Genomic DNA, 144,179 nt, shown 5'->3' with positions numbered 1-144,179 from the left:
GTTGATAATACCCAAAGCAATCTACATACTCAATGGAATCCCTATCAAAATAACACCAGTGGAGTGCCTGGATGGCTCAGTCAGTTGAGCACCCAACTTCAGCTCAGGTCATGATCTCACAGCTTGTGGGTTTGAGACCCACATCAGACTCTGGGCTGACAGCTTAGAGGCTGCAGCCTGCTTGGGATTCTGTGTGTCCCTCTCTCTCTGCCCCACCCCCACTTGCACTCTGTCTCTCAAAAATGAATGTTAAAAAAGTGTTTTTAAAAAATAACACCAGAATTCTTCACAGAGCTAGAACAAACAATCCTGAAATTTGTATGGAACCAGAAAAGATCCCAAATAGCCAAAGAAATCCTGAAAAAGTAAACCAAAGCTGGAGGCATCACAATCCCAGACTTCAAGATGTATTACAAAGCTGTAATCATCAAGACAGTATGATACTGGCGCAAAAAGAGACACTCAGATCAATGAAATAGCATAGAGAACCCAGAAATGGACCCACAAATGTATGGCCAACTAATCTTTGACAAAGCAGGAAAGACTATCCAATGGAATAAAGACCGTCTCTTCAGCAAATGGTGCTGGGAAAACTGGACAGCAACATGCAGAAGAACGAACCTGGACCACTTTCTTACACCATACACAAAAATAAACTCAAAATGGATGAAAGACCTAAACATAAGACAGGAAGCCATCAAAATCCTTGAGAAGAAAGCAGGCAAAACCTCTTTGATCTTGCCCACAGCAACTTCTTACTCAACATGTCTCTGGAGGCAAGGGAAACAAAAGCAAAAATGAGCTATGGGGACCTCATCAAAATAAAAATCTTCTGCACAGCAAAGGAAATAATCAGCAAAACTAAAAGGCAACCGATGGAATGGGAGAAGATATTTGCAAATGGACATATCAGATAAAGGATTAGTATCCAAAATCTATCAAGAACTTATCAAACTCAACACCCAAAAAAACAAATAATCCAGTGAAGAAATGGGCAAAAGACATGAATAGACACTTCTCCAAAGAAGACATCCAGATGGCCAACCGACACATGAAAAAATGCTCCACATCACTCATCATCAGGGAAATACAAATCAAAACCACAATGAGATACCACCTTACTCCAGTCAGAATGGCTAACATTAACGACTCAGGCAATGACAGATGTAGGTGAGGATGCAGAGAAAGAGGGTCTCTTTTGTACTGCTGGTGGGAGTGCAAACTGGTGCAGCCACTCTGGAAAACAGTATGGAGGTTCCTCAAAAAATTAAAAATAGAACTACCCTACGACCTAGCAATTGCACTACTAGGTATTTATCCAAGGGATATAGGTATGTTATTTCAAAGGGGCACATGCACCCCCATGTTTATAGCAGCACCATCAACAATAGCCAAAGTATGGAAAGAGCCCAAATGTCCATCGATGGATGAATAGATAAAGAAGATGTGGTATATATATATATACAATGGAGTATTACTTGGCGATCAAAAAGAATGAAATCTTACCATTTGCAACTATGTGGATGGAACTAGAGGGTATTATGCTAAGCAAAATTAGTCAGAGAAAGACAAGTATCATATGACTTCACTCGTATGAGGAATTTAAGATACAAAACAGATGAACATAAGAGAAGGGGGGCAAAAAGAATATAAAAACAAGGGGGGGACAAAACATTAGATTCTTAAATACAGAGAACAAACTGAGGGTTGCTGGAGGGCTTGTGGGTAGATGAATGGGCAAAATGGGTAAGGGGCATTAGGGAGTACATTTGTTGGCATGAGCACTGAGGGTTATACATAGGGGATGAATCACTGGATTCACTAATTTGGATATAAATTAAAAATAAAAATAAAATAAAAATAAAATAAAATATTGCTTAGCAATAAAAAGAGAACAAACCACTGACAGACACAAAAACATGGATGCCTCCTGAAAGCATTTTGCGTGGAAAAACAGACATGAGATTATATCCTGTTTATTTCCATTTATATAAAATTCTTGAAGGCAAACTAATCTTTAGTGACAAAAGGTAGATCAGCTTTTGCCTGGAGTTGGAGTAGAGAAGAAATAAACTGGAAAGGGACACAGAGAACTTTCTGGTGTGACTGAAATGTTCTTTAACTTAATCGTTGGGGTAATTATACAGGTAGATACTTTTCTCAAAACTCAAACTGTATGCTTAAAATGGGTACAATAAATTTTATTTCAAAAGTCAAAATTTTTAAAAAAAATCACTAGCTACAAGCATATGCAGAAAGAGAACTCATTCTAAATAAACTCAGTGTAAATGATACATAGCAATGGGCTATCTCCTGGAACAAAGAGATTCTGTAAATTTTAGATGGATATTTTGAACTCCATATCAGGAGTCCAGCAAATGATGTGACACACTCAAAGTAGACAATATTCGGGCATTTTAATAAGAGAATTTATTATTAAATAAAATAACTTATTTGCAAGACATGAGCAGAATATAGAGAAAAAAAAAACTGCAAGGGAAAGTACAGTAACCCAGAGGGTTATCACCTTAAGACCAAAGCGACCAAGAATGGAGTGGTTTTCAGGACATCAAAGAGACTTTTTTTTTTAATGTTTATTTATTTTTGAAAGAGAGAGAGAGAGAGAGAGAGAGAGCCCAGAAGGGGCAGAGAGGGAGGCACAGCATCAGAAGCAGGCTCCAGGCTCTGAGCTGTCAGCACAGAGCCCAACGCGGGGCTCGAACTCACAAACTGCGAGATCACGACCTGAGCCGAAGTCGGTCGCTTAACCAACTGAGCCACCCAGGAGCCCCAAAAAACACTGAATATTTATGATGCATGTTTCCTGGGTATCTGAAGAAACCAACACTACAGGCAAAAGGCATTTCAAGGACTATTAGAAAATTCAAGTATGGAAGCTGGGTATTGGAAACATAAAATTAGGCTCCTTCTTCTCTGAGAGAAGGAGCATACCCTCTGGGAGTTAAGGAGCTTGCGATTCAGGTCCTTACCCTTGACACTTCCTGGAGAGCAGCCCTGAAGATCACAAGAAACATGAGAAATCAGCAAAGTCAAGCTATTCAACTGTTGAAGAGATAAGATGATACAGTCATCAGATAGTCATGGGCAGGGATGTCATCCCAGAAAGGCAGCAGCTGTTGGGTGTATGGAATCAGTTTTGCTCAGTCATCCTTTACTTATTTTTGCCGGGGGAAGCGGGGTGTCTAGGAATAACTAAGAGGAGTCAACTCACTTCCCTGAGTATTTCAACTGCTCCCTTCTTCAATCTGAGACTTTCCATAGAATGAGAGAGGCCAAGAAGGAGGAGAGAAGGAAGGGCACTTGCTCTCAGGTGCTAGGCAGAAAAGTTCCAGACTTTTCCCTAATGGCAAGTCACACGGTCTGCACTTAAGGACTCTCCAGATTAATTTCACTGACAGAATAGAGTAAGGTGAGAAAAAGTCAGCAAAATCCAACATCAGCACAGACGCAGTCACATTTTCACAGATGTATTTTTTTGGTAGTACCGAAAACTCTGTTTAAAGTATTCAACAGGAAAAAAACAGAACTGAAATTATAACATAAATTCTGTAAAGAATGCACTTTGAATTTATTTTTATCTTGAATTCACGTAATAACAGTATGATGCATACCTCATATGAGGAGACAGTTACTAATGCATCTACAATGCCTCCTTTTTCATTTAAATACCACAGTAAGTAGATGCATAACGTTCTTGTATAGGAATAGTCCATAAATATGTTCATCACCAAAATGACACAAACTGTAAGCACGATTTTAGGTAAAATGACATTTTTTAAATGTTTCTAATTTTCCCCACAATAAGACATCAATTCTTTTAGAAGAGGGGTATTATTAATTCCATGCTGTAATTTCTCTAGATCTGGGTTTGACACACTTCTACTAGGAAAGGATCTGTTTCCATGGACAAAGGCTGGGAAATAAGGAGGGGTAGCTATAGAAATTTCTAAGATCAAGGAGCTTGACTATGGAAGCACAATTAAGTGACGTAGAGGGGCACATGAGTCAGCTTCTACGGCAGTGCAGAGGAAGCGATTTTTGTCATGTGTCCATAAGGGTCAGGTCTAGAAGTCATCTCTAGAGCTCAGAAAGGGAGTGAAATTTACCATTTCCCTGTGGATGCTCTGCTCTGTTTCAGGCGAGACCTACCCTAACATTTGCAGGATGGGGAAGAAGGTAACACATGGAGACATCTATTTGTCTACATCTTTACATATTAAAAAATCAGGTTAATAACGAGGAAATAAAATAGGTTCTCCCACCTTAAGAAATACACGTGCATAGTAATAAAATGGAAAATGCATATAAAGCGCTGGCTTTGATGACACTGAAAATCAGTAAAATAGCAAATGACTAAATTTATTTCTGTATATGTCAGGATATTTTGTTGATGCACCAGTTGGTAATAAGACGAAAACAAATTACATATAAATTATAAATAATTGCATAAAATTTTTCTTATATTCCTTTCTACAAAATCAATAATTATGTGGGTTGCCTGGGTGGCTCAGTCGGTTGAGCATCCAACTTCGGCTCAGGTCATGATCTCACGATCTGTGAGTTCAAGCCCTGTGTGGGGCTCTGTGCTGACAGCTCAGAGCCTGGAGCCTGCTTCAGATGCTGTGTCTCCCTCTCTCCCTGCCCTTCCCCTGTTCGTGCTGTCTCTCTCTGTCTCTCTCTCTCTATCAAAAATAAATAAACATTAAAAAAATCAATAATTATGTGGCTATAATGAAGATATTGATCTAATTTTTGTTTGTCTAATCACCTTAAGAATTGTTTACTGTAGTGATTTTCAGTGACACAATTTGAATACATTTTCATCTGAAATGCAAATTAATGTAAATGTAAAATATCCAAAAGCATTGTTTGTATATTTTAAAATATATTTTTCTCTAACAGATTAGTTAAAATAGAGGGAAAATATAAAATACATTTAATGCACAGCAACATTTTTAATTAGATCAATTTAACTGAAATGTTTAAGCAAAATTCAATATTTATTTATTTTTTGAAAAATGTAAATCTCATTAAATATATTTATAAAAAACAAAACTACTTATAATCTAGGGCTCACTGTTCATCTAATTGCCATTGTAAAGAACTGCTATCATGCTTTGCACACATAGACTTACATAGATACAAATTTAAGAGTGGCAGGAACTATTTAACATCACAAAATATTCCTCTGCCAACACCTGTAACTACTGAGAATATTATAAAACTTTGTGAGTATATCCAAAACTGTGGATTAGGAAGGAAAGCTGAAAACTGCACTGAAGGTTCTACAGGGAAATTACATTTATGTGAGAATCTATTAAATTCATGCCATCGTAGAAGAAAAATTTGGTAACAATTAATTTGTCTTTCCCTTAATGTAACCTTTCTATTCAAAACCCAGCCCAGCTGCCAGCCCTTTCTGCAACCCAGCATTCCAAAGTCAGCAAACCCACAAAACCCTGAGGGCACTCAAGTGCGATCACCTTTTGTTTTAAGGTCCAAGAATATGAAAAATGGATAAACTTTCTCTGGAACCTGAAGGGTGGTAGTCACCGCAGCAGATGTTCAGGATTATGGAGGTAGCTGTACTGGGTGCTGAGCACCAGCATTTATTTGTGGTAGGTATTTGGGATTACACGGGGTCCCCTAAAGTTCAGGGCTAGAATTTAACTACAGCCTCACTACAACCCTACCCATGTACACACCAAAAAAGTTTAAACTAATTGGGTTCACTAAATACACAACCTGTTTTTGTATTAAGGAGAAAGGATTGGAGAAATATGGGAAGAAGGAGAAGGGTAACACAGTAGCAATGGTGGAGCCTGTAACCAACCAGGAAGATCATTCCTATCTAAAGGCATTCAACTGCAAACATTTTAGTGTAAATTCTATGTGTTCTCAGCACACACACACACACACACACACAAATGGTAACTATGTGAGGGGATGGATATGTAATTAACTTGACTGTGGTAAGCGTTTCACAATGTACACATTTATGAAATCATCAAATCATATACATTTAAAAAGACACTTGAGGAGCCCCTGGGTGGCTTAGTTGGTTGAGCACCTGACTCTTGATTTCGGCTCAGGACATGATCTCATGGCTGCTCTGATGGCACGCTTAGAGCCTACCTGGGAGTCTCAGTCTCCCTCTCTCTTTACCCCTCACTTGCTTGCATACACACACACTCTGTCTCTTTCTCTCTCTCAAAAATAAATAATAAATAAACAAATAAACATTTTAAAAAACTACTTGGTACGACCTAAATATATACAATTTTTGTCAATCATACCTCGATAAAGCTGAAAAAACAAATTACCTGGCCAAATTGGGCTGTTGGCTGAAACAACTGTGACCCATCCTGTGAGATTGTTATTGGATCATACAAAATAATTTTCTTTACAATAACAATGGTGTATGTTGCATGTTTAATGTATGATGTAATGCTTATAGGTGGAACTCAGGAAATAACTCCCCAGGTTCCCGTCTCAACTGAAACAACACAATTCAACCAATATATACATTTCCAGAAAAAAACAGTGAATGTTTTTAATCACTCCATATATTTGAGTTTTCAAGGATATTACCCAGAAGCCATTACTTTTCATTGTCATTACCCCTGAAATTCAGTAATGTTACTCTCAGGTGGGTGATAATGCCCAGCTTGTGACACCATGTTCCAAACAGCTCAACAAAGCTAATATAAGATCTTTTTGAATACCAACTCTCCTACAATGAAGCTTATGTGGAAGGCACTATCTGATATGATTTATTATTCAGCTAAGATTTAAATAAATTTAAAAATATCCTTTAGGATTATTATCAATTTCTGCTTATATTGACCCTGCTTATATTTCCAGACTTAGGAAACCATTCCTTCATTTACTCCAAAACTTCTTTATTCAAGGCTAATCGGTATTTAGCTTAGGTTAAGCTTAACTTAGGGTCAAAGAAAACTGCTAATTCCTGGGTAGTCAGGACTGAATTTTATCTATTACTGTCTTCCCCTGAAGGTGGGAAGATCTTGAGTCATATCTTTTGACTCCTAATAAGCATTGTAAACAATCAAGAGACTTTTATCTAGATTTTAAACATAAACAAAAGCAGAGCATGAATAATAACCCTCCCTCAAAGAAAATATTTAGTAATGCTGTGTGTCAAGCTCTATTCATTTATTCTCAGAACCATCTTATAAAGTGTTATTATCACCTTCATTTCACAGGCAAGAAGGACAGAGTAGCTGCTTTTCTTGCCCAAAGTCACATAGCTAGTAAGTGACTTAAATGAGATGCCTGACTATGCGAGATTTCAGAGCTCATTCTGATCTGTCACTTTTGGCTTGCAGGACATACCTGTGTCTTTGATGTCGCACTCGAAGAGCTTCCCTCCATTAACTCCATTTCTATTTCAATTGTTTACCCATTCAAATTATTATTTTTGTAATTTTTAACGTGAGTACAGTGTGCCAACCTATTTATCAAAACCAATCTAGCTTCATCTGATATAGAGTGCCTTTAAAAAAGAGAGAGAGAGAAACTTTTTTTCTGTATCCTCACATTTGAAGCATATTTCAATAGAAATTAACAAGGAATTTAAAGAGATATAAACATATTTCTCCACAGAGAAGAACTCATAACAATAGTTAATATCTCCTAAGATCAAGGAATGACTTGGAAATTAATGGAATTAACTTTAAAAAGTGATGAAATTTTCATTAAGTGGAGATTCTCATAAGGTATAAAACAAACTGAAGTATGATTCGATGAATTATTAGAAGCAAAACTTCGGGGTTATTTGAAACTACCCTTAGTCCAAAGAATCCTTCGGCAAAGAAGTAGGAAGGTACATTCAAAGAAAATATTTACTGAGGGGTGCAACAGTCAAGGACCGCTTTAAAGCCATTTTTACTACACGGCTCATCCATTTTTTGACCTGTACACTACTTTCTGTAACTAGACTCCACCAGTGATGTAACCCAGACCAAATGGTTGACCTTTACATGAAAAGTAAATAATAATTTACAGAAGTTCCCGGTTCAGAAGTGACTCACTGTTGACTGCTGTCCATGAGCACTGTCCCGTATGGATGGACATCTGCTTCATGATTAACCTCTGCTATGGGTTCAGTGGACTTGGAGACTGAGCAAATGATTAACGAGTCAAGAATTTTTTCTTCCTCTGCGACTTATACTGTCAGCACCAAGGGAGAATGCTATAGCAACCAGAATACAGAGATGTGGCAGGATGTGGCTGAGTGATTACAAAAGCATTTTGCAGGAAGTACTGAGGCTATGGGAAAATGAGTACCACATAGAATTTAAGTCTTAGGAAGGCAACAATAAAGGTAAAATCCAAGGAGAGAAAAGAACTCAAGAAAGCTGGGCCTTCAGGAGAAAGAATAAAACTTTACGGACATTAAACAAAATGAGAGAAATTTCTGGATAACACAGAATAAGTCATAGGAATGACATCCACAATTTAAAGAGTTTTAAGTCCATCAACTAAAATTAGGTATTTTTTCAATCATATTTGAACAGGTGTGATTTGCTAACCGAATGTCATAAACCATCACCATCATCTTCCGGAAGCATCTAGTAAATGTCAGTTTAGCATGGCTGGCGAGGTATTGGGTTTTTTCCAAGAAAATTTCATATTCTTAGTTTTTACCTAGCATGTCACTTTGGTACACATTAAATGCACAATAGTTTGCTAGCTGTTTTGTTAGACTGACAAAGATTATCACGTGTAGGAATATAGAATAAGAAAAAAAAAATAACCAGAAATGGCCCAAAATATATCACTGAATAGTTACTCAAATGACGCATCTTGGAAACATAAATGAAGGCATAAGTAATCAGGACAGCATCAGGCAAGGTAGCCACTAAGTTTAACACGCTCGCTGTGAGGGGAAATGGTGAACTCTATGTTTATCTCTGGGAGGCCTGATGAGAGGAAGAAATGCAAGGGCATTTTAGTGATTGGGTGAAAGAGAAACAACATCGTTTCCCGGGGGAGTGGAGAGCTCAAGACAGGGCTTCAGCCAACTGAAGTAGGTGTGTTAATGACAGACCTGACCCTCCATGCAGCTGCCTGAGGTAAGTGGCGGCCGTTGCTGGGGCATGAGAATATAGAGGTAACACTACCTCAACTGCAATATCCACATGGGAGGACGGGCTTTGGCACTGCGGCTTAGAATCTTCCCGAATGTGATGCTCTTCTTCTCTGCTGACAATCTTATTTTCTTGTGGCATGGAAATCCCCGCATTTGAAAAAAAGCATTTGAATTTAGGGGTCAGCATAATTGGGACTATTTTAGGCTAGCCTGGCCCACAATGAAGTTGGAATATCTAAACAGAAAAGAATAGCAACCAAGGCACATGCAACCTATGACCCTCAAGGACATCTGGCTTAAGCCCAAAGACTTTAATAGTAATCTTCAAGTCCTTCTCCAATTGGCTGTATGACCAGTCAGGGCAAGTCACTGACTTTTTCCTCAGGGCCTCGAACTAAACACAGCCTGGAACAGCATACATGGAACGGCAGAGAAGCTAACCAAGCATCAAGTCTGTGTATCCACCGAAGCTCTCATTAGCAGCCTAAGGATCCATCCGGAAATCACCAAAGACTGAGTAGGAGCTCCCAGAGGGCCATGGTAGTCAAATCCACAATGGACTTTCTGGCAGAACAGGGCTGACTAAGTACTATCTGCAAAGATGGGGGTGAGGTTCCTCAAGTCCAGAATGGTCCTCAGGAATGGCTAGTTCTCTCTGGCAGAATCTCAGCCAGAACTGAGGAGGGAGGGAATGTGGTCTCCAGCTGGGCTGATGTCTGGTAATTGGTCTCTAAGAAGCAACAATTACTTTTCAGGTGTCCTGTCAATGAAGACCGGCATACATTCTGTACTCGAAAAATTTCCCAACTATTTGTTATCTGCAAATCCATTAGTTGAAAATAGCCTATAGCTTTTGGCCCTAAAACATGGAGATTCACCTCCTTCCTGCTAAATATCTAAAAAGGGAGGAAAAGGACAATGGAGCAGAATATGACTAACCCATCAGTCAGGTCACTTCTGAGACTATTTCTGCAGACCCTTTGTCCCCTCTCAGTCAGTATTAACTACACAGTCCAATTAAACCTAGTGCTGGTTGTCCACAGGGATTCCTTTCATACAAAAATGCAATTCTCTCCAAGATTCTCGGCATTACCTAATGGGCTGCATAGAGTCAGTTTGATGGCCTCCGGCTGGTTCCCGGGCGACAAATTGATCACCATGGCAATAATCAGAGGCTCTCACCCTATCCGGGGGCAAGGTAAAATCCACATGGCCGTAGAGGAAGCTTATCTGATTATCTCAGAAGGGCTGTCTCTTTAGAGGGGCTGCTGTTGCCCATTAGGATGCTCTACACACACATGCGGGGCCCATGCCAGAGTGTGGAACGAGGCATATGGTTGGAGACCCAGTAGGGAAAACATGCCAGCTTCTGAGCATGCCTCTGCTCAGGTGGTCTGGGTGAGGATTCTGTGAGTAAGACCTACTCAGTCCCAGGAAAGGGGACCGATGGGTACCTGCAGAAACACCACGGGACTGAAATCAGTAAACCACTTCGCTAGCAATACAAGAGGGGGACAATCCAGGAAACATGAGCCCATGAAACTGGTAGAGAAACTAATGCGAGCCTACCTGTAATGGTAAACTGTTAGATTTTATAATCCTTTTGTCGAGACTCTAAGTACTAACGGAGGAACTCTAAGTACTTTTTCTTCTACGTTGCCCCAAAATAGGTTTGGGACTTTTCTCTAGGACATCCTCTGAAAAGAATTAGAATTATAGAAATAATAGATGAGGAAAGGAAACACACAAGAAAATATATTTCTGGGGGTGCCTGGGTGGCTCAGTTGGTTAAGTGTCCGACTTCGGCTCTGGTCGTGATCTCCCGGTTTGTGAGCTCGAGCCCCGCATCGGGCTCTGTGCTGACAGCTCAAAGCTGAGAACCTGCTTCAGATTTTGTGTCTCCCTCTCTCTCTCTGCCCCTCCCCTGCTCTCACTGTCTCCATGTCTCTCTCAAAAATAAATTAAACATCAAAAATCTTTTAATAAAAAAAAGAACATATATTTCTGCATTGTATAATCTCTGTCGCATGATAAATGCCCAACGTGCCCAACAAGACCAAAAATCTAGTTTTCCACTCATGTGTGAAGTTGGTGCGCTCACGCTGTACAAAGCTGGGATAAAATTGTTCTCGGCAGAAGTTAATGTATGCGTTGTAAGGCACATACATACTTCTCTTTATTACTCTGCACATTCAAAGGCCTCCAAAGCAAGTACTCACAAGCGTGACTTTTAGTGTTGAGAATAATCTAGGGACAGTTCTCTATAGACAATCATGGGGGAAATATATTTTCTAAGCCCTCGTGGACAGGTCCCACCCTTCTAAGGTCAGAGGCTTGACGTGTAGCCCCATATGACAGAAAGACGTGGACAAGCAGTCAGACTGTTTCTTGGGGGGCCGGGGGGAGCTGTGTGCAATCAGTTCTGGGCAGAGAGATGGTCCCTCACAGGACTTTAATGAGCTTACTGTAAATCACACTGAACCCGAACACCAAATGATTTCACAATTAGAATGGTCTGTTCTCTTACTTTTCTGTCACATTTTTTGTACCGGGTGTTAATAGGTCCTTCAAACTCTTTTTAGCCAACCCCTTAAATAGACTGCAATTAAAGAATTTCAACCATGCTGTACCATATAGGATAAATCATATCCCTTTTCTGTGAAAATAAAATTCATCATTTTTTTTCCTTTTCAGAAAACCACTATCTTATGTTAAATTAATTTGCATTAAAACAAGTGTGGGTTTGATATGGCGTTTTGTAGAAATTATCTTTATTTTAAACTGCTGCCATTTAAAATAAAGAGCAGCCTCTTCTTTCCTGGGATAGTAGTATGGATTTTAACCTATTAATCTCTGATTCTGTTTTCCCAATCATCGAAGAAACTGAGATTTGTGTGTTTATCCCATGGGTTCACAGTAAGGGTTCCATGCTCAGCACGTAATGGTTTCTCAAAAAATATGAGTTACCGCTCTTTCCTAGTCACTAACAATCTTTTTGTCCCAACTTGATATTAAGTGTCCTTAAATAATACAATTCCATTTTAGTTCTTTCTGTTATTTCATGAATACAACGTACAAAAGAAATCGTTTTTAAATCCTTGGACCCATAATGTGGTGAATCTTTGGGAATTCACCAAATTCACTTTGGGACGGAAGCAGAACATACCCGTCTCTAAACCTCATCACAGACAAAGCTTTCTTCCAGAACGACCACATGTCCTTTCTCCCTCCAAATTTCTTTCATCCTTCTTTATCTTCAATTGAGGGTGTACAGGGACATCCTAAAACAAGTTGCTACCAAAACTAACAGCAACTGAGACCCATGGGCACCTTTCGCATGAAGAGGCCTGTTGTTACGTGGGGGCCACGACCTCCGGAGTGAGGCAGATCTGGGTTCAAATCCCCGTTCTCCTGTATTTGGCTGTGTGGTCTCTGGCGAGGTGTTCAAACTAGCGGAGTCTCAGTGTCCATAACGGTGCCATCGATTATACACATCTGTCCTTTAGCATTGTCAGAGACCCAGGTGGCTGTGCAGTGGAGCTGAGGAAGCTTCATCTTCAGAGCTGCTCCCTGGCATGCATGTCTCCCAGGCCCTGTACCTCTTACTGTATTTGCACGTGTTATTCCTTCCCTTAAACAGAGCTTCTCAACCTCAGGCCCCACAAATCTTGGATCTATCCTTGTACAATGATTAAACAGGAGAATAAAAAAAATAAATAAATAGCCCATAGCAACGGTCCAATAAATGGTATCATTTTCATCAGACTCACGGGCCATATGCTTGGATCTAGCATTAAGTAAATGCAGAGAAGGCTCCTACGTAATGGTGTTGCTGGCAGGTTATACAGAGGTCAACCCTTCTTACAATATGCCATGCTGAAGCCTGGTGAGATGCGTGCACCAACCTCTAGCAACACATTTGGCTACAACCTTAATATTAAATGTGTAACCAGATTTGGTATATTAGAAAGTTAGGCCCTAAGCAAATGCATCGCAGGATGGGTCAACTTCAATGTCAAAGAACAAGTGTGAAAGTCAAGAGCAAAGGATGCCATCTGCAAGCATCCCAAGGGGAGGGCTCTTGGAGGGTTTGGGGGAGATAAAGAACAAGATTCAAGAATGCCACTCTCCAGGGACTCAGTAGGACACTGTCCAAATTTGGCTTGCCATCCATCTACAGTAGAACCACCTCAGGAGCCTCAGTGAAAGCACAATTTCCTCCACCTTATGCCAGCCCACTAAATCAGGGCATCTGGAGGTAGCACCCAGGATTCTGCTTTATAAATAAGCTACCCCATCCAGGTGATTAGTTTAGGAACCCCTGCTTACAACTGAACAGGGAGGAAGTGATGGGGTATTTCTCAGGATTCCACCTATGTTCCTGCCTGGCTCAGAAGTGGACCGATTCTCTATAATCCTTCCCTTCCACAGTTAGAGGTGAGTATCTGATTTGTGCATTTTTGTACTTGATAGGTCTACTATAATTATAGATAAAGAGCATGCTATTCAGACACAGATATCACTTTTATTGCGATTTCATCAAGATAAGGTATCTCTTTACACACCTGGGGATAAGGTAGTTTAACACTAGCTAAAATGTGGATCTACTGTACAGAGGGATACAATCCTCCCAGAGAAGGTGGCTTAGCTCCTGAAAGCTTAAAACAAAGCTTCCAGTGACAAAAATGTTTGCTCTCTGGCTCTGTCCTGGTCAACCTTGTCATTGTTAACTTGGATGGAAACCTAGGAAGCATGCTTACAAATATGCAGATTATACACAACATGGAAGGAATAAATGCCCAGAAAAGGATAACAGTCAAGCAACAAAGTAATGCCAACAGGTTGGAATGAGAATCAAGGACAAAAAGGATCATGGAGTCTATGGAAGCATGCGTGAAAAGAAAAACATCAGAACTGTTTCCACAAGATATCATTGGTACAAGTTTTGTTTGAACCAACAATAAAATTCTGTTTAATACTGTTACTGCCACTCATGTGTACATTTTTTTTCAATTCTTGGAGGACAATAGTTCTACTCTATTCTGTGCTGGTCAAACCATATATATTCTGAGCATGACATTTTAAGAGAAGAAATCTTCAAACTACCATGCAGCCAAAAAAGGGATATATAGCTATTATGGTGAGGTGTCTACAAACTAACATATACTTCCTATGATAGTTTGGAGGGTGGTGGGGAAAGGACCTTTCTTTAGATAACGGGTTGTCTGTAGACTTACATTGTTGGAACTGGGCAAAACGCTGAGTATGTGAAAGTTGTAAGAAGGCATAATGAGTTAACTATAAGACAAGGAACAGTTAAATAGCTCCAAAAATGCAATGGAGAATTGAGAATGAAAGTGAGCTCCCCATTGTAAAGGTAATCAAACACTAAGTAACGACTCAGTCCCAATTGCTACAAAATAGGTTCTTTCTACTGAAATTGTTTGGAGAGCAGAGTGATAAATCTGAAATGCTTTCAACTCCAAAGAAAAGTTTCTGTGATTTGTTCTATCTCAGCTAGCTCAGGGTTCTAGCAGCAAACTGAAGCAGAAGAATGTGCAGAGAGCAACTAGGAGCAGAAGGGAAAAACAAAAAGGATTTACAGACACTCATTGAAAGCATATGAAGCACATACTCAGTGCCAAACTCTTCTAGGTGCTGGAGATGTGGCAGGGGAAGAAAACCAACCCCAACCTCTGCCCTCACAGAGCTTATATTAATAGAAGTGTACGATTAGAAGACATGAGAGGAGTTTTGGCAATTTCCTCTTGCTATGAGAACAGAGGAAAAAGTGAAAGAAACCATGAGGAGTGAAAAGGAAGCCTAATTGTGCCAAGAAGGACTTATTTGAGTGAACACTTTTCAGTCAAAACAAACCCGAAGATTGCTTATCAATGGAGTCTATTTCATATTAAGATTTCACCAACTTCTCCAAAGCATTGCAATCTGTCCATTTAGACGGCACGTTTTCTGGCCCCATCCTCCTTTTAAACATCCCCAAGTGACCATCTATGTCTATCAATATTGACTTCTTCACAGAGGTCACTACCTACCAGATGTTACATCCATCACCGCAAACAAGTTCCCCTTGACATATTGATTATTTCATTTTTCTTGTCTTTTGGTCAGAATCTCCTTTCCAATTAATTTATGGTTGGTGCTATCAGCACGTACGTCTTTGATGTTCCTGAGACCATACTGTCCACCTGAACCACACATTCAGCTGCTTAAGTCATACAGGTGCTATTTCCTATCTCTGACAAAACGATCTTCTTGAACACTGGCTCTGTTTACCTCGCTTTAGAAAAACTTCAAAGAACTTGCCAAATCTCAATTCCAGTTTACATTTGTATCTTCTAAGGTAGACTATCTCTTCATTGCCCACAGGCATCTGGCTTTAGCTCTGAGAGTCATACATCATCAGATCAACTCCCTACTTTCTCTCTGCTTTTATTTCTGGTTTCTGTTCGTTTCTGTTCACCTACAGGAACAGAGTTGGGCTCCGGAGGTCAACTGGGAGGGTGTTTGAGTTAATAACCTCGGCAAGCCACTATGCATTGATCTCTAGTCTCCTCGTGCACTCATATTTCTCTCCCTGCAATTAGATGCTCAGCTATCTGCCAGGGGACCTCTTCCCAGACAGTCTCTGATTTGAACTATCTAAGGGCTCCCCATCAAGCTGTTATGGGAGACTAACAACCCACATAGCTCATGCTGTGTACTCCACTTTTGGTGAAGGGTGCTGCATTCTTGCCAAGTAATCAAACCAGTGCCTCAGTCATACGAGATTAATGTCCCTTTGCTTATATCCTTGAAGCAGAGAAATGGCTAATGTGATTCTCTCCTTCATAAAGGCTTCTATGCAGTAAGTGGCCAGGATTAAATTATACAATCATGTCATCTATCTGTTCGAAAGGCTGTCACTCTAATGCTGCATTTGCCAACTTGTCCCTTTAGCGGAGGGGCTCAGCACTGTAAGAAGTGGAAAAGGGAGCATTATGATGCCGGGTAATATAATTCTAAATACCATCAAGGCCATAAAATGGGAAGTAAGTGATAAATAATTTATATTTATCAGAATGACTGAATCTTATTAAAAGTGCAGCAATATGAGATCTTCTCATACAGCACAGACATGCATGGGGAAAGAGATCAGAATTTCAATGGTTTGCTAGAGTTGGTTTGAATTCCTGTTTAAAGTCCTATAAACCTGGTGCGAACCTCATGATATTGTTTTCACCTATCCCTGGAAAAGACCATGCTAGTCTCCTAAGAAGGGAGTAAGCAAAAGGAAAAAAGAAATCCAATCCAACAAGACAATTTGGAAAAGATAATATGGCAATAAGCAGTAGGGCTAAAATGCTACCATCATTGATGTTCTTTTCTCCATTTCAACTCTACTAGTATATACCATTCACTCACTCCTTTTTTAAAAAAAGATTTTATTTTTAAGTAATCTCTACACCCAACGTGGGGCTCCAACTCACCACCCCAGGATCAAGAGTTGCATGCTCCACCGACTGAGTCAGCCAGTCTCCCCCTCCTTCATCTATTCTTAATTTATTTCTTCATTCATTCATTTACTGTCAAATATCTTCAGTGTATAAGATACTGTACTAGGAACTGTGAAAGATAAACCATGAAGAATAGGATTCTCACCTTCAAGTAGTATACACTCAAATACAGTATCCCGGAACTTTGTTAAACTCTGGGGACCATAACTCCATCTTTATAAAAGGAAAAGTGAGCATATGTCCAAACTAAACACTGATAAATTATATTTTGCTTCGTCTGTTTTCATGGTATATGCCTAAATCAGAGCTGTGCCCACTAGAAAATGTTTTCCTGGGACCAGGTCCCTGGTTGGAAATGCAAAAATTCAAATCCACTTTCATTTCTTAAATAGCATCATCAGCAAAAAGTCATTTCCCAAATGATCAATTAGACTTTAACTCACTTTTTATCATGGATGCAGAAATACCCAATGAGCAGAGAGGCATACATTTCTGAAAACAAAATTATCTCCACACACATGACCAAAACTTTAGATTGCCTTTTTATGGCAGGATGTATCTCACATGAGCACAGTGTCAGGTATACAGTTATTTTTTAGTAAATACCTGATAATGTCCTCAATTAATAACATTAACCCCTTTTTCACCTTTTCTGCTTAAGTGTCCGAGATCTGCTGTAAGCAAAGTAATAGTTCAGCGTGTGAACACTCTCCTGACACCTGGCTATCTTTTGTTTTCAAGTAGGGCTCCAAGAGTGTAGTTTGGTCCGAAAGAGTTTACTCGGTAACTTGGGCCTAGAATACACTTTCTGTAACATTTCTCTCCATCCCTGCTGCTACAAGCTGCCCTTGAGAGAGGACCAAGTTGGGAAGATGAAGGGTCACAGTATAGCCTCCAGCTACTGAATTTCAGCAACAATGAGCAGAGGTGCTGGGTTGGTCCCCTTTTGCAGCTGTGACATTGAGGGCTTCCGGGCATGTGAGGCATTCTTGCTTTATCACCACAATAGTCTGTAAATGTATCCCCTGCTCCGCCACACACATCCTACCTCATTCTTTCTCCATAGCGCTGCTTGCATAGAACCTTGATGGTGAATTAGCCAGTCAGTTGGCAAATCTCCCCCAACAGCCCAGACATGCCAAGCTCTTTGTTCCTCAGGTCTGTGTTTGCACTGCTCACTTGACCTGGAATGGCCTTTCCTTCCCCAACCCTCTCCTGCCTCCAGAACACTAAAGTGATCTTTCAAAAGCCAGGGCAGGAACCACCTCCCCAGGATCCTTTCTGTGTCCGACCCCACGTCAGAGGAATGAACCCTTGCCCCAGTTAACTTCCCATTGCAGCTGTAACAAATTACCATACATTTAGTGACTTATGACAACCTGAAAGGGCGGACCTAGGCTGGCTGACTCCATCTTGTTCTGTGTCCTCCACCTTGAGTAACTTCCCAATCAAAACACGCCCGGCGACATGTATAACAGGACTCCGACCCTTCCCCAGCCAATCGGCTGAGGCCACAGCCATTACCTCACCAACTGCCCCTAGGCCCCAATAAAACCTTTGTCCTTTGGAATCTCTCTCTCTCTCCCCGGTATCTCACTGCTGCGTTGGTGCAGGTAGGGGATTGAGCTTGAGCTAGCTCGAATAAAGGCTCTTTTGCTTTTGCATCGGACTCGGCTCCCTGGTGGTCTTTGGGGATCACAAATTCTGGGCATAACAAACCCAAACACCATCTTACCATTCTGAGGTCAGAAGTCCTAAAATCAAGGTACCAGTAGGACTGTGTTCCTTCTGGAGGCCACAGGGGACACTTGGTTTCCTTGCTTTTTCCATTTATCTGGAGGCTGCCTGCATTTCCTGGCTCATGACCTCTCCCTCAAATCACTGTGACCTCTGCTTCCCTCTTCTTCACAGACCCACCCCCCCCGCCTCCCTCTTTCCGTCTTCAGGGCCTTTCTGATGACATTGGCTCCACCTGGTAATCCCAAGTAAGCTCCCTATCCCAAGAGCCTTAAATTAATCGTATCTGCAAAGTCCCTTTTGCATGTAAGGTAACATATTCCCAGTTCTGGGGATCAGGACTTAGACTGCTTTGGTCAGGGATGTGTTATTCTGTCAACCACACCTCCTTTTGAAGTCCCACCCTCCTTTGTCAAATGTCCACGCTAGCTGCATCACACTCAGGTGTATTTTGTATATGACAGTCACCTTAACAGGCTATTGTCTCCCAGAAGAAGATACTTTTGGGTCTTTAAGTTATTTCTCCAGTGCCAAGAATTTTGCTTATTACTTTGCAGCTGTTCAAGAAATAGGATTGAATGTTTGTGGGAAAGAAACTCAGGAAAAAAAAAAACCAGCAAAGATGATTTAACTTTAAGGTTATTATTTGACAATAAAATATAGTAAATGAAGTTTTGCATCTACATGGATGCCAAAACAAATGGTTGGGAAAACAATCAAAATCAGCATTTTGACATAACGTTTCATAGATAATCGCAGAACAATGACATCCAAATGGTCTAGATCAGGGGTTAGCAAACTACAGCCTGTGGCCCCCAGTTTTTGTAAATAAAACTTCATCAGCACACAGTCGTATCCCTGTGTTTACATATTGGTTGTATCTGTCTTTGTGTTTCAGTGGCACAGTTGAATAGTCGGAACAGAGACTATATGCCCCGCAAGCCTAAAATATTTCCTATTTGGCTCTTTACATAAAACGTTTGCTGACTCCTGGTCTAGAAAATGAAAATGATTAAATCAGAATTTTGCTCCAGACAGGTTGGACCAACCATTCTGAAAGAGGAATTCACACATTCACCCATCATGGCAGTTGAACGCCCAACTGTCTAGCTGGGCTCCCTCTTACTTATTAGATGAGTAGGCTGATATTCGAATCCAGTTATGAAACAATAAAGCTGGTCAGCTGACTTATTTTGAATGTCTGAGAACTGAGATATGACAGTGGTGTACCCAATCTTTTATGCAATTATCAAATTTCAAATTTCCCGGGGCGACTGGGTGGCTCAGGCAGGGAAGTGTCCGACCCTTGATTTTGGCTCAGGTCGTGACCCCAGGGTCGTGAGATAAGAGCCCTGAGTCGGGCTCTGTGCTGACAATGTGAAGCCTGCTTAAGGTTCTCTCCTTTCCTCTCCCTCTGCCCCTCTCCCGCTTGCACGTGCTGTCTCTCTCTCAAAAAAAAAAAAAAAAAAACAAATTGAAAAAAATTAAATTTAAAATTTCCTGACTCCTTCCTTATGAACGTGGACTGAGTCGTCTTGTCACTGCTTAACATAGGTAGCATCCCTAGAAAATTATGTCGGCAGCTAAGATGCCTCATTTTTACTTTTGGCTTGCCTCTCTGAATGCGTTCACAGACACTAGAGAGAAATAGCCTTTCGATTCTCCTAGTAGAAACTGACCTATTTGTAAGAGAAAATAAAATGAGGAAGAGAAGAAGAGTCAGGAAGTAAAAAAAAAAAAAAAACCCTGAAATATTGCCTTTTACCAAAGATAGCTTTAAGTTAAAAAAAATCAAAAATCAAAAATCAAAAACAGGAAAAAAAGCCACTATTTTGGTATTTGCATGAACTCAGAACGTTTAGTATGTTTGGTCCAGGAGAAAATAATTCTTGGTCAAATCAGTTTAGCCACGTCATTTTAAACAATGTCCCTTTAATTTAAAAAAAAATGGAAACCACTATTATGAAACCACTTACATTTAACTTGTCTTCTAATTCCCAGGAATGGCAATTAAGAGCCTCAGGTCTCAATTCCAGTTTTGCCACTGAACTTGCTAGGTGAGCTACAAGTCACATACATTTCTGTGGCCTTGATTTCCCCATATGTGAAATTATTATTACAATATCTTCCTTGCCTAATTCATAGTGCTGCTGTTATGATAAAATGTGGCAATGTTTGTGAATTTGTGCAGGCGCTATACCAGTGAAAGATATTATGATTTTCTGATTGTCGCCTTAACATCTTCCCAAATTGTCTCCGGTATTAAAAATGTTACGGTCATAAACATCCATAATAATGCTCCACAGTTGACTATGAAATTCTCCTTTGTGAATTCCATGGTTTGGATTTTATTTTGATGTAATAAACGAGCATAATTAACTTTTATTGCGTGCATTATTTGTGGGAATGTTTGAACACGTTAAGTAGGACCATCTATCTCAGCATTACACAAGGCTTACCAAACAGAGAAGTGCTATCTTTAAAAATGGGATGATTTCATTTGGAGATCGGAGTTCGGTTTTATTGCTGAAATTAATAAAATGTTTCTGTTTAAAATGAAACTGTTTTCTTTCCAGCACTTCATATTTTTGCTTGGTTAAAGAAACAGCAATAACATGATTAGATGTCAGTAATTAAATATCTTTTTGGAACGGTATCTTAATAGCATATATTTAGAACACAGCCATACCCAAAACATTCAATTACATAGATTCAGCTTTAATATTTAACAGCTTGTTTCTTAACTACCATCCTTCTGGTGAACCGATGTTGACTATGTATAAAGGCAAGCAAGCAGCTTAGTGTCAAATTAAGAGAAGTAGAATATATTATAATGGTACTTTTTATGTTTTGCTATTCTCACATTCAGCCAAGTATAATGTTTTTATTTAATACGTTTAACTATCAATTCATCTCTCTTATTTTTAGCAACAGGAGCCTTTAATTTTCTCTAAGCAAAATGAAGGTTTAACCAGGGACCAAAGACGGGGGGAAAAAAAAGTCACTCCACTTAAGCATCATAGGAAAACAAGCATATGTAAGACGCAAGAGACAGAAACCCGGGGCTACTCCCACCCTCCACCGCAAAATCCCAGAAAGTAAAATGTGGAAGCCACCGCAAGGCATGTCGGGAAGTGGAGAAGAAAGCTACCTCATTCTCTCAAGAGACTGGCAAGGAAGCCAGGCTCCAGTCAGGAGCCCCTGTGTTCTGCTTTTACTTAATGTTAAGTATGAGTCCGTAAATGAATGGAATCATCCCTAATTTCTTCCTGGTGCACTTTGTTTTTGAAAAGAGCTCACCATTTTCCTAAAATTTTAATTTAATTCCAGTTCCGTGACTCCTTACTGTGAGTCAGGGCTCAGCTCTTTTTACTAAGAAAATGATTACCTGTTCAGTATTGTTTAAGTAGCATGACCTTCAACACTCAGGGAGGGTAGGGATGTGGCTCATACCATTTCCAGGTCCCCGTAGTGATAAGGACCAGGATGGTGCTGAGAGCAAGATGTCCACCAAGTACCGGTTCATTGCTCTGGTGGTGGTGGAAGAAGAAAGCCAGTCTGTCTGCGGTTGTGTAGACACAACCGAGTCTGAAGTTAACCCACAGGGCTTCCGAGTTTGGTGCGTCCACTTCCTCCCTGTGTGATCCTGGGCACATGGTTGACCATCCAAATCAAAGTCTCTTACCCATGAAATGAAAGCTAATAAAAGTATTTCCTTTGTCAACATGTCATAATGCTGAAGCCTCGTATGCAACTGGCGCTTACTAAATAGACGAAGAAAGGTAAGACATTGCTAGAGAAAACTGAAGCCAAGGGACAATGTTCTACGGAGAGAGCTCGCCTGTTTGGACTGGAGCCAATCTTTGGGGATGAGGTGGGTAGGAGGGAGTTGGTACGCAGAAGAACAATGGAGAAAACCTCGCTAACAGGTCTGGCTCCCTCCTATCAGCTTTGGTTCACGGGGTCACCTGGAAATGAAAAGTTTTCTCACTTCAGCGCGATGTACCTCCTCTTGATCTCGGAGCCTTACAATATTTCTCACCCCGTCTGGCCTTTTGAGCTTAATTACAACGGCAGCGATGGCGGGTGTAGACCTGGAGCAAACCACATCCTTCGCACGTGAACAGTTGGGCACCTTCGTTACTCTGCTTATTAGTGAGGGCTTGATCAACGTTTACTGAAGAGCTAGCTCATCTTCCTGACAATCCTGTAGCTAATCCGCGCCCTCATCTGTGGCGTGTCAAGCACCTGCCAGAGCGATGGAGGAGGCCAGAGGGGCCTCATCTGGTGGATGAGGACCCGGAGGCCCCCAGTGAGATGCCACCGGGTGACTTTGCTCCGTGAAGGCACCAGCGTGTCAGAGGGAAGACGAGCAGGGCAGCCCAGAACGGCCCTCTCCACCCTGCTGCATTCTCTACCCCAGATCAGAACCGATATCCTTTAGCATTGAATGGCTATCAGTGGCTGAAAAGGAAAACAAAACGCAACTTTATTTCTGTTTCATCTTTCAAGAACTCCAGAGGAGGGGATTTTGATAAGGAAGAGGGGCAAACATGCTCCGCGCCGTGGAGCTGAGTGAGGACAAACACTGCTTTCCTTCAATCTGTTAGGATGGGGAGCTAATGCTCTCCCGAAGAAGCAATATTTCTGCGAAATCCTCCCTGATCATTTCCACCAGGGTCTGCCCGGCTTAAAAGCCACACTATTTAAAAAGAAATAAGAGCGGGTGTTGCTATGAATAATGTGAACGTGTGAAGGGAAAAGCACGGGAGAATAAGTCAGAGAGATAGCATTAAAATGCCTTTTCATATTCGACACAGAAGAAGCCTTATCTTCAAAAAAAAAAAAAGCCTGATGAATATATGAGCCGCTAATACTCTTCTATATCTGAGATTCCATCTTGGAGGGAAAAGGAATGATTTCATTGTGGTGTTTTGAAAGGAAACCCACAGAGGATGAAAAGGATAAGTCTGGCGAGCGTGATACCAGGTTCTGAGAAGTTGTCTCCTGTCACCAGCCAAAACAGCATCCCAGGTTCTATAGGATTCGACACAAACAGAAGAGGGGATGCCAAGAAGCACTGTTTTACTTCTGCTTTAAAAACAACGGAGAGGGTGGAGGTGTTCCGTCCATCACAGACAAAGCTGAGTGCTCTTTGTAAGTGAGGCGTTACTTCAAAGTCATCGGGGTCAAAGGACATCGAGCGAAGATAGATTACCCAAGACTTTCCGTCTGTAGCGGAACAGCGAATCGGCTGTCATCCCGTCAGAAGTGAACAAGCTGAAAATCACTTCATTCATTTTGAGATCATTGAAATGCAACCCCCCTGAACGTAATGAAGTGAAAACACGTGGCCCTGCAAAGAAAGATCAGTGTGGTGCAATGCACCATATTGAGGCAATATTCTCCCCCTCTGATACCTTCAGCTCACCCCGGCCTGGGCTTTCTAGCTATTGACATTTGGAGCCGGATCATTTTTTGTCGGTGGCAGAGGGTGCTGTCTTGTGCATTGTAGCAGGTTTGGCTGCACCCTGGCCTCTAACCCCTAGATGCTGGTATCACCACCTCCGCGTCGTGACAACCAAAAACGTCTCTAAGACATTGTCAAATGGTCCCAGGTGGGGGAGGGCTGAATGAAAATCACCCCCAGTAGAGAAGCGCTGCCCTAAACCCTGCTCGGCTTTTCATTGATCCAGAGTCTGCTGTCCACTCAGATACCGGATAAGGCTCATCTGACACCGGGGCAACTGGGTGGCTCAGTCAGTTAAGCGTCTGACTTTGGCTCAGGTCGTGATCTCACAGTTGGACGAGTTAGAGCCTCTCGTCGGACTCTGTGCTGACACCTTGGGTGGAGCCTGGAGCCTGCTTCGGATTCTGTCTCTCTCTCTCTCTCTCTCTGCCCCTGCCCCACGCGCACTCTCTCGAAAACAAATAAACATGAAAAATTAAAAGAAAAAAAAAAGACTCTTGTGACATCATCACCAACTTCTCACGTATCTCAGGCCTCACCTCTAAATGTGTTAATTCATTCCATCCTTAGCGACTGACCCTTTATTTCCCGTAGATGGTCCCTACGCAGACCACTTCGCTTTCTTAGGGACTGGGCGGATAACTCCACCAAACCGATTTGAGGTCTTTCCCTAGAGACTGTGGCCTCAAAAGGGAGAAAGAGGACTCCTTGCAGTTTGCTGGCCCTGGGTTCAAATCCTGCCTCTGCCACTTGGCAGCTGTGAGGTCCACTCTACAGCAAAGGTGCTGATTAACTATTGTATGGAGAGCCCCTGTCAGCGTCTGGAGGTTCTTGTTTCAGAGTAGCTTGGAAAGTTAGAAACACATTGCTTAGGCACCGAAGAAACGATCTGAGGGTAACGACAGGAGGTCAGTGGGAACTGAAATGGTAGTTGATCAACTAGGATAAGAATCAAAGGCAGCAGTACTGGGAAGGACGGGGCGGTCAGGAGAAATAGGGAGGAATCAGATTACCCTGGGCATTTGCAACAGGTTAGTGGTCAGGGCCAGGAAAACACCAAATTTCGGCAAACAAAGACGGGAATAAAAATAGCTGGTGTTGAGAGAGAACACTGACCTGTGCCTACATTTGACACAAATACCCCAAAGGGCAGATCGGTGATCAATCCATTTTGTTTGTGCGTTTGTTTCATTGTATTTCACTCCCCAGCTACTTCTCTCACATTGGTTGTCTTGCTAATTTTGAAATGGTCCCCTGTTTCTAAAAGAACTCCCGATTTCCTTGAGATTAATTTATACCCGCTCAGTGTTTCTCCAAGTGGTTCCTCACCTCAAAAGCAAAACATGCTACTGATGAAATATGACATTTGTATAGCACCTACTTTTGCAATTCATGCAAAAAAAAAAAGTGCCTGAAAATGTCACAGTCCCACGTAAAGTCACTCCAGTGTAGATTTTAAAAGGGAAAGCAAGTATTAAATACCCAACAAGAATGAGATTTCAGAAACATAATACAAAGTGCATTGCATTATTAAATCCATTTCTAAAATGGATTGATTTCTTTATGTTTAGAATAGTACACTAATGATAATTAGGTCAGTTTGGAAGATAAATGCTTTTCCAATCTTCCCTTTAAGTCCGGTATTAGTATAAAATTTCACCGTTGCTTAATTAGGAGCTGAGAGAGCAGGCCCATATATCCTTTTCTGGAGCACCAGCCCTGAGAGAAATTATTGCATACCATCAAAATAATAAAGCAGGTCGCTGACAACTGTGTTTTCCTAGCAGAGGCATCCCTAATAGTGCTATACAATCACTATTAGACCAAGCCTCAGAGAGGAGTGTCAGGAAAATTAAAACGGACAGGCACCTCTTTAAGCCACTTGGTGCAATTTAGTTGGGCTTAATAGGGTCTTTCTTTGGGAGTCTGAATAGAAGCATAAGCAATTCCACCCAGATTTTCAGATCTTAACTTGTGTTAGAAATGTCAGCTGCTTTTGATCATGTTAATGATGGGGTCCTCTAATTGGACTTGTATATAAGGCTGGGCTCCTACAAGATATTGTCTTCCTTCTTTACGCACTTAACTGTTTCCCTGCTTTCATTTCAGTGTCAACAAATGTGCATCTGGTAACAAGCCACCGAACGATGAGATTCCTCAAGTCGCTATTCCGTGCACATCTTTTCAGCCATGCGTCTTCAGTTGCTCTGAATGTCTCCACATCCATTTTTAGGCATCATGTATGTTAGCCCTGTTGTATCCAGTTTTGTCACTCTATTTTCGAACAACTACAAAAGAGACCTTGCCTTTATAAAAATTATGAATGGAAAAACTTATTTTCCATCTTAATAGAAGAGCAAACTTTTGAATTTTATCATCAGATGCCGCCTCTGTTTTAAATGCTTCGGCCAACAATGAGTTTCACTTTTATTGCATTGTCTATTCCATTTTTGAAGACAGTTTAGGGTGCATATCCAGACTGTGAAGCTTTCCATAGCAACAAGATACAAGAAAGGATGTGGCTTTCTTTTGCATTTTCTAGGATAAACGCCTATGAGCTACTTTGATTTTTGCCTTTTAAATGCATTTCCATCGCATTCGCAGAGAGAACAAATCCCAAAATTTATTGCACGTCTCTCAAAACGAACTGAGTAAATTCTATTTTGTAACTACAACTTTAATTGTGACCTCTGCTAGATGCCGAATTTCAGGGAAGCAAAATTCTTGCACTGTGCACTTACATGACATACGAAATGATTTACTTCATGTATAATCCAGGGAATGGAGAAGTTAGACATGCTTAAGGAAGCCGATCTCTCTCCCTTGCCCTTGCCCTCTCCTTCTGTCTACCCCCCAACACACACAGCTGTGTGATCTCCAGGATCTGAATCATGGCTGGGATTTAGTGAAGGAGGGAGCGAGGTAGAGTGTGTTTGTCTGTTGGGGAACAGGGTGGTCATTGTTGGTGGTGTTTAGCTTTGGGAGAAAGTTCACAAGTTCTAAAATCTTGGACCTCACTGTTTTGTTTTCCCTACCTCACTAGGCATTTTATCTCCTATGAGCTGGGAAGCCTGGCCAACTGCAGTAAAGGTGCCTGATGACTAATTTAACATTTTCCAAAGCTGCAAAATCACTGATCTACCAGTGGGAGACTCCTGGGCTCAACAGTGTGGCCAAGAAATCCAGCCTCAACATCCACGTAACCTGGTGTTCTTTTGGAGAATAGTTCCTGCAGAGCAGTGCCTGGATAATGATATTTAAAAAATGAATCATTGCATTTGTGACCAAGGGGATGGGGAAGAATAAGGCATAATTTTTAATATTTGTGAATAAAAGAACTTTTGCTATTCAAATGGAAGGAGCTAATAATAGTGGTACAGGATGATGACTTGGAAACCTGGCACCAAATTTCTCTGTTTGCAGAAATGCATGCCTTACACAATCCCTGTTTATACAGTTCTAGTTTACTTTAGCAAAGGTACCTGTTACATATTTGTTGATGTTCTCTTACCTTGTGTTGTTGATGCTGTTTTGTTTTTACATTAAGAACTCCTGAGGTACAGGGTTCTGTTTCATGTTTCTCATGAAATGCCTATTTACTTAAATATGAAAGTCTGTGAAGAAAGAAAGAAACGGCATGGAAACACACACAATAGAGGAGCAAAATTTGCCATGTATCAAAATATTATATGTTCCTGACTGGTTTTTAATTGTTTTCATGAAAAACTGATTGGATACAAGGGAATAATTGTGACGTGTGTATAAGGCATGATGAATTACACTAAAATTGAGGACCATGAAACCACCACCCAGGATAAGGAATAGAGTGCCCCCCCCATGCCCACCCTTTTGAGGGGGCCTATGTGCCGCTCCATAATGTTGTGGGGCTTCTCCCTGGAGAAAACCACTACTCTGAATTTTGGTTTATCATCCCCTTGTTTTGCTTTGTAGTCTGGCATATATGTTGATATCTTCAAACAATGCATAGTTTAGTCTTGAATGTGTTGAGTTGATATAAATGGAATTGCTGAATTCTTCTGAAACTTGATTTTTCTTTTCACTCAGTATTATTTCCCGAGATGTATCCAACGTGATGTGTATTTTATTCTTTTTCACTGCTGTATGGTAATTTTACATCATTTATTTTTAAAGAAAATGTAAGGAGGAAAGTTGGCTATAAGCATACATCTTCAGTATTTGTTGTTTAAGAGAACTTCTATCTTCATTTCCATTTTAGTGTTTGGTTCAGCTTTATACTTCCTCTAGAGAAGAAGAATGATATACTGGGTTTTAAATTTTTTTCTAATGTTTTTCATTTATTTTGAGGGGCAGGGAGGGGCAGAGAGAAGGAGAGAGAATACCAAGTAGGCTCCATGCTCTCAGCACAGAGCCCAAGGCAGGGCTTGATCTCACCAACTGTGAGACCACAACCTGAGTGGAAATCGAGTCAGACACTTAACCAACTGAGCCACCCAGGTGCCCCAGAATGATACATTGTTTCTTAGCGCTCAAAGGAAACTAGAGATTCTTTTGCTCAACCTTACATAAGGTACCTGAAACTGCCCCCCAACCCCACTCCCGGTAAACAAAGGGATCCATCTAAGGTTACAGAACAGTCAGGTCTTTGGGCATCTAGCTCTCACCTCCTCAAAAGAAAGAAGGGTTCACCCTCTTGCCCTTCTCTTGTACCTTCTCTTTTCTTCAGGAATAATTCATCAAGATACTAAAAAAGAGACTGTGTCCAGACTCACTTCAAAGTGACCACAGGTCTTGATTTTTAGAAAAAAAATACAAGGACTTGATTTTATAATGTATGTGGATACTCTTAAGTACTTGTTCTGTTTTCTGTCATCTAGAAAACAAGCTCTTGGTGGACTGCAAAATTTTCTTTTCCCATTTTAGCAAAAGAAACTATTGAGAAAAGTAAGTTAAAAAAAAAAAAACTTTGTAGCTCTCAAACTTTAGTATGTGCAAGAATCTTCTAGAAATTTAAATTCTGAGGCCACACTCAGAAACACTGATACAGAAGGACTACAGAAGGGTCCAGGAATCTTTGCTTTAACAAGCACCCAGATGATCAACCCAGTCATCTAGTAACCTTGAGAAAATATACAAAGAAAGTGAGGTTGTGCGCTGTATTGGATGAGTTTACCAAGAATACTCTTGGTTCCCATGAACAGAATTAAAAAAAAAATACAGAGGAGGAAAAGTGGAAATAATAGGAGCAATTAGAAGCTGGATTTCAGGAAATTTATGCAGGGAGGATGGAGAAGAGCAAGAGTGTAAAATCTATTATTTTCTTTTCTTGAATTGAGGTATAATTGACATAAACATCACATTAGTTTCGTGCATACTATGTAACGATTCGATATTTGTATACAGTATGAAATAATCACCACAATAATTCGAGTGAACACTCATAATCACACACGGTTAGGAAATTTTTTCCTGTGATAAGAAATTTTGAGATCTACTCTCTTAGCAACTTTCAAGTTATGCAATAGAGTATTATTAATTATAGTACACATGCTGTACATGACATCCCCACAACTTATTTATTTTAGAAGTGGAAATCTGGCTTTTTTGACCACCTTCACCCATGTTGCCCACCCCCCACACCACTGCCTCTAGCAACCACCAATCTATACTTACGAGCTCATTTTATTTTTTTGGTTCCACATATAAGGGAGATCATGTGGTATTTGTCTATCTTGTTTCACTGAGCTTAATGACCTCAAATTCCATCCATGTCTTTGCAAATGGCAAGATTTCCTTCTTTTGTGCAGCTGAGTAACATTTCATTTTATACATACCACATTTTCTTTATCCATTTATCTGTTGGTGGTGGACACTTAGGCTATTTCCGTGTCTTGGTTCTTATAAAGAATGCTCCAGGGTGGGAGTGGGGGGTGGGGGGAAACTCCTGCAAGTCAGCAGCGTAGGAAGATCCTGAACTCACGGCCTTCTACGGACTCACCAAATCTATAGCTACAGCTCTGAAAAGGATCTGAAAACTAGATGAATTGCTTCTCCACAACAAAGGATAAAAAGACCATGTCCAGATGGGTAGGAGAGGCAGAGAGACATGGTCTCATCAACACCCCGGCCCCAGAGTGGCAACCCACAACAGCAAAGGATCTCATCAGGCACCCCCACCCCTGGGATCTACATTGGAGACATGAGCGCCCAAAATGTCTGGCTTGGAGAACCAATGGGACTAATGTCCAAAGGACCCAAAATGTAGTAGAAAACGAAGATTCCCCTTTTACTTTTTAATTTTTTTTTAAGTTTCTTTATTTATTTTGAGAGAGAGAGAGAGGCAGGAGGGGCAGGTGGGCAGAAAGAGAGGGAGAGAGAATCCCAGCTAGGCTCCTCACTGTCAATATGGAGCCCGATTTGGGCCTGGGACTTACAACAGTGAGATCATGACCTGAGCTGAATTCAAGAGTTAATGCTTAACCAACTGAGCCACCCAGGCATCCCTAAGATTCACCCTTTAAAGGGCTCAAGTGACATCTCACTTACCTTGAGACCCAGTGAAAAAACAGCAGTTGGAAAAGAACCTAGACTATATGTAGAAGGCATTGGATGGATTGATGATGTACTGATATGGGGATGTGTTTTGTTTTGTCATGTTTTTCTAAGTAGAATAGCTTGCTTTCTTAGAACTTACCTTTAAAAACAAATTGAATTATAATAATAGTAACTTTATCTGCTTATTTTTTCTGTTATAAAATGCTTTCACATTATTACAATCTATGAAACTTACTCTATGCCCAGTCTACATTCTCTTTTACAGAAGAGCAAATTGAGACTCAGTGGAGTTCATCAGAACTTTCAGTTAGTTAAATACTATACATTTTTAAATTTATATTTAAAATTAAAAATTTTTTAAGCTACACTTTTAGAAATTAAGCATTGTCTCTAATCTGCTTTTACGAGTAATGTTTGAAATCTCTGAGCAATACTTCTTAAAAACTTTTTTACGTTTATTTATTTTTTTGAGAGAGAGAGAGAGAGAGAGCTAGCCAGGGAGGGGCAGAGAGAGAGAAGGAGAGAGAAATCCCAAGCAGGTTCAGTGCTGTCAGCACAGACCTGGACGTGGGGTTCGAAGTCACAAAATGTGAGATCATGACCTGAGCCGAAACCAAGAGTCAGATGCTTAACTGACTGAGCCACCCAGGTGCCCCTATGCAATATTTTTTAAAAATCGTGTTAAAGCTAAAAAAAAAATGTACACAGATCTACCTTTTTCATTGTTTTAGGACAAACATTAAGATTCTAATGTGTGGTTTTTTTTCTCTAATTCCTGCGTTTTTAATTTGTTTTAGCTTTGGTTTAGTTTTGGAAAATAATACCTTCCCCTGTATATTCTCAAATGATGGTTTGATGGACAAAACTACCTTTTTTCAGTAAATTATTAGAGCATTATTTTCTTTATGAAGCAGGACACACTACTTACTTTTAGACAAGAAATTATACATCCTAGTTTCAACTGATAGCATTTACGTTTTTATTTTTTTAATGGTTACTTATTTTGAGAGAGAGAGAGTGAGAGAGCATGTGAGTGGGGCAGGGCCAGACAGAGAAGGAGAGAGAATCCCTAGCAAGCTCCACACTCAGCTCAGAACCCCATGTGGGGCTCGAACTTACAACTGTGAGATCACGACCTGAGCCGAAATCAAGAGTCAGACACTTAACTGACTGAGCCACCCAGGCGCCCCACATTTATGCTTCTATTCATGTTCCTCTTTCCAACCTCTTTCCAGCCTAATTTACAGAGGAATAAAATTCCTGATGACCTCTCCAAGAAGGCTCAGATTCACCAGGTGACACTAACCCCCAAGGTCAAGAGGAGGTGCACAGTCCAGACTGGGTCGCTGATGGACTGGTCAAAAAGATCCTAAGTGAAAAGTGGCACTGCCACTGCTAGGTCAGAAGCACTGAGAAAGATGTGATGTCCTGCATGGGGCCCTTCTGTTCTGTCCCCAAACAATGCAGAGAAACTGCCCCCAATCAAAGCAAGTGGTTTCGGAGGCCAGCAGGTTTGGCCAGCTCAGCTTTGAAATGGCAACTTGATCCCATCAGAAGCAACCATGGCACCCCCCACCCAGCTTTCCAACAGTGGGGACTCTCAGCCAGGAAAATGTGGTCTGCCTCATCTTTCTACAGTACAGCCACCATCGCTGGTCCTGCAGGATTCGATCTGGGGGTGTTTACATGCTTGAGCCAACAACCCTGGACATCACAGACCCCCTTTTCCACGTGAAGAGAAATGGGTGAAACTTGGCAAGAGGAAACAAGGTAAGGCCTTTGTCTGTAGGCAGAAAATAGATGCTTTCTTTGTCTAAATACACACTCCTCTTCCTAAATGGGCTGCTGAAGAGAACTTTAAGTACAGTGATGATGTCAATAACAGGTGAATGATTTGTCTACATAAACGTAAAACCGGAACTGATCACATAGTAAACTGGATAAGAAAGCCAAATACTCAGAGGCAGAAGAGACAGCTGTGTGGATAGCGTGATGTTAGAAGAAGTGAAAGACTGAACTGACTGGGTGATCCAGTCTGTTAAGCATCCGGCTCAGGTCATGATCTGACCGTTCCTGAGTTTGAGCCCTGCTATCAACACAGAGCCCACTTTGGATCCTCTGTCCCCCTCTCTGCCCCAACCCTGCTCGTTTTGTCTCTTTCTCTCTCTCTCAAATAAATCAATAAAAACTTTTTAAAAAGAGAGAGAAATTGAAAGAAAATCTAATTCCAAAATGCTTACTCAAGGTGCCACCGCGGTATCTGAAATTCACACCAGCAGACAAATCACAACTTTGTAATAATGAAGTATATCTCTAAGTGTGTTCTCCAGGGAGCATTAATAGTCGTTATACTACGAAAAAAAATGCACACAGACAGATATTTTCACTAATGTTCATAAATGTGGGAAAATCCCAGGTTTAAACGAACAGCTGTCTTTACTGTAGAACTTACCCGGCCTTGGAAAAACTACAAAGTCTTATGAATCTCCAATAACGGGCATAAATGGGTAGTTTTTCCAAATGTGATTGGCCATAGGACACCCTTTAAAAAAAAAACAAAAAAAACCCAATGTACCTTATTAAACTTTCAGGTTTTTCTAAGACGAGAAAATGCATCTTTCCCAGATGATCCATAAGAGTATGCAAATGTCCTAGCAAGATGGACAACTCATGAACTCATTATCATTCATGAATACTTGAGCATGGCTCCCTACCTCCCCGCCCCCAACCACATCCAACTCAGGAGCTCCAGAGAACAGAAACCTGCAGCAACAAGGGATTTATGTTTGGGCGTGAAGGAAAGAGAATGAGTGTTACCTAGAGGGGGCTGGCAGGGGTGAGGGCTAGTGTCTGGCAGGTGGACTTAGGTGCAGCACACTAAGAGTTACTACTACCCCTCTCCCAGTGAGGCCAGGGTGCACGATGTGGAGTCCAGACAAGGTGGGAGAATCTCCAAACAGACCAGAATGGAAGCGAGCAGGGAAAATGGAGAGAGACATTACAGCGACATTTTGTTCGTGGAAATCCTTTGGTTCGGACTACCTTTACCAAGAGAAAAAGGTCACGATTTCAATTTTCAGTGGCAGCCAGCCATGATAGCCACCCCTGTTTCAAAGTCTTCCAAATGGAATTCTTTCTGCACTCAAACATAAGGGGCACAGTGGCACTGTGCAAAATGGCGGAGGCCTCCAGCGACACAAAGTTAATGCCCAACATGCAATAATATACCGGGACCCTCCAACACTGCGAACGCCAGACGCATTTGAACGCCTCCTTTCTTTTACGGAAAATGGGTTCATGTCACTCTCTTGTTAAGTTTATTTATTTATTTATTTTGGGAGAGAGAGTGCGTGAGAGGGGAAGGGGGAGAGGGAGAGGGAGAGGGAGAGGGAGAGAGAGAGAGAGAGAGAGAGAATCCCAAGCAGGCTCTGAGCAGGGCTCGATCTGAGGAATCATGAGGTCATGCACGACCTGAGCGGAAATCAAGAGTCTGACCCTCAACTGACAGAGCCTCCCGGGCATCCCCCCATTTCATGTTTTGAAAAATCATTGCTCAAAATCACACACTGTTTGTACGGTTTCACTCATATGTAGAATTTAAGAAACAAAATAAAGGAACAAAGCGGGGAGAAAAGGAGACAAATCAGGAAACAGACGCTTAACTAGAGAGAACACACTGATGGTTACCAGAGGGGAGGTGGGTGGGGGGATGGGTGAAGTAGGTGAGGTACCTAAGTACCTAAGGAGTACATCCGCGACCAGCAACCTGATGGTGTATGGAAGTGTTGAATCACTATATTGTACACCTGAGACAAATACAACACTGTATCCTAACTACACTGGAATTAAATTTTTTAAAAAGAGATATAGAAAAAACAAAAAAACAAAAAAACAAGGGCATTGGTTAAAAGTGTGTATCTGGAATAGTTAGGAAAAAAAAAACCCAATTTTTAATTCTGTATTTTGTATGTATTCTTGTGCTGAGAGTTTTAGATTCAGCTCCTAGGGATGTTACTTTCTACTACAGGAGATATTGATTTCTACTGAAAAGTGAAGTTTCAGTCAAGGCTTTTGAATTCATACATAAACACCATTCTTATTTTAAAATTAAAGTGCTCAAACATTTCAAATGATTGGGGATTCGGCGGAACCTAAGAGCAACTTTTGTGCGTTGCCTCTCATTAGAGCTGAATATAGTTCGAAGGTGGTGACAGGCGCTCTATTTTGGGAGATGAGCATATCATGTCAGGACCATAATTCAAGGAAGACATGATACATGGGTGGACTGTTACTTTGAACGGTATCGTTTTCCAGCTGAAGGAAAAAGGTGTCTTGCCATAGCAAGAGGGTTTTATCTCCTCCTTCCCACTTAAAGTCATGTTTTCCACCTTAATCCTCACATTCAATGAAATATTTTTTAAGTGATTTTATTTATTTTGAGAGAGAGAGAGAGAGAGAGAGAGAGAGAGAGAGTGTGTGTGTGTGTGTGTGTGTGTGTCTGTGAGGGGGAGGGGCAGGGAGAGAGGGAGAGAGAGAATCCAAGCTGTCAGCACAGAACGCGACGAGGGGCTTGATCCCACGAACTGTAAGACGGTGACCTGAGTCAAAATCAAGAGTCAGACACTTAACCGACTGAGCCACTCACATGCCCCCTCAATGTAATATTTTCTTGTGAGGTTTCTGCTGCCCGTCAAAGGGCACAATCTGCCTATTATGTGATGTGCTAAGATGTTTGTACTTTATCAACTGTTAATTAGAGTGACAGCCTAGCAAGCTTTTTCTTTTTTTAAATGTAGCACAGCTCTTGGTGTCTAGGCTTAGGTTAAAAGTGCAGCCTGACATAACCACTCTCCTTTTACACTTACCCCACGTTCCCCGAATGCTGACAGAAATATTTTCTGTGCTGATAAGTCAGACTGTCCTGTTATCTGAAAGAGGAAAGAAGGCAAGCAAAAAAAATTTAGGGAAATAAACATTCCCATGACTTTCACCCATGCCAGAAGGAAAGTAATAATCCCACCTCTGAGGAGTCTAAGTGATATTTTATTCCTACAGGATTTATTTTAAAATACTGAGTTTGCCCCATGTTAAAAAATATGATGTTGTTTTCTATTGCCATAATCAGTGACGTAACAGTAGCTTGTCCTTTTAAATAAATCCCTGATTAATTTCAAAACCTGTATTTTCCACCTTTTTTCCTCTTTACTTTTCTGTCTATCCCCAACCTATTACAAAGTCACCTTCATGTAAGGCTGGTTTAGAATCATGAATCTGAGCCACAGGAATGACTCAGGGCGGGTACATCTGCAAAGTCAGGTGTGAGCAATGAAGACCCAGAATAGGTTTTCATGCAATTCGCAGGCAAGAAACAAATCCCGGATGAGGCAAAGGGACTTCTATCCATTCTGCTGATCAAATGGAGGAATTGTACGGCACATTCTCAATAGCACACAGCTGCTTTTTTACATAATTTTTTTTTACATTTATTTATTTTTTGAGAGACACAGAGAGACAGAGCTCAAGCTGGGGAGGGGCAGAGAGAGAAGGAGACACAGAATCCGAAGCAGGCTTCAGGCTCCGAGCTGTCAGCACAGAGCCCGACGCAGAGCTCGAATCCACGAACTATGAGATCATGACCTGAGCTAAAGTCGGACGCTTAACAGACTGAACCCCCTTTTTTTCATTGGCCCCAGGGCTCTTAGTTAGTTATCAAGTTTCTTTCTGTTTAATGACTGGGTCTAGTAGGGAGAGGCTGAGCAGAAGGGAGATGGAACCCATCCCATCGTGGGACACCATGGAGTTGACCAAGGTCCAGCATGACCTATGACCTGCCTTGGAACTGAGTCCTTCTGGGTGCCTGTCCAAGCTCGGGCTCTCCGGATCTGCCCGTCCTACTTCTAGCAGGGAAGCCAGTGAGGCCAGAATGGCTGCCATCAACTTAGCATCCTCCCCACATAACGACCTCACCCCGCACCACACCGATAAAAAGGGGGTCTTTGTGAGAAGTGTCACAGTGTGTTACCAGGAAAAGCTTCAGATCTTTAAGAAGAGGAGTGAGCCTCTTCACCCCAAATCTGCCGAGTACAGAACCGTCTTTCTCACAAATACAGAATTTGCATGTTTTGAACATTATAGGATTTTGAGTATTAATGTTAAAATAGCCTTCTCAATATATACCTAGTGTGGACATTATTCCTTGGGGAATTATAATCCTTTATTACAAGGCTGAGGCCAAGTCAAGTTTACTCATGTGTTGTGGAATTTAACTAGCATCCTGTGTGCTTAATTCTATTGTGAAAGAACTTTTATAAGTCACTTCTACCTTATCTGCTATGTCTCGGAGAAGGAGTGTCATTAGTTAATTTTCAAGACAAGCTAAATTTGGCAAACCTGTGTTAAGAAATATGGCGTTTGCTGTCAGTTTGCAACCCTGATTTATAACAGTAATACTTTCCCTACTCTTTGGAATCCTGCATCCAGGCTACGGTGTGGTGAAGGTACCTGAAATATTGAAATATTGGATGCCTAGGTATAGAAGAGTGGCTGCCCCTGGGGCGGGGGGGGGGGGGGGGGGTGGGGGGTGGGGGTGAAAGCAGAGGGTAATTGAGACCAGAGAGGAGTATGCACTGGGCATCTATGGTATTGGTAATGTTGAGTGCTGGGTTCATAGATGTTTATTACAAGGCTTTATAACTTCCATAAGGTTTATTGAATATGTTCTTCTCTATCAATTAAAAATGTCATGTGCCTGATATTCTAACAGGACTCTTAAAGCTTCCACACATTTATGCACCTTAGGTTAAAAAAGATAGTTCTGTATTAAAACGACCACATCATCCTCACATCCTATTACCATGTAAACATCAGAATAATGAAATGCTCTATTTTAAGGGAATTTAAGAAAAAGAATGCCAAGATCAAATATAGATGTTTTCCTATTACATCTGTTACTATTAACACATTCTAACCTTAATCTCACACATATGCCATGATTGTAGAGTGCTTTCTGACTCACTCACTCTGTTTCTCTGAAGTTAAAACCTTTCTCTGGGACTTTAGATTGTTTGAGTTAAAAGCCCTTTCGAGTTTGCTTATTTCTCTGCGGTCGGTGACTTTTTAAAATCCCAGTGAATGTCCTTTGCCTCTTTCCGAGAGAAGAGAGTTGGATACTAGATTGTTTTTAAGATCTTCTTCTGGCTCTAAAAATCTGATCCTGTGACAATCCAGGAACGTGTTAGGTTGCCTTTCCAGCTTCCCTGTTCTCAGAGCATCTGGTTCCTTCTTAGGACAATTAAAGAAAAAGAAGCATGGAATTAGGAATTATTTTGCTCCCTGACTTCACTTCACACACACACACACACACACACACACACACACACACACAGAATATGTATGGGGAGCCTGGCCTCACAGTCTTCAGCTCCAGTCTAATGTTGCTTTTGCTGATGTGTGCCACAGACTCCTTCCCTTGTCCAGGTAACAACAGCTAACATTTCTTGATCCCTTTGCTATGTCCTGTGCTAAGCACTTAACTTGGATTACTGGGTCGTTAGTTCTTAGCATTTGGGTTTTGGGGTCAGCTGGTCCTAGATTGACATCTCAGGTCAGCCCTTTATCAGCTATGAGACCTTGAGCAAAAAGAATTCACATGTGTTAGCCTCAGTTTCCACATCTGTAAAATGGGGATTACGTAAATATAAAATCTTAAAAGTGTTTACAAAGGGCTACGAGAATAGAGAGGCTGGCACACGGACCGCCATAAATGTCGACGTTGTTTTTGCTATTTTTGTTATTGTTAGTGTTATTTTTGTTACTATTAACATTATTGCCAGTGAAAAATACTGCCAGACCACTACTCCTGAACCCTTGCTCCTAGGCTCCTCACTGGTGACTCTGACGCTTGATTTTCTTACGTCCAGCCTGGGTGTCAGATCCCTTCTGACCTGTTGGACCCTGGGCTTCTCACATGGGGGATTCCCCAGAGGGCTGTACCCTGAGGCCCATCTACACTTTCACACTGTTTCCTTTGTTCCATTTGCTGTGTCTGACTTCTCTGTACTTAAAGCCTCCTTATGCCACCTGCCTAGCAAAGCCCCCCAATATTGTTCTCGAGACTCCAGATAAGACACTCTCATAGCCCTAATGCTTATGGGGACTTCATACAAACCTATGGAGGTACAGGATCTCTGCCATCCTCAACACGCAGATTCCATCTCTGGTCCCAAGATTGCCCCTACAGCTCCCATCATCTCCCAGCCAGATAAGGCACATATCAAACCCGCAAAGTCACCTGGCCGTGGCCAGCTACAAGAGAGGCTGCAAAGAGTACCTCTAACAGGGTGGCTATGGGGGCGCTGGGTGACTTCGGGGTTTCGGCTCAGGTCACGATCTCACGGTTCATGCACCGGCAGTGTGGAGCCTGCTTGGGATTTTCTCTCTCTCCCTCTCCCCCACTTGCACTGTCTCTGTCTCTCTCAAAATAAAGAAATAAAGTTAAACAAAAACAAAAACAGGGTGGCCACGAACGCTGCTGAATTATTAGGGTGAAAGAAAGTCAGAACGGATCTTCAGGACAGCCAGCAAGCTGCCAGAGAGAGGTATTAGGATTTTCGTTTTATAGAGGGCACCACAACTAAGGGAAATTAAGAGGTTGCACAGTAAGAAAGACAAGGAGCCAGGAACTGAAGTCAGGCCTTTCAGACTCTGGAGCTACGTCTGAAGGTACTTGTCACTGGTGCCTCCCCACCACACTGTTCACTGAGAGCATAGCTGCTTCCAGCACTCTCTGACAGGCGATTTGTCCCCGATTTCCCGCCATATTCTACCTGAAGATTGAAGCAAACTCTTCTCTTCAGTTATTTTAGGGTAGTTATATGCCCTACTGTGTTTTCAGACATCCCAGTATATTGTCACTTCTGTCAATATTTACTAAGTGACACAATCTGGCCAACAACTCACACAGAAGAATTCAAGGACTAAAGTTGCAAAGGTTGTCTTCCCATAGTACAAAATATATCAAACCATGATTTCAACAAGGCTTCTGAATAGCAATTTAAACTAATTCCATAGCAAAAAAAAAAAAAAAAAAAAATCGCACAATCAAAAAAGATCCTGAAACGAAAACAAAGAAATTCTTCATCTTATGTAAAGGAAAAGAAGTCGAATTATTTGAATCATAAATTCAAGCCATCTCTTTAACATTTGCTTCAAGTCCACATTGTTTTGTTTTTCAAGACTGAGACAACTACTATTTGGTATTCTTCACAGACACGCATGCCTGGACTTACAGTTAATGAATAGCTTCCTGCTGGGTTTTTTGGATTTAATTTCATTCTGTTCAACTTAGCTCTCAACACCGTATTTATTAGAGATCAATAATCACATTATTGTGTGCTAACAGATGCCTCTAACACTTAAATAATTCTCTCAAGGATTTGGGAAGCCATAATGGAAGCCATCTAATATTAGTCATTAATACTAGCTGGCTAAGGGAGAGTGGCTTTTTAATTTGCATACAGAACCGCCCAATTCTCTTACCGGGACAAACACTATATTAATCAGGGTCGACTATCTTCTGTAACAAATGATCCCCACATCTCCATGGCTTAGTACACTTTTCACTGGAGAAAAAATGGAGGATGCCGGGTGGGTGGGGGTTTTTTCCAGGGGCTGCTTCTGGTTGCCACTTCCACTACATCCCATTGGCTGGCACCCAGTGGCAAGACCTCCCCTAACCGCAAAGGAGGCTGGGAAATGTAGTATAGCTACCTGCCCAGGAGAAGGAGGACATGACTTTAGTGAGCACCTAGCCACTGAATAAAATTGAGTCTGTCATAAACACCAAAAGAAATTGTTAGGTAAGAGGAAAAAAAAAAAAAAAGGAAATTCAATTTAAAAGGGTTTTTTTTTGGGGGGGGGGGGGGGGGTACCTCGGTGGCCCAGTCAGTTAAGCATCGACTTCGGCTTAGGTCATGGTCTCATGGTTTGTAAGTTCGAGGCCTGTGTCAGGCTCTGTGCTGACAGCTCAGAGCCTGGAGCCTGCTTCGGATTCTGTGTCTCCCTCTCTCCCTGCCCCTCCCCTACTGACGCTCTGTGTGTGTCTCTAAATAAATAAATAAATAAATGATTTTTTTGAAATTAATGACGATAAAATTGAACCTTATGACCTTTTATTTATAGTAGCAAATCTAGTGAGAGTAACAGGTGTTCTAAATTCACGTCATCTTTTTACAAGTTACTTACAAACAGCTGTCTCAGGGTCAAAATTTTTTATTATGGGAAAATACTCACAACGTGAAATTTAACATCTTTAAGTGTGCGGTTCAACAGCATTAAGTAGGCTCACACTGTTGGTCTACTGTCACCACGCTCCACCTCCATTTTTTTCAGCTTCCCAAACCGAAACTCTGTACCCATTAAACACGAACTCCTCCTTGCCCCTCCCTCCAGCCTCGGAGAACCACCATTCTACATTCTGTCTTCATGAATTTGACCGCTGGAAGTGAAAGCAACCAATATTTGTCCTTTAGCGTCTGACTTATTTCACGTAGCATAACGTCTTCAACGTTCCACTGGATGCACAGAGCACATTTTGTTTATGCATTCATCCACCAATGGACACTTGGGTCGAATCGCCACCTTTTGACTATTGTGAATAATAGTGTTACCAGCATGGGTGTGCAAATACCTGTTCACGTCCCTGCTTTCACCTTTTTTGGATATACACCCAGACGTGGAGTTGCTGGATCGTTTGTTAATTCCATGCTTAATAATTTTTGAGGAACTGTTCTACTGTGTTTCACAGTGGCTGTAAAGTCGTAACAGTTCCAAAGACCAACTTATCATTGGCTTCTACAAAAGGTTGTAAAGGCTGATTTGTAAAGGGAGAGTCTCCATTAAAAAGTCTCTGGAATTGGGGGATTATGTGTTTTCAATTTAGCTCTTTTTTTTTTTTTTTTTTATTTTTGGGACAGAGAGAGACAGAGCATGAACGGGGGAGGGGCAGAGAGAGAGGGAGACACAGAATCGGAAACAGGCTCCAGGCTCCGAGCCATCAGCCCAGAGCCTGACGCGGGGCTCGAACTCACGGACCGCGAGATCGTGACCTGGCTGAAGTCGGACGCTTAACCGACTGCGCCACCCAGGCGCCCCTCAATTTAGCTCTTTAAGAACTAGAAAAGTTTTGATTTCATTCTTCCTTTGCCTCTAAATGAAGTACCAAAATATACTGAGTAATTACTTGTGTTCTCTGGGAGGTATAAAGAATAGGAATTTGATAGAAAAATGTGTGATGAAAGTTCTGTCCTAGCCCTCTTGTGACATTGGTATCTAATAGATCTCCTGGAAATGATGGGACTAGTTTATCACACCATGACTAAAAATTAAACCAAGAAAATCTCTGTAGCACTGTCAACTTGAACTTCCAATTAACAGTTAAAACCCGACAGCCACACCATTTACAAACTGATATCATTGGCTGTGCTTTTTTTTTCTGCTGCTCATCCGATAATTATCTGGCTTACTTTATATTTACCTCTTTGGGTTTTTTTTTTTTCTTTTTCCCTTTGGACAATTTTTGTGTAAATATTTAAAACAACTAACTAAGGTGACGAAAACCTGAGTGCTTTCCAGAAGTTTAATCCAACCAGCGAGGGGTTTGGATGTTTGGTTTTGATTTCATTCTCTCTGCCAATTTAGGGTTTCTGAGTACAAGTACTACCAAACTTCAAAGATACCATGAAAATGAAAAGCAGGTACTGTGGATATGAGAGCACGTTTGAACTAAACCCTTCTCTGACAGATTGATTTGGAAACCTTTGGTTCCTTAATAATATGATTTTTAACTCAGCTATTTCATCACAAGCTATGGCAGTACATTGATGTTCTAGGTTTCAAAAACTATCTCCAAGTTAAGCTTTTCCAGGAGGAGAGGCTGAAAAATGAAGTTGGGCACACGGCTTGATAACATTATCATTTTGGACAGCATAACACCATACAGGACCCCTTTCATCCATTCTTGCCTGCCTGTCCTCAAGGCTAGCGGATTTGGGGGGCCAGCACGGGACAATTTTAATTATTTTTCAGTAAGACAGCATTTGCTGCTTCACCACCAGTACTGCTTAAATCACCTATGATGTGAAATGGAATCGTACAGTATATACTCAAATAGTGGATGACATCAACGTTTTTCACTGTTGCACACTGGATTGCTGTGGATTTCTCTCCCTTTGTTCGAACAGATGTGTTCACAATAGTTGGATAAAATTCCCAATATAAGACTTCCACGTATTAATTGGAAGCTTCCTTGAAGCGATTTCTTTCAAAGAGAAATAAAATCTACACTACTTTCTCTTTAACACCGTCTTTAGGGAGTAAAGCCATACAAGTGAGAGCCTGCATGTGAAATCCGTCACAAACCTTGTACAATGGGTGCAATGTGGGTGGTGCAGGATTTAGCAACTTCCATAAAGAAAAGCTGACGTCATTTTTTAACATGAATCTTGTGTATAATTTCACTTCTGGCAGCATAGACTAGTAAGATGCAAAGCATTATAAATGATGGACTCTTAGTCCTCTCTTTAACAGCCATTGTCAGGTACACATTTATATGGCTTCATGGTTGCAGCACGGGCAATCAAAGGGGTAGCCAGCACTGAAATCTCTCTAGAAGCTTCCCTCCATCCATCTATTCACTATACAATCTCCGTGTGAGCCCCAGTCATCCCTAGTGATATTGAACTCTCTCAATACTCTTTCCTCTGGAGTTCTTAACCTCTACATTTATTCTTATCTCTCTCACTCTTGGGCCCTATTTTTATTCCCTTCCCTGTTCCTAGGATTTAAGCAGCCACCTCCTTAAGGAACATTGCTCTCCTTCAGTCTTGTCCCCCTGCCTGTCCTTTACCAACCAACTTATAGTTTTACCCTCCTTAAAACACAGACACACACACACACACACACACACACACCTTCATTTCCTTTTCTCTTCTTTTTCTGACTGAAATATATCAGTTTAGTACCTAGCGTCTTACCAAAGTGCCCTGTTCTCTACCAGGAAGGTGTGGTGTAGTGACATCGACCAAAGCACGTTCTAGCCCTGGCCTGGGACAAGGGACTTCTCTTTCGGGATCTGTTTTCTTATCCGTAATTGGAAGAGAAAACGATTCCACCACATGTAGGCTGTTCTAAAAAATTAAGCAAGACAACCTACACACAGTACCTAGAGGAGGAGAATTGGCTTCAGGAAGTATTATTATCGTTAATTATTAAATGTTTACCTTCCTTCCAAACGACACCTGGACATTCTTGCCATCTGAGTACTCATCCTCTTTTCCCCAGAATTCAGGACAAAATTAATTGAATACAGTGTAATACCTAAGGGTATCGTCCTGTATCGCCGCGACTGTTCCCAGCACTAGGTTTGGTCGACAGGTGCACTCACTTTCCCTAAGCCAGTTGACACTGAAGCGTAGGGCCACTTCAAGCGTCCAGACTCTGCTGGTAAGGATGAGAAACCTCAGGTCCAGGGACATGAAACAATGGACAAATCAACCCAAAGTCGCTTTGCGTTCGGAATGATTATCCAAATCCTGTTCAAGATACCAAACTGCCAGTGCAGCCCCTCTGATCCGTTATCCTTGGAGGAAGCTACAATAGCTACTAAAGCCTCCATGTTCCAGGCTTTTCTACAGAGACCTGGGGTCTGGGGAAAATGCAGCTGCTTCCTTTCCCCTTGGGGGATCTAGCCCCTAATTCTTTCGACTCAGCTGAACTCGAGGGAGACAAGAAACCTCTCCTTCCAGGATATTTGCGGGGGGGGGGGGGGTATCTACAATAGACTCTCACGCAGAGAAAGTAGGCTTCCAGTGCGGCAGCTGAACGGATCCTGCAGCTACCAGCCTACTGCCCGCTTCAAGGTTAGGACAGGCAGCCGACAGGAGTGAACCCGGACTTGGACGGGCGGCGGGCGGGGCGGGTCCTGGGCCCGCGGGGCGTGACCTAGGGCCGGGTAGGGCGTGGCAAGAGCCACAGGGCGTGCCCTAGGGCCGAGTGGGGCGTGGCCGGGACCCGCGGAACCCTGCCCTGGGACCTGGGGGCGGGGAGAAGACTAGCCCCGAGCGTGAAGCGGGAGGGGAGTGGGGAGACCTTAAAGGCCCTGCACGCTGGCCCCGCCGAGGGTCCCGGGGGCGAAGGCGGCGCGCAGCGAGCGGAGGGAAGGTGCGCGGGAGCCGGGGCGGGGGCGTGGGGGCTGTGAGCCGGGTAGCAAGGGTGGGGTGAGCAGGGGAGCCTTTCGTGTTCATCCCTGCGGGGAGTCCCGGCGATGGTCCCCCTGGGGGAGAGAGGTTGAAAGCAATCCGCGCTTTGGCGAGCTGCTGCCTTTCTCCAGATGCGCTGCAAAGACGCGCGGATCGTGAGGCTGCGCGAGGCCTAGGAGGCTGGTCTGTGTTGGAAGTGGGTGGTTGGTTACCCCAAAGTCTAAAGTGCAGCGAAGCCTGGCTTGAAACCCGAAGCCGAGAGTCCCACGAGGAGCGAGGCCCCGGGGGGCCCCGCGTGGCTCCAGCCCAGTGTTGCTGGACAGAAATGCTGCAGGAGTTGTCGTCGGGCCGTTGGGCTGGGGGGGTGGGGGTGGGAAGGGGTGGGGGCTTCTCTAACATGCTGGTTCTCCTTTCCTGAGCTTTGAAATCATACCTCTAAGCCTTGAGCCTCAGCCTTGCCCTTTATTTTACCGTCTCATGGTTCTTCTGTTGTAAAGATATTCCAAACACACATGGGTGCGCCTCCCCTACAGATAAGAGCGCGGTGTTTACAGGCGCGACCTTGCAACTTAATTTCAGAAAACAGGAGAATTGGAACACAAAATTCACAGCGCGCTGCTCTATGAAATTAGGTTTTCCATGTGTGGAGGCTGGATGTTGCTTTATTCTTATGGAAGTTACAAAAATGTATGTAGTATAGATTGGGGCATGCATTTTTATTGCAAAATGCAAATGCATGCAAAATGCATTTTATTCCCATTCCTGGATCTTAGAATCGGAAGAGGAATGCCCACGCCTATGTTTTTCAACATTAGTGAAAGCTAATCACCAGGGGTCTTCTTCGAGCTCTGTGCCCTAGAAGTTCACACTTTACACTGCTCCTTGAGGTGTTCTCGTGATACTGAAGAGGAAGTTAAGGCATAGGGGTGAGGCCACACTGCTGGAAAGTTTAGGGGGAAAAAACCCATGTCTTTCTAACTCAAAACCTGTGCTCCTACCACTGAGCCCCCGTGTACTTTGTTTTTCACAAGTATGCCCCCTGTCCAACAGGAACTAAAGATACGCGGGTAGAGGGGGCTATAAGACAAGTTGCTGGTTTAACGTACTCAGGACCCGTGAGTGGAATCTCATTCTATTTCCGATTCCAGCTCTGTGACTTTGCACAAGTTACTTATCTTTTCTAGGCACATGAAAGTAATTGATCTCTAGGTCTCTGCTAGATCGAAAAACCTATAGATTTGTGAAAATAATATTCTGCTTTTGCCACTTAATGATATTTTTGGTCACACTGGGTGTTGGAATTACAGGGCGGTCAGGAAGGGTTGGTTTATTCATTCAATAAATGTGCGTTGCGTAGCTGGACACGTACTGGGGCTGCTGCAATACAGAACAGGACAGATGAGGATTCTAGCCTCCAGGGGTATATATTCTGGTTAGAGGCAGGGAGACCTGAGCAAACAAAGAAGGAACTAACAAACAAATTAATTAACCAACAGCTACAAGTTGTGAACAGAGGGCTGTGATAAAGGAAAATGGAGCAGAGAGGTGGGTGGGGCACTTTAGATGTGGTGGTGAAAAGGAGTCCTCACCAAGGCCTGCTGGTTTGGAAGGATGCGAAGGACCTAGTGAAGTTCCTTCCTTGCAGTGGGACCTGCTTGGGCAAAGGAGCCATGAAAGGACTTGGCATGTTCTGGAAATGACCAGACGTCTTTGTGATGGTGATTGGTTCAAGATGAAGTCGGAGAGACAGGGTGGGACCAGGTCATGCGGGGCTTTGTGCAGCCTGGTAAGGTCTCTAGATGTTCATCTCACAGCAACGGGAAGCCACTGAAGGGTTGTGGGCAGGGGAGTGATGTGAAGGTGGCTATGATGCAGCCCAAGTGAAAGGCAGAGGTAGCTCAGGCTGGGGTGGCAGTAAGAGTATTTATTGATTTTGAGAGAGAGAGGGAGGAGGAGGAGGAGGAGGAGGAGAAACAGAGGGAGAGAGAGAATCCCAAGCAGTCTTCATGCTGTCCGTGCAGAGCCCCACACGGGGCTCGATCTCATGAATTTCGAGATCATGACCTGAACCGAAATCAAGAGTTGGACGCTTAACCAACTGAGCCACCCAGCTGCCCCCTGACAAGCATATTTAAAATCACATGCTAACACCCCTCGAACACCCTGGCATTCCCATCCTCCTGTTCCCTTTAGTATTCCCGCATACAACTTAATCCCATATGACATATTACACATTTTGTTTATAAATTATTTACTCCTTCCTATAAGAATGTCAACCACTTGAGGGCAGGGTGTGCATGTTTTATTTATGGCTGTTTTCTCTAGCACCTGATGCTGTGCCTTGTGCAAAGTGGGCCCTTGATCCATTTGTTGTAAGAATGGATGTGATAAATGCTTTGGATTTTGATTCTGTAGAGCTTGCTGATGAATGGGATATGATAGCGAAAGATAAGGAGAAATGAAGGATGAGTCTCAAGATGCTGGCTCAGAAACTGGGCAGATGTGGATGTTAATTAATAAGGAGAAGGCTAGAGAAAGAACAAATTGGGAATTGGGGGAGGGGAGATGGAAAGTTCCATTTGGTACATATTAAATCTGTGGTGTGTGGATTAGTTACCTATTACTACATCTAAAAAATTACCCTAAAATTCAGCAGAGCAAAACAACAGACATTCATTGCCTCAGGTTCTGTGGGTCGGAAATTTGCACACAGCATAGTTGGGGAGGTTCCGGCTCAGGGTCTTTCATAATGTTCCAGTCAATCTTTCAGCCAGGGCTGTGGTCATGTCAAGGTTTGACTGGAGCTGTGAGATATGCTTCTTAGCTTCTTCCATGGCTGTTGACAGATTTCAGTTGGCTGTTGGCCAGAGAGTTCAGTTCCTTGCCACATGGACCTCTCCATAGGGCTACTCATGATGTGGCTTCCCCCAGGGCAAACGTTCGAAGAGGGAAAGAGAACCCAAGATGGAAGCCAGTCTTCTTCTTTTAGAACCTGATCTCAGAAGTAGCATCCCATCACTTCTGCTGTGTGCTGTTGATCACACAGATCAACTCTGGTGCAGTGTCAGGGGTGGGGGTGGTGGGGACAACACAGGGGTGCGAATACTAAGAGGGGTGGGGTTGTTGGGTGTCATTGTAGTATCTGCCTCCTACAGGGTCTATCAGCTGTCTAAGGGGAAATGTCATATAGGCTGGTGGGTATATTATGCTGTAGCTCACAGGAGAGATCTGGGCCACAGATAATTATTGGGGAATCATTGGAAATGTGTCACAGGATCCAGGGAGAGAATAAAGGTGGAGAAGGGAAGAGGATCCTGGACCCAGTATCGAAGAGCCCAATGCTTAATGGTTAGTAGAGTAGCTGCCAGCAAAGGAGGATGGCCAGCACAGCGTGTATTCTGGGGGTGACTTAAGGGAAAGATAGGTTTCACTGGACAAGTTTCCCCTTCCCTGTGAAGGGCAGAAAATAGTTTGAATATGGCGGAAATGAAAAGAATTTCTGAAACAGTGCAACTTAATACAGTTGAAATGTGAGTAGTTAAACGTTGACCCAGATAGAAACAGAGAAAAGAACATTTGTTTATTTTAAAGTTTATTTATGTAACTTTGCGGGTGAGGGGCACACCGAGAGAGAATCTCAAGCAGACTCTGCACTCAGCACAGAGCTTGACGAGGGGCTTGAACCCATGAACCGTGAGATCGTGACCTGTGCTGAAATCAAGTCGGCTGTTTAACCGATCAAACCACCCAAGCGCCCTCGGATGGAATATTTAGAGTTTTGAGAAATCTATGGTTGCATCCTCAGTGCCCTGGCTGGGATTATAGTTGGTAGAGAGCCCCTGTGTAAAGATTTTAGAGGTTGAAGAGAAAAGAATGAGGGCTGTAACATAGGTGGAGCTACTGGCCTTGGAAAAGGCCTACCCTTACTTCCATATGTTCTATAGCATTACTGTATCAGGAGTCTTTCTCCTCAAATGTCTTAAATACCCCAGTGAGCCATACAGTGACAATGGGAAAATTAATTCCTGATTCAGTGGTGTCCTGCTCATAGCCCTACGAACTTCACTGTTAATAGAAGGACCGAAGATGGTTGTTGTACATGTTTTTCACACACCAAATGTGGCCTCGTGCTTCTCTTTTCTTTAGCTGCTCTTTAGGGTGTATTTTCAGTAATCCATGTTTTTCTAAAAACACTGTCATTAAAAAAAAAAAAATAACCTCTCATTCATAGACATCCTCCCTCACTTCAAAATAATAAATAAATAAATAAATAAATAAATAAATAAATAAAATAAAGAAGATGGAGAAAAATAAAATACCTGCTCCCACCTGGCCACCTGGCATAAGCTGGCTCTGTGGTTCTGTCTGTTCACGAAGGCAGTATCTGCCTGAATACAGATGCCTCTGCCTCATGGCAGTCGTTGAGTGTTATCCATTTCTCTGTCCCCTTCCAGTGAGGTATGGCCATGTGACTTGCTTTGGCCAATGCAATGTGAGTGGAGGGAAATGTCACTTCCAGGTAGACGCTTTAAGAGCCAGCGAGAAGTCTGTCACCCTTTCTTTCCCTCTGCCGGAGTGACCACCAGTTTTCTAGATAGTGGCTGTTCTGTCAGCTTGGCTCATGAAATGAGGGCAGTGAGCAGAGCCCCCCGTCAACCTCTGTTAGCCATAGAGAGAGCTAGAAGTAAGCTTTTGTTGTGTTTAGGCCTCAAGATTTGGAGGTGTGTTTGTTACCACAGCATAACCTTGCCTATCCTGACTAATGTCCTCGGGTAAGGTCTGATCCATGTGCCTCCAGGAATTACTGATTTCCAGTTTACCAGATACAGTGGGAGCCTAAGAGAGAAGGCACCCTGGAAGCCTTGCTGTTGTGACTCATGTTCCCCTTACTGTTGGTAAACAGCAGTTTACCATAACGCTCAATTCAGCTTGTTTCCATGTGGAAACGCTTGTTTCCATAACGCTCAACTCAGCTTCGAGATTTTAATCAAAGGGGGCAAAATGGCATTTAGGTGTTCAATCATACCCTGTAAGGGCAGCTATTGTTAAAGTATAAAGTACATAAAGGCTCAATGTCCAGAGGAATTAAGGCTCTCATTTTTATTTTGAAAAACACTACACACACACACACACACACACACACATATACATATTATTTTTTTTAATTGTCAGCTCACTTCCAAGTTTTCCAACACAGAGAAATGTTCATAGGTTCAATGTTAAGAGAGAATTCTTCCCAAGTGTCGGTATCCGCGGATGCATTTCAAAAATGATTTTGTCACCACAGGACATTGGAAATGCCTCATCCATAAGTGTTTTTTAAGGCAGCTTCGATGAATATTTAAGTATGGTTTCCTGGGTATCTTACTTTTGCGCTAAAAGCATCAGACCTGGGTTTTGCTCTCACTGTCCTGGAGGCAGTGTGTTGGCACTTTTACTCTGAGTTAAGCAGAAGTGAATCAGGGAGCGTTTTGCTTTGGGCAGAGCCATGCGGTGCTCCTAGGGATGTTGGCTATAAATCCATTCTCCCTAGAGGTTAACAATCAAAGTTCTCCCCCTCTCTTACTCAGACGAGTGATATGATGATGATAAATTGCTTGGACATGACTGCCCCAAGCACTAGTGTGATGAATTATGTTGTTGAGGGCATGACCACAGATTCTCCATTGTCAGTATGCCACATTGAATATTGGCAGTATTCATAAATAGCCTCCTGCCGATTTTGGTCACCGCTTTGCATATTAAATTTGCTGTTTTCACAGGTCATGGTTCTTCGTTCTTAATCAACTCTGGCTTTCCCTGAATTCACTTAACTAATCAACCTTTTGTTTTTCTGTTCTCTACTCGCTAAACCGATGGGGCGTTCTCAGAGTTGTGTTCAGTAAACATCGAGTCTTTGTTCACAGAAACTGTTAAAATAGTAATTGTTAGTCCTTTTCACTAAATCTAGAGTAATAACAGCTTATCTTGCAGTGGCTTAATTGGGTCATTATTTAGTGTTTGAAAAGCACTTTGAGGAGAATATTGGTAAATACTGTTGTTAATTTGATGTTTCCTTGTAAATTAATGTTTCCTTGTAAATTCGGGTGAAAGTCCACTGCACCCGAAAAGTCCTCGGTATTACTATGTACCAACAAGGATTTCTTAGTACTGCTTACTGTTTTCAACATTATATATCTACTGATTTTTGAAAAATTTTAAATATTGTCATAAATTCCTAAAGTTATCATGTTTACACTGTCCCATTTCTACGTGTGTCATCTACTATATTCATTACACATCTGAAAAGTGAAATGTTATGAGTCGTGCTCTCTAAAGTTTGGAGGAAATAGAAAGCCCAACCCCCAGTGCAGAGGTATGTCACGTGCTATCTTCTACATAATCTGTGTGTAGTATCTGATTAACTTTTCAGCAAGCTGACCTATTATACCCTGACAAATAACTGAGGTAAATAACGCTGAGTCCATATACTGAGCATTAAACTTTGTCGAAAAGGGTTAGATTGAATCACACGTGCCCGGCCAGCCCTTTGAACAAATTTTCTGCTCACTCTAGCCCCAGATTCCCCGGGTGTAGCTAAAGGCCACTCTGTAGCTTGGATTAGGCAACCTCAATACTGACGGTATTACTTTGCTAGGGTTGCGATAGCTAAGTAGCACCAGCTGGGTGACCTAGACAACAGATATTTACTTGCCGGCAATTCCGGAAGCTACAAGCCCAAGATCAAGGTGTTGGTAGATTTGGTCTCTTATGAGGCATCTCTTGGCTTGTAGATGGCCACCTGTCCCTATGTCCTCCCTTGGTCTTCTCTTTGTTTATGTTGTCTGTGTCCTAATTTCTGCTCGTAAGTATATAAAATGGTCATGTTGAATTAGGACCCACCCCCAAAACCCCATTTTAATGTAATTACCTCCATAAAGGCCCTATGTCCAAATCCAGTTACATTCTGAGGTTAAGACTCCAACATATAAAGGTGGGCGGAGGGGGGGGCGGGGCGGCACTATTCAGCCCATACTCCTGAACTATAATAATGATCTGTGGAAACTACCAGTTTTGGAGTTATTTTCGTTGCTTATCAAATCTGAGCAGACAGCTGACGACTACAAGCGTTTGGAGGTCTACTCAGTATAGGAACTTCTTCACGTTACTTGGAGGAGGGCTTTATGCTTGTGACTAAAACAATGAAGTAATTTGATAAACATTGTAGCAACATTAAGTGAGTTCTGTATACTTTATTAAGATGCTAACCTTAAAGTGTACATAATTAAGTATACCTTGCCATCTGAACTACCACCGGCCAAATATTTGTTATAACAACTCGCCAATATTTTTACCCAGAATTTCCTCTCTGAACCCAAAACTTGGCTATGATTAGTCCACATTCTTGTATCATCAAAAAGGGCAACAGGATGTAGAGAACACGGTGGTCCCAGCTCAGATCTCCCCCCTAGAGGGGAACATCTTGCCCTCATGTTGTTAAACGTGTCGAGCATTTTTGCCTTCATGTTATCGGCTGAAAACATCTAAGAAAGCAGGAGAGTTTCTAAGGAGAGATGATGAGCCTAAGAAGCTAGAAAAGCTCTTACATTTGAAAAAAAATATTGGGAACGTGAAAGCATCAAATACCTCAATCTGACTGTTACCTGCCTGCCTCTAGTATGGGTACTATGGTTGTTTCTGGAAAGCTTTACAATGTTCCTTCAGAATAGAATAATAGTGTTTTTGTAATCCCAAAAAATGTCTTTTGTAGTTAATTAATAGCCAGAAATCCTTAGAGGATTGTTATATAGAGCTCTAAGAGTATGTTAGTAATATTTGGGATAATTGGTTGGTAGTTTTGAATGAGCTGTGGAACATTAATTTTCCCCTTAAAAACTGTTTTCATTAGAATTTATTGTTGAAGCTGGGTGATGGATACCTAGAGGTCCATTATACTGTTCTCTCCACATTTGCAAGCTTTTGAAAATGCTCGTATTAAAAAGTTGAACTGAAATGATTTTTTTCTTAAAAAAAGACATGAATGAAATATATAGCCTCCTGCAATGCACCCATCATGGGCTCAGGGACAAATTACATTTGAATAATGAAGTATGAGTGCATATGTAAGGCACTACATGTGTGAGTAGAAGGGGTTTTTTTTACTACCGATCTTTCCATAGAAAAGTATTGTTGAGACCCTTATCTAGGAAAGGCTGTGAGAGTGTCTTTCTTAGTTGTGACCTAGATTATTTGACACATGTTTTTATTTATCACTCCCTGGAGTATGGCATATCTGTCATTTCATGAGTCAATGCCTTTCTACCAGTCATGGAGCTGCCCCGGCCGCATTTTCTCCCAGTTGAGTCTTTTAGCTTCAGACACTTTCCACCTGTAGCTATACAAATCCATTTAACACGGGAATTCAAGAAGAGGGTGCTAGCTTCCAATGTCCCATGCCTGGCGAATACCTTTTGCCCAATACTTTCTATAAAAATGTCCTCTACTCCTGCAAGACGGGTGTTCACAGATTGCCGCTAGGCAAGAAAAGATCTCTGCTGAATGTACTTTGAGGAAAGTTACTCCAAAGCCCCGTCTCCAGCCTGTTGCTGCCACTGCCCATCCAAGTCCCCCCAGCTTCCACAGGGAGGATTAGGGACTGTCCCGGACCTCTCTTGTGAGTCTCACATTCCTGCATAAGTCGAAGGCCCAACATTGCTTTGAATTTGCCCCATTCTCATTCAGAGAAGTTCATCTTCAAGGTGTTCCTCTTTGTCTTGTGTAAATATTTTGAAGCAGCTTAGTGTATAAGAAGTAAGGAACCTGCTGTTTTGAGCACTTGCATTACTGAGCCTTTGACCTTACAGACATATTTGATCTGGTGGGTGTGCGGGGAGAGGAGGGGTCCTGCAAACCAGTGCTCCCTTTGGACATAATTCATTCCTCCCAGGCCTTATTATTATTATTATTGTTACTTTTGCTTTCTGTTTATGAGTGGATTTCAGTAGAAAGCTCAAAATATTTCAAGCTAAGAGAGCCACGTTTAAAATGATCCCTGTGAAGATTTTACATAGTTCTCTATATTGTCTATTGAATTTCATTTAATTGTTAGATTTAAAATATATAAAAGAACATATACAGCTTCTAGCATTAGAGATACTTCATGGACCTTTGCTACTCCTTATTCCTGCCACAGTAAAGTCAAAAGGATTAGTTTCTAAATTCCGTTGCTTTTTGATAGACCAAATCAGAATTGTAAAAGGTTTTTTTATATAGAATTTTCACAATGCATTATGTAGGGATGGTTTAGTTTCTTGTGAACCTGTCTTCACTTCTTTATGTTTATCTCTGCATTAGTAATACCTTGGCTAAAATAAATATTCATTAACTATTCTTATTTAATGTAATGATTTTATACCATTAGCAGAAAGGAACGTTTCTTTATATGTTGTTTCTATATAAAGAACAATGTATTAAATTTCAGAGTTTTCTCTACTAAAATTGGAAAGCTTACTCAGTAGCTACACCATGTCTGAGCCATAATGCCCCAATTTATATTCTTGACACCATGTATCATATTTATATTTTTAAATCAACCTCATTTAAAATAATGTCAACAATTATAGGACCAAGAAAAAGGTATAAGAGTGAAAAGTGGATGATAGCTTTCCCTGCCTAATTAGAAGTCATGATTGGGGCACCAGAATAGCTCAGTGGGTTGGGCTTCTCACTCTCGATTTCAGTTCAGGTCATGATCTCATGATTCATGGGATCAAGCCCCACATCAGGCTCTGCACTGACAGATCAGAGCCTGCTTGGGATTGTTTGTCACCCTCTCTCTCTCTCTGCCCCTCCCCAGCTCACCTGTGCATGTTCTCTCTCACTCTTTCTCTCAAAATTAAATAAATGAACAGAGAAAAAAGTCACGATGATATTTCTGATGAATTAGGAGGATGTTACCCCCAGAACAGAAGTTAGTTCTTTGATAGGCCCAAGAAAAGAAATGTGTTACAAGACACTGTAGAGATATATGCCTTTTAATTTTCACAAACTCAGCATAATATTCATCAGAATGAATGAATTCATCATTCATTAATATTTATCAAGTTTGTCAAATTTGATTCATTCTCCTATCATTTTTAAAGCATGTTTGCTATGCCCAGGTACTACGTTTTCTAATTACTTAATATATTTTTTTAAAGTAACCCACTTTTTTGCTTTACCCTTATCCGAAACAATAATCTCCATAAAGTCGGAGGCTTGCAACATTAATTCTTTTTTCTAAAACACATTAAAATAAACAAATAATGTGTTTAAAACATTGTTTTAATTTTTTTTAATGTCTTATTTATTTTTGAGAAAGAGAGACAGAGTGCAAGCAGGGGAGGGCCAGAAAGACAGGGAGGTACAGAATCTAAAGCAGGATCCAGGCTCCGAGCTGTCAGCACAGAGCCCAATGTGGGGCTCAAACCCATGAACCATGAGATCAAGACCTGAGCCGAAGTCAGACACTTAACCAACTGAGCCACCAGGCACCCTTCTAAAACACATCAAAATAAACAAATATGGGGGCGCCTGGGTGGCTCAGTCGGTTAAGTGGCCGACTTCGGCTCAGGTCATGATCTCACGATCAGTGGGTTCGAGCCCCGCGTTGGGCTCTGTGCTGACAGCTCAGAGCCTGGAGCCTGTTTCAGATTCTGTGTCTCCCTCTCTCTGACCCTCCCCCATTCATGCTCTGTCTCTCTCTGTCTCAAAAATAAATAAACGTTAAAAAAAAATTAAAAAAAATAAACAAATATGTGTTTAAAAGACCTTAAATGCCCATATATCACCTAAAATTGGTTTGAACCACCAGTGGGATATATATCACACCTTCTGAAAACATTGACAAAACCAAGCAGATTATTGACTTTTTTACTTATCTCGCTGTCCATGAGGAAATAAAATAATCATTGGCTGTGAAGTTGGCACAAAACAATTTTCAGAATAGTCTCCGTACTTGTATTGTGATAATTAGAAAATGTGCACACTGTATATGTATGTGTGTATATGTGTGTGTGTGTGTGTGTGTATATATATATATATATATATATATATATATATATATATATAAATGCACATATATACACATGTACATAGGTAGATAATGGATCATTTTAGCTGTTATTTGGGAAATAGCCAAGAGTTTTCAAGTGCTTAGATACTGAGCATCATTTATTTGAGGCTAACAGAGCCAGCATTATTTGATCCTGGCGTCTCTATTGTACTGTTAGTCATAAGCATTATAAAGAGTGATAATTTAAAAAGTAATAATCTGACTTGTGAGGTATGTTTATTTCATTCTTCTGTCCATAATAATCTGAAGTTTATAGTAAAGTAAATGCTGTAATGTGGTAAGAGGGTGGTTCAGAAAAAGAATTAGAAAGATATCAATAGGTTCCTCATTTGTCGTATAGAAATGTTCTGCCTGATTTTCGACTATATAAATATCCCCATTTATCTAATGTCTAAACAAGGTGAAGTCATGGGGAGCCACTGCACAAGTTCTTTACAGGTCATTTACTGCCTTTTTGCCTAGAATCGTGGAATTTGTGTCTGGAAGGAACTTTGGAGATCATCTTGTTTAACTCCTTTGTTTTATCTGGAAGAAAACTGAGGCTCACGTGCTACATTCGCCCAAAGACACACGTTGATCCTATCAACTTTTTGAAACATCTGTGTGCTTCGTCAAGCTCTAGCATTTCTTCCTATTGAGGAGATAGTGATACGTTCATAAGAGCATTCTGTTGCATTCTTACATTTCTGAAATATAGCAGCGGAGCATTAATATTTGGTGGTACTCTAGATATTTAATAGCTACTGACTATTGCTTGTGTCAAATAAAAGATGAACTCTATTGAACATTATCAGGAATGTTTTCTGTTGCCTTTAATACATTTGAGTGAGAAAGGAAAATGACGACATTTTCCTAAACAGTGTCAAGATATCTTTTACAAAATAAGTAAGATTTGTGTTCTTAAGGGGAGTACCTTCGGATTCAAACATCCCATTCTTGATTCTTGATTTTTACTCTGTATGTCTAATAACCAAGCAAATAATAAGAAAAACTGGTAATCGGGTAATAAAAGTAAATTCTGATATGAATTCATAATGGCAGATGTTCCTGGGAAGAATGAGCCAGAAGAGTTTAATTATGTAGGATGCCTAATCAAGAGCCCAAGGAAGAATCGGGTTAGCAGGTGCCCGTAGACTTTACCTATGAAAATTAAAAATAACTTCTGAAGGAAGGACAGCTAATTTTGTTTATGTAATACGTTTATATTGCTCTACAGCTTGTTGGTAAAAGTAGTTTTGAGCACTCAGAGAGCAATCTTTCCCCTCGTCGTCTTCCAATTAAAAAAGCAGTATTACTTCTTTTCGGATACTGAGCCAGTGAGTAGCTCCAAGATCTCCCAGGCCCACACAATTTAAGAAAAGGGAAATTAGCAACCCTTCCCCCTCAGAATGCTGTGATCTACCAGAACAAGAAGGCAAAGCAGGTCTTTAATAATACAAGAGACATTGCCAGTTGTTAATTCCTCCGCTGTTAATGCCATGGGAGCGCACGTATTCCCAATCTGCTGCCCATGTGCTCAGACCCACAGCACAGTGTGTTCCTTCCAGCCGTGTTAATTTATGCATCCGTCCATCCTCAGCGCTTATCGGATGCCTGCTCTGGGCCAGTCAGGGTGCCGAATGCTGGCTGTGACGTTGTTCTCACTCACACACCAAGCGGAGAGGATTCCTTGAGACTTACGATCATCTGTTTGCAATTCTCCTGTGGTGTCCCCAGACAGTACCAGATGATGAGAAGCCCCTCAAGTGAACACAATAGGCTGCCAGTCTTGTAGCGTGTGCCATTCGTCACTGACACAACCTAGTCATTTAGCCCTGTGGCTTCAACCCAAGGAGAGTAGTAGGGGCTGGGCAGTGCTTTTCCGAGTAGGAGTTTCCTTTTGCTGGCCCTTGGTCTGATGCTTCGGAGACCGTCTCTGCTTATTCTCTTAGCAGTAAAGAACAAGGTCCAGCTTCCATTCTGTCCACCCAGCGGGGGAGATGTGTGCAGAGGAGACGCTTCCTGTCCGAAACCTGTTCCCGCTTCCTCTGGCCAGGAAGCCGTGGCTCTGGCCGTGGCCGCTACTGGTGTCTTCAGTGGCCTGCCTTCTCCGCAGGCTTAGTGAATGCAGAATGAAGACGCCAGCCTGACTCTTAGGAGCCCTGATAACGTGCACTCCATTTCTGTCACGCAGCCCTCATGTTCAGTCTGTTTAACCCTTTATAATTATCAACCGTTTCCCTTGAGGAACACCTTGTGTGGTTTGTTCTCACCGTCTACTTAAATGCCGGTTACCAGAGTACTTTGGAGCCTATGAATTGCATTGAGCTCTATGCTCTATAGAACTTGTTGCGAACCTGATTAAACAGTAAACTCCTTGAAGCCAGGGACTAGGGCTGTTTCTTTCTGTATCACAGAGAGGGACTGACCCAACTGATTACCACTGTTTGAGTCCTGAACAAACAAACACAAAGAAAACCCAAACAAAACCCGTCCATGGTGTGCGAGGGCGTCTGTTCAATTCAGGGTTGTGTTGCAAACCTCAGTGCAAAATGCACGCACTTTATTGCTGAGCATTGCCTTTTTTTTTTTTTTTTAAGCTTTCCTACCACAATTAATCTTATATGGTAATGCAGTGACAATGAGATGATTTCTCCGGAGAATCTATGCTAATACTATTAAAATGCTCTTACCATGTCAAAATGATTGCAGTGGAAGGCACGTGGGGACCGTGCTTATGTGATTATGATATTATAGCGATGGGCGATTACCATAGGAAACTACTAATTCAACCCTGCAGGGACTTGCATTATGAAGCCATTATAACATGAGATTATAATGACACAATAACTCGGATGCACACTCGTGATGTGAAACCTAAAAGCTAATTTGAATGCGAGTAGTATTTCCATTAAATTGTAATTAAACACCGAAAGCCATGCTTGTTTAAATTTAAGACGGAGACCTCCAATCCAGAAAAGGAAACTGTGGGTAAAGGACGCACGCCAGGCACGAGCTGACGATGGTGAGAAACCCTTCCCAATTCTGCCCTTTGGTACTTAGTGGGTATGGAAACTCACAACAAAGTGGCCTCCGCAGACTTCTTCTGTCTGTGCTGGCTCCCATTACCCGAAACCGAAAATGATTAGAAGCCCCTAATCATTACCCTAAGAGGACTTAGCCTCTCTGGGTAATTTCTTTCAGGTTATTCTCTATGCAAAGTATATACATTTTCTTCTAGAAAAAAAAACTGTATTATGCAATGCTTTTAAAACCTACTTCTTAATTCTTCCTATCCCTCTCAGAGTCCAGGAGAATCCAGTTGCCAAACTTTTGTCTGTCTTTTAAAGGTCAGCTCAAGATGGATGATTTTACATGTCAGGAAACTTATATTTGACTATTAGGGAATAGTAGTTGGTGGGGTTTATGCCATGCCATCTATCAGGTACAGGGTGATTCGGTAGTAAAATTTTCTGATTCTGTTAGAAACACTAGGTAGTCTGTGAACACTTCTCTCTGTTAGGGAAGACTGGAGCATTTCAGAAGCCAAACATTTCTCGTTTATTCTCCACTGATAATCACTATCTGGCTTAGGTCAACATAAAGATAGATTATAAAAAGTAAGAGCTACTGCACTTGTTAGATATACACCTGCATTAGCGTGTTCAGATGTTATAAGGACGCACAACAGCTAATATATACTCCCTCCTAATTATGACTAAAAGTGGTTATTACTCCTTGGTTTAAATATAGTGAAGATGATTTTTTGTTAATAAGCATTTCTTTTGCACTTAGATATGCTGTATGCTTTAGAGTTATTTTTATTACTACTTATTGCAACAGCCAATTTAAGCAGGGAAGTCTAAATTACTCGAGTCCTTATTTTTATAATTAGGAAGAGGAAAGTGCAGTGCAATTAAATGGCCTGCTTGATGGTATCCAGTCAGCAGTGGGGTTGGGATAGGATTTTCTGGTCCCAGATAATTGTAGCTTCTTCCTTGGGCCATTGAGTGATGTTACCTCTGAATAGTACTCCCACGTTAATGGATACCAGGATAACTTAATGTGATGTTTATAGCAAATATCTCCATGGTTAAAGGAAAGAAACACTTGCCTGTCAATTTGGGGAACTGGGTTCTATCTGGGGCTGTCTGGCCTTCAGGAGATGGAGCAGTCAGTGTCTGCACCTAAAAATGAAGTCATTGAATTAAATGATCTGCATGGTCCCTTTCTGCTCAAAAATTCTGAGATCAAATAGCATTGAACAGTCACTGAAATTTACATATGTTAATTATTTTTAAATATTATTATTTTAAATAATATTTAATAAAATATTGATTTCACTTATTTTAAAACTATTAACCTAAATTCAAAACCATACCTTATTTAGATGCATTTCATAATTCAATGTGTTTTAGCAGATCTATAATTTGATTTAAAACTGCCTTTTTTATTTAGGGAATTTATTATAATTAGTAAAGCTACAGATGTAAGTCTATCCAAGGAGAAGATTAAAATTATAGTCCTTTGGTACACTGGCAATATTGGTAAAATATGTCAGAACTACAGTGAAATGAAATGTATAAGTATATAAATATATAAATGCTTTGTGGGAATTCTTAGGAAGCAGGTAATAGTGATGAGTAAGATTCCAAATTAAAATATAGTGCTGGGGCGCCTGGGTGGCTCAGTCACTTGAGCGTCTGACCTCAGCTCAGGTCATGAACTCACAGTTTGTGGGTTCAAGCCCCACATCAGGCTCTGTGCTGACAGCTTAGAGCCTAGGGCCTGCTTCAGATTCTCTGTCTCCTTCTCTTTCTGCCCCTCTCCCACTCCCTCTCTCTCTCTCTCTCTCTCTCAAAAATAAATAAACATTAAAAAATAAAGTAAAATAAAAATAAAATACATTATTGGCTAGACAAACCTTCCTAAATCTTTTAGGGTACCTTATTTTTATGGGGAAAAATACATAAGCAATTACATTCCCTTTATATTTCAATACATATATGTGACTAAGGATTGGTTATTTAAAAATTTGTTGTTTGCCTATAGAAAATTTTCCTAATTTAGTGAATCTTTTTTATCTAGAGAATTCCATTAGAGCATTTTTTCCCCTGCCATCTCAAAGATTGGAAAAGAGAAATTATTGCTGTATGACCCATGAAGCTATTAGATTTGCCCTTGATCCCATTGTAGTAAATCGGCTTTCAGGAGTAGAGATAAGCTGTTTGTTATTTTTAGTGCATCAAATACTAGTCTTCCCCAAAAAAGAGGTTTCTGTGTCAGGTGCCACACTGTTTTAGAACTAGGCAAAATTTGTCATCTTGCCTTCTTCCCTAGTTCCACTAATAAAGACTGTCTTTTGGAGACAATTTTCCTCAAACTTGAGGCTCCACAAGTTGTCATCAAAATTTTTGAATTTACATTCTCATTTTTATGATAAACCAAACAATTTTAAGCATAGTCTGGATCAATATAACCATCTTTCAACCAAATAGTGCCATAGGATTTCATTATTCATATCTTTGTTTGTTTTTAACACTTCGGTGATATGAAATTATTGCCTAAAACAATAACATTTATCTTTTTTCACGATTTTTTTTCCAAACTCGGATGTTTTCCTGGGCGACATGACTGCATTTTCTGGGACATCAGGAGGTGGTTAGATTGACACAGTGGCGTCGAGGTCTGGCAAAGTGGTCTGGGCCCTTTCATTTCCTTTATTAGAAGTGGAGTTGTTTTATAAACAGGAGCCTCTAAGATTACTGCATGCATGTTTGTTTTTCACCATCTGACTTTGGAATCTGTACCGCTATCTGAAGGGTAGAACCGTGAGTCAAGACTTGTCCAGTTTTCTACTCCTCAACATTTTTTCTAGCCCTGCAATTTGTACTGTCTTCAACCTAACCAGTTCTATTCCCTGATCTCCAACAGACCGGTGCCCGCTCTTCTCTCTGGTGTTGTGGGGGGGAAGCTTGGGGATAAGAGTCTATGGAAAGAACTAGCCGAACTTCTGGCCAACCAGTCGATCAAGGCTAAAACACTGTACATCATGATAAATTGGGATTCTTGTCCTGTGGTTTTTTTGTTTTGTTTTGTTTTTGTTTTTGTTTTTGCAAAAGATGGATAATGTATATTCTCTTGGTGCACATTTTAGGTGTTTATTCATAAATGTTTGTCGGCTCTCAAAGGAGTAACCTCAGGGGTCATGGTGTTTGTACAATTTTTAAAGGTCTCCCAGGAAATGCTTACAGAGCCTATGGCATTGTATTTTGCCTTCAGTGAAAATAGAAGATAGCTCATCATCCTCCTCTGAATAATAACCCCATTTCCTCATTGGTGAAATGGGAACAATAATAATCAAAAGTGGGTTTCATCTAAAAGTATGTCCTATGGTCCAGTCTTCTAGCTGGATACTTTCCGATGACTCACCTTCTGCTGATCCCTTGCCAACTTTGCAAGGACATTAGGAGATTTAATTAAAGTGTGTACAGTGCCTTAAGCTCTTCAAAGAAACACACAGCATTATTATTGTAGATAATACTTTTGAAATTCCATAATCTCGTGAAGGTAATGAAACCAACAATACAGAAAGTGGGGGCTTCAATGCAGTTTTATGAAGAACTTCCTACGACGTCATGTTAATAGTGGCCATCGTGGGGCACCTGGGTGGCTCAGTCGGTTAAGCGTCCGACTTCAGCTCTGGTCACGATCTCGCGGTCCGCGAGTTCGAGCCCCGCGTCGGGCTCTGGGCTGATGGCTTAGAGCCTGGAGCTTGCTTCTGATTCTGTGTCTCCCTCTCTCTCTGCCCCTCCCCCGTTCATGCTGTGTCTCTCTCTGTCTCAAAAATAAATAAACGTTAAAAAAATTAAAAAAAAAAATAGTGGCCATCATGTGGCTTTGAGAATGCAGACTTCAATGACTGTGAACTTTTTAATTGTAAATATTTTGATTTAATGTTTTCCCATCAATAACTAACACATTTGAGAGGTCAATAAGTATTCAAGTCATGATGTTCCTGGCCCACTTTTAAGGCTTTACAAATTTTTTTTTTTTTTTACTTTTTTTACTTCTTGGTTTAAAGTATGATTAAAAGGAGTACTTTACACTACTCCCAGCATGATATTTTGTAAGTTAGAGAAGGGTGAAAAAGAGAGTGCTCTTCGGGGCTTCTTCTGCCCTGACATGTAGTTCTCCTGCTCTTTTTTTTTTTTTTTAATTTTTTTTTAACGTTTATTTATTTTTTGAGACAGAGAGAGACAGAGCATGAACGGGGGAGGGGCAGAGAGAGAGGGAGACACAGAATAGGAAGCAGGCTCCAGGCTCTGGGCCATCAGCCCAGAGCCCGACGGGGGGCTCGAACTCACGGACCGTGAGATCGTGACCTGAGCTGAAGTCGGACGCTTAACCGACTGAGCCACCCAGGCGCCTCTAGTTCTCCTGCTCTTAAAATCCCCCAGGAACAATGAAAATTGCTTTAGTTTCCTAACTCATCCCCTGTCTCCAGCATTCAGTCTATACGCACGCTGCCCATTTAATTACCATCCTAACACAGGTCGCTTCCTCTGGATCCGGTGCCTGTGTCAGTGTCTTGACTGTGGACCTGCCATGCATCATGTGTTTGAGCCTCAGCGGGCTGCTTACAAATCCCAAAACATGCCTTTCGTTGCTCATGCCCCCAGGATGCCTCCTTGTAAAAACTCTTTGTGCAGCCTTGCCTAAATGCCACCCTCCTCCAGAGAGCCCTCCCAAACCCTCCAGCACTGATGAATCTTAGCCAGACACATCTTCCCAGAACATCTGCTTGGGACCTCTTTTCCAACGTTACTGCATTCACTTGAACATCGCAGGTGTCCCGCTAATATATAAAAAATATCAATCCCCCATTGAATGCTCACCATGTGCCAGGTACCATGCTGGGGGCTCTTTAGCCTCTTACAGTAAGATTATTCCTTTTTCATCTTTGTCTCTCGTAGTATCCTCCTTTGAACGCACTAGATCCTTAGCAAACATTTGCCACATTGAATTGAAATGTACCCGGGTGAAATTTTCAGGTGCCCAGAAAGCAAACGTCTTTATGTTACCTTCCTGTGTTCTGTGAATTTAAAGTCCAAGCTATCCCTCAACTCTGTAAACCAAAGCAACTTCTCTTACTATTTCAAGGAGAGTAACAATAGCTGGTCCCAAGCCTGCGAAGAGGCTGTGATGTTCATGAAAATATCCAGTTGCTTTTGGCTAACCTTGCCTCCCATCAGTGTGAAATTGAAGGTGGATAGAACGAAAAGTGTTCATTGGTTGAACAGACACCCACTGAGCATTTACTTCTTGCCAGTGGCTCTTGTAGCCCAGGGCTGGTACCTCCTTATCCATGTGTGGGGATGGAACTAGAGAGATTATCAGAACAGAAGCTAGTTCTAGAGATGACTCTCCTTTGCATCAGGCATGGCATGGCATTTCTCATACAGCGGACCATGTTTTGGAAGCCACTAGAACAAGACAAGATGGGCCAGAACCAGGCTGGGAGAGCTTCTCGCTCTCCTTGCAGTGGCTCTCAGACCTTTTTTTCTGCATGACTATCCTTTTTAACAACAAACAGGAGAAGCCTGACAATGTGAAAGCCCATTCATGGACTGATTCTTCGTAACTTGGAATTAGCTAAGCAGGGTAGCGGAAGCCAAGACTTTTCTAAGAAAATCTACTGTATGGTCTTCAGAATAAAGGACCTGAGATGATTTTGTAGGAAATAGATTTTTTTTTTAAATATTTATTTATTTTTGAGACAGAGAGAGAGCATGAACGGGGGAGGGTCAGAGAGAGAGGGAGACACAGAATCTGAAACAGGCTCCAGGCTCTGAGCTGTCAGCACAGAGCCCGACACGGGGCTCGAACTCGTGGACCGCGAGATCATGACCTGAGCCAAAGTCGGACGCTTAACCGACTGAGCCACCCAGGCGCCCCAGGGAAATAGCTTTTAGATACACATTTGCTCATGCAACTGAAGGGCTCTCTGTAATTCGAGGAAGAGTGCTTTAAAATTAAACTACCTTAAAAAGAAATTAATGTGGATGGTCTATACATTTTAAAAATTAGCCTTACGAGTCGTTATCCAGTTTTACTCCTTGTAAAGGATGAGCTACTGTCATGAACCACCTGCACTAATTTAGATAGAAAATGTGCTTGAAGATGAAGTCACTTGCTGTTGGTTATTTCTGTGCTCAAGAATCTTGCCCTGGGGTGCTTGGCTGGCTCAGTCAGGGAAGTGTATGACTCGATCTCAGGGTTGTAAATTTGAGTCCCATATTGCATGCACAGATTACTTAAAAATTAAAAAAAAAATCTGGGGCACCTGGGTGGCTCAGTTGGTTAAGCAACCAATTTCAGCTCAGGTCACGGTCTCACGGTTTGTGGGTTTGAGCCCTGCACTGGGCTCTCTGCTGACAGCTCAGAGCCTGGAACCTGCTTCAGATTCTGTGTCTCCCTCTCTCACTACCCCTCCCCTGCTCACGCTCTGTCTCTCAAAAGTAAATATATCTTTAAAGAAAGTTAAAAGGGCGCCTGGGTGGCTCAGTCGGTTAAGCGTCCAACTTCAGCTCAGGTCATGATCTCACAATCTGTGAGTTCAAGCCCCGTGTCAGGCTCTGTGCTGACAGCTCAGAGCCTTGGATTCTGTGTGTGCCTCTCTCTCTGCCCCTCCCCTGCTCATGCTCTGTCTCTCTCTCTCTCTCAAAAATAAATAAAAACATTAAAGTTTTAAAAAATCTTACAAAATTAAAAATTAAAAAAAAATTTGCCCTTATTACTAAGGGAAAGTTATAAAAAAAAAAACTTACATACTACCATGCTGGGTGCAAAAGAATAAGCTTAAATGGCATGTTCACTATCTTCTGAGAGCTTGAAATGCAAAAAAAAAAAAAGGGGGGGGAGGTAAGTTGTAAAAACAAACATGGCTTCAAAATCCCAAGCCCCCAAACTTTTGGGAATCCATTTTCCATGCTTTTTAATAATACTTTTAGCTGTTTTGATTTAGGGAAATAATATGAACTGCTGGAAAAGGGGTGTGCTATGATCTCAGAATTATCTGTTGTCAGAAATGTGTTACATAAATATTCCAGGACAACTTTTTTAGCCCTTTGCCAACAACTGTTAACTTGCTCTTCCTTCTTGGTCCTTCTTCTACTTCCGTGTATAATTTCCACGCTCCTACTTTAATATTTTTTTCTTCGCTTTATGTGTCTTTTGTGCAAGTTACCTCCAGTCCTTCGTGGAAGAAGGCTGGCTCAAAACAAGCAAGCGTATGCATGTTAATCAAGTACTGACTCTGTGCCAGGCACTGCGGGTGGCTGACGACTCACGACTGACCGAGACACGGACTCTGCCCTCAAGGAGGTCAGAGTCTGGAGGGAGAGACATTAACCATTAACTTAAGAAGTGAGTTTCAAGGTAAAGGTCCAAGGGCTAGGAGAGAACTTAGAATCGGCATGTTTCCCCGACTGCCTGAGCCACAAGGCGGAACATCAGGAAAAGCTTCTGATGATGCCAAAAGCCCTGTCCTCGATGCCTAGCAGAAGTGAGCTAGTAGAGAAAAAGGGTGGAGGGGGCTGGGTTTGTGTAAGCTGAGGAAGAAAGAGGCAGAGAAGCGTGAACAGTCTGAACCCAGAGAAGGGCAGGCAGTTGAACAGAGTGGCAGGAGCAGAGTGGGTTCAGGGGGCACCACCAGGCTCTAGGTATAGATTTGTCTCTTAAGGTTAGCAGGACGACACCCGGGGGAGACCTATCTGAGTCTGTGTTTTAGGGAGAGCACTCTGTAGGCTCGCTGAAAGCGGACCACAATGGCAGGGAAACCGGGTTAGAAGCTCCTGGCAGTAATCCACCTGAGAGAGGGGGATGGTGGCTGCACTGTAGCCGTGGCTGTGACGATACAGAGGGAAAGAGTGAAGGAGAGATTAAAATGGTGGTGTTTGTGGCATTTAGAAACTCCCTGTGGGTGAGGTGGGAGTCTGGGGTGACACTGGGTTATTTTTTTTTTTTTTAACCTAGGCGGCTGATTGAATGGAGCGTCGGAGAGAATTCAGACAATGCACATCTCTAAATTCTGTCTGAGGACTAAATGTGCTTGGCAGGTAGTAATCATCCAATAAGGTTGCTATCGTTGTAACCGTAGGCTAACCTCATCTGGTTAGTTCTAACGGAACTCTCTAGAAAGTGCTGCTCATGATCGACATGTGCGTTCTCTGAGCAGACTCTGGATCAGATGGCAACTTTCGAGACTCTTAAGTTTCTTCCATTTTCTTGGCCTGTTTCCTCTTATAATATCAACCAGGCAACGAACGTTTCAGTAAGAACTTGAGATAAGAGATATAAAGTCCTTTGTGTGGCACCGTATGCATAATGGAAGCTCAGTAAATGACAGCTTCATACATGAATGGAAGGCGTCATTGTTGGTTCTCAGCCTCCAGGGGCTGGGGGGCATTCTCTCTCATGGATCTTTGTAACTCTCACAGGCCCTGCCTACCCAGCACAGGGCGTTACACTTAATGCTGGCCAGTAAATATTTATTGAAACTAGAATAACTGCTACTTCATCTTTTCTTGTCTTTCTGCCAAAGGTGGTTAACCCTCTTTTAAAAAGATTCTTTTTATGGTTTTGTCTTCGCATGGTTTATCTTTACTTAAACTTTATTTCATTTGGGCCCTCTTTTTTCCTTCTAAATGATGACCCACATTTCATAATTTCTGACGTTCTCCTATAAAATGTCTCCTTGACAATCCCCCATCTGAACTCCTTTTTTTTTTATTAAATTTTTTTTTAATGTTAATTTATTTTTGAGAGAGAGAGAGAGACCGCGGGCGGCCCGAGCCAGAGCGCACACGTGAATGGGGCAGGGGCAGAGAGAAGGGGACACAGAATCCGAAGCAGGCTCCAGGCTCTGAGCTGTCAGCACAGAGCCCGACGTGGGGCTCAAACCCACAAACTGCGAGATCATGACCTGAGCCGAAGTTGGACACTTTGGCTGAGCCACCCAGTCACCAACCCCCTGACCGCCCCCCCCGCCCCTCCCCCCCCCCCCCCCCCCCCCAGCCATCTGCACTCCTGCCCTCTCACAGGACGGTGTTTGATAGTGGGATCTTGGTTCTTATGTGACTTGACTGTGATAATTACTTAGAGTGCTAAACCTTTCCTAAAATTCTTACTGGGCTCCAGGATTTCCACTAGAGCCAAGATCAGTCCATTAAGGACTTGGTAAAACAGCTTGAATTTAATCACAGTGAACCATACTCACTGCAGAGACATGTAATTTGATCAGAAATATTTGCACACAAACATACCAAGTCTCAGGCATGGCTGGCAATTAGCGACTCTGTGATAATAAAGAAGAATTTGAGATAGCTCTTGAGCTCACGAATCTTTGCCTGTCTGTGTGTTTTCGTTGGGGAATTCAAAACATATATTTGGTTATTTTACATGTGGCACTGGTATAAGCATCGGGTAGGTTTATACTGGTATCATTGGTCTTTTCCCATTTTACTCCCTTTTCCTGGTTATAAATGAAACAGATAAATATAAAAAATAAAAAACAGAAACTTGGAAATACATTAACCTGGGAAATACATTAAACTGTAATGAAGAACAAAATGCCACCCAAACATACACATGACATTTTTGTGTTTCTAATTAAGCTCTACATGTATGTAGATACATATACTCTCCATAAATTTATAGCACTTAAAATACAGTTTTGTATTTTGCTTTTTCACAAGTTATAATAAGAGCATTTTCCTGTGTCATTAAATAGTCTTTGAAAGTATAACTTGAACGTTTGCATAATGTTCTATCATACGTGTAAACATTCCCATACTGTGAGATATTTTGGTCGCTATTCTAAATAATGCCATAATGAAATCTTTGTGCGTAAATATTTTTTACGTGTCTCTAAATATTTCCTGAAGACAGATTCCCCAGCAGCAGAGTAACATTTTGAGACTCTAGATACATATTGCTAAACTGCTTTTCAGAAAAGTTGGGCAAATTTGCACTGTGGCCAAGGCTGTGTGTGTGGGAGGGCCACCGTATCACCACTCACTGTGATCTGTCTTATCTTTCACGAACCACACAGTGAACCTGTGGGTCAGATTTGTTTTAACTGCCTCCCAATGGTGCTTTCTGTCCTAACCCCATAATGTGATTTCTGTACACTTTTAGGACTAGCTTGCCATTTAAAGGGGAAAGCTTTTTTCCTGAAGTGTGAAGCTAGATTTCTATTCATGAAAAATTTCAAATGGTTATTTAATGTTTCCAGTGTGGCAAGTTAAGTTCCTTAAATGGGGCATCCATTTTAAATGTTTTTGTCATTTAGCACTGTTCACCCAAAACTAAAATCAAGCAAGCATCCCTCTTCCCCTCGTCATGGTTAGGGGCTTATCTAGCAGCAGTAATTCCAAATAAATATCCTAGTTAGTTGAGATTTGGACATTTGGACAGCTATTTGAAATTTGGGCGGTTTTCCATTATGCTGAATCCTCTGGAAATTATTTTTGAAAAATACATCATGCTTTATTTAGTTTTAGTTTGTAGGCATGAGAATTTTATGTATGTAGCCACTGCTTTCTTCATTTGTCCCTAAAAATGCCTATTTTAAACTAGATTGTCACATTTGTTTGTATATAAAAGAAGATGTAACTATCGTAGGGTATTCTAATCCAGTGGGATTTCGGGTTCTACATTTGACATGCCCTTTCCACTTGCAAACTTCAACCAAAAAAAAATTTTTTTTAATTCTTATTCGCATTTTAGAGCTATAGCAAATTTACTTTATTTATTTATTTATTTATTTATTTATTTATTTATTTATTTATTTTTAAGTAAGCTTCACACCCAGCGTGGAGCCCAGTGTGGGGCTTGATCTCACGACCCCGAGATCAAGCCCTGAGCTGAGATCAAGAGTGGGACACTTACCCAACTGAGTCACCCAGGCGCCGCTACTTTATTCATTTTAGAATGAAACTTTTGACTCTTTCAACCTCGTTCTTATATAAGGCATAAGCTCATTACTTTCTTTCTGTCCATTCTGTTCAGTTCAGGTTCACAGATGCAAACCAAATGCTAGATACTATGTAAAGACAAGGGACACACACGTACGTAAAGACACACAGAGCACATCGTCAGACACAAATCCCTTACCAGATCGATTCAGTACAATGTGACACGTCCTGGAGCACACTGTTGGTCCCCTTATATGATGTACTCACTTACAAGTGCCCCTTCCCCCAGTTAACAGGTTGCTCACATAAGCCAATTCTATGGTCTACCCAACTGACCATTCAACAACCAGGTTCCGTTCAAGCATTCCTATTTTCCCCTGTGTAGATTTCTGTGCCTGCCTAGCACCCCAGCATCTTTTTTTTTTTTTCATCTCTGGCCGATTGTTGTAAATATTGATAAATTTCAAGAAATATGATGCAAGTAGATTGCAAACCGAAACTGAAAGCCTTAAAGAAAAGAAGATGCAGTTGTGGTGAGGTCGATGACAGTGATATTGGAAGAGAACTGTATTACATACAAAGCCCAATGTGGAATAAGTTGCATCACAACTGCATAATAAAAGACCTTGGTAGGGGCTCCTGGGTGGCTCAGTTGGGTAAGGGTCTGACTCAGGCTCAGGTCAGGATCTCACATTTCGTGGGTTTGAGCCCCAAGTCAGGCTCTGTGTTAGCAGTTCAGAGCCTGCTTGGGATTCCCTCTCTCCCTCTCTTTCTCTCTCTCTGCCCCTTCCCAGCCTTCTCTCTCTCTCTCTCTCTCTCTCTCTCTCTCTTGCAATAAATAAGTAAACTTAAAAAAAAATAGAGGGCCTTGGTAAAAAATAAAGCCTTCAGAGATACTTCAGCAAAGATAGCCTTTTTCGTCACTGGGTGCAAAAGTCAAGTAATGATGTCATTTCACATCATTTTGTCACCCCCAAATCTAACATTCAATTACTTCCTTGTTCTATAATTAGGACATGTTTATAATTATGACTTATTTTTATCATATTTATTTTATTTTCCCATTTGAAATATTGATCAAGTCTTTTTTTTAATTAAAAAAATTTTTTTTAACGTTTATTTATTTTTGAGGCAGAGAGAGACAGAGCATGAACGGGGGAGGGTCAGAGAGAGGGAGACACAGAATGTGAAACAGACTCCAGACTCTGAGCAGTCAGCACAGATCCCGACGCGGGGCTCGAACTCACGGACCGCGAGATCATGACCTGAGCCGAAGTCGGACGCTTAACCGACTGAGCCACCCAGGCGCCCCGATCAAGTCTTAATATAACTTATTATTCAGTGTTGGTGTCTGTATTTTCTGGTTACCTACTGCTGTGCGACAACCCCAAACCACAGGTTTCAACGACCATTTTATTATCTCTCATAATTCTGTGGGTCGGCTATATTCTTCTCGATTGGCCATAGCTGGGCTCGCAGTCATGTGGAATCATGGCTGGGTTAAAATGTTCAAGATGACTCATTCATTCATCTGGTGCCTTCTCAGGGACAGCCTGGATTCTGGGGTGCCTGCCTCTCTCACTCCCCATGTAGTCTGAGGGCCTCTCCTTCTCCACATTAGGGGTAGCTAGACTTACATGGCAGTGCAGGTTTCCCCAAAGCACAAAAGCAGAAACTACTTCCGAAGATTTGGGTCCCAAACACACCGCATCATTCCTGCCACATGCTATTGGTTAAAGCGAGTCACAGGGAAGCTCAGGTTCCACGTGGAAGGGAGCTGCACACAGATGTGAATACGAGAAGGCCTGGTTCACCGGAAGCCATCTGTGGACACCAGCTCACACACTGTATTAAGCGCATTCATTTAAAAAGGCATTTCCAGTACTAGCTACCCATGGATAATGAGGACCTCCTATAGCTGTAATCGCTTTGGTGGGTCATTTCCAAAAGCCTAATGAGCTGTGATGTCAATCGCAACAGACAATCTGCTTTTAAGAATCACAGGCCTCAAGTGAAGGAACTAATAAACAGATTACAGCCTCTGATTGATTCGTAAACTTCAGACCCTTACTGTTCGTTTTTTGAAAGAACAGGTTTGGGTTTATTTGCCTAAGGATACTCAGCAAATGTTTGGAAAATAATTCACAGTTTGATGTATATAATAAGAATTTGGAGCATTTGTGTGTGCCTCATAAATTAGGTAGTGCTTTTAGGTGTTACCTTATTTGCTTTTCATTTCAAATCTTGCAATAAGGCAGGTATTCCAGTTTTCAAGGGAGGAAACTAACTCATGGTAAGCTGTTCAGTTTTTCACAGTTACACAGATAGGAAACATTGGAGCCAGAACTCCAAGTTTAGGATTCTTTCAAACCAGCCATCCCTCCTAGGGTTCTTTTAAACTTAGAAGGATCTCAAACTAAAACCGATTCTTTCTCTCTCCATGTACATGTGTGTATGTATTCACACATATATAAATTATACATTAAAAACACTCAATAGGCACATCCACCATTGATAGTTAATGAATGAAATTGATAGGTAGTGAATGCAATTCGCCCATTCTGTTATTATATACATATATGTGTGTATACACACATGCACACACACAGGCACACATGTTTATAAACTGGACATTTTAAAAATCAGTAAGTACAGCCTTACTGATAGGGAATGAATAAAACTGAAAGGTAACGAATGAAATTCATTCTCATTACATACATAGAGATGTGTGTATATATATATATATATATATATATATATATATATATACACATATATATATATGCACATGTATATAAAATATACATTTTAAAAACCATTCTTAAAATACACCTTCATTGATAGATGAAGATTCTTCACTGAATGATCTATGGAAGGTCATTAATATCCATTTCAAGCTAAAGGATATTACAGAAGCATGAATGTCATCTCGAAGTCATCTGGTCCTACCCATTTATTTCATAGATGGGACAACAGGCTCCGAGTGGTTCAGTTAGTTGCCCCAAATCACACAACTATTTAGTGAAAGAGCCAAGACCTGTTGACTCTGAACCTATTGTTCTTCCAACTAAATCAAGCCACTGAAGACAGCTTCGGCTCAGGTCGTGATCTTGTGGTTCTTGAGTTTCAGCCCCGCGTGGGGCTCTGTGCTGACAGCTTGGAGCCTGGAGCCTGCCTCGGATTCTATGACTCCCTCTCTCCCTGCCCCTCCCCTGCTTGGGCTCTGTGTCTCTCTCTCTCAAAAATAAATAAACATAAAAAAAAAAAAATAAAACATTAACATGTGATTCTCCTGGATTTAAAGGAAATGCAAATTGGGGGCGCCTGGGTGGCTCAGTCAGTCGAGCGTCCGGCTTCGGCTCAGGTCATGATCTCACAGTTCGTGAGTTCGAGCCCCGGGTCGGGCTCTGTGCTGACAGCTCGGAGCCTGGAGCCTGCTTCCAATTCTGTGTCTCCCTCTCTCTCTGTTCCTCCCCTGCTCACACGCTGTCTCTCTCTCAAAAATAAATAAAGATTTTTAAAAAATAATTAAATAAATAAATAAAAGTAATGCAAATCGTAAACTCTTTAAGTGACTAAATACAGTTAGGGACCAGCTGTGCAATTTGCTGAAAATATTGTTGTTTCTGCGAGAAAACCTAGTGCTAAGAACCCATGGAAGAGGAAATTTGCTCTGGGAAAAGCTGAGAACTAACTTCAGGGTTGAGTTCTTTATGAAGAAAAAGAAGTTATCGTCGTTGTATCCAGTAACTTGTTACGTGTTTTACTCCTAGGATTATGCTCGTAGCAAAATCAAGGAATTTACATCAAACATTCTCACAGAAGTGAGTGTAGAAACTTTCTCTGAGAATGAGGGGTTGAGATGAGCTAAATCTCATTTTTTTTCCAAATGAAGGAAAACATAAAGGTCAGTTCTGTAGATAGCATTCTGACAATATCACACTTGTCCCAGCTCTGATGTTACTATGACAAGTAGTGAGTAATGTTGCATTTTGACCTGAATACAAGGCTTTTCCGCCGTCCTCCTTTCCTCCTTCCACCTCCCCTCTTTTTATCAAGGAGGAAATGTTTTCAATTTGTTGACTAAACAGGTAAAGTCAAGAAGCCAATAGTAATTTGCCAAAGTCATAGTGTATGTGACCAGCTGGCACCTGTTTGAGTAAAGAGCCCATTAAAAAATGGGCAGAGAAGGGAGCCTGGGTGGCTCCAGTGGTCAAGCCTCTGACTCTTGATTTCAGCTCAGGTCATGATCTCACAGTTCATGAGATTGAGCCCCTCCTCTGGCTCTGTGCTGACAGTGCAGAGCCTGCTTGGGATTCTCTCTCTCTCCCTCTCTCTCTGTGCCCCTTTCCTGCTCATGCTTTCTCCATCTCTCTCTCAAAATAAATAAATAAAATTTGGAAAAAAAAATGGGCAGAGGACCTGAATAGAAATGTTTCCAAAGAAGACATACAGGTGACCAAAAGACACATGAAGAGATGATCAGTGTCACTAATCATCAAGAAAGAGCAAACTGAAACTATAATGAGATCCCCTTATACCAGCCACAATGGCTAGTATGAAAATGGCAAGAAATGACAAGTGCGGGTGAGGATGTGGGACAAAGGGAACCCTTGTTCACTGTGGGTGGGAATATAAGTTGACGCAGCTACTGTGAAAAAGTTCTGGAGGTTCCTCAGACAACGGAAAATAGATATAGCATATGATCCAGCTATTACACTTCTGGGTGTTTGCTGAAGAAAACAAAAACACTAATTCAAAAGGACACATGCACCCCTATGTTTACCACAGCATTATTTACAACAGCCGAGTTAGAGAAGCTGCCCTAAGTGTCCATTGATAGATGAATGGATAAAGAAGATGTGGTATCCATTGGAATATTACTGGGCCATGAAAAAGAGTGAGATCTTTCCATTTGCAAATAGATGGACCCAGAGGGCATTATGCTAAGTAAATAAGTTGGACAAAGACAAATACCATATTTCACTTCTATCCAGAATCTAAAAAACAAACCAACAAAACCAGAAACAGACTCATAATACAGAGAACAAATTGGTGGTTGCCAGAGGCAAGGTGGTGGGGGGGGGGGGGTGGGGATGAGTAAAATGGATGAAAGAGATTAAGAGGTACAAGCTTCCAGTTATAAGTCACAGGGATGAAAAATACAGCATAAGGGACATAGTGATATTGTAATAACTGTATGGTGACAGAAGGTAACTATACTTATGGCAAGCATTTCATAATGTATATAATTGTTGAATCACTAGATTGCACACCTAAAACTAATATAATATTGTAGGTCAGCTATAATTCAGTTAAAAATAAAAATTTTAGGGGCACCTGGGCGGCTCAGTTGGTGAAGTGTCAGACTTTGGCTCACGTCATGATCTATCTCACAGTTCATGGGTTCGAGCCCCCATCGGGCTCTGCGCTGACAGCTCAGAGCCTGGAGCCTGCTTCCGATTCTGTGTCTCCCTCTTTCTCTGCCCCTCCCCACTCATGCTCTCTCTCAAAAATACAGTTTAAAAAAAGTTCTTTAATAAAAATTTTAAAAAGAGAGTCAATTAAGCCACAGGCCGCATCCTGTCAGTTGAGCAGCCCAAAGTGATTTCTGGCTTTAATAATTACTGGACTGAACTATCATTTTTTAATGTTTCATTTATTTATTTTTGAAAGACAGCAGGGGAGGGAGGGGCAGAGTGAGAGGGAGAGAGAGAATCCCAAGCAGGCTCTGCACTGTCAGTGCAGAGCCAGACAAGGGGCTCGATCTCACGAACCGTGAGATCATGACCTGAGCCGAATCTAAGAGTCAGACATTTAATCAGCTGAGCCACCCAGGTGCCCCTGAACTGACGTCTCATTTTAGATGAACTGTTGCTCAGGCCCAGGAAGGCCTGTGCTGATCCAGGGGAGGGAATCTTTCCCAGGCACACCCATCTGTGAGTGGCGTTTTCCAGGAGTGTCACCTCTTGGGTATATCTCCATCACCATCTTCATATGTGGGATTTGGGATTTGGAGATATCCTCAGATCAGCTCCCCAACTTCCTTAAATAGGGCAAAAAAGGAAAAGAAAAAAAAAAGCTTGGGAATGAAACCCACCGTTTTCCTCTGAATGCAAAATTCAAGGCTGTTCATTTGTATCTGCGAGTGGTTCTGTTTTATTTATGTCACAGTCTGAAGAACTCGCTGGGTCCCATTTTTCCTCTGTGTACTGAAGTGGTTGGATTTCTTTCCCTTTACGCAGGTAGAGTTATTGATGTTTTGACAATGCTTAATATGAAAAGTTATAAGCCTCCATGCAATAGGGCCACACAGTCATATATATGTGGGCAAGCAGACAGGTACTGTGCATGGGGAGGAAATCCTGTGTCACCACGGCTCAGCCACCAGACCGATATTGTTTGCGAGAAGACAGGTCACAGGCTTTAAACTGCACTTGATGAAGTATTCAAACGAGCTTTAAGAAATATTATGTGGTTTAAAACATACATATTTCGATGACAAATCAAATGTCAGCCCTAAGTGCAATGTTTGTAGGGTGCTGCGGGTCTGTGCGACACAAACCATAAAAAAATAGAAGCACCTGCATATTTGCACCAGACGGCACTTTTTTCTGAGGAGCCCATTATTTGGAGGATACTCTTACAGCATCAGCAAGTCCGGTTAGAAATTTCCAGCACCTCCTGCTGCTTCTGCTTTCCCACCATCTCCACTGCTGTCCTCTCAGACAGCCACTACCTGATTTTTTTTTTTCCAGGTTCTAGCAACGCCCCGTGGGTCTCGGCAGGCACACTGGCTCCCCTTCGTCCATTCTCCACAGGGCTGCCTGTATTCAGTTCATATCTTCTCCTGCATAAAGCTCGGAAATGCTTTCCCATTTTTTTTTTTTTAATCAGGGGGGGTTTGATCAGGGAACAAAGATTTATTATAGAGATCGGAAGTTGCACAGTTGTTGGGGAAGTGAGCTGAGAATCAGTGCAGCAAACGTCACTTGCCAATTTAACCAATGTGTCTAAACTTGCAGGGCAGGAACCTTCAGCTGGGTCTAGGACCAGTGACAGCAGGGACAGGGGCCCCGAAAGGGCATGAGTCTCTGAGATCTACAGGAAGCTCATTCATATGTGAAATTCTCAGGAAGCCCTACCCTCTGAAATGTGGAATGTAACTGAAATGAGCATTCAACTCCAGGAGACAGAAAAATCAAAATGAAGTATAACGATCAGGGTGAAATAGGTGTAGCAAAATCTTGGGGAAAACAAACTAAAATCGCCCTCAAACTACCCACCCACCACCAAATCTCCAACAATTTGGCAAATCTGCTCTGTATTTTATAAAAGTTAATTCATGTATGTGTTTTCAAAAATGACACATCCTACACACTGTCTCTGATTTCCAGTTCAGCACTATAGCACGGATCCCCTGCTCTTGTCTTTTTCTTTCTCTTTTTTTCCTTTAAAGCTTGCGTTCTTATCCGATTCTGTACCTGTGGGAATGAGAAGGCTCATTTCCTTTGACCCGGCTGTGACAGGATTTGCAGAGGAGTCGCGTCAGTGTCTCTGCTCAGATTTCACTTCCGAAGCACAACAAAGCTTTTGGCAAATGTTACAGCTCCTCTGTCTCTTTTCCCACTACCGTCTGTTGCAGGTGTGTGCAATGCCGAAGCTTCCCATGGATGCCCTGCAAAATGCCTGAAGCCTGCTTTTTTTTGGTGGGGGTCCCTCCGGTCTGTACAGTTGGGCGCTGGCAGTTCTCATTGCCCAGAACCTTCCTCCTTAATCTGTGAACTCTTCTCTCTATGGCGGAAGGCCAGTGGTAGCCCCTTGTCTCTACCTTGAGAAGAGAACGACTTTCAGGCTGAATGTTCGTAGGAGAGGGCTTTCTAGCCTCATGGGAATCATGACTGCCACATAGGTATTTTATCCCACTAAAAGACACATTCCAGCCTAGAGCAGTAGCAGCTCTGGTTTGTTCTTTAGTCATTTCTTATCCTTTAAGCATGGGTTACATTGTGATCATAGGAAGCACCAACTAGTTCTGCCTGAGGAATTTCCCACGAGAGATGACATTTCTTAAGTGATTTTTTTTTTTCACAGATTCACAGGTTGCGAGCTTGAAACTTACTAACGTTGCTCTTTCAAATCCGTATCAATTAACCATGCTGTGTGGTACTTTTCTAGTAGAAGTGATAGTGGTTTCTCCCCCTCCCCATGTTTTTAAAAAAACCGAAGTATAGTTGACACACAAAGACAGTGACGGTGTTTTATCAGTTTATCCAAGTTTCTGGCCTCCGACCGTCAGAAGAAAGGAAAGAACAAATTAAGCCTTATGGAAAATGAAATCGATCATTAGTGGAACTGTGATTTTGTCAACAGAAAGAACTAGCTATGTATTCCTTGCATTCAGTAACAGGGAATAAGGCATTGAACAGTGGGGTCCTAGACATCATCGATGAAAATGATTGCCCTGTGCAGTGACTGGCAGCTAGCTTCTGTCACCGTGTGAATTATTTAGAGGTTAGAAGTTTGGCTTGCAGAAGAGTGCTACCTAACGAAAACGAATGGCCATGCTAGCCACACATCCTATAGTTCTCTGCCAAACACTCGAAATCAATTATTTACACATTATAGGCCAATATATATCAAACCCCTCAGCTCCAATGGCTTGATATAAAGCTGCCTTTAGCTCGCTGCTCCCTCTTCTCCCACGCTGGTCTCTTTTCACCGTGTCTCTTGAACGTACTACACCCACTGCGAATTGTCCTCTACCCATTGTTCCCCCAAATGATCTCCTCTCTAACCAAAGACTTGGAAAAAAAGAACCTAGGGACTACCTAATAGTTCCTAGAACCAGCATCGCAAAGCCACTGCTTGTTGGCCACGTGCTGTGCCAACCATGTCTACAGGTCTTTTTTAACCTGTGGTATCTCATTTCATCGAATCCTTAGGATAGCCTAGGAAATGTGCATTGATTTCCTAATTTATAGATAAGAAAAGTGATAAATTTATAGATAATTCTAATTTATAGATAAGAAAAGTGATAAAGGGGCAGGGATGTGGGGGTGGGGGGAAATGATTTCAGAATGTCTTTTAAAGAAACAGCTTGAGAGCTTCAAAGGCATTTTCTTTTACCTGGTTCCCAGTCCATTTGTCACCATCCTCCAAATGTGTGTGGCTGGCGGTCTGTGTAGACCACTGTTTCTGGCAGGGGTTTCGCTCTTGGCCATGGAGGTGTTTGTCTTCACACTTTCAGTCGTGCCTTCTTCTTTCCAAGAGAATCCCTTCATTTAGGGAACATACGGAACTGTGGTTTTTGCTGTCAGTGATGGAAACTTGGTGAATCCTTAGTATGTGTTACAAATGAAAGTAAATAGGATAAGTGGAGAGGTATTTACTCTTTTGGGGGATGGCAAATTTCAGCTTCAATAAATTATAGTTGCTTTCATTATAACAAAGGATTTTTGCTTTTAATGATTTTTGAAATGTTTCTATGTGCCCTAGACACAATAAAACTTCTAGAGCGAAGAGGTTTTTATTCTTGTTTTTTTTTATTATTGAACCTAGGTGTTTTCCCCCCAGTTTTGTTTTTGTTTTTTTTTTTTTGGCGGCGGTGGGGGGGAGTCTGTGAAATCATCAAGGTCAGAGAGTTTTGTCTTATGCATATTTGTATATCCAATTTCTGGCACGTGATGGACCATCAACAGGAGTCTGATAGTAGATTCATGTGGATAGTGAATGAGTAGTAATGGCTAGTGATGATCAGTAGCCTCAGTATATATTTAATTTATCTGAAAAAAATGACAAAAAGTTCGGAGACAAGGCTGGTTTGGATAAAACTTACTGGTTATGAGTTTTTTTAGATGGAGATTACTGTTGAATTGACCAAGAGTGTGTACCTGTGACTAATGAGATGAAATTAAGCAAAAGGAAAATGTGAGCTGAACACCAAGAAATATTTTCAATAGATGAGGATGGGATTAAATCAGGCAGAGGAGTCCCAGTGGAAGTGGCCGGGGGACATTTAACACCATGCATGTCACTTAAGGCTGCAGTGAACTTATACAATTTACTAGAGACTGACTCTGGCTTTGGCAGGGTGATAAATGGGACCATATCTCTAGTCTCATTGATTCTCTTTCTTACACGGGTATACATTCACAGCCTCCCATCCCCTATGGACAGAATTTATGTGTGTGTTAAATTTTCTGATTATGGTTTTCTTTTTTTTCCAGAAAACACTCTTTTCAGAGCATCTCCTGGTATCATCAGAAATGTCCTCCTTAAGTGGGAAAGTCCAAACTGTTTTGGGCCTGGTAGAGCCAGACAAACTGGGCCGCACTCTGACCCACGAACATTTGACAATGACCTTTGACTGCTGTTACTACCCACCTCCTCCACGTTACAAAGCTACCTCCGAAGAACCTATTATGATGAAAAATTTATTTTGGATTCAAAAGAACCCTTATTCCCATAAGGAGAATCTTCAGCTGAATCAGGAGACGGAAGCCATCAGGGAAGAACTGTTGTATTTTAAAGCCAACGGTGGAGGGGCTTTGGTCGAGAACACTACTGTTGGCATCAGCCGAGACGTGAAGACTTTGAAGTGGCTTGCCGAAGAGACCGGCGTCCATATCATATCTGGAGCTGGATTTTATGTGGACGCAACTCACTCTCCAGACACCAGAGCCATGTCAGTGGAACAGGTAAGAAGCCCCAAGTTGTTCAGCAATGTTTGCACGTAAACTCAGAAAAGCCAGAACTCCAGACGTCGGATTACCCCTGTGTGTCACCTACATTTGGAGAATGTCACTGACTCAGAGGTAGCTGGGCATGCTACAGAAGTTTGCTAGCTAGCAAAGGCATCTGCCAGTTGGGACCCAAATTAGGAACATTTCATTTCGTGAAGAAAAAAAGTGTGAAGGAAGGAGCTCTTAACCCACTGGTCACTGGAAAACCCAAAGTGTGAACGCTTAGATTTGTATGTATTGTGTCTGTGCTCAGTGGTGGTGCCACAGTCTGTTTGTAAACCTCATTTTTCCATTATAAACTTCAGTTATGTAACCTCGATTTTCTTGTTGGATTTTATAATAACCAGCAATAAAAATTCACTGCAGGGTGAAACTTGGCAGGCAGAGACTTGGCGCATTTGCGAATATGTTTCCTTCTTTTACAAAACAGGAGGGGTGGTGGAAGAAAATCCATTCCTGTTTTTGTTATCATATGATCTGAGGCAAGAATGGGCAGAAGGAAGTAAATCTTTCAGAGATAAAAAGAAAGAATTAACCACAAGTCTTTTTTGCATATACATGTGCTCTCTTTCTGTGATAGTAACTTAATGTGTTTATACATACTGTATTCATTTGTACGTGTCTTCCATTATCTGCTTGATAGGCAAGAAATGTCACCCATAGTGTTTGCAAAGAATCAGTCAATTATTAAAATCTTCATATTTCAAAGCTTTATTTGCATTATTTTCCAATCAGCCCTTTACCTTTTTATATGTCTATTATTTGAAGACTATTCAGAAGTCAGCTATCATACATTCTTCCAACCACTCTTAGTAGTAAATATACATATGAACCAAAAAATATGATATTAATATCATGTGCTGTGAATTTCCTATGCTGTATGGGACCAAGGGCTGCATAAATAAGGGAGGACTAAAGAATCAGTTAATACAGTGGACGTATGTTCAAGGGCAGTCTTTTTCCGCTCTAGATGTTCCTCAGGTTAAATTACAGTTTGTTTGTTTTTTTTCTCATCTGAATGTACTTGCATGAAGTCACATCTTTTTCCCTATAGCTTTCTAAAGCCCCAAATTTCTTGTGAAATAATCACAGTAAGATATTATTGAGTCTTTGATTTAGAATGACTTGTGGAATTTGAGACTTGGCCTTTCTCATTGGCCAGTATTCGCTGAATGGATGTCAAGCAGATTTTTTAAAGCACGAATGACGAAATGATTAAATTTCATTCCCACACTGTGGTGACTATGGGCTGATAAATTCCACAATCTGTAAAGTATCTTCTTTCCCACTCTTCCTTAGCTTACTGATGTCCTCATTAATGAAATTCTCCATGGAGCTGATGGAACTAGCATCAAGTGTGGGGTCATTGGAGAAATTGGTTGCTCCTGGCCTCTGGCAGAGAGTGAGAAGAAGGTTCTTCAGGCAACAGCTCATGCTCAGGCTCAGCTCGGCTGTCCTGTTATTATTCATCCTGGAAGGAATCCAAGCGCACCATTTCAGATTATCCGAGTGTTGCAAGAAGCAGGTGTAGACGTCTCCAAAACGGTTATGTCCCACATTGATAGGTAAGCAGACTATCTCCAAATAAGTCCCAAGGCACCAGATGATTATGGATGATCAAATAAATAGTATCGTCAGATTAATGAAATACTAATCACCTAGAGAAAACCACTAACTACCTGGATGATAGTATTTATAATGTTTTACAACAGACACCAATAAAAGTCGTTGCTGCCATTTTTGTGTCCCGACTCTGGGTCTGTTAGTGTCCTAGGTATTTTGTGTAAATAATTCCTTTTAATTTACTGAGTCCTCCCCAGCTCTTCATAATAACTGTCTCTATGCACGTTGTCTCTGATATTACAGTAGGTGCCAATTGTACATGCTCAGTATTTGTCAGCTGGGGGATAAATTTCTCTGCAAATATAGAAGGAAGGGAAAGTGAATGGTTTCACCCTGAGACAAAAACCATAAATGTAAACATTCAAGTTTGCTGTTGTGACTGGTGGTTTGAATCCTCTGAATTTTGCAAATGCAATTAGAAAACATGATAGTAATAGGTATAATGAATTGTTTGGCAGTATTCTTAGTTTCCTACAGCTGCTATCACAAATTAGAAGACACTGGGTGACTTAAAATACAGAAATTTCTTTCTCACAGTTCTGGGGGCTAGACTCTGAGATGAAGGTGCTGGTGGGACTGTACTTGTTCAAAGCCTCCAGGGCTTTCCCTGGAGGGGAAAAATTTCCTCCAGGAGAAAAATCTACCTTCCTTCTTCCTTCCATTGTCGGGTTGTTCCAGACATTCTTGGCTTGCGGCCGTATAACTTCAGTTTCTGCCTCTTTCTTCACATGGCTTCCTCCTATCTGTCTGTGTCTTCTCTTCATTTCTTAGAAGGACACATCGTTAGATTTAGTGTCTACCAAGATAATCCGGAATGATCTCATCCTGAGACCCTTCGCTTCATCACAACGGCAAAGACTCTTTTCCCAAAGAGGATCATTTTCAGAGGTGCAGGGGTTAAAACATGGACAGATCTTTTTGGAGTCCACCCCTCAACCCCCAACACATTATATTAGATGTGTAGGAGCAAGCAGAATAAATGACTATCTGAACAGGTGTTGACTACAGTTTGTTTTATGAAAAGGCCTGACAGTGTTGCAAAGGCTAGACATTAGCCTTTGATTAACGAATTAAATTGATTAAGGAATTAACACAGTACAAATGGGACTAATAATACATTACAATTACTTCTATCTTGTATATTGGAATAAAGCCATATCAACAGACTGGTAAATTCTCATAATCACACCTGGCATTCAGCTATTTAATAAACTCACAGTCCTACAGAATGTACTGAAACAATGCTTCTACTTAATAGAAATATTATAAAAGCCTGTGCTGAGAAAAGTAAGTTATAGCTGTGGCAGAATAGAGAAGCCAATATTAATGACTGAGAACATCAAGGTAAAGGCAATTTTCCTGGCAACTGGGTTAGTATCAAGAACAGTACATACATGGCTATTTTCTCTTTTTTTAAATTTTTTTTAATTTTTAAAAAAAAAATTTTTTTTAACGTTTATTTATTTTTGAGACAGAGAGAGACAAAGCATGAACGGGGGAGGGGCAGAGAGAGAGGGAGACACAGAATCGCAAGCAGGCTCCAGGCTCTGAGCCATCAGCCCAGAGCCCGACGCGGGGCTCGAACTTACGGACCGCGAGATCGTGACCTGAGCTAAGTCAGACGCTTAACTGACTGAGCCACCCAGGCGCCCCTATACGTGGCTATTTTCAAACTCTTCTGGTCATACTGATAAAATACAGGGATGCTTCTAGATCCCCGTCGTAGACATAGTGCACCATAGTATGAAGAAGAGACTCTTTGGACCCAGAGACACCTGCTTTTGAATCTTCACTCTACCATGTGCCATGAGATCTAGGGGAGGTTCATGCGAATTTAAAATAATGTATTTGATCATGTTACCTTGGATGATACAGAACATATGTAGTGTCTCTAATCAAGAAAGATGATTCTTTAATACTCATTAAACAATGTGAAGTATGTCATGCAAACAAGCAAGATAAATTTTAAATTTCATAAATATTTCTTAGGTTCTTGAAAACATTTGTATCATGCTATGATTATGCTCTCTATAGGTCCATTAGACTACAGTTATTAAATTAACTATGTTCAAATATTGTATATTCCTACTGATTTTGTGACTGCCCAACTGATTGATTACAAAAAGCAGTATGTTAAAATCTATTACAGTGGATTTTTAGCTTCTGATTGCGTGTGTGTGCGCGCATGTGTGTGTGTGTGTGTGTGTGTGTGTGTGTGTGTGTGTATTTTGAAGCTATGCTGTCACAAGTTTTTTTACCTTCCTGGTGAATTGAAATTTATTTCAATGTATATTGAATTGCTTTATCTCTAGTAATTTGAGTAACGCTTTTTGTTTGAAAGGCTGTTTTATCTGATGCTAGTGCGACTATACTGATCTTTCTGTATTAGTTTTATAATTTAGATGTGTTTTACATAAGGGGCATGTGGCTGGGTTTGGGATTTTACCCAGTCTCTTCTTTTATATGAAAAATTCAGTTTACATACATTGACCATGTTTACTAAAATGTTTACCCCACCTTTTCTTTTTGTCATAGTTAATGTCATTCTTCCTTGATTTCTTTTACTGATTTTTTTCACCTCCGTATTTTATCTTTCCCCTTTAATACTTTGGAAGGTATATATACTATTTCTATCCTATCAGTGGTTATGATAGAAAATGTAACATGTATCAAATGTCACATATCAAATTTTAAATATAATAAATTTCTTACCAACCTTCCTGGTAAGACAAAGACCCTAGAACCCTTCAATTTCAATCATCTACCATCTAAGTTTTATACTGTTTTTTTTTTCCAGAATGTGTGTCTATTTTCTTTTTCTAATCCCAGTGATTAGACATGATTTTACTATCATAAAGACATATTGATGGTCACTGTATATTTAGATTTGCCTTTCTGTTGGCAATTTTTTTGCTCACCATTTGCTCTTACATCTCAGGTCTTTATCCTTGAATTTCCTAAGGTAAATCATTTGAAGATCCTTTGATGTGTATCTGTTTTGGTAATAAAAACTTAGCATATAGGTATCTGAGAATGCCTTCATTCCTTCATTCATAAGAGGTAATCAAATAGAAAAGGCAATTTATCATAATTAATTAAAATATACAATTCTAATTACAAGTTAGTTTTTCTAAGTCCTTTAAAGATATTCCATTTTCAACTGAAATATGGTACTGCCGTTCATAAGTCGGCTGAATCTAATTATGCTTCCTTTGAAGTAACATGCCTTTTTCTTTCTGTTTTTAACCTGTCTCTGGTAGTCTGTATTTGCACTATGATCTATCTCAGTGTGAAATTCTTTTTATGGCGTATGCTTGGGATTCCTGGATATGAAAATGTAGTTTTCATTGTTTCTGGAAAACTTTAGCCATTGTCTCTTTGAATATCACTCTATCTGTATCTTCTTGGTTATTTGCATCATAAACTCCAATTTGATATATGTAGGATCTTATTACCTGTTCTGCAGGTCTCTTAACATCTCCTTCATATTTCCATCCATTTGCATATTTGAACTATTTTTCTTAAAGTTCTATCTTCCTATTTACTACTTCCCTCTCCAGCAAAATCAATCTGTTGCCTAGCCTATCAATTTGGTTTACAGTATTAAGAATAGGGGTACCTGGGTGGCTCACTCGGTTAAGGGTCTCACCCTTGATCTTGGCTCAGATCATGATCTCACGATTCATGAGTTCGAGCCCCACATCAGGCTCTACACTGACAGTGCAGAGCCCGCTTGGGATTCTGTCTCTCCCTCTCTCTGCCCCTTCCCAGCTTGTTCTCTCTCTCTCTCTCTCAAAATAAATAAATAAACTTAAAAAAAATAAGAACATAAAACTTAAAACCATAGTCTTTTCAAAAAAAATTCTGTAAGTTCTATTTGTTTACTTTTTACATCTGCTTGGTTAATTCTGATAATTTCTTTTTCCTTCAATATGTTTACAATTAAATCTTTAAAAAATATTAAACATATGGGGCGCCTGGGTGGCTCAGTCAGTTAACTGTCCGACTTCAGCTCAGGTCATGATCTCACAGCTCGTGAGTTCGAGCCCCGCATCGGGCTCTGTGCTGACAGTTCAGAGACTGGAGCCTGCTTCGGATTCTGTGTCTCCCTCTCTCTCTGCCCCTAACCCACTCGCATTCTTTCTTTGTCTCTCTCAAAAATAAAAATAAACATTAAAAAAATTAAAAAAATATTAAACATACCATATTTAGCTTGTAATCAATAAATCTAATTTCTAAGGCCTGATTTTATAGTTTGTTGGTTCTTCTGGCTTTTATTCATGTGAGGTTATTTTCTCATATTAAAAATATGTTATTGTGATCTTGGATTCCTTGGAAATTATTATGAGTCCTAGGTTAGAAGGTTTTTTTTCCCATTTGTTTGTTTGTTTGCTTTATTCGTTTCTTATAGGCAGTTAGGGGGCATTGCCAATCCCGTTCTACTTTAGACTCAATTTTTGTAAATAAAAAAAATGTTTATTTTTGGCAACATGCTCATAGTATAAAATTTACCATTGTACCCATTTTGAGGTATAAAGTTCAACGGTGTTGTGCAACCAATCTCCAGAACTCTTTTCATCTTGCAAAACTGAAACTCTGTACCCATTGAACAACAACTCCCCACTGGCCATGGCACCTACCATTCTATGAATCTGATGACTCCAGGTACCTCATTCAAGTCATACAGTATTTTTTGTATGTGTGTGACTGCTTAAACTTTTGACTTGAAGAGTTTCGAACCACACAGGTTCTATGAATTCTGTCCCCTAAACTCAGTGAGTGTGGGCTTGTGGTTATGGATTCTCACTGGAGACATTTTTTCTCACTCTGCTTCCCTTTCACCAGAAGACAATACTGAGAAAGGCATATCACCAAAGACTCCCTCTGTGAACCAGGTTTTTACCTATTCTGCCCACATGGGTAGTGTCTGGGGTGAGGGAGCCCTCCCTTTATGTACCGATGGGAACTGTGTTCTCCAATTTACTTCCTGCCTTATCCAGGCTGGGCTCTGTCTCCCTTTGGTCCATTAACCTACCCCTCTCCCCCACCTGCCAGGCAAATGAACACTCTAGGTCTCCCCTTACCTCTCAGTTTCTTTGCTCCCTTGTTGTTCCTGCACCATGAGAAAGTCCTTTACTTCCCCACCAGCCTAATCAAGCATTTAAAAATATGATTATTTTTCCCCTTTCATTATATTCAGTATTTTACATGCACGATGCTGGAGAGGCTTTCTCTGAACATTTAGTCCGCCATACTATTTGAACTGCCTTATGGTGATTCGTAAAGAAGAATCTTTCTAATTCTCTCTATAGTTAGATATGTAGGTAAGTTAGAAAATTATGCTTGGCCCTAGTAGAAAGTTAGCTTTTGTTGGAAATTGTGAAATAAATCTTAACTCCTAGGACAGTAGGATAATTTTGCTCATAAAATCAAACAACATATATATGTACATATGTATATATGTATATACATATATGTATGTATTTTTTTAACTAACAAAGGTACATTATCTGATTTTCAGGGGTTGCCATCCCAGTGCCTCCCTCTAGAATAGCTCAGGATGGAACTGAGAGGTTGGCCTGGCATCAGACAGATTCAGAGCATCCTAGAAAATCCTGAGACCATTTCTCAAACAGCCACCCATTCTGTACCTATATTAGGGACTATGCAGGGTTCCAGTGCCTGAAATACATACAAGTAAGAACATTTCAGTGAGAGTCAACTGGGCAAAATGGCTTCAGAAAAAGTAGTGCATTTAGAAAAACAAACGGAATAAAGTAACAGAAAAAAAAATAATCAGGGAGGCAGATGCCGGCAACTTTAGCTTTCTGATGTGGGTGTTCACAGCAAGACAGTTGCCAGGCTGACGTTTGACTAGGTCAGCCTTTCACAGACTCTCTGAGGTCTGCTGGGCTGTGCACGCAATCTGATCTGTACTGAAAGGGCAGCTTTCATAATGGGGACAAATCACAAAAGAGCATGTATTTCCTGCAACAAAATGCACGGACAACATACAAAAAAAGAAGAGCATTCTGAAAACAAGGCCTCCCAGGAAAACAAAACGGAACAAAACACAGAATCATTCCTTTCTCCCACCATGCCGTTTTAGGCATAAAAGAGACGGTTCTGAACCCACCGGCTGTTCTGATTGCCAGGTAACCAGTAAAGGCGCTGGCTCTGCCCTGTGGCTGCTTTTAGAACACGGGGGTCTCCCCCAGGACTGGCGCTCAGCCTTGACCACGCGTAAAATTGGTGCATTTATCCCCTTAGAGGTAAGACTTCTATCATTTCAGAATACAAAATAAAATATTCCAGCATGGACACAATCACGTTAAAGCAGTGAAATATTTGGAAGGGATATAAATCTTCACTAGCATTCATGCATAAGGCATTTTATCTTAAAATGTATGTTTACACACACACACACACACACACACACACACACACAATACAACACAACACAACAACAATAGCAAAACTGTTATCTACCTATCCAAAAGGAGCAGTTGGGACCCTGAGAGGGAAGAGTTAATGAATGGCAGACACCTCAGGACACCTCTGAACCACATTGTTGTCATGTGACCATTTGTGACCTGCTTACGGTCATTTACCTGGAGATAACAACCTGACAAGATAAATCTGCTTCGGTGTCTAGGCCCTCCCCTAACCATCTGTTCTCTTTAAGAAATATGGGTCTGTGGATGCGCCTATGGACTGTTGTGAATTTAGCCCTAGGGAACACTGCAGGGGGCTGTCCTTGACAGTTATAGTCACCCAAAGTCAACAGTTACTGGAAAATAACACCAGCACCTAAGTGTTCCTGTTTGGGTTGTTAATCCACAAAGGCTTTATGCCTTTTAATAATTTAGTATAATTTTACTCCCTGTTGAAACTCTATCTACATTTCCAGTTGGCATGTAATCACAGCCCTGTGTCTGCCCCTGGTCTAATATTTGGTGTATGTGATTAAAGAGGATACCCCATGGATAGTCTCTCTGCAATTCATCTCCAAGGAAATTTTATCCTTAATGTACTATAGAGTAGCTGTAGGTATTTTTGTGACAACACCATTCTTTCATTACCAGTGAAAGTTGGCTAAAGCAATATGGCTGGAAGGCATTTGGGTACTAACTATTTACTGATTAAAGTTTGAGTCCCGGGGAGGGCAAAAGACAGGTGCTATGCCTCCATCATTTTTCTACTTGGTTATCTATCTAACAAACCACAGAACTTTGATGGAAATCCAGGGCCCAGAGTTTGATTAGGGGCACAATAATAATCAAGTGTAGGAAAATAGCCCACCTCTCTCTTTGAAAATTGCTCCCTGTGGAAGGTAGAAGAATTTGACCCCAGGGTTCTGAAAGAAAAGGGAGAGCTCAGGGAATGGGCTAATAACACATTTTATTCTTCGTACCTCTGATTATTCATGCCAGATTCACCTCTTTATAGGTTACAATTTTGATATATTTTTTCATGCACTTAATTAGATGAAGTAAGAGGGTAGAATATTACTGCATTCATTCATTTATTCACTCGGTCAACAAATACTTATTGAGCGCCTCATTACCATGTACCAGACAGTGGAAAGTAGCAGGGAACAACATATTCTCTGCCTTCAAAACGATTACTGAATTATGGGGCACCTGGGTGGCTCAGTCGGTTAAGCGTCCGACTTCAGCTCAGGTCACGATCTCGTGGTTTGTGAGTTCGAGCCCCACATCGGGCTCTGTGCTGACAGCTCAGAGCCTGGAGCCTGTTTCAGATTCTGTGTCTCCCTCTCTCTCTGCCCCTCCCATGCTCATGCTCTGTCTCTCTCTGTCTCTCAATAATAACAAATAAACATTAAAAAAATGATTACTGAATTATAATTATGGTGACTTTTAACCTTAAGGTTGCCTTTGAAAAGCCACAAAAAAATTATCTGGGATTCTTGGAACTGTACACTTTTAATTCCTAGGAATCCTAGTGAATTAACGTGAAACCATTCAAAAACAATTCCAGGCAAATGTTTTGCAAACTTAAATTGAGCAAAACATCCTTATATACTTAAATAGTACGGCATTTTAAAGAAAGAACAATTGGAATGCTATGCACATGAAATGGTTTATAACATTTAGAATCCTGCGTGTACAATGCTGTATTTCTTAACAGTTTATTATTAGCATTATGCATATGCATGCATTATGTGCATAAGTAGAGCATGCCTGAGAGGAATGAGTACACACATTGGATAGTATATACATTGTGCACATTATTTATAGTAAAGAGAACTTATTTAGTCATATTGGCTCAGATCCTACCATGGAGTGAAAAATTAAAGGAAACAGTTCAGGCCACAAAGTAGAGGCCTGACAAGCAAGTGACAGTTTTTTTAAAAAGGAAATATTTACTAATAACACACCCCTTTTTAAAATTTGCTAATGTCCTCTGATATTTCTTCTGCTATCTCTGTGGCAGATGACAGGAAAGAAAAGCTAGAAAAAAGAAAAAAAAATAGATGCTTTGAAAGCATGTCATTATGGCCACATGTACATAACTTGTATGGTTGGGGCTGAATTTTATATAAAAGTCTACACTGGTTTGTAGGGAGCACTTACTGACACAGAAACACAAACACCGAACAGATATCAGGTTACCATTGTGTGAGGATATCGGCAAGTAACTACATCATCAGTGTGTGTGTATCTATTTTCTTCTATATTCTATGCATGGGACAATGGAGAAATGGGGTACGGGCATCATGTGACTTAATTTCTAGTTCTGACAACAGCACTTATTTGCTTGGTCTTGAGAAAGTCACTGAAGCCTTCAAGTCCTTCTCATCTGTCAAAGGGGGTTAAGAAAAACTACTTCTAACCCTTAATGCATTATGTGCATTCCTCCCCTGTTATTGTTTACCATGGATTTCTTTTCATTGCAGGACCTATTCAATAAGAAAAAAACAAAGTGCAGACAAATGTTTGACAGATTGAAATGTAGCAGAACTTCTTTTTTTTTTAATACGAAATTTATTGTCAAATCAGTCCCCATACAACACCCAGGGCTCATCCCAACAGGTGCCCTCCTCAGTGCCCATCACCCACCCTCCCCGCCCTCCCACCCCCTGTCAACCCTCAGTTTATTCTCAGTTTCTGAGAGTCTCTTATGGTTTGGCTCTCTCCCTCTCTAACTTTTTCTTTTTTCCTTCCCCTCCCCCATGGTAGAACTTCTTAATATACACGAGTAATGCCAAATAAAATGCAATTAAGTAATGCTGGTAATTGGTATTTGTGGAGTATCCCAAATTGTACTCTTTACAGACATTTGGGCAGATCAGCCCACGTCAGGGCCAAAGAAGGCATTGGTCAGATATTCTCTCCAGTACATTATACCCACCCAAAGCTTCTACCAGTAATTTTTTTTTCTAAAGTAATTTCTCATGACTCTGACACCATTCCCATGAAATGTGACATTTTAACAAATAGGATTGCCATGTCTATGAGATTTATCTTTACTTTTCTCAATACCATCATTCCCTGAACTGTGGACCGCCTTACATGAAAATGCAACCTCTTTTGTGCTAGGTGGCAGCTGGAAAGTTCATATGGTAAAAAGCTCTTCCTAGGGTATATAAACTGTGAAATGTATTTTAAAATAAAGTTTTAATTACATTTCGCAATTCAGAGCCAACTTCTGGTGTTAGTCTAATTTAAACAAGGGTTTTTCTCTCTTGCAGCCATCTGTTCCTTTTGCGTAAGCCTACCCTTAAGTCATAATATTGAAAGTGTGACGTCATTCCTTCTATGATGTCATTTAATATCTCTGCATGGTGTGGAACCAGGCAGGAGGAAGATGCTGGTTCAGATGTAGGTGATGGGGAATACAATTAATACATAACAATCTGAACTGTTTTTCTATTGCTTTTCATTCCCAGTGGTTTTCTAACATTGAAAAGACTGTGCTATAAAAGTAATGCCTTAAAACACAAAAAGATAAGTGATCTTTAAAATTCATATACGGAATAAACAAGTGTGTTCATGTGAATGCACCCTAATAATTGACGGTTTTGAGTTTGTGTGAAACCAAAGTTTCTGGGAAATATTTAATTGAAATAACAAATTATACTTGCTAACCTCAGGCAATGTTTAGATCACACATTAAGAATCTGCCTTAGTCAGTAGGAGGCTTGCCTGGTCCCACAAATACAACTCGATAATACAGCAGCATAAATAACCCAGAAAATGACCCAAAGACTACCAGAACGAACTCTACCCTTAAAGGTAGAGAAGAGACCACATCAGAGAGGGTATGAAGGATGGAGGCATGGTGTGGAACAAAAGGGACTCGCTGTCCTGAGGGGATGGGGGAGGCATCAGCGTGGAGAGGGGAGAGAAACAGACAACGACGATGTCGGGGAGGGTGGGGAGAGCCTGTACAGGGAAGACAAAAATCTCTGCAACACTTGACTTTGAAATCAAGAGGGGCCAACTTTTGTAAGCTCTTACAACCAGAGGGATTTAAAGCCTGGAATTTTAAAAATCAGAGGACTCAGTTCTGGGACAACCAAAGGGAGATAGGAAGCTGACTCCTTGTCCTTAAAGAGACAGCACAACAAGCAGCCCATCGAGATAGAGCCTGGAAGTGGCAGTTTGAAAAATGCCTGGAGCAAATGGGAAGGGAGCACTATTTACCCATCTCAGAGCACGTCAGAGGGGCAGGGATCACCAGGAAGACCCCTTCAGGAACAAAGGGGCTGTCAGGTTCCATTTCCCACCCCGCCGCCCAGAATAAACACACAACCACCTGTGGGAACAAGCGTGACACTGCCATTGGCCACCTCACTCGCTTACACCAAGCCATGCCCACCTGTTCTTCAGTGGATCTGCTCTTCCCAGTCCTGCTTGCTTTAGTCCCAGTGCTGGGGTCTCCTCCCCCAGAAGAGCATTGCAAGCCTTGCCAACACCATGTCTCCTGACGGGTACATGTTGTGGGGCCTTGGTCCTGGCATCAGCGGCAGCAGGGGCAGCGGCCTGAAGGGAGGCCCTGCAGAAGCCCGAGCCATACTTTGTTAAAACAGTGTGCCCTGTCCATGCAGCCACGGTTCCCGGTGTGCACCTTGTTAAAACTGCATGCCTCACGCCAGCCAGGGGCCAAACACTGCCCACAAGAGGCAAAGAGAGCCTCTGCAGACAGCTGACCTGAGAGAGAGAGCAGCCAGGGCACAACAGCAGGGCACATGCAACGCATATAGGAGACACCTCCTGAAACGCCGGGCTCCGGGCAACACGGGACACTACAAGCCCTTTCAAAAGGCCGTTACTTTCAAGGACAGGGGATATAGTTGACTTTCCCAAGACACAGAAACAGATACAGAGAGTGAAACAAAAGGAAGAGACGGAGGAATATGTTCCAAATGAAAAAGACAGGACAACACTACAGCAAGAGATCTGAGCAAAACGGAGATAAATAATATACCTGATAGAGAATTTAAAGTAATGATCATAAAGATACTCGCTGGACTTAGAAAAGAGTGGCGGACCTCAGCGAGATCCTTAACAAAGAGATAAAAGAGAATGAATCAGAGATGAAGAACACAATAAATAAAATTTAAAAATATATACTAGTTGGAATAAACAGCGGGCTATAGGAATCAGAGGAATGAATTAGTGACCTAGAAGACAGAGTAATGGAAAGTAATCAAGATGAACAGATAAGAGAAAAAAATTTTGCGAAATGAGAATAGACTTAGGGAACCCAGTGACTCCATCGAGCGTAATAATATTTACATAATAGGGGTCCCAAAAGAAGGAGAGAGGAAAGGAGGCAGAACATGTATTTGAAGAAATAATAGCTGAACACTTCCCCAACCTAGGGAGGGAAACAGATATCCTGGTCTAGGAGGCACAGAAAATGCCTCACAAAATCAACACGAGGAGGTCCACACTGAGACACATAGTAATTGAAATGGTAAAAAGTACTGATAAAAAAAATCTTAAAAGCAACAACAAAAAAGACAGTTACATATAAGGGAAACCCCATAAGGCTATCAGCAGTTTTTTCAACAGAAACTTTGCAATCCAGAAAGGAGTGGCATGATGTATTCAAAGTGCTGACAGGAGAAAAATCTGCAGCTAAGAATACTCTATCTAGCAAAGCTATTATTCAGAATAGAAGGAGAGATAAAGAGTTTCTCAGACAAACAAAAGGTAAGGAGTTTATGACCACTAATCCAGCCCTACAAGAAATGTTAAAGGGGACTCTTTGAGTAGAAAAGAAAGACCATAAGCAAAAGTAGGAAAAGTGAGAAACATAAAATCAGTAAAAATAAGTACATCTGTAAAAATCAGTCAAGGGATTCACAAAATAAAAGGATGTAAAATATGATACTATATCCCTAAAACATGAGATAGAGGGAAAGGAACAAAAAAATGGGTTAAAACTTAAGCAACCATCAACTTAATGTAGACTGCTATATGCTGAAGATGTTATAAACAAACCTAAGAGTAACCACAAATCAAAAACCAGTAATAGATACGCAAAGATAAAGATAAAGGAATCCAAGTATATCACTAAGGAAAGACAGCAAACCGTGAGAGAGAGCAAGAGAAGAAAGGATCAGAGAAAATCTACAGAAACAACCACAAAACAAGTAACAAAATGGCAATAAAAATATATATATCAATAATTACTTTGTATTTAATGAACTAAATGCTCTAATCAAAAGACATAGGGTGGCAGAAGGGATTAAATAAAACAGAAACAACAACAACAAAAAAACAAGACCCATCTATATGCTGCCTGCAAGAGACTCATTTTAGACCTAAAGAAATCTGCAGATTCAAAGTGAGGGAATGGAGAAACATCTTGCAAATGCATGTCAAAAGAAACTTGGGGTAGTGATACTTATATTGGACAAAATGGACTTTAAAACAAAGACTCCAACAAGAGACAAAGAAGAACACCGAATAATAGCAAAGAGGACAATCTTTGTCCTTCCTGACAAGAAGATATATCAAATGTAAGTACTCATGCACTACACCTGGGAGCACCCAAATATATTTAGCCGCTATTGACAAAAATAAAGGAAATAATCAATAGGAATACAATAATAGTAGGGGATGTTAACCTCCCACTTACATCAATGGACAGATCATCCAAACAGAAAATCAATAAGAAAACAGTGGTTTTGAATGACACACTGGACCAGAAGGGCCTAATAGATATGGACATAGCATTCCATTCTAAAACAGCAGAATGCACATTCTTTTCAAGTGTACATGGAACATTCTCCAGAAGAGATCACATATTGGGCCACAAAACAAGTCTCAATAAATTAAAAAATACTGAAGTTATACCATGCATCTTTTCGGACTGCAATGCTATGAAACTAGATCAACCACAAGAAAATACCTGGAAAGCGCACAAATATATGCATGTTAAATCCCATGCTACTAAACAAAGGATGGGTCAACCAAGAAATCAAAGGAATCAAAAATCACATGGAAACAAAAGGAAAATGAAAATGAAGACATAATGGGCCAAAATCTTTGAAATGCAGAAAAAGCTGTTCTAAGCGGGACATTTATAGCACTACTGCCTACCCCCAAAAGCAAGAAAAATCTCAAATACACAACCTAACCTTAAAGCTAAAGGATCTAGAAAAAGAACAAAAAAACCTGAAACCAGCAGAAGGAAGGATAATACAGATAAGAGCAGAGATGAATGGGATAGAAACTAAAAAAACAAAACAAAACCACAGAACAGATCAATGAAACCAGGAGCTGGTTCTTTGAAAAGGTCAACAAAATTGATTAACCTCTAGCCAGACTCATCAGAGAGAGAGAAAGAGAGAGAGAGAGAGAGAGAGAGAACTCAAATAAGCAAAATCAGAAATGACAGAAGAGAAATAACAACCAACACCACAGAATATAAATGATTATAAGAGAATGTTATGAAAAATCATATGCCAAACTTTGGATAACCTGTAAGAAATGGGTAAATTCCTAGAAACATATAACCTACCAAAACTCAAGCAGGAAGAAACAGAAAACTTCAACCAATTACCAGCATTGAAACTGAATCATTAATCAAAAAACTCCCAACAAACAAAAGTTCAGGATTGGATGGACTCACAGGTGAATTCAACCAAACAGTCAAAGTTAGAACCTATTCTTCTCAAACTATTCCAAAAAAATAGAAGAGGAAGGAACACTCCCAAATTCTACTCTATGAGGCCTACATTAACCGTAAGGCAAATAAAGATACCACAAAAAAAGAGAACCACAGGTCAGTATCTCTGATGACATAGATGCAAAAATACTCAGAAAAATATTAGAAAACCAAGTCCAGCAATATATTTTAAAAAATCATTCACCATGATCAGCGTGGGATTTATTCTCAGGAGGCAAGGTTAGTTCAATATTTCCAAATGAATCAGTTTGATATATCACATCAAGAAGAAAAAGGTTAAAAACCATATGATCATTTCAACAGATGCAGAAAAAAGCATTTGACAAAGCACAACCTCCATTTATGATAAAAAACCCTCAACAAAGTAGGGTGAGAGAGAACATACCTCAACATAGTAAAGGTCTTATACGAAAACCCCACATCATACTAACATCATACTCACTGGGGAAAAACTGAGAGCTTTTCCCTTAAGGTAAGAAACAAGACAAAAATGTCCACTCTCCCCACTTCTATTCCGCATAGTACTAGAAGTCCTAGCCACAGCAATCAGACAACAACAAAAAAATAAAAGGCATCCAAATAAGTAAGGAAGAAGTAAAACTATCATTGTTTGCAAATGACAAAGTACTATATCTAGAAACCCCTAAAGACTCCACCATAAGGCTGGTAAAACTACTGATAAATTAATTCAATAAGGTTGCAGGATACAAAATAATACACAGAAATCCATAGCATTTCTATACACTAATAATGAAGCAGCAGAAAGACAAACTAAGAAAACAATTCCATTTATAGTTATACCAAAAATAATAAAAAACCTAGGAATAAACTTAACCAAAGAGGTGAAAGACCTATACTCTGAAAATTATAAAACTCTGATAGAAGAAGCTGGAGACAACACAGATGGAAGATTCCAGGCTCACGGACTAGAAGAACAAATATTGTTAAAATGTTCATACTACCTAAAGCAATCTACAGATTTAGTGCAATCCCTATAAAAATAACAACAGCATTTTACACAGAATTAGAAAAAACAATTCTAAAATTTGTATGAAACCAAAAAAACCCTAAATAGCCAAAGCAATCTTGAAAAAGAAAAACAAAACTGGAACTAGCATAATTCCAGACTTCAAGTTATATTACGAAGCTGTAGTAATCAAAACAGCATGGTACTGGAACAAAAATACACACATAGATCAATGGAATAGAACAGAAAGCCCAGAAATAAACTTAAAATTTTGTGGTCAATTAATCTTTGACAAAGGATAAAAGAGTACGCCATGGGGAAAAAAAACAAATGATGCTGGGAAAACTGGACAGCTACATGAAAAAGAATGAAACTGGGTCATTACAGCACACATAAAAATCTCAAAGTGGGTCAAGGAATTAAATGTGAGATGTGAAACCCATAAAAATCCCAGAAGAGAGCACAAGCATCAGTGATTTCTCTGACACTGATCATAGCAACATCTTTCTAGATATGTCTCCTGAGGCAAGGGGAACAAAAGCAAAAATAAAGCATTGAGACTACATAAAAATAAAAAGCTCCTACACAGCAAAGGTAACAACCAGCAAAACTAAAAGACAACCTACTGAATGGGAAAAGATATTTGCAAATGAAATATCCAGTAAAAAAGAGTTCACATGCAAAATCTATAAAGAACCTATACAACTTAACACACACACAAAACACTGCAATTAAAAAATGGGCACAAGACCTGAAAAGGTATTTCTCCAAAGAAGTCATCCAGATGGATAACAGGCACGTGAAAAGATGCTCAACATCACTCATCATCAGGGAAATGCAAATCAAAACCACAATGAGGTATTACCTCACAACTGTCAGAACGGCTAAAATACAGAAAGTCAGAAACAAGTGTTGGCGAGGATTGGAGAAAAAGGAACTCTCATGCATTGTTGGTGGCAATGCAAACTGGTCCAGCCACTGTGAAAGACAGTATGGAGGTTCCTCAACAAATTAAAAATAGAACCACCCTACTGGGCATTTACCCAAAGAATACGAAAACACTAATTCAAAGGGATAGCTGCATCCCTATGTTGATTGCAGCATTATGTATGGACAATAGCCAAGCTATAGAAGCCACCCAAGTGTCCAATGGATAAAGAAGAAGTGGTGTGTGTGTGTGTGTGTGTGTGTGTGTGTGTGTGTGTATACATTTCCATTGATGAAATCTTGCCCATTTGCAACAACACGGATGGATCTAGAGAGTAAAATGCCAAGTGAAATAAGCCAGTCAGAAAACGACAAATACCATATGATTTCACTCATATGTGGGATTTAAGACACAAGACAAACAAACACTGGGGGAAAAAAGAATAGCAAACAAACCAAAAAACCAGACTCTTAACTAGGTAACAAACATGGCTGTCAGGGGCAGGGGTTGAAACAGGTGAAGGGGGTTAAGAGTACACTTACCATGATGAGCACTAAGTAGCATATGGAACTGTTGAAACACTATATTGCACATAGTATATTGTATATATAACACTGTATGTTAACTACACTGGAGCTAAAAAAAAAAAACAACTTATTCTATTTAGTTTCTATTTTGGCATTAAAAATAAACGAAAATTATCAATTAAGAATTTCTCAGATTTATTAGGTGCAAGTGCCATTAGCAATATATGAACATATATGAATAGTGTCTTAGAATTATATTAATATTGAACTTATTAGATTATAGTAATTTATATATTAATTTCTTCGACACATTACATTCTATTTAAACATACATAAGTTATTATATTGATAGTTCTCAGTGAGCTTAGTGAGCTTAGTAATTCTCTTAAGGAGTTGTTGAAAAACTCTTATAAAATAATAAAGAATCCCACATAACATTATCTGTACAAATATCCACTGGTTTTTAAATTGAGGAATTCAGTGGGGACAGAGATTAAAAGGTTATTTTGGGAATTACTTTGGTGATAACTAATTTTTATAATAATCAGTTACTAAAATTCAACATTGTTTTTTAAAACTTTTAAAACATTTTTTATTTATTTTTGAGAGAGAGAGAGAGAGACACAGTTCAAATGGGAAGGGGCAGAGAGAGAGGGAGACACAGAATCGGAAGCAGGCTCCAGGCTCCGAGCTGTCAGCACAGAGCCTGACGCGGGGCTTGAACTCAAGAACCATGAGATCACGACCTGAGCCCAAGTCGGACGCTCAACTGACTGAGCCACCTAGGCACCCCAACATTGTTTTTCATAAATAAGTTGTGTATACACACCCACTTATTATTGTATTTCTGTGCCAATTCTAAAAAATTACTTGGTCAAGTTCATTACTTTTAGCATTGAATGTATTCTGTGTTTCTCTTGGAATCAGGCCGTGAGCTGGTCTGATCTCAAATTAGCGCTGCCCTCATGGTACTAAGTCTCTAGGCCCAGGAATTCACAGATGGGACTGGCTGACAGATTACAACACGGTCAACAATGCAGTGTAATGGAAAGTGAACTGCAGTTGGGGTAGGGATACTTGATCACTCAAAAGATCCAAGCTTTAGTTTCCTCTTCTATATAGTAATGATAATATGTAGTAAAATGATTTCACCAGTTGATTGTGAGTTTCAGAACCTGCTCCTCCCATGCTCTTGGTGTCATTTAACGACACCAATATCTAATCGACTGCCCAAGACAGGCCCTCGATTCTCCTTCTCCACCGCTGTCACTATGGGGACAGTGACTCGTGGCTTCCTCTTCCTGCTGTGTGCCCTATTCTGGTCGAACACAGCATTATTCACCCAGGTGTTAAATTCCTCCCTTCCCTGCACCCCCACATGATGAAACCTGTCTACTTTACGAAGATCTCCGAATACAACCCCTCCTATGCATTCCTTCCTTGTTGACTTAATTCAGGCCCTCATCTGCCCTCTGAACTACTGTAATCATCTTCAAACAGGAATCATTCCCTTCGCCTCACCCACGTGGCCACCAATTTTGATCCTTCCAGTGCAAACTGGATTACATTCCACCCTGAGTCACAGCTCTTTAGTGACCCCTTCGCCTTCAGTACAAAATCCAGATATCTTGGTCATCTGGCCTCTACCCATCCTTTCACCTCATCTCCCATAAACTCCAGTACACACACCAAATTTGGACCAAGGCCACCCCGACTGTGACCCTGAGTGCCCCGTGCTGATCATTCTTACATGCTTCTCACACAAGCTAGTCCCTTTGCTATGAATACTCCATTCTCCCTTATCTACTCGGCAGAGTCTGTTTGCAAACACAGTAAGTTCAACAGAGGTTTTCTTCTTAAGAAAGCTTTTCCTGAAGGAGCCAAGAAGGGTTGGTTATCTCCTTCTCTGTGCCAGCCCCGTTCCTAGCAGTACTTTTATTATGACTTGGTAGGTCTGGAAAACAATCGTTTGCATGTCTCTTTTTTCCTAATAGACACTGAACTTCTTGAAGGATGGGACAGTGTGCTGTCTTTGTTTAGCCAACTAATATCTCATCCTGTAAGTTGATGATCAGTAGTTTCTTGGGGTGCCTGGGTGGGGCAGTCAGTTAAGCGCCTGAGTTGACCTTGGCTCAGGTCATGATCTCAAGGTCTGTTAAGTCCGAGCCCCATGTGGAGCTCTGCCCTGGCAGCGCAGAGCCTGCTTGGGATTCTGTCTGTCCTTCTCTCTCATCTCCCCCACTTGGGCTCTCTCTCTCAAAATAAATAAATAAACTTTAAATTTTTTAAGTAATAATTTCTTTTTTTTTTAATATTTATTTTTGAGAGAGACAGAGAGCGAGCAAGAGTGTGTGTGTGTGTATGTGTGTGTGTGTGTGTGTGTGTGTGTGTGTGAGGGGGAAGGACAGAGAAAGAGGGAGACAGTATCTGAAGCTGGCTCCAGGCTCTGAGTCATCAGCACAAAGCCTGATGCAGGGCTTGAACCCACGAACCATGAGATCATGACCTGAGCCAAAGTCGGACACCTAACCGACTGAGCCACCCAGATGCCCCAAAAGTAATAATTTCTTATTGGTGGATGGATGGGTGGCTGGATGGATAGATGGATGGTTGCCTCTTCCCTCATGGACTTTATTATTTTTTTTTAAGTTTATTTATTTATTTTTGAGAGCGAGAGAAAGAGCGAGAGAAAGAGAGCGAGAGCACATGTGTGAGCAGGGGAGGAGCAGAGACAGGAGGAGAGCGAGGGAATCCCAAGCAGGCTCCGTGCTGTCAGTGCAGAGCCCTATGTGGGGCTTAAACTAAGGAACCATGAGCTCATGACCTGAGCTGAAATCAAGAGCTGGATTCTTAACCAACTGCACCACCCAAGCCCTCCCGTCATGCACTTTGGCTCTGATAATTACAGCTTTATCATCAGGAACAGCAAGATTCTTTTTCTTTTTTCTTCTCGTGCCTCTCAACAGGTGTACTTCATTATCATCCATCCGGCAACACCTGAACCCCACCAACCTTTATCTGAATCATCTTCTATTCAATAGACTCCACCCAAATGAGTTATTCTTTTCATTTTTCTTTCACAACACTTTGTATTCATTTGTACTAAAAAAAACCTTTCAACACATTTAATTGTAATTATTAGTCTAAATTCCTATCTCCTTCCCTTTGGCTTTACATTCGTTAAGACAGCAGCTTAAATATCTCCCTCATATCTGTATTCCCAGCGGAGGCTAGCACAAGGTAGGTGATGGTACAAGATAGTAGATGCTTGCTGAATTAATTCATGAAGGTGTGCTTGAATGTATGAAATGAAAGAAGGCATTTGAGAGTTCTTTGAAACTGGAAAGCCCAAGACAAATGTTAGATACTGTTATCATCTTGATCACACCCACGAATCATATTCTTTGCTGCTTGGTTCTTTCGACCCTTGTCTAAACTATCACTTCACACAGACTTCCTTGCTCCCACTCAGAATGCATTTTGACATTAAACTAAACCCCTCAGCACTCGGATAAGATCTAGAGTATAAAGAAGTTTGACAAACAGAATCAACTGTCATCCGATTTAGTACCAGCCTTAAAACACTAGTGAATGATAACCATATTCTGAAACTGAAGATAGCCAAATCGCTTCAGGTACCACTTTGTGGCTGATGGCAATATGTCTGTCATAAATTTATGCCTGTTCCTGATATAGAGAGAATTTGTTTATTAGTTAGGGAGCATAAACATAAAACATGCAACAGGAGAAAGAGTATATATAATATGAATGACAGGAACAAATACTTGATACAAAAATTTCAGCTTCTTCCTGGGAAATCCCAGGATATTTTACAACGACATTGTAACCACTTCATCCACCTTGAACAAGGAACTTTCTCCAGTGTGAAATGCGGGAGCCCTTCTGTATCTCAAAATCACCCCACTGACTGCTTAGGGCAAGAGGTGAAAAATAATTACCTTAAAGGCTGGGGAAGATTGGAATAAGAAAGAATATCATTTTCATGGATCTAGAATATGGAATGAGCAGAATTAGAGTTGACACCTTGTATGAGAAGCCCTACGAGATCCCTGACGACCGGGAGGACCAGGACCTCTTTAATCCTCATCTGAAAGACGTCAAGCAGAGTACATTTTCCCAAGGTACCATTCTGACATTTGGGGTCAATCCTTTCTCCAAGTGAAAAAAAAAAAAAGTCACTTGCATAAATGTGACTTCAGTAGCACCTTGACAGTCCCTGGAAGTCATCCAACGGAATGTCAGTTGAATGTGGCTAAGTCACCTTGTTAGACATTCATGGTGCAGGGTTACTAGTTTGTGATGGGGTGCACTTCGCCATAGTTGAGTCTCAGCGCCGGCGAGTGGATGGATGTGGGTGCTTCTCCCAACACAGAAGGGGCTACATGGCCTAAGAACATGGATTTGGAGACAAACACAGTCTAGGTTTATTCTCAGTCCCTCAGTCTGGAAGTTGAGTTCCTTAACTTTTCTGAGTCTCAAGTTTCCCTGTCTATGAAATGGGGATGATCAGACCTTCTTCATACAGTTTTTGTAAGGATTAAATGAGATAGGGCTGTTTTAAATACCTGATGATTATTATGTGTTGACTGTCTTGGTTTACCTACTATCCCCCATTAATAGCTTATACCAAATTCTGGGATTTTTTTCAGGATTTTCCTTGAACATTGTGCATGATCACTGACACTATTTTCTCCCCGTAGATTTTGGGCAACAGTAAGGAGAATTAAGGTGAATTCATTTCTTAGTCACCTTCACCCTAATGTTCAGTTATCCAGAGGGTGTTATATTACCAAATGTCTGTAAAAATAATAATATGTAATACATAATACGTGATATATGATGTATGATTTCATCTATCTATCTCCTGACATTTTCATGAGAGCACATTTTTCAGCTTCGTTTTTAACTGCATTTTCCTAATGTCCAAAATATCAGCTTTTGTTCCTCTTCTGAAGAAATCTTCTCTCCATGTGACTATGAGATTATTAAGAGTATTTTATAGGAGGACCATTTGCCCCTTAATCATACTCCTTTCTATGTGCTGTCCTACAGAATAATTCCCACGGATTTACTTCTGAAACTTACATGTGTAGATGAATCTTACTAAACCTGTTAGCCTTCCTCTGGAAACATATCTTCACCCAAAGCAACGTTCTTCAGATAACATTTATAATGTAGGTAGCACCTATATGTAATTGACATCTGGAGAAACGGATTCCTACCTTCCCCATTCCTCTCTTAGATGAGGCGGTTACAAGACCACATCAAAGAGATCAATCATGGCCTCATGGGCCACTGCGAGGCCTTGGCTTTGTCTCTGAGGGACATGGGAAGCCACTGGTGAGTTGTGAGCACTTGAGAGACCTGGTCTGACTTAGTTGTGGTGATAGCACTTTGGTTGCTACATGTGAATAGAAAGTACTAGACCAAAGGCAGAAAAGCAAAGAGAGCAGCTGCAAAAGAGATGGTGGTGATTTGGACCAGGAGGGTAGAGGGAGAGTTGGTGACACGTCCAGATTCCGGGCACATTTTGAAAGTTGAACCAAAAAGCTGTCCCGGCAGTCTAGATGTGTAGTGTGAGATGAAGCCTGTCAAGGACGATAGCAAGGTTCTTGGCCTGAGCAAATGAATGGATAGAGTTGCTGTCAGAAGAGAGAGGGAAGGGTGTTGGGACAGCTGGTTTATGGTGGTCGAGGAGGGGTTTAGTCTGCTATCTATTAGACATCTCAGTGAGGATGGCAAATGGGCCATTAGACATGCAGTTCTGGACTTCAGGAGTCCAGCCTGGCATAGGAGACTCTAAATATGTGCCCCTTAATATTTGTAAGAGGCTCAGGGCAATGTCAGGCTCCTGGTAAGAAAGTAAGCAATGGTCATAATTAATATAGTTCCTTCTCCTTCTTTGACCATGTCAATGAAATTGTCTAATAGAACTATAATGGTCAAATACTGCCTACTGTATATATCTACCCTTTGAGCTAGCAAACAAAGAACTCTTCAAAGTAATCCTTTCTTACTTTTCAGGTTTATCATGGACCAGCCCCCACACTACCCTTTGACGGAAATTCTCCATTTTTTCCTTTCTTTTTTTTTTTAAAGTTTATTTACTTATTTTTGAGAGGCAGAGAGAGTGTGTGAGAGTAGGGGAGGGGCAGAGAGAGAGAGGGAGACAGAGAATCCCAAGCAGGTTCTATGCTGTTAGCTCAAGCCCAAAATGGGGCCCCATATCACAAACCATGAGCTCATGACCTGAGCCAGAAATTGAGAGTCACATGCTTAACCGACTGAGCCACCCAGGTGCCCCATATTCCCCATTTTTCGAGTGCATTTTGTGGGAGGGAATTAAATTTCAAAATAAAGATTTAAAAAACCCTTTGTGTGCTACAGTCAGTGTAATTCTGGAAAACGTCCTTTGAGCACAAAATGTTTAGCAGAAGTCATATAGATTGAGGATGAAGATAGGTGATTCTAGCACTGAAATGAATTTATATTTCAACACATCACCTTGAATAAGCCTCTAATCTCTCACATCCCAGTTTCCTCATCTGTAAAATTGAGACCAGTGGGATTACGGAGAATATGAAATGGGGTAACAAATATAAAGTGCTTTAGCACGATGCCAGACACATGGTAAGTTCTTATAATTTTTAGCTATTATGATGATAAGCAATTTTATTTTTTCATTTTCAGTTGGAACTAAGATGAAAAAGTTTCCTACGGCTTTTCATTTACTACAGGCTTCTCATTGAATATCTATCTTGGTATGTCATTCAAAGTCTAGAAAACTTAGTCTAAAGACATTAGGCCACAGAAAGAATAAAGACATTAGAAGCAGAAAAGAGTCTGATCCAACGTGTTACTGGCCCCTACATCCCTGGTTTGTCTCCCCCCACCGCCCACCTACCCAGTAATTAACACACTGAAGGAACTGACTCAAAAGAAACACACTAAACTTATCTTTTCCTTCTTATGTTATTTTAATTGTGCATATTTTGTTTTTAAGCATGGTTCTTTGGGGGAAAACAGAATGTGTCTACTATAGAAAAACACATATTCTTTTAGGCAAGTAATTTTGGAAGCAAAAGATGGTCCCCGGGGTAAGAAGATGGAAAAGGAATAGTATTAGAAGACAGCACGGAACTAATGCACATCTTATAGTATAAAAGAAAGATATTTTAGCCTCCCTGCCTAAAACAACATCGTGAACTCTAAGTTATGCTGAATTGTTGAATAGAATAAAAAGGAAGCAGCTACAATATGACTGCTCAAAGTGAAAGTCAATAGTCAGCTCCTAGGGAGCATCCCAAGACAGCAGAAAACTCTTGCACTCATGACACACAGAGGCTTAATTGGTCCTCCCATGGTTTGGAAGAAAGGCCTTAAAAATACTTGTGACCTCTTAGAAGCAGATTTATAGACATATGATAGTGCTTTAATCCTTGCATCCTGGAATAGCCAAGGTAATAGAATATCAGTGGAGAAAAGCCTAGTAAGACAATGATCATCTGATAAATCCCACTCTGCACCAGGCCAATTTGGGATCTCAATCACTTCCATAATCTACACCCTTACCACCCTTCACACAATGTCTAATGGGGTGCACTTTTCCCCTCACATTTTTTCTATATTGTCTCCTGAAGAATCAATCCTTCCTCCCTTCCCTCCCTTCCCTCCTCCCTCCCTCCCTCCCTCCCTCCCTCCCTTCCTTCCTTCCTTCTTTCCTTCCTTCCTTCCTTCCTTCCTTCCTTCCTTCCTTCCTTCCTTCCTTCCTTCCTTCCTATTTTTCCATGTGTTTGAATCTCTACCATGGTATTTTGGGGGTTGACCTAATGCGTCCCTTTTTACTTATTATAATCTAAATTTCTCGAGATAATCTACTCTTGCTCTGGACTCTGCTCCCCTGTCTGTAGCCTGTGTTTATCTCACATACCTCTCCTTTCCCATTCATTTACACAGTCTTACATCATAAGATAGTGTTATTCTTACTATGATCGCTAAAGAAATGAGAAGATATCCATAAAGATTATCACAAAATAATAAATTCTATTTAAAAATAGGTACACCAGAACACAAATAAATATCTGTAGGAATTTTGCCCCCCTTTTTAAAAAGAAGCAATGACATTCACAAAGGCCTTGGAATTAATTTTGGAACCACCTTATGATCTTCATAAGAAAATCTCCTTACCTTAGCTTCATGTTTTACGCAGATTAGTATTACTCACCTAGTTCACCAGGCTGATGCCAAGTTCCCTTCGATAGTTTCCAGAGCTCACAGCTGTTCCGCTGCTATGAAGGATTTCCAAAAGAATACGGAACATATCCTGAAGACAGTTCTGAAGGAGAATTGCAAGATTGTTTTTGAGTAATGGCAACATAATTAAAATGTCTATAGTTCCCAAGCACTTTAGAAGGGAAACTCCCTTTTAGATATGGTAAATTCCCTTATTTCTGGTAACAAGTTGAACTTACTATTTTACAGTCACATCCTAAGAGCGGACTCAAACTTCTGTTATTTTAATTATGTTCCAGTACATGGTGTACTTAAAACTTTTAATCTGTATATGTGGAAAATATGCTCTTGATAATTACACTGTGTCCATCTTATTGTCTCTAGGACTATACTTGATAAAAAGGAACTCCTGGAGTTTGCTCAACTTGGCTGTTACTTGGAATATGATCTCTTTGGGACTGAACTCCTTCATTACCAATTCAACCTGGATATCGACATGCCCAATGATAATAAAAGAATTAGGAGGTAAATATGATGAAATCCCTGATAGTGTTCCCTTTTACCAGTCCTTTTTGATTCATATCTGGGTAGGTATTAGCAAAGATTCGGAAAACAGTGAGCAGGCAGAAGCAGAGACTTGCAGAAAAAAATGTATCAATGCTGTTTTGGGGAGAGAAATCTCTATATATTATTTCAAGAAGCAAATGAGTCATCCTAAGTAGGCAAAAGCTTAGCAGAGCCTTAGGAGTTCAGTGCAGATGGGCAGCTGACAAGAAACAGATAATACTTAACCCCTGCCATGACAAAAAGAGAACAAAGATGCTTTCATCTTTCTATCCCTAATGAAGTAAGTGGTTTCTTTCCCATGTTGACCACATTGAAGTCCTAACCTCCTACAACGTGTGTGTGAAATGCTTTATCAAAAAGATTCACTATGGAGATGACTGAAACTTAAATGCTGTAAGTAGAATGTCTAAAGACCAAACATCATATAGAATTTGACCCCTCAAAATTGTCGAAGCAACAAATTGTCCGAGTCATTCTCTGTAACCAAGTGGAAAGTTTCTGGAGTCAAGGATGGATGGATGGTTACCTGGTTTGTCCTGGTTACACAATGATGTGAACATTGGATGCACCAAGTTAGGGAATCTGGGAGGAGAAACAGATTTGGGATTGACAAGGATGACTTTGGTTTGGGAATAATCTAAGAGTAGCTATCCAGCGGGGCTGTGGATAAGGCTGTGAGGCTCAGGGCAGAGATCTGGACTCAGACATAAATCTAGGCATCTTTGGTTTGTATGTCATGGTTGGCAGCGTGGGAATGAATGAGATCACTCAGAGGAGAGAATGAGGACAGAACTCTGGGGAACACTGATATTTAAGGAATGGACTCAGGAAGAGTCACTCAAGGACAGATCGAAAAGTTTTCAAAGTGAGAAGAGAATCAGGGAAATATGTTGTTGTGCAAGTAGGTGCAGGAGACTGTTTGGAGCAGAAGGGCTTGGGCAACTGACAGGTGGCAGGCATCAGTGAGGTAAAGGCTGGAGATTCTCACTGTGCAGTCAGTGAGGTCTCCGTTGAAAAGCCTTGAAGAATGAATAGGGGGTAAGGAAGAGGAGAGAGAAGGTGGGGTTACTCTTTCAAGAAGCTTGGTGGTCAGGGGAAGCAGGGGCATAGGGTCAAAGTGAGAAGACAAGATAGGATCAAGGGAAGGTTTTGTCAAGGGTCCAGCAATGTTTGGGGCACCTGGGTGGCTCAGTCAGTTGAACATCCGACTCTTGATTTCGGCTCAGGTCATGATCCCAGGATCATGGCTGGGCTCTACTCTGAGTGTGGAGCCTGCTTAAGAGACTTTCTCTCTCTCCCTCTGCCCTTTTTCCCCATTCACTCTTTCTCTCTCTCTCTCAAACTAACGAAGGGTTAAGCAATGTTTATGTGGCTGAGAGCAAAAGCAGAGACACAAAGAGAACAAATCGCAGGAAGAAGTACCTCTTCTATAGGGTTATGGAATTTATATGAAATAAAGCATGAAGAGTTTTTTCCTGAATGTCTGGTGCAGAATATGAAAATAGTCGATCGACACTAACTTAAAACAATCTGGAGAGAGGAGATATAGAGCAAGCTTTCCAAGGAGACAAACAGATGGCAGCTGGGAAGCAACCAGAAAGTTGGTTGAAAGGTGTAAGGCGAGTAATGGGGTGAATGCAGATAGATGTGGTGAGAATGGGAACCCGAGGACATATGACCACCTGTGTTCTGTAGGGTCCCTGTGAAGTCAACATGGTTATCTTCTGCGAAGGAGGGAACAGATTCAGGGCAGGACCTTGTAGAAGAGGAGGAAGGCTGGGAATGGACACTGAGTGTATGAGACAGATACTGATAGGACAGTGTGTGTGAGACCCCGGTGAGGCTCAAGATCATGTCTGCACGATGGAACATGGGCACCAGTGCACATGACTTGGTGATTATTCCGCCCCCCCCCCAAAAGTTTTGTATTTTGATAATAAGACCAAAGAAGCTTTGAGGAGAAGCAGAAAACGTGAACAGTTAGAGAGACTGAGGGTTGGGATTCTGTCTGAAAAATGTGGTCGACAGGGGATCTGGGGTGGGGTTGAGTGAGGGTCCTGAGGTCCAAGACGAACAGAAGAAGGTATAGAGAAAAGTAAGAAGAGGTGGGAATAACATAGCAGCGGCAACCAATCAGAAGCTTGAGTGAGGGGGGAATGTACCCAGAAGACGGTGAGGGAAAAAGAGAAATGTGACTCGTGGTCGGGGTGGGAGAGTGAAGATTGGGATTTTTAGAGAGGAAGTAGTCTTCTGGGACGGAGACGGGCCAGAATGTGGTTAAGGGTGTAGAAAACTGTGTGGGCTACGAGTAAAGACACCAGACCTACAGAAGTGATGTCCAGAAACGGAGGCTAAAGCAGCAATGGTAGGACATACCCCTACACTGGAATTGAGGGGAAGATCTGTGGCCACGGTCGGGGACAGCCCTCAGCTCTTAGCGTGGGTGGCCAACCTTTACACCTGTGTGCCTTCTGCCCGTCCCTGCATATGGGTACTCCTCCTGCATGACCTCATTAACAGTAAAATAGGCTTCAAGTTCAATATCATCAGGGAGAGCTAGCTGATCCATGTAACGCTTGCTATGTAAATATGGAGATGCTCAGCTGTACAGGAGCAAACTGACCTGACCAATGAAGCTAGGACTTAAAACAAATTTTTTTAAACCACTGAAATCAGTTCTTTAATACACCAATTTATTGTTCCGTTTTTGTTGTTGTTAATTTTGCATCAGGATTTTACCTAACTTTCTTAGGAGCACCATTCAGTACAGGCAGACAAGTTACCCCAGGGCCCTACGAGCCTGGGCCAGGCTTCGAGGTGAATATTCTTTGGAGTTTAAAGTGGGGGAGTAGGGTAGGGCTTTCTCATCTTTCATGATCTCCAAACCCTGTTTCCTGATGAATGCCCTCAACATACGTTTTATGATTCATCTTGGAAATGGGAAGTTTGCTTCTAAGACCCACTTCCTTTTCCTAAGCCCCTTTGTGGCAGTGAGCTGCATCTTTTATATCTTCTGAAGCAACCCTATGCCACCCATGCGGCTCCCAGACCTTGACTAAGAGAGAGGGGATCGGCAGAGGGGGTCTGAAGGATATATGGGGGGAGGATGACCAGCACCTCTCCTCACATTCCTCCTTGATAACTTCTGGCTATTAATTCAAGAACAAGAATTTAATTTTGGCCAGCTTTCATTGAGCCAAATGTAAACATTCTAGATGTCTGGAAATACATCAAAATATATATGCGATATATGCGTGTTCATGTATATGTATGCAAGCTTTATCTTCCCTAAATTAAAATCATGCATAAGGTCACTTGGCTCAAGCACAATTCACGGTAATTACCGAATGACCTTTAGGCAGGGGGTGTGTTCCAGCACCCCCCTGGTCTGCCATCTCTTGGGCACTTGATTTTCATCATCCATTGGCAGTCCCTTTCTGAGCCTTAGTCATCTTACATCTCTGAACTGCAAGAACATAGAAGCACGCTTCTGCCTACCTCTGGTTTTCAGCACCAGAAATTCTGTGTCTGACACCTGTTTTCAATCTTACGCTCCATTTCTCAAATCTTATTATATCTCTGCCTTTTCACACTTTGTAGTCTCTCTCTAATATTTGTTTGCAAAACACTAACTCATTTGTATTTCTATAATTACTGTCATTTTTGTCTTCTCATCTACAGTGGTTCCTTCCTTCTGGCAGCGTCTCGGAACTACTGTTCTTCCACACAATGGCACAGCATGAGAGAGGAGCTTTTATTTTAAGACTGGCCAAGTCATATCTTGATTTGATAGTCAGGAGAGAACTGTTTTGTAGAGTCATAGCAGTGTCTTTGTCGTGAGGTAACTAGTCTCTACGTTCTTGACTTAAATCAGTTCTAAGGATTCTCAGTTTTAAGCGAGTGTCTTAGCCATTATACTCTTTCCTTACTCCTTCACAATTGAGTAGCAGTGTTGCAGGAACAACAACAAGAATCCGCTGTTCCATACGATATGCCTCTGACGTAATACGATATCGCTTTTTTTTCCTCAGACAAGGGAAAGAGACAAAAACTTCTGGGAAATGCTCAGAGACGATAAGGAGGAAGGCATACCCTAAAATTTCCCATAACGTGACACTCCTTCTCAGTTGTGGATTAAGGGTTGCCACACTCAGTTTCAGCGTGGGCATGCATTCTGTCAAGTCTTTCTCTCTTCTCATAAATGACCCTAGAACTTTCTAGGGAATTGCCTCAAAGAGAGTTCCAAAAGTAACTCCAGGTCAGAGCTTTTGGACATTGTACAGATTTACGAGGTAAATATCCATGGTGGCTCAAACAGCATCCAAGTACTTACAGGACATGCGTATGAATGACACGAATACAGATTTCTAGACAAAAATGCTCGACGTGGCTCTTGTTAGGCACGACCTAGGAACACAATGTCTCACCTTCCATTATTATTTTATTTTAAAATGTATGTTCTCAGAGGGCAGAGCTCTGTGTCTGAGGTTTCTGTGCAGTGGCCCAATTTTGCTTACTTTTAGTAGTTACTAAATATGACTCACGCGCCAGGATGCCAAGAAATGTCACAGACACAAAAAGGATATCTTTTGAATAATTAGCCCTTGGAGGAAGGTGCTGTCTGACCATCTAGATTCATTTGGGAATCCAGAGACTGACATGACCATGAAGAGAATGCCAGGGAAGAGCCATTGTCTCCACTTTGCACCTTCTGCCAGTAGAATCCCGTGGAAGTCATGACAGACACTGCCCAGAGTCCAGACACACACAGATGGTGGCTGTCAGGAGGTGACTCACGCTATAGATTACAGCATTTAACAAAGCAAAGAGGATTAGATGTTTAGACAGTAGTTGGAAAGCCCTTCTCCAGTCAACTGGCTATAAATTTAAAGGAACGGCTTGGTATTTACAGCAATCTTGTTGAGATAGAAGGAAGACAGAGTAAATTTGTACTGGTTGATTTAATACAGTGCTCCAAGACTACTACTACTAAGTCAGAATTCTCGTAGACTTCAAAGGAACAGATGCTCAAAATACAGAAGTACCCTTCCTGATCTTTTGAAAATGACCATTTCGCTTATCATATGCCCCTTCCTTTCAAATCAACTGATCTGACTCTCAGAATGTTTTACCTTTGCGAAGGTTCCTTTTGCTTCTCTGTTTTAATCAGAAATTGCCATTGATTTTATTTGCTAGAAAATAAGAGAGAGAGAGAGAGAGAGAGACACGGGGTGGGAGGAGAGTGACGTCTGGAAAACGCGACCACCGAGGGAGGTATTGTAGAGTGGAGAGCTGGATACAAACCTAGAACGAAGTTATTTCGTGAAATGCCCAAGCAGCCATTCACTCAGACTGGCACATCCTATTAGAACTATTTTTAATGCCGTATTGTAGGCACTGTCATAAATATCACAGGCTGGAAGTTTCTGTGTGCATGGAATAAGGATCATGTTCCTACTACGATGCAATATTACCTTTATCATCACCACGCAATCTTTATTAAGGGTCTCCCAGTACACATGCCATAGAAGAAGGCAGTATCTCTACAGCAAGCACAAAGATTTATGAGTAAAAAGTTGAAAGCACCCTGATCATTTTAAATGTGAGACAAATGCCATATAATGAGTTGACATTTTTCACAGAGTGCGTCTTCTGGTGGATGAAGGTTACGAAGATCGAATTCTGATGGCACACGACATACATACGAAGCATCGGCTGATGAAGTATGGAGGTCACGGCTACTCTCATATACTTACCAACATTGTTCCTAAAATGTTGCTTAGAGGGATCACTGAGAATGCACTTGATAAGATACTAATAGAGAACCCTAAGCAATGGCTAACTTTCAAGTAGGATGGTTGTTTACAGACTCACACCTTGAGTAGAAAGCTTGCAGAGAACATTTTTCAGTGATTTCAAACCCACAGTGAGATATTAATCAGGGCTATGTAGGATGAATGACGGATCATTTCCTATTTATGAGAATTAGAAATTTTGCCTTCTCAGAAACCAGCTGGTACATCGGTACCTTTAGGAAGTTACTGACCTAACGGAGCCCTCTTGTTCTGCCTTTAACAAAATAAATACAGAAGCACCTATTTCCAAACAGTGATTTACATTCTGTATCCCCTCTAGCAAAGTTTTGGTTTGTTTTGTTTTCTTAATCTATCAGCTGCACTACTTGAGGAAATTTAAAGTGTTTCTAGTTAAATTACCCCCTTCTGGAGCAATCTAATGTTTCTTGTAATATTGATGATCCTACTAATTATCCTGCTGTTCTTTAATTAATGCTTAATGAATAATATGGCACTTGAAAATAGCTTCTGCAGCAAGGGAAGTTAAAGTTTGAGGCTTTTCCCCCCCCAAAGGACACTGTAATACAATCACCAATTCACAATGATAAAAATATTGTCGAAGCTTGATTATATTTATTATATATTGTAGAAGTTGTCTACCTATCTATATTGACTGGTAATAAATCAGTTTTGTTGCCTGTGGCTTCCTGGTATCCATTTTTGCTGTAAAGCTTTGTTAGTTTAAACATCTGTATAAGGGGGCATGAACACGTAACATAATACTGAATTATAAAAATTCAATGGTAAAAGTCAAAATATATTACATAATATAGTTTAATGAATCATTACATTTATAATAACAAAGGCCACAGTTTAATTGATAATATATATGCAAAAAAAGAGAAATGTTTGCCGTATATATATATTCCCTTTATTTCCCTTACCTTTTATTTGTTTTTCCTTGGGCCTAAACAGAGAAAATGATGCTTAGTTATCTGAAGAAAAGGTCAGATCTATTAGAAATGGCATTCTGACTCGAGCCTACTCTTCAAAAGGTACCCACCCCCGATGTTTTGTGTAAATAAAGCCTTTTTAAAACTCTTAGTTGATGTGCACTGCTGTTTATACATTAATCTTTTGGTTGATTCCTCATTATGCTATTTGTTACAAACAAAAACAAAAACAAAAAACCCCCAAAACTCCAAACCCCAGCTACCAATTCCTCTTTGATAAATATATATCGTTCAATAGAAGTAAATTCGTTGAAACCCCATTATCGGTTATCTAACATATTAGAAAGGCCAAATAGAATTAGTCATTATTCCTGATGAATGGGCTAAGCATTTTTGATCATAGACATCATGACAGTGACTCCGACCAAGGCATTTAAACTAAGCAAACAGCACCTTCAGATGGGAACATCATGCATAACTCTTTTGGAAAGTTGAGGTTTACGAAACACAAGATATTTCTGTGGCTCAAAGACGATCACGCTTTCTGTGTATTAGAACATAAAGTACCCAAGAGGAACGAGCCAGGGGAACAAACTAATTCCTTTAAATGAAAAAATGCAAATGTCCTTCACCGGTAAAACAAGCAGATTTTTAAATCCCTGTTTTTGAAATCTACTTGTCAGAGTCTTCAAAGGCAACCGAGGAGGTGGGGGGGGGGGGAGGGAGGGGTGGGGACAGATTTTTCATTGTAACAGTGGAAGTTGTCCGATAGGGAGGATATATCAACATGCATTTTTAATCTTTTTCTTAGATTAAAGAGATGGCTTTTGGCAGTGTATTTTAACCAGAGAGAAATGATTTGCACTACTCTCAGAATCTACTTTACTGTCAGCTTTAATCCACCTGAGAAAAAAGAAAAAAGTGATCATTCAAATGCATATAATTCATAGACATTGCAAAAAAGAGCCACCCGTTTCTGCAGTCCTAATATTAACAGTCTGACACAGAATGCGGTGGGAATATTGATTGGCATATGGTAATAAAGAAGCCGTAGGCTTAATTTACAGACATGTGACGTATAGGGCATTTTAACCTAATAAACTTTACGTTTCTGGGTAGCTCGTAAAAGAGAGGCCATTTCAATTGTTTTGCTATTCCATACACTTTTGTAATCCAAAATATATTTCGATCCAAAATAAGTCAAATAATTTTTGCGTGTTTGTGTGTATATATACACATACTTTTTTTAATTAAGTTTTTGAGGCTATACAGCCACTGTGCCTATGGTCTGAAGCCATATATATATTATATTTCCTCTAACATATGTGTGTGTGTGCGTGTACACACAAATACATGTATTTGTAGCAGATACTGGTATAAAATATATACACTTTGTTGTCATATTGGTTATACGTGAAATTATTCATTTTGAAATAACCTCAGGCCAGGACTTGTAGTAACTATTTGAAGGCCTTACTTAGTGTCCCCTTGGTGACCCATGCAGTAGCTCAAATTAAACCTTTGTGCATTGGGTTTATGAATAATCTTTTGTTCCAAAGAAAGCAAAAGCCTCAGTCTGATTTAACACCAAAGAATAAATTTCTCTGACTTTCTAAGTAAATCTAAACGCATTCTATTGACAAAATGGACACACAGGGGATTTTCTAAATACCACACATAATTACACGTTTGCACACTTAGAGGGTAATCCTATGATACAATTTCGATCTCCATTTTTAAAAGATAATCACCAGAAAGGAGAGAAAAGAAAATTCACAAGAAAAAGGAAATGTGAAAATGATCATAGGCTTGGGAATTCCCTCAAATCCAGAAAATTCCAGGTTAAGGCTTGAAGTTGAATCATTCCCAGGACTAGCTCTAAAGTTAACAAAAGTACAAGGCAAACAATTTCTTTGGGGACAAGCAGCATTATTTCAATTAGACCTTCTCCTGCAGGGTAAGATCATTCTCCCCACACTATGAATGGACTCCAAGTATCATCAGAAGCAGGTAAACTCACAAGAACCAAAGCTGATATATGGATCAAAGCAGCAGGGTCACAGAACACCAAAGTATCATAGATATTGGAGAGATAATTCAGTGTCTTAGATTTTTCTATAAAAATTTGTGATCTATATAGGACTTCATTCACATGGACACTAACAATAAGGAGGAGAATTTGCTTTGGCGGTAATGGATAACACATCTGCTTATCTTGCTTTTAATTTTTTTTTTTTTTTTTTTTTTTACAGAATGTTTCTGAGTATACAGATGTGAGTCAGGTAGCATTTGAATTCCCCACATATACACAACTGAGGTGCCCCGCAACTGGCATCCCCTGGGATCCTTGATTCAGTGACGTCAGCCATACGAATCCAGTGTCCAAACTCAGAATAATAAGCTTAGTTTCTGCATTATCAGTCCGCATAAATAATAAATCCAGAAAATGTGCTGTATTTGTTGTTATTTCCTCCGTGTGCTTTCCCGCCATCTAGTTTGATGTAGACTTCATCTCCTGGCTCCAAATGGAGAACCACACTGTTACTGGCATAATCATAATTCTGATCGGCGTCTTGGGCAATGGCACTGGCACGCACCTATGTGAAACAAACAAGAATTAGAATGCGTGGAAGAAAATTCTCCAGTATTCTCTCTCTCTGTCTCTCTCTCTGTCTCTCTCTTTTTTCATCCATTCACAGCACCGTAAGCAGACTTGCTGCCATAGCACAGAATTTAGCATGAGAGAGTCCACCTGGGCCTTGGAGCTCTTTGAGGAGATCTTTGCAACAGTTCGAGCTCTATCACTGGAAAGGAGGAACAGAAAGAAGAAAATGGTGCTTTTCTGAGGGTCACGGCAGCCGTCTTTTCCTACCTTACATGGTAAACAATGCACACCAACCTATTCTCTTCCTAAATCAGCACTTTTTCTAATTCCTCGAACCTCTACGCCCAATCACTTCTTGGAATGGAAATAAGGGTAATTTTTTTGCATTTCAATTCAGACCAATTAGCAATAATCTAAACCAGCTGTTTATGAGTACAGAGGTTTAATCCAAACTTCAGCGGGTCCCCAGGATTTTCAGAAAATCGAGATCCACAGGCAGTTGAGATTCAGAGAAATAAAACAACTCCAGCTCTACTACATAGGGGAAAAAAATGAAGAAAGCCTTTTCATGTGAGGTTTTCGAAATCTAATTCAAGTAAAGCCTTTTTTTTTTTTTTTTGCCAGAAATCTAACTCACTTAAACGTCACCCAAGTTTGCAGAGTTCATTTTTCTATTTGTGGCTTTTTATTACTTCATTGTGCTGTGTGCACTTCAATAAATTATTTAATTGCCACATATCTAAAAGTTGTAGAAGGAAATAAGATTTGAGGCCTCTAAAATTTCTAAAACTTTTTAATGATCTGATTGAATACCCTTTTATATTTAGGTGATTCTAAAATGTGTGGTTTGCTTTGAGGATAGAAGCTGCCTATAATCCTCTCATGTTCAGCCTGTGACATAGACATCCTATCACATTCTCAACTCCGATTAGGCTTCATATTCATTTAGCCATATTTTGATTCTGCCTTGGACAAAAAATTTTCCATAGGCAGACTTATATTTGACTTATTTCAGTAAGACATCTTCTACTCTGTGCCTTGTTTCTATTCCATTATAATGGTGCTTCCCTTAATAACAGAGCAAACGATTTAGTGGTTTTGTAAACCTGTGTTATGTAATAATACCTGACTTGGGGTACCGTGTGCTGGCAAAATGAGGGAAACGAGGCACACATCAAGAATTTCCAGGTGTTTCTTTCAAAATTTAAGTGATAGGTTTTCAAATTAAATTTTCATGGGCTATGTTCTCACATTAATGCTGAAATGTTAAAAAAGGAGAAGGCTCTTTGACACTGCTGAACTTGTGAAGTAATTTGAGTAATATTTTAAAAATTTCTTTCTCTGGATATCGTATAGCAAAAGGAGAAAGGGGCTTAAAGGATTTAGAATTGCTTAACCCTGGGCTAACTGACACTAATACAGTGAAAGCAATGTACCACACAATTATGCTCAGAAACACTGACTCAAATGTATACACCGATTCAGCGAGACGATCTGTGTTGACCATTAAGTAATAATACAATGTAACGTCACAATATTTCCTAGGAATTAATTGTAGGTTTGTAGGAGTTGAATGTTTTGATTCATTAATTTCACCTAGTTATAAATTCCCTGGGGGGGGGGGGGAATCTACGAGGAGGATAGTGCTGTTATGACCTGATGTTTTTCTTAACGTGTGAATTTTTAATGGGTTAGAGAAATTAAAAGACAAACTAGTAATTGGCCATATCAGTAATATATTAATGAATTCATAATCCATAAATATACTATTCAGCTATTATTGATAACCAGACATATTTAGTGCTTTAGGTATTTAATATATGCTCTATGGGTGTTGTGCTTTAACACTGTTCTCTACAGAAAGGCATCTGGGAACCAGGACTCATTAAAATCCCTTGATTTAGAGACAATAGTCTTAAATGTAGTTTTTATTCGATAGGGTATAAGCACAGAACCATATAAATGTGACCATTTTTATTCTGTAGGTACAACCACGGACACCTGCAAATGCATTAGTGTGATCCCACAGACTAGAAGGTTACCCTTATGGTTTTTCACTTCCTTTGTCATGTGACTGCTTTTTAATAAAAGTGATTCTCTTAAGGTATTAAGCTATACTGTAGACCGCAAGACTTTCCCAATTAAATAACTGCCATACTCCAGCACGCTTTGGACAATTTCAGAATGTCTGCTCACCTGATCACGCTCGGAAGGTACAATGGCACTTGAAATTTCAAGCTCTAGTAACCAGCTCGGCGACTTCGAACAATTCTTTCTTTAAGCCATCAAACTACTGAGCAAGGTAATGCATCCACCTTGGAGGCTATTTTCAGGTTCCCAAATGTACACCGATTTCAGCATTTTCTCCGGGAATATGATGCATCCTTTCCTCAGCCCTACGTACCCATTTCTGCCTAAAGGTCCTCTAAAATCTTTTCATATCACAAGTTAACTATTTAGATTCCGCTTCATCTGTAGTGTGGGTTTCACAGCTTTTTAAAATGATGGTATTAATTTGGCATTTCATTAATCTTGCTAATAAATGAATATCAACTCACAGACTGTTGTTTCCAATATATCTCATGTTCCTCGATGCTGTAATTCACACATTCTTAGAATAAAAATTGGTCCTGAGTTATTTTATGGTTCTAATCTGGGGCCAGCTTCAGTGGTTAATACAGTGGCTTGTTACAGGGACATTACAGTGACTGTGCTCACACAGCAATTTTTCAATTCAGGTTTGGCTGCTAAAAGTGTACAAACACATTACAATTATGTTTCCTGTCTCTTTATAAAGCCATTTGAGTCCAACTTTTACCTTTCATGTCAACAAACGGTATGATTAGATTTTAGGTTGATGGTTTCAACGGGGAATATGAGAACTGTAATCCCTTTAGTGGCATATTTGTGAGAATGAAGCAGCCTGTGTGGCTTTAGCATTATCTTATTAGTGAGGGTTTATCATCGGAGACGATATTTATGGTAACATTTGCTAATTTAATTAATTGCTACTGATGCTCCCATAATTTCATTTTCATTGTACTTCTGTGGGATCATAAACAAAAGGTTAAGTGGTGCATCAGGTTAATTTACCGGCCTTTGATGTTTCCATCTGTGATCCTGCATTCAACACAAAGCATAAATAAAATGCTTCCCATATAGTTACGGTCCAGAGGCACTCCTCTATCCTAGAGTGAACTGCATTTTTAGTTTAATTTTTGTGCTTCTCAAATCCACTTAATCCATGGCACATTACACTGACATAGATCTCTGAGTTTCTGTTTTATGAAAACAAATTAGGTCTGCTCAGGGGGGAGACTGCCATGCTAAGAAGTGATCGGACAAGAACGTAACTGAAAACCAAGGCTAAACTATTTGTTTCATAGTAATAAAATAAATTTCACAAAAGAGTTCTCATTTGCAACTCTCTGCAAATCAGACTTTACAAAATAGTCCTGTTCTAGGGATAAAATTCCTTAATGGTAATATTTTAATAGCCATTTTCCAAAAGAGTCCACGTCGAAGTCGAAAATACATTGTGTGGTGCTACATACACACATATTTTTTAATTACTTGTTGCACACCTTTTGAAGAAGTCACAGCTTAATAATGCCAATGAAGAGCTTGCTACATGATAAGGTCAGCTGGTTTGCCTTATTTTTTTTTTTTCCTGATCCTCACAGAATGTGCCTGCTAGGACGATACAAAGGAGCATTCGACTCTCCAAACAATGAAATAATTTTAAAAACAAAATGCAGGTAGCGCATGTATAAGAAAGGGTTTTCTTGGAATCAGTACAATATACCTGAGCTCAGCAGTTGAGATAAGAACACTTAAACTAATTAATATGTATCGTTCCCTGATTAGTCATGCAATTGCCATTTCTGGATACTTAAAGATGTGAGTGTTTTTATTCAGTGGCTGATAAAACTTGGTATTGTTCCATTTTAATTAATACCTCTAAAAACAATCCTTCAGCCCGACAGTAATTTCCAGACCTAACCTTTGAGTCAGAAGAGAGCCAATTTGAAAAGAAATGGGTGCCTCATCACTGTCTGCCAAGGGGCTGGTCATCAACCATTTCGTAAAGGCGACAGAATACCTCTATTTGGGTACAGTGAGTCATGCCCTTTTTAGCCATTTACCTATACCTGGCTCACTGCTCTATAAATGATTTTTATTTATCTTAATATTATTTTTGTGCATAATAACTATAATAAACAACCCTGTCAGTGCCGCCTGGTGGCCATTTTCCCTTTTCTTTTGTTGTTGTTTGTTTGTTTGTTTTGTTTTGTTTTGTTTTGTTTTACCTGTCCTGTGGGTTCCTTGAGCTTTTTTAATTCCTTTAGAAGTGACGGGTGGGAGGAAGGGGGAGGGCAGGATTTTGTGCCCTTCCTTATACATTTAGAGTATTTGTCTTCCACTTTTGAAAAAACTCTGATACTGAATTAGGCCTTTGGAATAAATCCTGCCTTAATGCTGCTTAATAGAGACCTGGGTTAGAACGGAAAAGGTCTGATTTCGAGGGAGCGGGTGACCTGAAGCCCAATGAGCCCTTGTTAAATCTAAGTTGGCCACAGCGGGGTTCCCTGGGCCACCCAATAAGCAAAATTAAAGCCAGAGAACCCAGCCCAGACTTCAGGCTGCAGGTTGCAAGGCCTTGCCCGAGTGCGGCTGCTGATTCAGCGCGCGAGCCTCAGGTCTGATTACACTTTTAGGCAGTTACAAATACTATTGTCCTCTTCTGACTGAGAAATTAGACACACTTTGTTTTTGCACTGACCGCGAATTTCTCAAGCAAACGGTAAATTGGCCCCGGCATAAAAGTGCCACCCGTGGCCCTTGTGGCAGAGCCGACCAGCTCAGGAGACTAAGTCCCAGGGGCCCGCGCGCTGCTCTGAGGCTGGTTCACAGTCAAGGCCAAGGCCACTGCCTCTCGAGAGAAGGCGGGGTTGGAAAGACTACCCAGCCGGCGGCCCGGGGCTCCCTGGCGGTGAGGCCCATCGCCCCAGGGCCGGCTCGGCCTCCTGCCCTCCTTGTCCCCTGCCTGTGCGGCCTCCTACCCCAGCCGGTGGAGTTAAGGACTCTGCGTTTGGGTGCGCGTTTTACGGAGTACACTCACGAGTCTCAACTTTTTTCTTTTGTCATCAACACTCTTTACTTCTCCCCCTTCTTCTGCTGGGGCTGCAATCTAAACAGGAGTTTGCGTCTTGCATTTGACTATATGCTTGTTTCCGAGGTCTCGGACGCCGCGAGGGCCCTGGCGACCGCAAGTCCCCGGTCCCTCTTCGGCTCGGGACGCCCCACACTTGGACTCGCTCTTTCGGGTCCCTTCTTTCTCCAGCGGGCCCCTTTCTCCCCCGAGTTTGCCACCCTGGCACGCCCACTTCGGGGCTCCCCGCTAGCCGTCCTATTCCAGGCAAAGCCCGAGAGCGACCCTAAGCTGCAGAAGATCCCCCGGCCGAGGGTAGCGTCCCGCTCCCGGCCTCCCGGGGCACAGGCTGCACAGGGGACCGAGCTCCCAGCTCCCCTGCCCTCGAGGGTCGCTCTCGCACTCGCGCGCACAGAGAGCGCGGGTCCTAGCTTGGGAACCGCCCTCTCCAGGCCTCCGGGCGCCCTCTTAGGCCCGCGACCCCCGCCTCTCCAGGGAGTAACAGCGTCCCCTCGGCTCCACTCCCGGGAGCCCGGCTGCCGCGCCCTTCCTCCGCGGGCTCCCACCCCCATTTCCGGGGTCTCCTCCCTCTTGCCTGCACCTTCCCGCGCTCCCTCCCCGCCCACCCCGCTGCCTGCCGGCACTCACCTGGTTGTTCTTGCAGAGATCAGCCCACATGCTGGTGCCGTCCCCTCCGCGCATCAGGACGTGGTAGGTGAAGAAGTAGATGCCCGGGATAGAGCAGGTGAACTTGCCCGTGGTGGGATCGTAGTGGTTACCGAGGTTGGTGACCACGTCGTCGAACTTGAGCACCTCGTAGCCTTCGTGCTGCCGCTTGAGGCCGGCGTAGAAGGCGATCTTGGGCACCGTGCTGTAGGTGGCGGCGCTGATGGCCCCGGCCGCGTTCAGGCCGGGCGCCCCGGGCGGGCCCGGCAGGCCTTGGCGGCCGGGCTCGCCCTTCTCGCCCGGAGGGCCCACGGGACCCGGCGGCCCGGGCTCACCGGGGGGCCCGCGCGGGCCCGCCTTCCCCGGCCTGCCGGCCTCGCCTTTGGGGCCCTGGATGAAGGTGGGCAGGGACTGCATGAGGCCGCGGTCGGGCGTGGCGGCCGTGCTGGGCGCCTTGGTGCCCCCGTAGGGGTCGCAGACCATGCGGCAGGTGCCCAGCATCTCGTAGTGCGCCGACGTGCCGGCCGAGCTCACCAGCACCGGGATGAGGATAACCAGCAGCAGCACCATCACCACCCCCAGCGCCCCGGCGGCGATCAGGCGCCTCCTGCTGCCCACCAGCCGGCTCAGCGCGGGGCGATCCTCTTGTCTGCTTTTGGACAAAATTTTGAAGGTTGGGCGGGGACCTCCTCAGAGCCGAAAACAACCCCCTGCGAACCCCAACTCCCCTGGGCGGGCGCGCGCCGGCCGCTCCCCGCCTGCTCCTGCTCCTGCTCCCGCTCCCCCTGCTGAGGCTGCGGCTGGGGAGGGAGCTCGGACGCCAGGCGACTTGAGCTGAAGTCCCGGGCTGGGGGGTGGGGGCTGGGGGAGGGGCGCGCAGGGCGCCCTCTCGCCTCCCGCGAGCCCCTTGGCACCTGTGGCTGCGCCTCGGGCGCCGGCGCGGCCACCCGGAGGGCAGAGCCAGCCGCCGCCTCTCGCGCCGCCCGGGGCCGCTCACACTTTTATGCGGCCGCTGCCTGCGATCGACTTTTCCGTTTTTGCCGACTGCGCCAGTTCGCACCAACTTTCCGTCTGAAGTTGCCTTTTTCTGCCTCCTCCTCGGCTTCTCTCGCTGGCTCGGTTCGCCCTTCCGCTGCCTGTCTCCCCCTCCTTCGCCACCGCCACGGCAGCCCTAAGAGAGGCGCACCCCCCCCGCCCCCCGCGAGCTCGGGCCGGCCGCCCCCCGGGTGCGCGGAGCGGCGACGGCGGCGGCGGCGGGCACGGTCAGCGCGGCGAGGCTCGGGGCTGGAGCGGAGGAGCCAGTGAGCAGCGGCGAGCGCCTGGCGGCCGGGAGCGGAGCGCGAGAGAGACTGAACGCAGAATCCTGCCCGGGTACCACCTGCCAGGAGAAGAGGAGGCTGACAAACGCGCGCCGGAGCAATTTATAGGCACCCAAGGCACAGAGGAAGGGGAGCCGCTCTGGCATCTCACTGCAGCATCTGCTCCGCGCATCCCACTCAGAGAGAGTTTGGCATTACTCTGACAATGTGGGATTTTTTTTTTCTCAGCCTCTCTCTCTCTCTCTCTCTCTCTCTCTCTCTCTCTCTCTCTCTTTTCCCCCTCTGCACATGGATGAACAGTGAGATCGTGAACACTCCCTTGCCGAGCCCAGGTGATGGCAGCTCTCTCGTTGGACACACCTGGCGGGGGGAGGGGGAGGGAGACAGATGTGCAATGGCCTCGGGGACTCGAAGGTCACACCTAAGCCCCCTGTGTCCCCGCGGGGAGCTGCGCCACTTGGAGGGTGGAGGTGAGGGTTGAAAAGAGGATGGCTCCGTTGACAGTATTTCTCTGCTGGCTCACCCACAATCAGCCGGTGCTTCAGGTGTTTTTCAAAATGCCACTTTTAACATAAGAAGGGCCCTTTAGAATTTTCCAGATGGTTTTCTTTTGTAACCTTATGGTTTCCCTCGCCAGTCTTCTAAAATGAAACAAGATGCCACCCAGAGAACAGGAAGGTGTGTTGAAAAGCCCAAGGGCTGTTTTGAATGATTATGAATGAATAGGCCCACCACACAATGGGGTGGGGGTGGGGGTGGGTTCTTTTAACAAATGCGCGGACCCCGTGTCCTCTGCTTACAGGATTGCAGTTCTAGCTACCTTTCAGGAGATCCTGCCATTGGATCTGAAGTTGCATGTACTTGCACTACATGCACGAGAGATAATGACTTGTCGGATGTCTTTAAAGGTCTTAAAGCAAGCAGCCTTTACAAAAGTGCTGGGCAAGATCTTTTGCTGAGATATGGAAAGTGTCCTGTAAGCTCCAGGCACAGTTCCTGCATGTACACTGAGGCATGGGGAAAAGAGGTAACATGGGAGAGCAGAAGGAAAAGCCTGGATTTGTAATATTAATGTAAAACCCCCAGAGTAGGTATTAGGCAAGTTATCCCACTAACAAATACAGAAGGCACACGAGAACGGCCTTAAATAAACAAGCAGAATTGATTTGTAAATCATACTTTTGCATTCAGGACCCATGGATGTCAATCAAACGTGGATGGCATTTGCTTGTCAATACGGGGATGATGGCTGGGAAGATAGTGACTTATTACATCAGGGTGAGAATCTGAAATGAGCAAGAACAAACAACACCACAGCAAGCGAACAGTAACCTCCCGGTGGCCTGGGATCCTGTCTGCGGCTACCATAGCCCCGAGCGTCTCCTTTTCTGTTCCTTCCGCCTACCTTCCACAGCACCCCGGTTTAGTTCTTTCCTTCCTTCTTCTCGGTTTCAAAACAAAGTAAGGTCAAATGAGCAGGCGGAAGACAACACCGATTCATTGATTCTTTTAAGAGAAATGTCAGGAGCTCCTTCAGGCCTTTCCTGGGAGAATCAACAGCGAGGCGCAGGCCCGCCGGGCCCAGCCCAGCCTAGGTCTCCAGGTTTTCTCTCCCTCTGGCTGCTGAGGGAGCCGCTGCTCTTGCTACTGGACAAGAGTCCTTCCCACTCCTCAAACCTTTAACTTTTATTTTCAGGTAGTGGTTTTAGAAACGTGTGTCTATGTCTGGGGCATAATTATACGTGTATTTCAGAATACTTTTATTCACACGAGGAACCTTATTTTCATATATTTGAGCAGCGGACACATAGCAAATTCTCCACTGACCACAATGCCTATTTTCCTAACACACGATCTGGGTTGCTTCTCAAAAGTCACCTTTCTTTTAGGGGACGAGATAGTAAAGGGTGGTAACAGCGATGAAGGTTAATGCATTAATCAAACTCTTTTCCAATGCACCAAGTTATCAACATTCAGAAGACTTCTTTATTGCTAAAGAGAGTCCAGGTGGGGGACAGAGGGGGGAGTTTTTAAAAGGTAGAGTTGAATAAATAAATTCTCATTGAAAATCTCAAGATACATGGCATTTTCCGCTGGAGACTGCCCACCTTACAGAGGAACCCAGTGAGGATGCCATGAAATGGTAGGGTTGGAATGAATGCGGGCAAGCGAGTCCACACCAGCTCACTTTTGCAGATGTTGTAAGGGCGGGACACAGCTGGGAGCAGAATCGGGGCCGTCCAGTGTGCGTGCTGGTACCCTTTCCTCTACATTGCACTGACGGACCTATGGTACCGTTCTGTTCATGGAGGCTCTTCTCCTTCTCCTTCCTTTAATGCCAAAGCGCAGCTTGGCTTCGTGAGCGAGGGCACTGGCATCTTAAAGTTCCACTGAGGTTTGGAAAGGTGCTCTGTAGTCCTCCTTCACGAAGAAGGCAACGTTGGCCAGGCCACATGGCTGAGCCATTTTCCTGTTGAGTGCACAAACCCGGGTGGCCCACGGACATTTGGCTTTTCAGCGAAGTAAGTTTAAATTATTGGTCTCCTTCCTTTTCTCTAGAAGCGTCCCACCATGTGCTTTGGGAGAAGCTTCTTGTTGTTGTTCAGGGATGACTGGGTAGTAGGTGAACTAATGGCAGCTTGCAGCCACTTTCCACCACTTGAATTTCTGAGAAGGTTCTCTGGAAAGTTACTCACGCTTCAGCCCTTATTCTGACAGTTTGAATAAGCCATCTGATATGGCATATTACTCATCATCTCTATATGTATATAATAATAGAAAATGTGTCAATTAAAAAAAAATATTTGGTTCTCTTCAGTCATCATCAGAGAAGCAAGTTATCGCTCAGAGTTGATGTTAATCTTGGAGATGAGCCCTGGGAATCTAATTTTCCCAGTCATTTCTCAAGGAAACGCAAGGCTCCGTATTCCCGTTCCTTCTACACCTGGGACTTTGTGACCGTTCGGATTAGAAAGTTAAATGCAGAAACCCAAGATCCAGGTTGGATGATGGTGCTGTGATTTTCATCTTCCCCACATCATCTCTGTCTCTTTCGGAGAACCCAGCAGATCCCGAGCACGCGACTCCCACACAGATGTGCAGGGACATCATTAATCTTTATTGAGCGCCCACTGGCAGCACAGCCCTACACTGGGCTCTTACAAGGCAAACAAATCTTTAGTCATGAGAATGATTTCCAAATGCAGCCACACTTAAACAGAAATAGCATTTATAAGGAGAAAATAAAAGGAGTTAGCAAACCCAAGGACTATCTACAGAAATAGAGATTTTAAAAGTCTGAAAAAAAATCAGACTGGGATCAGCTATTTACCTTTGATTTCTGGGGCTCCAAATTGTATTTCAGGACATATACTCCTTTGGCTGAGGAATTCGAGATTTCTAGAAAGGGTCTGCTTGGAGTAATGGAAGGAAGTAGTAGTATATCCTTATGGCTTTGGAATCAGATGAGTCTTAATTTGGATCCAGTTTCTTCATTTACTAGCTATGAAAGTTACTTAATCTCCCTGAGGCTTAATTCCCTTTTCTCTAAAATGGGAATAACACTAACACCTAAATCGTAGGGTTGTGGTGAAGACGCAAGTTACTGCATCAATTACAGTGCTACCCAACTCATGACCAGGGCCCAGTAAATGTCAGTTTTCATGTTTATCTGTTGTAGGACTGCTGAGTAGAACATGTGCATACGGGCTGGACGGTAGGACACAGGTTTCGTAAAGGAAGCTAAAGGGTCAGACTTAAGACACATGCCATCAAATGGATACTAAGTATCACAGACTTGGACAAAACTAGATAGAACACACAAGTTTTCCAGGAGAGGTGCCTGTGTGTCATATTATATAATATGAAATGAAGTGAGACGAAACTCAAAACAACGCTCACCTTCACCTTTCTCCAAAATAAGAAAAAAAAAAACTTTCATAGCAAGATAATTTGAATTCACTGCAGTTTCACAGACCAAGATGTCGGATTTAAAACCTACTAGGAAGCGTTAAAACGTGCCCCCCCACCCCGTTCCTGGAAAGTTCCCCAAATCAACAGGTTGCAAATGTATACAAAAATCATTGAGATAGTTACTCAGGAACTGTTCCCGTGGATGACGATTCTTGAAAAAGTTAACATATATCAGAGAGGGCTGCTTTGTATAGTTAGCCAGAAGAGTAATCACTCTGAAGGAAATAAGTCATAACCACATGCAGTAGGGAATTTTCAACAAAAAACTCTCCATGGAGGATAGTGAGTTGGAAAGCTGGCTTGACAGGTCTATTGCCAGAAAACTATTGAATAGCCAGCTGGAAAATTATTGAACAGCACATTACATAAGACTTGGTATAATGCATGGCTTCAAGTTGGTCTCAAATTCTTGTCATATCAATCAATGCAAGGATGAAATCTCTAGTATGGATATGCTATTTTATACTTGCTTTCCACGGGTGGAATGTTCAGGCCCTAAGACCCTATTTGATGTAGAACTGAAGGGAAAGTTACCAACAACGAAATCTCAGGGGTCAGCAAGTCCTCCCAAGTGATGGTCATGATAACTCAGCCATACGAGGAAGATGGGCGAGTTCCAGAAACTACTGCCATTAGACTATAGGGAATTTCAAGCAGAAGATATATCATAGAAACACAGCTGTGAAGCCTTCTAGCAGACAAGGTCAATTGGTCAGGTCAGACTGGTTAATCAGGCAGGTAGCGATAAGAACTGTGGTAGTCTTATTGTTTTAAAAATCAAAAGCATCATGAATCCTGGCAGAGGTTACAGAGAACCACCAACAGAGCCAGACCCTGCCAAGAGCAGCTGCTATTCTAGAATCTGACTCTAAGAGAAATTGGGCTGGGGTCGACAGAAACATCAGATGAAGGTACATTCAGCCCCACTGCTATATGAGAGTACCCCCAGAGAAACTCACTTTCAAATGTGAACAATCTGTCCTGTGGAAAAAAAATACTGCATTCCTTGGGTATTTGTAGATGAATAGACATATCAGCTTTTCCCTAATTCGGGCAACCTCTTGGGAATAGTCTTGAACTATATAAAAATAGATACAGTTTAAAACCATAATCCTAAGAATAAATTGTAATTTAGATCTGTAATAAGCTGGAGGGGAAAAAATTAACTATCGTAGGGAGTTGTATGTTCAATATAAGTAGTTGTATATTTCAGTGTTTCCCATTGAAAGTAGTTGCAACAATTCATAATTTAATTACTTTATATTTGGCTCTGGAAAGTGGAAAATGTAGTAAAAGGTGGTGCTACTTAGATGAGGGTTTGATGTTTTTCTTTTGCCTGGACAGTCCAAGATACAAGAGGTAATCTTTCCACTCATCAATATCCACAAAGGTCTATGGTTTCGCTCAGGCCTTCTAAGACTCATCAGCACATAAAAATATTCCGAGTGTGAGCTGCTCCACAGATGGTAATCATTCTGGGTATTTTAGCCTTTTATTGTCTGCTGCTGCCTTGTTTGGACCATTCTAGCAAGCTAGCAAATTCACCGGGGCAGGAAACAGAAGCAAAATGATTCATTTTATTACCAATGGCTGCTTTCATAAAAGAAAGTTCAAAACTATTTGCTAAATTGAGGATTACTCGAGCATGTCTATTATCCAATAGTTGCCATCATGCATTTATATGTGTGTGTATTTGCAATCATATGTATAGTTTTATACATATGATTTATACATATACATATTTATACATATACATTTATACATATACATTTACTCTTAAGGGTTTGTTAAACCTTAGTAGTTGGATAATGAGAGCCAGATGTGGTCTACCCATGATGGCTTCTCTTAGTTAAAGCCCCATAACGTGATTTCGGCACCCCGGAAAGTACGAACATTTGTTCTAGCATTACACAGACCACTGGTTGGCCCTCTTTGCCCATTTCCCTGAGGGCTAAGGGTGACATGGTCCTTTTTACAAAAGGCCTTGAGTAGAAAAAAGAAAAAAAAAAATTAGGATTTAATTAAAAGGAATTTTAGACATGTGGTTCTCAGATATAATCACGCATCAGGTCTAAACTACATAATTAACTTTTCCTTCAGAAATTCAGAACAAGCACAGAAGGCCCAAATCTAATGTTTTATCCAGTTTTGACTCTACTAGTTAGAATGAATTTGTTAGATAAGTCACTTCTATTATCTTCTCATTAACGTGTTCCATTTAATTCAACTGAACTGAGTTAAAACCTGCAAGAAAAGAACTGGGCTTTGCTACACATCTGCTCCTCCTGAAGCCTCTCCCATGACCGGACCCCTCTCACGCTCCCATTTGCAAAGACCTGCCTCCAGCACCTGCTCAGGGTGGTTCACCATTCTGCCCAGAAATAGCAACACCCTTAGTGTCCGCATGGCCAGAAAGTCCAGGTACTTAAGCTTGGAATGCTGGGCTCTTCAGAAATTGCCCCAAGGCCTCTTTACCTGGCCAGCCTTGATTTTCATACCCAGCTCCCTCTTTATCCATTTTCTGGTTTTCAGTTAATCATGCCAGAAGTGGTCTTGTCATTGCCTTCTCCTCTACTCTGGCAACCAATCTCCTCCCTCTTCTCTTTCCTCCTTCTGCTATTATCCCTCTTTCAGCCCCACCCCACCCATCTGCTAAAACCACGTCCTTCATCCCTTCTCCTACTGGCTCCCTCCCTGCACCCCCTTGCCACTCCCTGCCTCCTTGGTTCTTCCAGAGCCTGTGGCTTGTCCTGGTTCACAGCACTTCCCTCCCACTGCTTTGTTGGTGGTGGTGCCGGAAGGGGCGGGGGGGGGGGGGGGTTGTGCCCTCTGTCCCCCTTCTGTTACTGTCAGAAATACTAGCAGTTTTCATCTTCCAGCCCTACGCCACCCCCAAGCACCAAAGACATGTTGATTAGGGGCCAAATGCGTTGTTTGTTGATTGGAATTGTTAAATCACGACTGGACAGTATAGTTTTCAAAAGAAATTGTTAAGGTTTAAGAAATCTGGGTGTGGTCTGGCCCCTGGGTGGCTCAGACGGTTAAGCATCTGACTTCGGCTTAGGTGATGATCTCACGTTTCATGGGTTCGAGGCCTGTGCCCCGCGTCCAGCTCTGTGCTGGCAGCTCAGAGCCTGGATCCTGCTTCCAATTCTGTGTACCTCTCTCTCTCTCTCTGCCCCCTCCCGCTTGTACTCTATCTCTCTCTCTCAAAAATAAATAACCATTAAAAAAAAAAAAAGAAATCTGGATGTAGTGAATATGCCTGGACTGGAAATTAGATATTTCCAAGGACTAGACTTCCCTAAAAAACTGGAAACCCTTCACCTGCCAAAAGTATTAGTTTAAGAAGCAGATTAGTATCAAATCTTTATAAAATCAGCAAAATTAGGAGCTGAGAAATATCCTGTACAAGATCGGAGGTAGAGATGTATGAGGGCCTTAGATGTCAGACCTAGTATGTGTTTACCTCGCAAGGAGAGATGTGTGCAGGGTTGGCTATGATAGTGGAAAACGACGATTAAATTTGTTTAATGACTGTATTTTCCAAATGCCTCATACTGTGTGCATGGTGGGGAGCAAAAATTCAACTGTGATTACTGAAAGAGAATATGAATTTCTCAGGGATTTTGGCCCAAGAGGATGGCCATACGAAGCACCTAAACTACAGGCCCCAGGGGGTCTGCTATGGGTTTCTCTGCCCATTTCTTTAAGATTCATGCCAAGGTATTCTGCCTATAGTCTATCTGCTGTTAAGAACTAGAGGCAAGATATTTCTTCTAAAATACAGAATGATAGGGGCGCCTGGGTGGCTCAGTTGGTTAAGCGTCTGACTCTTGACTTTGGTTCAGGTCGTGATCTCACAGTTCACGAGTTTGAGCCCTGCATTGGGCTTTGCACTGACAGTGCAGAGCCTGCTTGGGATTCTGTTTTCCTCTCTCTCTGCCCTTCCCCGACCTGCTCTCTCTCTCTCTCTCTCTCTCTCTCTCTCAAAATAAATAAAAAGTAAACTTAAAAAAAATAAAATAAAGTAACATACAGAATGATCATATTAATTCTTCTAAACTTCACCTAGTTCCAAAGAAGTATTGAAGTTTCTAAAGAGAAAAACACAAAGACATGTAAAACAGCTCCCAAAAATCAAAATAAGAGAACTATAGCTAGGTGACTGAAAGAAAGGCTGGGGACAAGGGAGAAAGATTTGCCACAGAAGTGTTACATCACGGGTGGTGGCTGCTGTATAGAAAATACTTCTGGGTTCCCCAGTAGCCAAGGCAAAAAGGAAAACGTTGCGGATTATCTTCATCTCATGATTTATGAAAAAAAACATTCCAACATTCAGGAGAAAGAGATTATTCTTATTATAAAATTCTAAGAATTTAGTGAGCGAGAAGTATGGAACTGTATCATGAATAACAGTCAAAAGCAGCTTCACAGAAAATGAAGAAATGTTCCCCAGTGGCAAACTAAAGAAGCCCAAATCTAATGCAGCTTACCAACCCTAGTACATCTGGAGATTCATTCAAAGAAAGCTGACAGCTCAACAAGAGGCAAACAAGACTCCCCGAAAACACACAATTAGCAAGAACAGAATTATATGGGATCAAGGGCAGAGGGTGCGGTTTAAACCCGAATGGGCCACGGCTCATTTTCAAATAAAAATCAGAAGTGTGGTAAATGCTATCATCGGAGTGACGAAGCTCGGCGGAAACAAATGCAAATAAATTCCACATTTCTGTTTCTTTTTAGTATGTAATTTGAAAAGATCAGTCAAATGTGACTAGCTACAGAAAAAAGAAAAGTTAAACCATTTGGCAGATTTGTTCCCAAGTCATGCCTACAATATTTGCACCCGTACATTACTACAGATAGAAAAGCGTTACTACTCACATTATAAAAACACAATGTTGGGCAGATAGGAAGTGAAATAAATCACACCCAATTCTCCAGTTTTGAAACCAAAATGAATGCATATCCTGCCTGATGACAATATTCATAAACACCAGGAACTATTCATATAAGAGATTACTGACCCCATGCGCCCCTGTGATGTAACAGCAAGCTACTTACGGCAGGTACAAAAATCACTTTTCTCTCTTCACATTCAACTGGTTACTTACAATTAAGACTCTTTATTTCAACCCTAGTAACACCTTAATTAAGTCTATACTAAGTCATTGGATATTTAGTCACAGACGAGTGTACCTAAGGTGAAAACATCCCAATACTCCTGAGGCAGCTGATGAATTTTCTGAAGATTGTAGAGCATGCAGAATAGTAGGAATTTTAATGGTTTTCAGCTCCTCTTAGATCTACATGCAAATATAGAAATATGTATTGTGAAATGCAAATGAACTTGAAATGGGTTCAGTGGATGGTAATGCCATCCCCATGATGGGCACATTCATACTCAGGACCAGAAACCACTCAACAGGTAACAGTTTCCCATCAGCAAAAGATAAAAGGCAAACTGCTCTTACAAAGCGATAAACAGTACATAATACAAAGGGGAAAAATAAATACTCTTTCATGACACAAAAGGGAACGGAGCCAGGGAGATAAAAATGCAAGAATAAATATAGGTGGTTTAAACTAGTAAAGGAGAATCTGAATGAGAGAGAAAAAGGACGTGCTGCTTTTCTTTCTTTGAGGATGTTACATCCAAGCTTTCTCTGAATAACTCAAGTTTCAAACATGGCAGCACGTTTTAGTTCAGCGTTTACGTTTCATCGCAGACAAGGACAGATTTTGAAGCACCGTGAGTGTTTCTAAAGAATTGGAATCCCTTTGAAATGACAATTACACTATTTATCGGTGCAATTGGAAATAAGCAATAGGGAGGAAGGAGAGGAACAGTGAAGATTCACCATATAGGTGACTGCCATTCCCTCTGACCAACTCAAAATCGACTGACATCCTTACTCGGTGCTCTGATGGCATGGTAAACCGTGGTCCTTCATAGTCATCAGGACTTGATGGATGTGCACTATGGATGGAGAGCTGGGAGCAGAGCAACTCCAAATTAAAATCTTCACTGTTTTGTTGGCCTGGAGATTCATTTTTGCTGTCATCCCCTCAATACACGCCTCCTTTTGTTTTCTGATTATTAATTTTGGAATCATTAGTGATTTAATTTTTTAACCACAAATGCAATCATTTTAATGATTCATTTGAGTAACATTTTTTAATTGGAAGCAGGAGAGAGTTTAATCTAAACTGAGTTCTCTGAAATGAAGTGGCCTCTTTATGGAAGCTAGCATATTTTAAAAGGATTTGAAGTCTTTGCGTGGAATTTAACTGCAATCATAGAACTCAGTGTTATGGGATGGTTAGTGCACACGTACACCGACTTACATAAAATGTACAAGATTCAAGTTGGAAAACTCTTTCAGGGTGAACTATTCACGAAAGTGGAAAATTACAGGGTTTCCCTCACTAACAAAACTGTTGGTTTCACCAAGATGTCATTATAGCTGATCCTGGTGACCATACCTGGTTAAAGTAAACGAGGTAGTTGCTTTGGAAGGGAGGGCCTTGGGTTTGAGAGTTTCTTGTTTACTGTGTGTAATTTTTCATAGTGATGAAGCAGCAAAAGAATAAAAATATTTATAAAGGTTGGGCAACTATGGGGCAAAGAATCCAGCGAAACTCTCAGTTCCCAAATTACTGTTTTGTATAAAACGAGTTTCTATTAGGGGACTAGGTATATTTTTAACTGAACATATCTTATCCCCTTTTATATGTCCCATAGTCTCTATACCAGCACCTGTGCACCAAGGAAGCCCTCAATAAATGTTTGTCAAAATAGGTAAAGAGAACGAACATGTTTGCTGCGTGCACCGTACAAAAAATAAAGATCAGAGCATACACAACACTTACTACGCAATGGAAGGTTCTAGATCAACCACTAAAGAGCTACCATATTTATCTTAGTTAACAGTGCCCTGATTGAGAGGGCAGCTCCACTCACAGCGACTCCTTGCTCTTTGGTGTCGTGGGAAAGACACTGGGGTGGACATCACATGTCCATTCAGCACCTGTTTGTCCTTCAGCACCCTGTTGCTGTCTCTTTGTCAGCCTCATTTGGCTGAGTAGACTTTTTTTTTTTTAATTTACTTATTTATTTTGAGAAAGACAGAGACAGAACAAGTGGAGGGGCAGGGAGAGAGGGAGAGAGAGAATCCCAAACAGGCTCCGCAGTGTCAGCACAGAGCCCGACGTGGGGCTCAAATTCACAAAACCGTTGAGATCATGACCTGAGCCAAAACCAAGAGCTGGATGCTTCACCGACTGAGCCACCCAGGCGCCCTATCTGAGTAGATTCTTGTCTGAAAATGGGCCACTCAGTTTCTCTTTCCTGATTTTTGAGTAGAAAGAGGTGGAAACTGACAGCTCCGTAGAGGAAAGGCCTGCAAAAGCGTCACTGCCCCAGTGTTTGGAGTGGCCTTTGGTTCTCCAACTGTCCTTCTGATCCTGTAGGATATTTGCTATTTCCCAGGAAGACCCACCACCACCTTCCCATCCCATTTTTTTTTAATTTTTTTTTTAACGTTTATTCATTTTTGAGACAGAGAGAGACAGAGCATGAACAGGGGAGGAGCAGAGAGAGAGGGAGACACAGAATCTGAAACAGGCTCCAGGCTCTGAGCTGTCAGCACAGAGCCCGACGTGGGGCTCAAACTCATGGACCGTGAGATCATGACCTGAGCCGAAGTCGGATGCTTAACCGACCAAGCCACCCAGGCACCCCGACCCATCCCATTTTTTTAAAACTTATTCTACCAACAGTGGATTTCTGTTGCTTATGCCGGAGAGAACCTTACTAAACACAACAGGTTGGCCTTTAAGGAAGGGTTAAGCGTTCTTCTATACCAGCACTGTCCACTACGATGTTCTGTGATAACGGAGATGTTCTATGTGGTACTAGGTGGTCACTCGTCACATGTGGCTATTGAGCACTTGAACTGTGGCTAGTGCTAGAGAAACTGAATTTTTTAATTTTATTTAATTTTAAGTGAGTTAAGTTTAAATAAGCACAGGTGATGCGTGGCTAGGTGTTGGATGGGGCAGCACGATGAGGGTGATTGGAATCCTTTTTCTTCGTTTACGGAGAGAACAAGAGGAATGGACTTCAGCTGAAGCAAGAAGGCTAAGCATTGGCTGTGAGCAAACCGTGAGAAAAAGATGAGTTTTTGGAACTCTCTGGCATGCTCAGAAGCCGCCAGCAGAATGGAATGGGGCATTAGGGTGCTAGGCTGCTGTAACAAAGTACCACAGCCTGGGGGGTCTTAAACAACAGAAACTTTTTTGTCTTACTGTTCTGGAGGCTGAAGTCCAAGATCAAAGTGTCTATAGGATTGTTTCTTCTGAGGCCTCTCTTTTTGGCTTATGGATGGCCATCTTCTTGCTGTGTCCACACATGGTCTTCCCTCCCACACGTGTCTGCTTCCTCATCTCTTCCTCATAAGGACACCAGTCATATTGGTTTAGGATCCACCCCAATGACCTCATTTTACCTTAATTACCTCTTTAAACACCCTGTCTTCAAATACCAGCATATTCTGAGGTAGTTGGGAGTTAGGACTTCAGTGTATGAGTTTTGGGGGGACACAATCCTGCCCATAACTAATGGTCTAGGGGTGGACATACCTGAGAGACAAAGGCATGATGGACATCCCAACCTCTGGCATGGCCAAGAACTAGCCATCCCTTGAGCCTGGAGGCCTGCTCAGTATTTCCAGTCCAAGTTTGACTGCCTTTTCTGCATTTTAGTTGCAGCACGAGATGAACTATAGATATGGGCATAGCTCTACTCCAGGTAACCATTTCCAGGGAGTTTACAGAGTATGACTTATTTCACATAACTAAGAGATTTGAACGCTGATTTTGAGTCACTGGATTCTTCCTCTACAATTATCTCTAATTTTGAGTTTTTCTTCCACCAAGTGCTATCTGAACAACTCTTTAGGACCACACGCCAGGACCCTCCTAAATAGCTTTCTGCATGATCCCCTGGCCTCAATCCAGCCTGTCCCAGTCCTCATTCATTCTACTTAACTAAGTTTAGAGTCTTCTTCCCAAGAGACCATGTTCATTGTTCTTCTCATTTCCTGGAATCTTCCAAGGACTCTCAGCCTAGTGGTCTTAAGCAAAATCCCGAATTCCTAACCTCAAGCAAAGTGTAATTTATTACCTCACTAAACCTTACAGATGACTTTAATTTCTACTGCTACCGAGAAAAAAAAAACAAAAACAAAACAACGACAACAACAAAACTCCTCTGAGTCCCCCTTGATTTCCTCACTTCCCGCTGATATAGCTAATATACACTCCATGCCCAAGCCCTCTGTTACCTTACTTGGAATGTCTTCAAAGGCCTTACTATTCATTAAATTAGAACTTTGATTCAAATTTTACTTCTTCAGAAATGTCTTCCCTGTCTAAAATAGTGTTCCCTCCATCCACCAAAAGTCTGTAACCCTGCTTTGATTTTCCTTATGGTGCTGTTAGGGGCTGAACTGTGTGTCTTCCCACCCCAAGTTTATACGTTGAAGTCTTAACCCCCCGAAGACTGCAGGTCATTACTGTATTTAGCATAGGATGGGGTGGGCTCTACGCCAATGTGACTGATATCCTTATAAGAGGAGATTAAGACAGAGGGAAGATGCAGTAAAAACAGGGAGAAGTCGGCCATCTGCAAGACAAGAGGAGAGGGCTGGGATCGGTCCTCCCCTCATGACTCTCAAATGAAACCAACTCTACCAACACCTTGATCTCAGATTGCCAGCCTCCAGAAACTGTCAGAAAATTCATTTCTGTTTTTGAAGCCACTCAGTGTGTGGTACTTTGTAATAGTAGGCCTAGCAGACTAATAAAGGTGTGTATATCACAACATTTTTGTTTTTGTTGTCTATTTCTCCCCCACTAGGAAGTCAAGTCCGTAAGGGCAGAAACTTAATTTTGTTCATGGCTATCTCCCCATATGTAGAGCAGTGCCTGGTGCATAGTAGGTGTTCAATACGTCGAGTCTGGAATACCAGTCTGTAAGCATGGCTCCCTCCATCTCTGCCTAATTTTGTGGCTTAGCAAAGGAAACCCATTTAACTGCAGATAACATCTACATTCCTCCATCCAGCCTTCACGGGTAGTAAAGGCAGCACTCTGCAGGCTTTCTGTTGTTTCTCAGTGGGTTTCAAACTTGGACAAGGAGGGGGCAGCTAGCTACTTGTAGCCTCACTCCCTGAGGACCTGAAGTATCTTGCAAATGGCAGGTACTGGACAAATATTTCACCCAAAGATGCCCTATCTGCATGTTGCCCGACAGTTGCCATCCATGCATATTTTCGTTCCGAGCTTCTAGAGGGCAGAGGTTGTCTTCGGTGGTGCCTGCAAGTCTGTCCCTCTGCTTTAGTGGCTCCATAAGTCATGGTGAACGGATGACCGTTATGCACATTCTGTGGAGCCCTGGGGGAACATCAGTGCGGCTCCCAACGACTCCCCTTCCCTGAGGTTTTTCTCACTTCCCCACCCTTCATCTCGCTCCCACGACGGACAGAACACAGAGATGAAAGTTGTGAGTGTGCACTGTGAGCCTCTCTCCTCTTCCCCTTGGCCACAGATACTGGACCAGACACAGATACCGTGCCGCTAAAATGACTTCAGCCAGGAATGCGGATTGAGACGGAGACTCATGACAGCCTCTACTGACTGTAACACTTAAGCGTTTTGTGTACTTGGGTGACGGAAGGAAGCTGATGGGTGTTCACTTTGTGGCACAGAAGAGGAAAGGCAGTTCACGGAGGAAGCGATGGGAGTCTGCAGTCAGGCAGAGAGGAGCAGTGACAGGGAGCCCTGAGAGCTTTCCAGGAGCGTCCTAAAGCCACCTTCCACTTCTGCCCTTCACTTCCATGGCACCCCTGCGTCCCAACATCAATTCCCTCTTGTTTGCCTAAGATAGTTTGAGTTTGTTTCTCTTGTTTGCAAAACAAAACAAAGAGAAAACAAAACAAAACAAATAAAACCCCCAACCCATTAACTCATTCACCCCTGTGATGATTTTTGGAAAATAAAAAAGGAGGGCGTCATTCCCTACAGGAAAAGAGACATAAAATTCCCTGGCCCCCTCCCCTACCTCTCAAATCTCCCATTAAAACCCATTTCCTTTGGGGAAAGAGAAGAGCCCTTGCCATGCATCAGCTAATGTACAGCGTTGGACAGCATTCTTTGCAATTCTTTCCAAATGGAAGAAAGTACACCTGTGCTCCAAAATCTACCAGGAACACTCAAATGTTTTTAAATCTATCTTTTTCTAAATTGCCTCATAAATCCGCACTGTTCTCAGGATCACCTTTCTCCACTACGCCAGCTGAGATCAACTCAGGTGGTCACCCTAACAGTTCCAAGATGTTAAAACTTAAATGCTAAACAAAGCTCTTCACGGGAAGAAGGCGTTCTTTTTTCTTGTCCTTGTGTTTACATGTCCTTGTGTTTACAGCCACACCGTTCAAGAGAAAATCTTAGCGGGGGTGGGGTGGGGGGGGGAGCGGGTAAACGCTTGTGTATGAAAATTAAATCCACATGGGGCCGAAAGGACCCAATTGTTGGAATCATCTTCAAGGACCCCCACTCATCTTCGTTTGTATCTTATCGATAACCAGCTAGGAGGCGGCTGCGGTTGATCAGGTCAGAAGGTGGCTTGGACCAGGTGGCCTCAGAGGAAAATGGTGGTAAGTGGTCAGTGAGGGCTCACTGAGAACAAGAACCCCGGGGGGTTCCGCAGAAAAGAAACAAACAGATCACAGACAGAGAAATAAAACGTAACACGCAAGGATACATTCTGTGAAGAAAATAAAAAGCAGGGGGATGGGACAGTGCCCTGTGGGTTACCTTGGGTGAGTAGTCAGGAAGGACCTCCCTGAGGAGGTGATCTGTAAACTGAGAGCTGCAAAACCAGGTAAGGAAAAAGAAGAACCCAGACTGGGGAAACAATAAGCAAAAGACCCTCAATTATGAACAAGATTGACAGGCTCCAGAACCACAAGGGAGGTCGGTGTGGCTGGAAGACAGTGAAGCTAGGGGCAGAGGTGTTCAGAGACACAGAAAGGGGGCAGGCCTTCGAGGTCTCTGGTAATGTGCAGCCAGTTGAGGGGTCTTTTTAAGTTTTATTTATTTTTATTTTATTTTATTTTATTTTATTTTATTTTATTTTATTTTATTTTATTTTATTTTATGTTTGTTATTTATTTATTTTTATTTTTAAAATGTTTTTGTTTATTTTTGAGAGACAGAGACAGCGTGAGCAGGGGAGGGGCAGAGAGAGAGGGAGACACAGAATCCGCAGCAGGCTCCGGGCTCCGAGCTGTCAGCACAGAGCCCGACGCGGGGGTCGAACTCACGAACTGTGAGAGCACGACCGGAGGCCGAAGTCGGACGCTCATCTGACAGAGCCACCCAGGAGCCCCTTGAGGGGTCTTTTTAAAAATGTTTATGTAGGATGTGTCCTTAAAAAACCACCAGGTGTTTTTTTTTTTTTTAAATTTTAAGAGCAGTTTTAGGTTTACCGAAACATAAAACAGAGAGTTCCTAAGTAGCCCCCTCCCTGCCACATACAGTTTCTCCTATTATTAACATTTGCTGCAACCAATGAACCAATGCTGACTATTAACTAAAGTCCCCAGTTTACATTAGGGTTCAGTCTTTCATTCAAGGGGTCTTAACCTAGGCAGGGGGTGGAGTCGAATTCACAACTCTGGAAGAGTCAGGCTCACAGCTTTGGTGGAATTTCTTCCTGGCCCCAAATTCCTATGAAGTCCTCACTCCTCGTGCCTCAGAATGTGACTGTATTGGGAGAAAGGGTCTTTAAAGAGGCAACTAAAGTAGGCCACCAGGTGGCCCAGTCGGTTGAGCATCCGACCTCAGCTCAGGTCATGATCTCGTGGTTCGTGAGTTCGAGCCCCGCGTCGGGCTCTCTGCTGTCAGCCTGACAGAGGGGAGCACGCTTCGGATCCTCTGCCCCGCTCTCTCTCTCTCTTTTTCTCTGCCCCTCCCCTGCTTATGCTTTAAAAAAAAAATTAAAAACAATAAAAGAAAGAGGCAATTAAAGTAAAGTGAGGTCACTGGGCTGGGTGCTAATGCAATATAACTACCGTAGTGTCCTTGTAAGAAGAGGAGCTTAGGACATGGGCACACACAGGGGGACGACCACGAGAGGACACGGGGAGAAGACGGCCATCCGCAAGCCGAGAGAGGCCTCCAAAGAAACAACCCTGTCCACACCTTGTGCTTGGACTTCCGGCCTCCAGAACCGGGAGACAGTAGACTTCCGCCGCGCAAGCCCCCCAGATCTGCGGCACTTTCTTAAGGCAGCCCCAGCAAACTAATACGGCTGTGAAGACCCCCAGTGGAAAAACCTACTGGGTTTCATCCAACCACGTATTTTCCAACGTTTTAAACCAGAGCACTGGCCACTGACGCTCCACACACTGGCATTTTGGAGGTCACACTTTGGGGCACACTGAACCAGAATATAAACTTCACGAGGGAGAGGACTTTGTTCTCAACCCTGCTGGGTCCCCAGCGCCTGAAATCGTGTCTGGAATTCAGCACATGCTTGTGGAATAAACGCACTCAGCGTGTGACTTTCTGCTGTTCCATGTGTGTATATCGCTTGTCCAGGTTCTACTCTTGACAAAGCTTGACAGCACGTGCCCTCAGGTTAAAGCTGAGCATGACTTCAGAGCTTTCCTCTGAAGTTCCTACAGGGAACACCGTATCAACCCAGTCCCATATTAGTGCCTGTATCTTCCAAAGGACTGAAGAATGCCACACACTCCCTGATGCTTCCTTTTCATCGAAAACTTTATCATCTTGATTTTTTCTCTAATGCTAAACAGCATTAAACACACACGATACACACACACACACACACACACACACACACACACACACACACACCCCTAAGTAAAAGGAACAGCCATAAGCAAACAGGAGTTTTTCTTCACCATTCTGACCAGAGAAGTCTCTAGGGACACCTGGTTTCTAGGTGTCCAAAACCCAAACCAGCTTAACTGTATTCTCTGGAGGTCTGCTGAATGCTGGTCCAGCAGAAATACTCTATTCCTAGAAATCAAGTCTACATAGTATCAAATGAAAATTAAAGCTGGTCATCTTTGTTTAAGATGTAGATCTATGAAATATTGAAGCATAACAACCATAGCTGTTCTGGGGATTAAATGAGGTTATTTATAGTAGTCTATGGTAGTCGCAACTATAGCGGTCCTGTGGTACTAGGATTATTATTTTTTTAATGTTTATTTTTGAGAGAGAGAGAGAGAGAGAGAGAGAGAGAGAGAATCTCAAGCAGACTCTGCACTGTCAGCACAGAGCCCAAGGTGGGGCTTGAGCTCATGAAACTGTGAGATCATGACTTGGGCCGAAGTCAGATATTTACCTAACTGAGCCACCCAGGCACCCCTAGGATTACTGTGAAAGAAGGAACAGAGGCTCATTTTAGCAGCTGAAGTAAAATGGTGTGTACCATAAAGACATATACAAACCACTGAAAAGTAAGATCTCCTCAAAGACTGGCTTATTTTCTAGTGTCTATGTTCTCTCTTAAGCATCCACTCTTGTTTTCCTGATGTTTTTCTGTGAGTGGGCTCCATTCTCCTCTGTGTCCTAGATGATCCTTCTCAGATTATGTGTTCTCAGATTCTGGAGGGACCGAGTCTTTTTGCTTGACTACAGTCACTTTGGGCAGAGTCCCTTGTAGGACACCACCTCAAGTCATTAAACGGACTCATGGACAGGCTGCCCAAGACCATCTCTCAGGGCTCAGGAGGTTATGCACAGCGATTCTGGGGCTGCCCATGGGCCAGATTCTGCTTTTTCAGAAGGAGCTACACTTGGAATGTCCGTGACCATGATGGACTTGTCCACAATGCCTCACTTTCGTAACCCATTCACTTGAATCCTGGTTGCCACCGAAGCTCTATTTCAAGGCTCGCCATCTGAAATGGTTTATAAGCGTTGGATAGAAGCTTAAGACCACAATGATAGTCTCTTCGCTGGTTGCTTTCGTATCTATGAACTTTAATTTACTTTGCAAATTGTATTTCATTTGCGCATAGCTAGTATATGCAAAACCCAATCTTGTTTAAAAACTTCAAACGCATCTTAACATGGATGTAACATCTTGAGAGTCATTTTTCAATATGTATCTTAACTTGTAAACAGAAGCTTGGTAGCAAATATAAAATGTGACAGGGAATACATGGTTAAAACACTGCCAGGTAAATAATGTTTTAAGAAACTGACGATGAAAACTGACGTGTCTGTTTCTCTTGCCACATAAGCGAGGACATGACACAGTTTCCAGCAACAGTGAGCATAACTCTGCCCCTCCACGGCCCTTGTGACTGAAAAAGGACACGCTGTCGTTATACCTCAGACAAATGCCCCCGTCCCAGTCCCTTGGCTTTATTTGAAGGTAGGTAAGGGATGAAAGAGTGTCTCCTGAAAATCAAATTCTAAAGGCTCCAAACACCATCTCAAAGAACCTAATTTATTTTCCAGCAACCTCTCGTAAACCCTGGGGGGCTACATGGATCTCAGTGAAAAAGAAAGTTACTGTACAAGCCAAAGCTTTGTAAAATTATAAAGACATTTAGTCACTTAGTCATTAAAAAACATTAGATAGTACTTTATAGATACATAAATATCTTCCATGAAATCTTCTTGGTTATTGGAAAGGAAAGAAGCGCCAAACCTGAAAATGGCAGCTTCCCCCAAATGCGTGAACGGGGAGAAAAGCGGATGTGTTTCTCACAGCCTTTGTGGATCCTGTTTTCACTGGGAAAAGGCTGGCCTGTTTCTTCTTTCACTACACACTGAGCAGCACTGCAGCCAGATTTCTTTCAGACGATTGAGGGAGACTGGTGAGAAGCAAAGTATGCGTTTTCCAGCCATTTGGTTGGCACCCTGCTTTTAAAAAATGGGTTAGATCACTTCATACTTCCCCGGAACCCCAAATCATCTAGTTAAAAAGAAACGGCGACAAAGACAGAAATCAAGCGTGGCTTTTCCCCCCGCAAAAGGGTACCAATCCCAAGTAGCTGTTTTACATTTTAACTTGATCTTTGATGGTTGAACTTTGATCTTAGACATGTTTTAATTTTCTAGCACATAGTTCATATAGACTCGGGAGTCATGTTTTTGCCTCTTTCTTCCTTCCTTCCCTCCCCT

At 41.7% G+C, this 144,179-nt stretch overlaps 2 protein-coding genes and 2 long non-coding RNA genes across 9 annotated transcripts; 2 read left to right on the top strand and 2 right to left on the bottom strand.

Annotated features, from left to right (window-relative positions):
• Positions 1–27,367: 27,367 nt before the first annotated feature.
• LOC109273829 (uncharacterized) lies at positions 27,368–40,062 on the bottom strand. Of its 3 annotated transcripts, none has more exons than XR_002083302.2 (4): positions 39,929–40,062; positions 35,257–35,319; positions 32,844–32,933; positions 27,368–27,471 (listed from the first exon to the last, which is right to left on the bottom strand). It is a non-coding gene; the product is annotated as an uncharacterized LOC109273829 (long non-coding RNA). The 3 variants fall into 3 exon arrangements; XR_002083301.2 differs by lacking the exon at positions 27,368–27,471 and adding an exon at positions 27,983–28,119; XR_002083303.2 differs by lacking the exon at positions 27,368–27,471 and adding an exon at positions 32,639–32,742.
• Positions 40,063–44,481: 4,419 nt separating this feature from the next.
• On the top strand, positions 44,482–113,972 carry PTER (phosphotriesterase related). Of its 4 annotated transcripts, XM_019460675.2 has the most exons (6): positions 44,541–44,608; positions 76,722–76,907; positions 79,926–80,396; positions 81,741–82,006; positions 107,293–107,433; positions 113,118–113,972. In XM_019460675.2, exons 3-6 carry the CDS (start codon positions 79,965–79,967, stop codon positions 113,326–113,328), a joined length of 1,050 nt encoding a protein of 349 aa, XP_019316220.2. In that variant the 5' UTR covers positions 44,541–44,608; positions 76,722–76,907; positions 79,926–79,964; the 3' UTR covers positions 113,329–113,972. The 4 variants fall into 4 exon arrangements, with proteins under 4 accessions (XP_019316222.2, XP_019316220.2, XP_053750799.1 ...); XM_019460677.2 differs by lacking the exon at positions 76,722–76,907 and having other exon boundaries at positions 44,482–44,608; XM_053894824.1 differs by lacking the exons at positions 44,541–44,608; positions 76,722–76,907 and adding an exon at positions 51,248–51,268.
• Positions 113,973–116,442: 2,470 nt separating this feature from the next.
• On the bottom strand, positions 116,443–124,026 carry C1QL3 (complement C1q like 3). Its single transcript, XM_019460673.2, has 2 exons — positions 122,629–124,026; positions 116,443–116,820 (listed from the first exon to the last, which is right to left on the bottom strand). The coding sequence occupies exons 1-2, from the start codon at positions 123,214–123,216 to the stop codon at positions 116,641–116,643; spliced, it is 768 nt and encodes a 255-aa protein (XP_019316218.1). The 5' UTR covers positions 123,217–124,026; the 3' UTR covers positions 116,443–116,640.
• Positions 124,027–124,215: 189 nt separating this feature from the next.
• Positions 124,216–129,246, top strand: LOC128774924 (uncharacterized). The gene is made up of 2 exons (XR_008419445.1): positions 124,216–124,297; positions 125,157–129,246. It is a non-coding gene; the product is annotated as an uncharacterized LOC128774924 (long non-coding RNA).
• The last annotated feature ends 14,933 nt before the right edge of the window (positions 129,247–144,179 follow it).

This window comes from Panthera pardus, unplaced genomic scaffold (assembly GCF_024362965.1).
Source record: "Panthera pardus isolate Hobbes unplaced genomic scaffold, ASM2436296v1 HiC_scaffold_6, whole genome shotgun sequence".
Taxonomy (NCBI): domain Eukaryota; kingdom Metazoa; phylum Chordata; class Mammalia; order Carnivora; family Felidae; genus Panthera; species Panthera pardus.
This window is presented reverse-complemented; position numbering and strand designations above follow the sequence as displayed.

Bases quoted from the DNA above. Each gene is read 5' to 3' on its own strand.
- PTER (XM_019460674.2), top strand. The intron at 80,397-81,740 runs GTAAGAAGCCCC...ACTCTTCCTTAG, and splicing joins GAGCCATGTCAGTGGAACAG to CTTACTGATGTCCTCATTAA. The intron at 82,007-107,292 runs GTAAGCAGACTA...TATTGTCTCTAG, and splicing joins GTTATGTCCCACATTGATAG to GACTATACTTGATAAAAAGG.
- C1QL3 (XM_019460673.2), bottom strand. From the start codon at position 123,216: ATGGTGCTGCTGCTGGTTATCCTCATCCCGGTGCTGGTGAGCTCGGCC. The intron at 116,821-122,628 runs GTGAGTGCCGGC...TGTTTCACATAG, and splicing joins ATCTCTGCAAGAACAACCAG to GTGCGTGCCAGTGCCATTGC.